The following is a 144,179-nucleotide window of genomic DNA, read 5'->3' as shown; positions in this document are numbered from 1 at the left end:
TGTCTCTGGCAGAGGTTACCTGGTCTAGACTCCTGAAGGGCCCCCTCTCCCTGCATCCCAGCTGAGCAGCGTTCATGGACTTCATCCCATTCTCCACATGCACAAATGGGGGTGGTCTCAAGCTGTGATCCTCTCCTTTGCATGCTCCAAATGAGAGCCAGAAGAACATGGAGGGAACTTCTCCTCCAGGGCTGGCCACACAGTACACTACAGTTCTAGACTTGCTGGAGAATCTTGAGAGTATACAAGCTCCCAAGTGCTGGGGTTCTACAGCTCCTCTCTCTGAGCTAATCTATTCAGACATAGGGCTTCCAGATACAATTTAATCTGCAGAAGAAAGGGTTTTCCTTCAAGGACCAAAATAAACAAAACCACAACAACCATGCATTCTCTCATTATACAGATAGGGAAATCCATGGACACATTTTCTGAAGGTCAAGACTAAAAGCTTCATGGAAACCCACTATACCTTCTGGACTTGGTCAACGGAAAACTTTGCCTTCCCTGAATTTGAAAAGACATGAGGTATTTTGTTTTGCTTTGTTTTAAATGCACCTCAGCATGTATTTCACCTGGGAACTTATTAACAGGAGAAGTTCTGACACATAGGACGGTCCCTGTTCATCCATGACTCTACATTCCCACAGAGGTCAAACCAGACATTCCATCATTCCAAAGCGCTGTCATGAAACTTTACTCCACTTGCTTATTCATAGCTGGTGCTTTACCACTTGAGCAAGACCTCCAACCCAGAATTTTTGTTTTTGGGTCCGGTCGTGGGGCTTGAACTCTGGGCCTGGGCGCTGTCCCTCAGCTCTTCAGCTCAAGGCTAGCGCTCTACCACTTGAGCCACAGCGCCACTTCTGGCTTTTTTTCTTTTTGCTTATGTAGTGCTTAGCAATCAAACCCAGGGCCTCATGCATGCAAGGCAAGCACTCTACCACTGAGCCACCTTCCCAGCCCCAACCCAGAATTTTTATGGTTAACAGGTGATGAAATCTCAAGGAATTTTCTGCTCAGGATATCATTGAACTTCAGTGTCCCAGGCCTCAGGATCCTGATAATTTAGGATTACAGGTGTGAGTCACTGCCACCAGCTTGCTTTTAATATATATTTCAGATAGGGTCTTACATTTTTCCCATGGGCCAGCCTCAAAAAACATTTATTCCATGAGTTAAAACAATCTCGTCTGTCCCTCCAATAGCAACACCACAAAAATACAGCCATAGCCATGGCAGGGCAGAAGGCAGTGGGGAAGGAACTGATACCAGGTTCCCACTGCCTCTGGGAAGGGCAAGGTTGGCCCCTTTCAATGTCAGTCCTGAGAGTGAGAGCAGATGTGAAAGTCAAACACAGGATTTCAGAAGTGTAAACTGTTTATGCACACGCCAAGGAAGCCTATTCATGGCTTGAGCCCGCCACTCAGTCCCGCGGTTCCTTCCTTCCTAACAGACATCATGCAGTTAGAGTCTTTTTTATTATTATTTTTTGAGCAGTGGCAATGTAAGTCTGGTGTGAGTGTCAGGCTTGAGACTGGTCTATGTGGCGACAGTCCAGAGGGAGAGGCCAGCCAGGGCAGGGTGATTGCCTGCTCCCATCCATTATTTTTAGCAAATGAGCCCTATAATTTTACCCAACACCTAGTTTATGTGCCTGCCAGCACTTCTCGGGCCAGGATGGGGCCTACAGAGCAAGAAATAAAGCCTTAGAACAACCCACAATGTGGCTGTCTGAGGGAGGGGTGGGCTGGGAGCTTTATCTATTGAGTTTGCAGCTGGTGCTGGAGCAATCCCACAGAATCTTTCTTTAAAAATTGCCCTATGTTTGGTGTTAAAAGGGGAAGGCAGAGTAGACCAACCACAGACAGAGCCACGGAGACCCTAACATCTCAGAAAGAGCAGCACAGGCTGATTGTATGGAATGAAGACAGTGAATGAACTGTCTTGGAACCTGGGCTCCATTTATTGTCTGACTGTGTGAAAGACACTTCCCCTGGCTGGACTTGTAGGTTCTCCCTTGTAAAATGGGACAACAATGGCACTGAAGTTCTTAGCTTATAAGGATTGAATGGGAATGTTAAGCGGATTCCTAGCAGAGTTTCTAGTACACGGGGTAGATACACAACAAACAGGAATTCTTGCGATTATATTACAGTGCAGGGCTGGGTGGCAAAAGAGGTACATTTTGGGGAAAGCCTGAGAAGACTCTCCAAGACCCTAAAACCCATCCTTCTCTTCATCTCTCCATCTGTTCATATGGTCCTGTTTTTGACTCTGTTAAGGACAGAAACAGGTGCTACCTGGAAAGGGTAACATGCCTGGCTTGCTCTGTTGCTTCTTTGCACTGGCCAGTCTCCTCACCTTTCTGAAGCTCCATTTTGTCAATCAAACACAGAGGTAAGAAATCCTGCCTTTCAGGCCTTGTAGCCATCACTGGAGAGGATCATGAACATTGTTTCCTGGTGTCTGGATTGTGCTAGGTATCCAATAAAAAGCTACTGTAGCTGTGAGCTGGTGGTTTATGCCTATAATCCCAGCTACTTTGGAGGCTGAGCTCAGAAAGATCATAATTTGAGGCCAGCCTGGGCAGAAAAGTCTACAAGACTCCATCTCAACAGAAGAGGAAGAGGAAGAAGAAGAAGAAAGGGAAGGAAGGAAGGAAGAAAGGAAGGATTAAAGGCCCCTTTTTCCTAAGAGAATGGTCAAGTAATTCTGTGCTCCAGAAATATGGCCCCAGAGGGATATAGAATTGCTGTGGACCATATGCTCTGCATTTCCCTTCTTTGCGAAAGGAAGTAGTTCTGTCTCTGTGTCATCGTTGCCTGTTGGTACAGACATACAGACTTTTCTTTGACTCTGTAGCCCTCTGACAAACTTTTCCTGAGCTACACCTATATCTGGCCCTGACATAGCGGGCAGTGGTCCAGGCATCTAATGCTCTCACGGTGTGTGATTATGCATGAAGATGGAGTATATTTTGCATATAGAAGTGATGTCATGTTGTTCTTACAAAGTAGATAATTTTGAAGACGGCTGCAACACCTCAATGGCTGTTGGTAATGTGAGTTATCCACCTCTCCCATCATTGTACATTGTCCCTGAGACTTCCTTTGGCTAGGACCACATGGTTGAAGTAATGCTGATTCACCTCTGTGACCTTCTGACATCTTGCACCTTATATTTCTCTGTCTGGACCATGCTTGCTGCAGTGGCAGGAAGCCCTGTCTTGGTGATGGAATGCTGTGAGACTCCAGAGACAAAGCAGACATGTGAATCACATCGTAGGTGCCCAGTCTGACAGCTGGCACCAAGGTCTTGAGAATGAATGAGGCCTTCTCAGATCCTTCAGGCCCAGGCAAACCAACACCAGCTAACTCGATGTGTAGCGGATGACCCATTCCTGCTGGGCTGAGACATGTCCACAAGTCATGCAGTTGTTTTGAAATTGTGATGTTCTCGGGGTGGGGGGTGGGGATTTGCTACACAGTAGTAGATGACTATAACAAGGAGTTTATAGGTGCTTTCTTGGCTTGCACTGATGAAATTGCTCCCAATTTGCTCCAAGTCAAAGGTGAGCTGTCGGAAGCAACCTCTCAGAGTCTCACACCCTCTCAGCTATGTCACCTCCAGCAGGCTTTGAAATCCCTTCCAACTTGGGCTCCAGGAGCTCACTAGGGAGCCACACGCTCAGATGGAGACCCATTGCTTTGCCCTGATGACATCTTATTTCTTTAACTTCCAAGGAAAAATGAGGCGTGGAGGATAAGGGAGAGACACATGGCGTTGGTGCTCTGTTTCCAGATTCCAAGGGGAATTTGTTTTTTGGGGGCTTTTCTTTTTAGCTACCACTTACTGACTAACTATAAGTTATGTATAAGTTACATATCTTTCAGAGCAGAATCTCTTGAACCTTTGTTGGGGGTTCTTCTTGAACCCATTTTACAGATGACAAAACTGAGACTCCTTATTAGAACAAGGGCAGTTGAGGTCATTCAAGGAGGGAGTGGGGGGCCTGGATAAGAAGCCAGATTTGTTATGTTTCAGAAGCAGGAGAGTAATTTGGGCTTGCCCTATTTATTCATACTTAGCCCTGAAGATAGAAATATGATTCGCATCAGTAGTGCCTCTAATTTTTTTTCTGGTTGCGGGACCTGAACTCTGGGCCTGGGCACTGTCCTTCAGCTCTTCAGCTCAAGGCTAGCACTCTACCACTTGAGCCACAGCGCCACTTCCAGCTTTTTCTGCTTATGTGTTACTGAGGAATTGAAGCCAGGGCCTCATGCATGCAAGGCAAGCGCTCTACCATTGAGCCACCTTCCCAGGCCAGTGCCTCTATTTTTGAAAAAAATAAAGTAACAGTTAAGAGATGGCTTGGGATGACCATGAACATGGGCTAGAGAGAGGCAAAGTGACAATAGAAGTACAAGATGTGTTTCCAAATGGGAAAGAACAGCAAGATTTATGAAGGAAGGCTGAATGCCATTTGGCTCCTGCCTGTAATCCTAGCTACTCAGGAGACTGAGATCTGAGGATAATGGTTCAAAGCCAGTCTGGGCAGGAAAGTCTGTAAGACTCTTCTCTTTATTTAACCACCAAAAAAACAGAAGTGGAGATGTGGCTAAAGTGGTAGAGCAGCAACCTTGAGTGAACAGACCCAGTCCCTGAATTCAAGCCCCCCCCCCCACATACACATACTCACGCATGCGTGCCAAGAAAGTTCTGAGAAATACTTTCCCCTTACTGATAGCAATTAATGTGCCACAGTCTTAGACAAAATAAGCTGCTTATTTTAAAGCAGGGGCTATTTTATTTTCTAGGCCCATTCATTAAGATGTTGAGTCACCCTCAGAAGAAGCAATTGAAACCCTGTTTGGGAGCTTAATTCCCTGGACTCTTAAGGCCTCATCCTTTGAGGGGAACAGGAGAGTGTCTTATTTCCATGCTCAATTCAAAGGCAGAGGGCCTGGGAGGGGTATGGGTAGGTAGTAAAATGACCACTTAGAACTATTATCCTTGGCAAGAGTTTTTGAGGTCATTGCAATGTCATCCGCCCCCACAGATGGCAATTCCAAACAAAATAGTAGTTATAAAAGGGAAAATACCAATTGTTGTCTTGTCAAACAAAAAAGCTAACCATTGTGTTTTGCATGAACAGCCAGTGGCTTCCACCAATTTTGCAAAGCATGTTTCCCTCTGGGCAGGGATCGAGGAGTCTTCCCTTCTATTACATCCTTCCATTGACATGCCGGTGGTCCCAGGGGAGGAGAAATCCACCCAGATATTTGTAGCTCTTGAAGTCCATTTGCGTCATTTGTGTCCAAGATGGGTCATTATTCTAGGCTCAAACCACATCCTGAAAAATGAAAACAACCAGGAGACCTCTGATGAGAGAGAGAGAGAGAGAGAGAGAGAGAGAGAGAGAGAGAGAGAGAGACAGACAGAGAGACAGAGAGAGAGAGGATGGGACAAAAACAGGGGCCAGCAAATGTGGAGGTGTTAAAAACCACAGCCACTGTCTCAGGAGTCTTGAGAAACAAGCTCCCTGCTGGGCAATGTAATTATAACCTTTTCTTGGCTAAGTGTGGTACCCTGGAGATTACTATAAGTAACTTATAATAGAAATTTTATTAGCGGCAGTAATTTTTTATGATAATTAGAGTAATCTGCAGCCCATAAAATCAGAAGATATATAGTTATATCTTTTATACAGGAAAAGTGTCTCTTCTAACTACAGAAAGACCATAAATGGCCAATGCAGCTTTATGACCGGTGCTGGTTTTTATGCTGGGCTGTTTGGTGTTCTCTTCCTTATTAACGTTCCTCATTACATTGGCAGTAAACATTTGATGACAAATTCAAAGTGTGCTCAAGGAGATTGAAAGGCCACAGAAGCAACTCCAAGTTTCCACTGGCCCAACATCCTCCCCTGCTCCTTTCCTTTCCTCTTTCCAGGACTTTCTCAAAGCCAAGGTCGTTTGTTCACAAGCTCCCCTCCCCAAACTCAGCCCTGTCAGCACCTATACTCTGGGTCTGACACAGGATCTCTACATAATGATCCCACTAGGCCATAATTTCTGGAGAATGAATGGGGTTTCTCTGTGGTCCCAGAGGAGTACTGAGGAAGACCTGGAAAGAATGTTTATATCCACACAGACTGTGCGCTAAGAAGCCGAGGTTAATGCTAGCTGCTACACCAAACAGGCTCCACTATTTCCATAGTTTCTCACAACCGAGGTTTACTTTTTACTCACTGATTACTCCCTCCCTCAGCCCCTCCCCCCATCCTGGGGTTTGAACTCAGGGCTTGGGCACTCTTCCTAACCTTGAGCCACAGTGCCACTTCCAGCTTTTTCTGAGTCGTTTATTGGAGATAGGAGTCTCACAGAATTTTCTGCCCCAATCGGCTTCAAACCACGATCCTCAGATCTCAGCCTTCTGAAAAGCTAGGATTACAGGTGTGAGCCACAGGCACTCGGCTCCTATTACTTTTTTCTGTACCTGTAAGTGCAGATGAGTCAGTTCCAAGTGGAGATTTGAAGACTCTTTCCATCTTACAACTTCACCATCCTCTCTGGGCCTCAAAACAGTCCACATCTAGTGATGAAATACAAGAAGAAAGAGGGGGTGCCATTTGTTCCCAGAGTGATGCATTCAATTGGTGAGGATGAGTTACATAGCTACAACTAGCTGCAATGGAGCCTAGGAAATTTAGCTAGGGGCATGACAACTGCACTGCCCCAGCTGCCCCACTTGATAGAAGAGGAAGCAAGAAGCGTGTTGGGTACTTAACCCATCCCTGCCCGCTGGAAAGAAACCCAATCAAGGGTTATTGTCTATATGAAAGATGTGGGAAGGTACCCAGCTCTTCACAGAAACAGTATAAAGCTTAAGAACAAAATTCTAAAAGTTAAATCATCAGTGCTCATAGTTTACCTGCTTCCCTCCTGTCAGTCCATTTTTTTCTTTTTTTTCTTTGGTCCTGGGGCTTGAACTTCGGGCCTGGGTCCTGTTCTTGAGCTCTTTTTGCTCAAGGCTGGCACTCTACCACTTAAGCCACAGTACCACTTCCTGCTTTTTCTGTGATTAATTGGAGATAAGAATTTCATGAACTTTCTTGCCAGGGCTGGCCTCGAACTGTAATCCTCAGATCTTAGCCCCCTAAGAAGCTAGGATTATGGGCGTGAGTCCCCGGCGCCCTGCTCTATCAGTCCAATTGTGTTAAAGTTATTTAATGTAAAGTCTCAGCTCATTCAACTGAACTATGTGAATAAAAATGGTTACTGGGAATTGAATACATAGGATGCGCTTTGTGCTGAACTAAGTACCATATGAGTACCATTTCTTTTTACCTTCATTGCAGTCCTATGAGATAGGTGTTATTAGTATCCACCCTGCACAGAAAAGGAAGCTGAGTCCCACTGGTTACTGTATTTTCTGCATAGGGTTCAGAAAGTAGGAGTCCATCCTGGACCTCTTGGACATTAATCACGCGACATTTCAGAGAGCTGTCATGAAGTTTAGATGTCAGAATAAAAAACCATCAGCCAGGAGCTGGTGGCTCCTGCTTTAGAATCCTAGCTTTTCAGGAGGCTGAGATCTGAGGATTACAGTTTGAAGCCAGCCCAAGCAGGAAAGTCGGTGAGACGCTTATCTCCAATAAACTACTCAGAAAAAGCTAGAAGTAGCACTGAGGCTCATATGATAGACAATTAACCTTGAGCCAAAAAGCTCAAAAAGAGTACCTACGCCCTGATTTCAAACCCCAGGACCAACACTAGAAAAATTATCTGCCTGGACATGCAATTCAGTGGTAAGAGTGCCTGCCTGTCTACCAAGCATGAGGCCCAAAGCTCAAATCCAATGCCTCCAAAAATAAATGGTCTTGACAGCAATAAGCACTTAATATACTTGACCATTATATATTCTGGTTCCCAAATATCTCTGGCAGTTGCTTGTTCCATGTCTGAAATACAAATGGGTAGGATCATTGGGGTTGAGCTATGAGTTTTCAAACATTTTTCTAAGTCCATTCTCAACCGATGTTCCTCAAGAAGAGGGGCTCTGAGGTCAAATAAATGTGGGCATGTTGCCTACTCTGTCCTGTAGAGTCACAGCAAATCAGCCTGTAAAAGACCTCTCAGTCCTACAGCAAAGAAACATGTTGCATTAAGTCCTAGAGTTCAACCAAGAAACACTTGATTGGTTAATGGACCAGAAGTCAAGTAATTAGAATTCTCAATTAACCAGAAACATGTCTTTTTATGATACATTGTACAGGGAAAAAATAAAAGGCAAATGACAAGTTAATGAATGGATCATAGTAAGTTGACAAGAAATGGCAAAATATTTTCTATAAAAATGACAAGGATTGAGCTGAGTGTTGTGGCACATGCTTGTAATCCCAGCATTGAGGAGGCTGACATAGGAGAATAATGAGTTCTAGGCCAGCCTGGGCTACCTAGCAAGATCTAATAATAATAATAATACTTTATCACTATTAAATAAGCAAATCTTAAAAATAATTTCAAATTTTAAATACCAAATGATTAGAAAATACCTCCAAAACTCTTAACAGAAGCCAATGGAATATTAACTAAAATAAAAAGGCCCAAGTTTTAAAACGGCAAATGAATAAAATTAAGTAACTTCTGCACTGGTCAAGAGAGCAAACACAAAAAACTTTATGCCCATTGACATGGTCATACCATTTTGAGTAAAGTTAGTGTTTTTTTTTTTCAAAAAAATTAGTTGAGCCAGGGACTCAACTAGTGGTAAATCACTTTTCTACCATGTGTAAGACCCAATCTGATCCCCAATGCTGAGGGAAAAAAAATAGAGTATCAAATGAAAGCGTCTTTGCAAAAACACTAATTGTACTTCTATTTATGATATCAAAGAGAAAAAAATACCAGCCCACAGTACGCAGTTGGGAACATCATGGTTATTTATGGTAGATACTATGATAAATCTAAAACAATGGTTTCAAAGCAGTGTTAGTAAGAGAGGGAAAAGATCGGGATGTAATTAACAAGAAGACAAAACATGGGACAAAAAATTGCTTTTACAGTGTTAACGCTTTGACCCAGATGAGCCAATGGGATAGAAAGAGGAGAAACAGAAGATGGAGGCAGCAAATGCATCAAAAATATCAACAGTGATTAATTCAGGTTATAACATCAGAGGTTATTTTATTCTGTGATTTTCTTTTCTTTTCTACCCTTCCAGCATTTCTACAATGACCACAAATGGTCTTTGTCATCAGACGAATAAGAAGAAATAATACAAGTTAGAATTAAATAAATAAAATCAAAGCTGATCTTTTCCCATCCCTGCTGCTTGGGTTGCCTTCTTTCCCCTTCTTGGGTCTGCATCCACATCCTGACAGCCGATGTTTATTCAGAATGGCAATCCAGAGGCCCTGAGGAGCCTCCGTCACTGAGAACACATCCTGTCTAGCTCACCACTCTCCACTTCCTGAGGCAGGAATGGGTAATGCCTCATCTTACAAAGATTTTCAGCAATAAGATCAGAAACCAAAAGGCTTTTCGGCTAGCCCTCAATGAACCGAAATGTCAAGTTAGGCAAAATAGTACACTGATAGAGGTTTCTGATCAGGTGAAGTTCTGCTGATGGTTTTCTGCTGCTCCCTCCAACTTGTAATCAGCCTTTAAGAATGTCTTTATTTCCTTTTATTTTAAAATAACATAGTGCTCTTAGATGGATGTAAAACACTCACCCCCGGCCCATAGGCATTTCATATGTTAAAAGCACACATGGCTCATGCCTGTAATCCTAGCTACTCAAGAGGCTGAGATCTGAGGATTGCTGTTTGAAGCCAGCCTGGGCAATTAACCACTCAAAAAACCAGAAGTGGAGCTGTGGCCCAAAGTGGTAGAGCGCTAGCCCTGAGCAAACCCTGAGTTCAAGCCCCAAGACCAAAAGCTCACTGACACACATGTCAAACTAAGACAGGGCTACACAACTCAGTTCTGTTATACTCCCTCTACACTCTCTTGGGGCAGAGGTTACTTTGGGTTGATCCAGTTTCATATATTTTTTTTTCTTAGACATACAGACTACATTTCCCAATGTACTTTGCAGTTAGAGGAAGTCCTATGATGAGTGTTGGTCAAAAGAAGGGCATCAAAAATGTTGTGTTCCACATCCAGTGGTGATTCATAAAACCTCTTCTACGTGCTGTCAGTTCTGCTCACTCTTGGCTCCTGCACCTGCTGGATACCTGTGGAGAATACAGGAGAAGATTACAGCCCTAAGGGAACCAGAGCCTAGAAGAAAGCAATCTGAGCCCCTGAAGGACTGCATGGAATGTGGATTCATGCATATATAGACATGCACACATGCATGCACACACACAAAGCACACACTTGGGGGACCATCATAAATGAGAAATAAACAATTACTGAGTTACATCCTTGAAGTCTGGGGGCTCAGTGTTACAGCCATTGGCTTTCCCTGGCTGCTAGATCACCGTTAGCAAATACGTTATCTATTTGGAGGGTAAATCTTGGAAGGGTGGTGACAGAGAGTCATTTTAGACTAGCAGAGGACTTAGAGATTATCAGGCTTGGATTTAAATCCTAGCTCTACCACTTTCCAGCTCTAGGGCTTTGAGCAAAATCCCTCTTGAGAGCTTAGTTTCCTTTTCTGCACACAGAACATAGCAATGAGTATCTATTCGTGGTAGGGCCATGAAGTTTCAATGAATGTGCTCGATTCAGTGTTGTGGCAGTTCCTCACAAGGACACACAATCCACAAGTGGGTGCTGCTCTTCCTCCAGGGCTCAAGATCCCCCTGGCGACTGCTTTCCCTTCACTATTCAAAAGCAAAGATATCTAAAGCAACACTCTCCAAAGCCAACCTTCTAGAAGTTCTTCCTCTCCCAGGGGTGCAGAGCACAGGGCCCAAGAACTGTTTAAGGCTGGTGAAATCAATCAGCACTAAGCACAGATACATGTGCCTCTCTTAACTTCTCCTCCGCCATCTTCCTATACTGACCATTTTATATGGCCCACCAAGGATGTTTTCAATATCCAAATGACCCTTGGCAAAACAGAGGTTCTGAGCTACCAGTCCCCAGGCCCAAGATGAGGTTCACCATCTCATCCACATACATGTCTCAGACACAGAACTGAAAACAGAACAACTCAAAGGATGAAAAGGAAATAGTGAAAATATCTGCTGTGATTAAGTGTGGCAACTGCCAATCATATGTCCTCAAACAAAAAACACATTAAGGATTAAGACTGAGACATGAAGAGCCTTTATTCATCCACGTGTCCACTTAAAAATGATACCAGGTATCATGGCAGAGTCTGGCAGTGTTAGAACAGAAGAAGCAGGTGGTCCAGAGGGTGAGGTGACAATAACAGCAAGAGTGAGAGCTAGTCATTCAACTGATATGATCATGGCAGTGCTGGGCCAGGCACTCACATGCAATGCTTCTAATAAGCAAGCATTGCCCACCTCAAGCTCAATGGTGGTCGGAGCTATTGAGAAGCATTGAACCAGCAGATGTGGCAGGAGGTGCCAGCAGGAGGTGGGATTTTGATTTCAGGGTCAGGGAAGCCCAGCCAAGAAGGTAGCATTTAAGCAAAAGCCTGAAGAAGGTGGAAGAAGGCACCATATTGATGACCAAGGGAACAGTTTCAGACAGAGAAGAGTCAGGGAAGAATCCCCCAGTGGATGGTCACCGAAGGTTGGAAGAATGGCCGGGAGGCCAGTGTGGGGGAGCAGAGTGAACACTGCAGTAGAGAATGCTTGGTACTACCCACAGTGCTACATTGGAGTTGGCCTAGGGCAGATCTGCTTCTGCATCCAGTCAGGTCCCCAGCTTACAGCAGAGGATGTGAGGTGAGGAAAGGCAGGAGATGGAGCAGTGTGATTACCACAGGCATGAAATCGAAGAAAGACACGGATTCTCATGTTCGCTACCCTGATGACATGTGCGATCTTTCCTTTCATATTCAGAGATAAGGAGATTGCAGCCCTGGAGGTCAGCGGGAAGCACTCGCTCAAGAGATCTAGCAGAATAAAACAGAAGCCAGGTTGCCATTTGCTGATGGAGATGATGAGGATGAGCATGAAGGGGACACAGGGCAGATCCCCGCTGTGGCTCCTAGGGACCCGCAGCCTGGAGGAAAGAGCTCAAGCTCAGGTGACTTGGGTACCATCATTTTGGGCAAAGACAGAAGATTCCTTGGACATCTCAGAGCCTCACAGCCTGGCTCCTTCTTTACACATTCAGTTTTTAATGCAATTTTTTTCACTGTTCAAAGATGATCTGCCTCATTCTGGATGTAGGAGGATGAGTCAATGGATGGTCACAAGTAGGAAGAAAGTAGAGATGCCCCTCTAGCCTCCTTGGCTTCTGGCTGGTGCTGTGATCTAGGGACAGAGATCCTCAAAGAGCCCATCTTCTATGGTCCCAGATCCTTTGGTTTCACACCCTTCACTCTTCACTCTTGTGCCCTTAGGCCTAAGGGTGGCAGTGCCTTCCTGATGATATCTCCACATCCCTTGCTGGTCCCTTTAGTCCAGTCCTCATCTCTGCATAAATTATAATTAATTTATAATTATAATCAATTAATTTATAATTATAATTAATTATAATTATAACTAATAAGATTTTATTAATTAGTTTTTGTGCTGGTCCTAAGGTTTGAACTCAGGGCCTTGTACAATCCCTTGTTATTGTTTTTGTTTTTGTTTTTGTTTTTCCAGTCCTTGGACTTGATCTCAGGACTTGAACGCTGTCCCTGAGCTTCTTTTACTCAAGCCTAGAGCCTCTACCACTTGGGCCATGGTGCTCCTTCTGGCTTTTTCTGTATAATATATTAGCAATAAGAGTCTCACAGACTTTCTTGCTTGGGCTAGCTTCAAACTGAGTAACTACGATTACAGGATTGCAGCAATCATTACACCCATCAATCCTCTGGCTTTTTCATTCAAGGCTGGTACTCTACCACTTGAGCCACATCTCTATTTGTACCATTTTTGCTGGTTAATTGGAGTTAAATATCACATAGATTTTTCTGTCTGGTCTGGATCTGAACCAGGATCCTCTAATCACAGCCTCCTAAGTAGCTAGGATTACAAGTGTCAATCCCTGGTATATGGGTAAATAGGATTTTTAAAGAGTGCCAATTGTACTCTTTTTTTAGACAAGTGAACACCAATTCTTACTAAAAGAACACTCAAAAGTTACCAAATAATATCTCCCTGCCATGCTGTTCTTTCTCCCTTGTCAGACTCATCCAGTGTCTTCAACGTTTTGTGGGTCTACAATCCTAAAGAAATTATGATATGGTCTCTCAAAGTCCCCTTTCCACCTCCTAGGACAAATGACAGCACCTTACTCTCTTCCCTTAACATGAAGTTAAGGCTCCTCAAGGTTTGGTTTGGTTTTTTATAGTTGCGTAGTACTCCATTGTGTGGGTGACACGGTATTAATTTATTTAACCTGTCATCCTTTGATGGGTGTTTGGGTTTTCACCAGTGTTTTGTTATTACAATGAATGTGGTAATGAATTATCTTATGTGCATAGTGCTGTGTCCCTGCTTGAGGGTATCAATGGCATGGTTTCTGGGAAGAGGAGACACTGTCCAAGTGCCTACCCAGAGGCTGTTCCTGGTCGTTCTGTCACCAACAATGCACAAAGACACTGTGTCCTCTATACACCCTCATCCAAGTCTGTTTTCAAATGTTTTCTTCCTGCCAACCTAATAGGAGCACAATGCAATTTATTTAATTTGATTTGTTTTTTATATGAATGGCTTGATCATGAGGGAGGTTGGATCCCTAGAGGGGACTGCAGCATAGAGCTCTTCCAGATCTATGCTCTGCCCTTTTCTGCCCCATTCTGGATGTAGGAGGATGAGTCAATGGATGGTCACCAGTAGGAAGAAAGTAGAGATGCCCCTCTAGCCTCCTTGGCTTCTGGCTGGTGCTGTGATCCGGGGACAGAGATCCTCAAAGAGCCCATCTTCCATGGTCCCAGATCCTTTGGTTTTACACCCTTCACTCTTCACTCTTGTGCCCTTAGGCCTAAGGGTGGCAGTGCCTTCCTGATGGTATCTCCACATCTCTTGCTAGTCCCTTTAGTCCAGTCCTCATCTCTGCATAAAGAGCCATCACCAAGCTCTCTTTAATCAAGGCCTTTGAATGCATTATCTCTTCCATGTCAGAACTCTTACCCTTGCAAAACTCTCATGCCTATATGAATGTAATATTTTCATGAATGTAATATGTCTATCTTGTCAAAAATCAACTAATAGCTGGCAATAGCTCATGCCTGGAACCCTAGCTACTCAGAAAGCTGAAACCTGGGGGGCTGTAGTCCAAAGCCAGCTCCAAAGCCAGCCTAGACAAAAAGTCTGCAAGACTCCATCTCCAATTAACAAGTAAAATGTCAAGCTGGAGGCATGGCTTAAGTGGCAGAACACAAGTGGGGCCAAGTGGTTATGAGTTCAAATTCTGGTACTGGCATAAAAGAAAAAAAGAAGACTGATAAATCACACATCTAAACAAAGTCAAAACCCAAGTGAAAAGGGAGCTTCCAGTACTTTTATTCCCTTGGTATGAAGGACCGTGTCTTCCCATTATCAGGGGGGAATCCAAACTCCCCATATCTATTCTCTGCTGTTTTATTTCCCATTAAAACAGCTTCTCTGACCACTAGCAGATACCATGCCCATTCTATAGGACCTCTACCCTCCCATTCCAGCCTACCCCACTTTGAAGTCACCACCATCCACATCAAAAACTTGCAATGACTTTGGCCATCTTTCTTTTTTTTTGTTTTTGTTTTTATTTTTGTTTTGGGTCCAGTCATGGAGCCTGAACTCCGGGCCTGGGCGCTGTCCCTCAGCTCTTCAGCTCAAGGCTAGCGCTCTACCACACTGGCATCACAATGCCACTTCCAGCTTTTTCTGTTTATGTGGTGCTGAGGAATCGAATCCAGGGCCTCATGCTTGCAAGGCAAGCACTCTACCGCTGAGCTACCTTCCCAGCCCTGACTTTGGCCATCTTTCTAAATAGTTAAACTCTAACTGATGAGGTCCCAGGCAGGTTAAATAAACAGCTGCTTACTGAGCATCTATTATATACTGGGATCAGAGGGAGGATAAACAAAGATAAATGAGATGCTTTTCTTCTTTTGAAGGGCATGTTAGCCCTACTAAGATAATAGGAGACCATAATCTGTTAACTAATGTTGATCACCAGTGGACCAAACGCTTGATGAATCTTTGTAAGATAAGGTTAAGTAGTGATCTTGAATTAGAGAATATCACAAATGGAACTAAAAAAGATTTAGCATTGATTTCCTTGAAATGCAGTAAAAAGTAAATGTGTAGTTCACCAGGGGTGCAGTGTTCCAGGAAATATTGAGGAGAAACGCTTGACACTGACTCATGTTCTGTGACTTCAAGGGGAGAAAAACTTATCCCAGACTCCAGGAACCACATCAAGGCATTGGCAAGAGAAAAGTCACCCGGATGAGGAATTCTTGTAGCCAAGAGATGACTGGGGTGTGTCTGCAGAATTCTGAGCAAAAGGAAGTATGACTCAAGTAAATGACACCCCAGTCCCCATGCAAGCCTTCAAGCAATTGGGAAAATAGGGGAATGTTTTGGCGCTTAAGATACATTATGAAATAAAGTGTCCCTCTTCCTTTTGGAAAAATAAAATAAAGCACAGCTCAGGGGTGGAACACATGACCAAGAGCCAAGTAGTAAAAAAAAAAAATTCATGTGACATTCAGAGTCAACAGGTAAAGGGACAGACAACATCTCTGGGACTCTGAATGACAGGAGGATTTTTATACCCAGCTAAGTAGTGTTTCTACTACGTAGGCAGCTTAATGACCCTGTTTTTTGCCTGTGCACACACACACGTGTGTGTGTGTGTGTGTGTGTGTGTGTGTGTGTGTATGCTGGTAATGGGACTTGTGTTCTCATTTGGCTTTATCCCTCAAGGCTATTGCTGTACCACTTGAGCCACACCTCTACTTCTGGAGTTGGCTTCCAATTGCAATCTTCAGATTGCAATCTTCCAATTGCCTAGGATTATAGGCAAGGGCCACCAGCACATGGTCTCATGGCCCTGTTTTGATGTAAACAGCTTGATAAAAATGTAGTTGAAACTTTTTTTATTCTCTCATAATTTATGTTTCTTCCTTACAAACGCCCCCTCCTTCCCAACACACACACACACACACACACACACACACACACACACACACACACACACACACACACACACACACACACACCCCTCTCCTGTACAGAAGCTTTCAGATCTCCACAAGATCCCTCTTACCTAGGGCAACTGCTGTGGCTTCTTCTCTCCTGATGTGAAAGAGCCTCTCTCTGAGTCTCCGAGGGAAATGTATTCAGTGTCTTGGTCTTTCTACACATATGAGGGAGGTATGGCCAAGCTGGAGAGCCTTATTTTCATCCTTGCAGTGGGTGGGTGATGGACAGCGACCCCAGTCATGCCTCTCTGCTTCTATGCAAGGTCTGGTTGCTGTCCCTGCAAGACCTGTAAGACTCCTGCACTGATTTTCAGTGACACCATGAGAGGTTTTTGCCATCTCCAATGTTCTGGACTCTCCATGTGCCGCAGTGGCCTCTGCCCAAGTGTGGTGTCTCCTGTGCTGCATCCATCCCGTCACAGGGACACACATGGAGTCTTGATCCAATGTGTGCAGAGTGTAATGGTGCACCTGCTTTCTTGCTCCTGTCCTTCCTGGCTGGATAGGGTGGCTATGAGTGCAGCCAGCTTTCCTCCTAACTCCCACACTTCTCCTTGGCTTCCAAAGGCTTGGGCAAGGACCAGTCAATGGATATGGTACTGGATATCATTCATGTGTTTATTTGAGACTTAAGCTCAAAAAAGCCAGATCCAATCTTCAGAAGCTTATCTTTATGGTTTCCATTTTATTGAATCTCATTTTGCTAATTCCTGGTGATTCCCACAGTTGCTATTAGCCATAATGGGCTCTTTATTGGTTTACCCCTAATAATATGCTAATTGATTGCTCTTACTGCATTCAAACCTGAGCTTTCCCACCTGAGGAAGCCCAAACAATCGAGACATTACTCCCAGATAGGGAGAGACTTGTAGAATGCCCTAGTCGGCCTAGGAGTAGTAGGGGGGAGAAGGGGATAGTTACCCTTCACATATCCATGTTCTAACCCAGCCCCTTTCTCCTGTTCCTGCCAGCTCCTTGCTCCAGTGGCTGGGTGGGAGGCAGGGAAGGCAAATGGATAACCTGGGTGCAAAGCCTCTGTGGCCTGGAAGAGCTATTTCCTGCCAGGTGCTGCACAATAGCGAGTCGACATCATGTTCAGCTATTTGTAAACCAGTCAGGAGGCAAGGCGGCATCGCGCTCACAAGGAGAGCATTGATTTGAATTGGCTTGGTGTGGAGCTCTAGCCCCAACAAGCCAGGAAGAGCCTTCTTCAACTGACAGAATAAATTAGTTCAAAGCTGATGACAGCCCCGAAGATTACCCACCGCCACCCCCACAAAGCAGGGAATGCTCTGGTCCCCTCCTTTACGAAAACATAGATAAAAATTGTGTTCTTTTCCTCTAATGAGGCGAGCTCAGATATAAGTCAATAGAGCAATTCATTAACAAATCTAATGAAATCCCCTGGGGTTGCCAGCAAGATGGCAATGAAAATCTCCTTGGACTGAGAGAGGCCGTATGGTGAGGGTCAGATTACTGAGTGCCTATTCACTGGCCATGCATGGCAGTTATCACTGTTATCAGCCCACAGTCTCTGTACACAAAACAGAATTTCCATATGGCCCATGGAAATGGCCCCGGTTGGGATCCTGGGCAGCGCTTCCCACGGCTCTGTCTTTGTGCTGCTCCGCCTAGAAGTGTTAAAAAGGGTGTGAGGGGTTACCTCGTCACTCAATTGCTCTCTGGGCTTTGTGCGTCAGTCCAACTTAGGGAAAATCTGCATCACTTCCCCCCCAACCCCACCCCACCCCCCTGTACCGCAGCCCCTGCCCGCTCATGTCAGTGTATCAGAACGTGACAGAAGTACTGATGGCCGTCGCTGCATTTAAATCCTTTTGAAACTGCAATGACCTGCCTAAGAGGGCTCTGATGGGGAGCCGGAGCGGGGAGGCCAGGACCGTTCCAAGGCTCTTTCAAATCCACATAAATAAAGGCCTTTCCTGGCTTAAAGTGGCCCCTCAGATTGAGCCCCACAGAGGCCCTGGAAAAAAAAAAACACACAAAAAAAACCCCAGCCCAACATGATTGTCATGGATATTACATGACAGTAACAAGAACAGGCCAGGAACGACAAGGCTCCTCACCGCACAAAACTGGACAGGGGCCTTTCCTCCTGATTGGGCCTCAGGTTTTTGACAGCCCGGTAAATAGGCTGTTTAACCCTTTGAAAGCGAATAAAGACAGGGTAGACAAATGCTCTCTGATGGAGTTTGTGCTTGTAATAAGCAAGAGAGTACACATGCTTGAGCACTTTGGGGGGACGTGGTGGGTGGGAGGGGGCTAGCTGAGGAGGGTGAGAAGCTGCTTAGAGTTCTTAGAAAAGCGGATGGAGGAGGCAGGAGTCCCAGAGACTGGATCTAGATGTTCAGAGGACCAGGATGTCTGGGACACTTTATAGTCAGTTTCCTGGGAGCTCCATGGCCTGTCAGTATCTGGTGTTCTGGAAGGTTTGGGGAGGGGTCCTCAGGATCCTTATTCCTCCCAACTTCAACCATGGCTTCTTTTACTATCTTTTTATTTTTATTTTTTTTTCCTATGTACTGGGGCTTGAACTCAGGACCTCTTACTCTCACTTGGCTTTTCTTGCTCAAGGCTCACTTTCTACCACCCAAGCCACACCTCTACTTCTGGCTTTTTTTTTTCTTCTAGTTATTAGAGATAAGAGTTTCACAGACTTTTCTGCCCAAGATGGCTTCAACTCACTCATTTTCAGATCTCAGCCTCCTGGTAGCTAGGACTAGAGGCAGGAGCCACCAGTGTCCTGCTCCACTTACTATCTTTCCCAGACTAGAATGACAGAAACAATCTCCATACTAAGCAGGTCTGGCTTTGGAGAGTTGGGACTGTGGTACACAGGTGACATTGCCTACCTGAGTTATCTCTCATAACCATTCAGTAAGGCAGAGCCAGCAAACGCATTTCACAGATAAAGAAACTGAGGCACATGGAAAGTTAAGAACACCACAGCTGGTAGGCTTCAAACATTTGTGCCCCTTCCATTCTCCCATCTCTACAGCTGACCCATCTCTACATCTGACCCATCTCTACATCTGACCCATCTGTCCATTATCTGCAAATGAGGTGTGGGGGGGGGGAGGATCTCTGGAAATGAGGAGGAGGGAATCTCTGTTCATTGTCAGGGAGCAGATAAGAATTGATTTTAATAAATATGAGAGTGCTAGTCTTCCTCTCTGTCTCTGTCTCCCTCCCTTCCTCCTCTCCTTTCCCTCTCCCTCTTTCTCTGCCTCAATCTGATTTGGAGCAGAAATATATTTCTCTTGACCTAAGAAGCCAAAACAAACAGAGACATGAAAACTGCCTCCCAGAAATGTAAAATTATGCATATTGCCTCCAATTTCATAAGCTGTTTCGGTTACCACTGAGATGACTCCCCCGTGTCCCACAATTCTTAAGACTTGGCAGCGGCAGCGTTTCCATAAATCCAAGAACTACTGTTTCTACCCTTCGACTGCACTTTCACGGGAAGGGCCCTTTTAATTCATTTAGCTCCTATTAATTGTCCTGGCGGAGTGGGGGTGGGTGGGTGGGGGACAAGCGCTTTCTTTGGCTGGCTTGGCTGGCAGCAGGGGTGAGGGGATGAGGCTGATCACAGCTCGCTGCCTGCCACTCACCAGGGCAGCTCATGAAAATGCATGCCAGGCTTCGGCACCCCCGGTAATTGTAATATTTCTTCCTTACTGTTGATGTCAGAGAGCCATTACCGGGAGAGGCTGACACATCTGACATGCATGGCGTCCACACACATTAGGTGGTCCTTAGATAATTTTTAGACAAAGTTTAGTCGGTGTGGCAGGAGCTCAGCCCTGTTCTCAGCAGCAGAAATAAAAGGAAATGCCTCTTCTCCTCCTCACACGTTATAATTAGCCTTGTTTATATGAGTGTCTTCCTTCCCTTCTGGAGACAGGCTAGGACAGACAGGTCTCTGGGTGTATTCTCTCCCTGTGCCCGGAGTGGGTGACATTTCCATTATTTGCTGGAAAATCCACAGAATTGTGTGGGTTAGTTTGCTATGGTCTCCCCTTTATAATGTTCATTATCGACCTAATGGCATATGTTCTGGTATTTATTTAGTACAAAAAATATCTAAGACTGGGTATGGTAACCCACACATGTATAGTCCCATCTACGAGGGAGGCAGAGATCCGGAGGATCACAGTAGGAGACTAGCTTGGGCAAAAAGTAAACAAGACATTATCTCAACCAATAGGCTACGTGTAAGTGGTGTGAGCTTTTCATCTCAGCTATTGGGGAGGTTGTGGGTAGGAGGATTGTGGTCTGAGGCTGGCTCAAGGTGGCTCAAGTGGTTTCAGGCCCTGAGTTCAAACTCTAGTAACATTAAAAACGAAACAAAACTTGATCAGGATGCATTATACATAGAAACTGACATGTTGATTTGTAACCCCTTGGTGCAACTACTTAAAAAATAAAGATGTAGGGGCTGGGAAGGTGGCTCAGTGGTAGAGTGCTTGCCTTGCATGCATGAAGCCCTGGGTTCAATTCTTCAGCACCACGTAAGCAGAAAAAGCCAGAAGTGGTGCTATGGCTCAAGTGGTAGAGCGCTAGCCTTGAGCTGAAGAGCTGAGGGACAGCACCTAGCCCCAGAGTTCAGGCCCCAAGATCAGACCAAAAATAAATAAATAAATAAAGATGTAATTATAAGCATAACAAAGTTTTACCATGCAGAGAAGTGAAGCAGCTTAACCAGAAGTAAACAGCTCCTGTGCCCCAATTTAGACCCTGACAAGTTTTCCCTCTCTGCTCTCTTGCTTAATACAGGGCCAGGCACACTCAGAAATCATGGACACAGGTGGTCTACATTTCAGTGGGAGGCAAAAGTTCAGATATGCAGTGATTGTGGCTTTGGTGTCATCCCACGCCAGGGGCTGACTCGCTGGCCATTCCTCCTCCTCCCCCCCTCCAACTTCTGCCTCTCTTGCAGGAGCTTCAGATAGTTGGGCTTTTTAGTTTCAAGTAAGCTCAATCCATGTAAAAAAAATAAATTCTCATCATTGCTGTGTTTTACTGCACAGAAACAAACCATCATTTTCCATCCCTTGATCTGATAGTCTCACTGTAATTGCAAAGGGAAATCAATAGTTGGCAAAGAAAAAGGAACATTAAAAAATTAGAGGGGGTGGGGTGGTGCGGGAGGTGTGGCTCAGATACAAGGCCCAGAGTTCAAATAACAGTGCTAAAAAAAATGCAGTTAGTCAGACACCAATCGTTTACACGTATAATCCTATCTTCTCAAGAGGCTGAGGTTTCGAGGATCTTGGTTTGAGGTCAGCTCAGTAGGAAAGTTTGAGAGATCCCTTCTGGATGGACCTAGATGCAGGCTAATGCCTGTAATTCTAGCTATGCCTGACAGCCTAATCTATGGGGATCACACCCAGGCATCCCAACAGGAAGGAAGACTCTATCTCAAAAAGAACCAGCAAAAAAAGGACTGAAGGCCTGGCTCAGAAGTAATGTTCCTGGATCCAGGTAGAGCTCCTGCTTAGCTAACATGAAGCCCTGAGTTCAAACCCCAGTACCACTTTAAAAAAAATCGTAGTAAAACGAAGCACATTTTGGGTACTGAATCTCTAAGGGACAACAAACGATAAGGTTTAGAAATCTTAGAGAAATCTAAATCTTAGCTCTTCTCAGAGGGGGGGAGCCTGTCTGTGTGCAAAAGAGTTTGGGAGAAGGCAGAAACTAGGGATGGGCTTCAGGTGAAAAAGTCCACAGCAGTGGCCTAGAAGTTTCTGGATGAGATTGGCTGGTTCTCTGTGTGAGTCACCATGGCATTCGGTTTCTGTGTGACAGCCCACCAGAAGAAATTTTTTTTAAGGCACTTAATGAAATGTGGTGCCTTTAAAGTGGCAGGCGAAGATGAGCAAATATAGTTAGAGAACAAACGGACCAGACCTCAGAGCGCTAAGACATGGTGCCTCGCGAAAGGCAAGGTGGATGGACTTTCTTCCAGCATCAGGCCACGTGTCATATAGGCCTCACTGCCCCCAGACCTTCTCCCTCTATGCTCCCATCCCCAGCCTCCATCTCCCAGGACTCACAGGGCCAGGTTAGAATCTAGAGTTCAGACTCCCATTCCAAGATCTTGCTGGTCCCTTCTATTATCCAACGTCAGTAGGTTGGAAACATTTTTTCCATGGGACCAATCTGTTCTCCATAGTGTCACTCCCAGGTTCGAGATCAGCCTAAGGGGCTGGAGCCCTCAGTTTTCCTCTTCTGATTACCAGCAAGCTGATGATACATCCCCAGATGATCTTATTCTAGGGAACGATCCTAAACAGGCCCATTTGGAGCAAGTGCCAATTGATTCACCACAGCTCCCCTTTCTGTGGCCCAGCTTGGGTCTGCATTCCACGTTTAAAATTAAATTATGCTTGGGATAATATTGTCTTCAGTTCCCAGTTGCTGACATGGGTATTGACAAAGACTTAGCCGGTATTTTCATAAGAAAACAAAACCGCAGGAAAAAAAAAGGACACATCCCACTTTCCAGGCGGATCATTAAGAAGCTGCCAGGAGGGGGGGGAGTTATGGGGGGGGTGATGGGCGGGACTGCATCACAATTCGTCATACAACTTAAACTTCTCCTGACATCTAGTTATGTCGAAAGGTGACTGATCACCCAGGGGCGGGAGCTCCTGAGAGGGAGAGAAGTTCCCTGACAGACAGCAGTGCATACCCACCCCAGCTCTTAAATGAAGAGGAAGAGGAAGGAGCAGCCCGGCTGTCTGGCAGTCCACAGCTGTTACCTGGCTTCATCTTGCCGAGGCAGGACTGTGCTGATGAGGACACCTATTAGCATGTGCACACTTCTGTCTCATTACCACACATCTGCCCACCTTTATCCCCGCCACCGCAGCCTCTCATCTGACAGCTCCGACATTGAGAGGCGCTGGATACCCGGTGGTGCGGGGCTCCCCAGCTCTGCTTTTTATTTTCTAAAGGCTGGTGTGTGGTTTGACAGTGCCAGGCTGGGAGGTAAAGGAGGTGATTAACATATTGGGCAGTCCCCAAACAAAGCTGAGCTTCCCCGTTCCAGGAAACCACAGGGTGTGAAGTGGGGAGGTTTGAGGGGCTATGCCACAGATGAGCTGAAGTTCTTGGTGTTCCCAATGGGGGAAATTTTGAAAAAGAAAAAGGGGTGTCTAGAAATTAACATCGGTCAAGTTACCCGTGCATACATACGGTGACTCTGGGGTTTTTTGTCGGAAAACAGCCTCTTAGCCATGCCAGCGCTTCTAAAGGTCCCTCTTCCTGACTGAGGGAGACCCCAGCTGGCTGTCCCCCCATTTCCTTCCATCATGAAAATGACAGGCAGATATGGTCCCATTTGTGTGCTACAACAGCCTGGCACAGCTACCTTAAGACCAGAAATCTGCTAGGTGCTGGTGGCTCTTGCCTCTAATCCTAGCTACTCAGGAGGCTGAGATCTGAGGATTGTGATTCAAAGCCAGCCAGGACAGGAAAGTCTGTGAGCTGCAGCTCAAAGTGTTACAGCACTAGCCTTGGGCAAAAGAGCTTAGGTAGGGACAGTGCCCAGAACCTTAAGTTTATGCCCTACAACACACACACACACACACACACACACACACACACACACACACACACACACACACACACACACCAGAACTCTAACTGTGGCACGGGTCCCACCCAAGCCCATTGGGGGGTATTGCTCAATGTGGCAGAAGGTGACATTCTTCACTCACTTCTGGTGGTCAAAATAGCTGGCCAACCCACTTTCCTGGGGGAGGAAAACAAAGCTTTTACATGTCCACAGAAGCTTGTGCACTGAGGGGAGATCCTGGGTGAAACTGAGGTTCCTGGCATGGGCGACACAGACTGTAACTCTGCTATAACCCCTCCTTTGCCCCCAAGCCTTTTCTTACCCTGCAAGCACAGAGGAAACAATAGAATTTAGCCAGAAGGACAAAACGTGCCCACTGAGACTCAAGCCTCCAGGGACCCCAAAGGGACCCTCCAATGACATCCCTGGTGAGCCTCAGACAGCCCAGGACACTGTGGGTGCATGCACTGGCGCTTAAAGCCATTGAAGAAAGTCTGGGGTCCTCTCCTGGTGCTTCTGGCTTTCATACCTCTGATATTTCTTTGTTCTCCGGCTCGCCAAGGGTTTGTATGGGTTAATGGAAAAATTACTGCTATTTTGCAACAATGCAATCCAAGTCAGTTCAGCAAACCCTGATAAAGTGAGAATAGCTTATTCAGATAGAGCTGGCAGGCTTGAACCCGCAATTGCAAAGTTTGAATACAAAATAAGATATTCCCCCCTTTTTTTTTGAAAAAAAAAAAAAGAATCCGTTGTCATTCATGCTAAAAAGGCATTACAGACTGTCGACACTGTACAGAAAAATAGGAGATGTTGACCTTTTTATTATAGACTTTTCTCTACTGTTGGCCCTTCTTTCAACTCCACATCGCTCCCCCCCCAGGCCCCCCGCCCCTCAGCACTCATACTCTCTCTCTTCAGCTGTGTGTTATCTCAAATAATTACCCTCGCTTCTGGCTGTCCCTGGTGACTTCTGCTGCTAAAAAAGCTACTCATTGTCGGAGACTGAAGAGGGATTTCAAACCTGCTTCTTGTGGCCGGGCAACGGCTCTTAATTAACCACTCAGGTATTGAGGAAGCTCCCAGCCCAGCTCGCTTCCATATGGCGTGAACATGTCCACCGTGATAATCACGGAAGGAAATATTTGTATCAAAAAAAAAAAAGAGCTCACACAATTGAAAGCTTGTGCAAATTATTTTTAATGACTCTTCTCTGGTAAGTGGGCTTATTTGTTATTTCAAACAAGGAGGGAGGGAGGGAGAGAGAGAGAGAGAGAGAGAGGAAGAGAAAGAGAGAGAGGAATACATTTGTCCTTGACCCAGATCCCCCCCAGTCTCTCTTGTGCCCCCCCCACCCTAAATCTGCCTAAGCACTGTCATAAAGAATATGCCACATATCCCGGAAAGCGTCTGTCACCATGATTTTCATAAGCTTTTGTTTCTATTGGGTGCCTCGCTGTTCTGAAATACATGGACACACACACACACACACACACACACACACACACACACACACACACACACACACACACACGATTCGCAGCTTCCTTTTAAGCAGGTGATAACTCAGCTAGCTCGGAGAGAGCAGTGTGCCATTACTTCACAGATGGAGCTTTAAAGAATCAGGTGTGGGGGAGGGGCGTTGGCGGTGATGACGTTTTCATAAATCTAATTAAGGAAAGGAAGTTGCATTTCCATTTTAAACCCCATGCATCCACCAACACCAATGCAGCAGCGTAGCCAGACACTTGCGTATGTTTTACTCTGCCACACACACACACACACACACACACACACACAAACCCAATTGCATTGAAAAATTCATTACAGCCACGTTAGTTAGACAAGTATGGGAATGATGCTTTAATCCCGTTGTATATTAACATAGTGGGCATGTAAATGATGAAAAATATTTAGTGCTTATCAGCATCAATGTGGAAATGTGTTTTGCAGTGATAGATGGTATTATGTTTGCATTATTGAGATGGAAAGAAGGCAGTACCAAGAAAAAAAAACCCAGAGTGTTTATTAAAAACATGGTTACTTGTGATAGCATATTCCTGCTGTACAGGACAGTAAACATATTTGCTGAGGGCATGTGTCCAGAACAACTATGGAATGTGCTTGCTGTAAGATCTGGGCTAAGTTTTCTCTTCTGATTACAGTTTTCCTTCATAAACTTGTATTCATTCAAAATTATGTCATTCTCTGGAAAGCTAACAGCCTTCTTTCTTGCCTAACATAGACTTTTAAAAGTGTGTGTGTGTGTGTTTGTGTGTGTGTGTGATGCGTCTGTGTATATGTCTGTGTATGTCTATGTGTGGCTATGTGTAATGTGTCTCTGTGTGTTGGTCTCTGTGTACATACCAGCTAATGCTCTGAGAGGAAGGCTTATGTGTTTATTTTGTACAATTAGCTGCAGGAAAGCCACCACCTAATTCGATGATACTTCAATGTGATGACACTGGTAAACACCATATACCCTGGTCAGGTAGGCCTCACATAGTGGGAAAGTAGAACCAAACTTCAGTTTCCCATCCTGAGACTGGAAAGGAGGGCTGGGGTACCCTCCTGCTTCCTTGAGGGCACAGGGGTGTTTCAGCTGTGATCCTGGCAGGAGCCGTGAACCAGGCGCTCTGCACACCCTTGCTGCTCAGGGCAGGCCCCTCCTAACTCTCCTTGCCAAGTTCACTCACAATGTAGTTAGTTCCTGCTTCCCACTCCCCCCACCTACTTTTTCTTGCCAGCCCAGAACAATGGTACATCCAACTACAAAATGGAATAGAACACAAAAAGAAAATAAACCCTCATCAGCCACCGGTTTAAAAAAAAAAAAAGGAAAAGAAAATTTATGACTAACCCCTATTTTTAAAAATGAACAAAAGACAAAGGTCTTCCTAGAGTCTCTGCAGCACCCTTCATCACTGGGCCCAACATACAATTTCCTGTAAAAAAAAAAATTCCCCCCCCCAGCCTCCAGAGCTAGAATATTCCAATAATGTTTACCCAGGGACCCAGGAAACACACTTAGTACAGGTAGGTTCAGTATTTACACTTGTCCCTCTTTCTCCTTCCGGATGATGCTGGATGACAGATTTTATAATAGATTTGCAATTGACCAGACTTGAAAATCAATTCCACCTTCCCCTCCTTTCACTCAATGGCCCCCAGTCTCTCCTGGGACTAAGCAACCTAGGCTTAATGTAGATTTCCATGAAGCGTCCCCCATCTCCCCCTCCTCCCTCTCACCGCCCCCCCCATACCTCCCCAGCTCCTTTTCTTCCTCTAACATCTGCTTGTAGGATTCTGGGTGTAGGTTAGCCCTGTAAAGTTTCTCACCCTTTGGGGGCTACCTTTCTTTGGCTCAGGAAACAAGGAGGTGCTAAGCCAAGAAAATAAGCACCTTTGGTATTTCCTATGGCAGCCCTCTCTCCCCAGCTTTGCTTTTGGGGGGCTCTGGAGTTGTTGTCTTTAGGAAATGGGAAATACAAGAAGGAAAGCTTATCTGGCTCCCATCCTAGTTATAAGACTTGAAGCTTCCCTGCCCACCCCCACGTACACCTTGGAACTATTGTCACAGAGGGTCACATCCGCTGGATCCTGTGACCTATACTGTCCTCCGTGTCCCTTTGTTTGTGGCATAAAACCGACTCAGCTGATTTCTTTCAAAGCACAGGTTACAGGATTTGTGGTAACCCTGCAAGGTTTCCTACTGCATGGTCGGTTCCTTCTTCCATCTTACTTGTTTATCTTTTACAAATATTTTATTTTGAACACACATGTGCATGCGTATGTGCACGCACACACACATACACACACACAGAGCTTTCCTTTTTAAGGAAACAGAAGCTCTGGAAACGACTTGCCCAACATATACCCTGTCGATCCATTTTCCTGTTTAATGAATTTCCTTGAGCCAGGATCTGAGAAACTGGGGACTGACCCAAGGTTGCCCTATTAAACGAATTTATTTCTTGGAGCCGCGGACTATTTGTGGAAAGCCGGATTATCACTTGGTAGACCACCAGCAGCTGTTGAAAAGCAAGGCATAAAAGCTTGTTTATGTCTTTAATGGCCCACTTAATGATGGAACAAGTATGTTATTCATAATAAAATACCAAGGAATAATCTTAATACCCCCAATGCCTGGCGCTAGTGAATTAAGAAACATCTGCTGTGTAGTAAAAAAAAAAAAAAAAAAAAAGAGCATTTTATTTGGGGGTCTACATTAAAAACATGATTTCACAGAGTCCCACCATGGAATATCTTGAAACAATTATACTTTACAATTAAACCTACAAGGCCACTCTTGGGGGTTAAAAACAACAATAACAACAACAACAAGAAAACAAACAACTTGTGCCTTGTCTTCATTCTAGGTCATTTAAGTGCACACAGTCGCCACTCCTCAGTATTTTCTGAAGCAGAGTTTAAAGTCTCTCCTGGCATCTCAGCCTCTGGAGGAAGACCTTCAAACTGACCAGCCCTCCTAAAATTACCACCAAAGAAGAGAGTGGCTATTTGGATTCACAGAGAGAAAAAAATGTCAACATGACTCTTTTCTGCCTGTCTTTGGTTTGGCTGATCTAGAACCTTATTTTCTGGTTACTTGAGAGAAGAAGAGCCAGAATTTGGGTTTAGTAGGGCTGAACGGAACCATCCTAGCCCCAAACACTTGGTCTGTGTGTGTTGTGCATGTGAGAAATGGGAAGATATCTCTAAGGAGATCTTGAGTTCCTAGAGATGTCCCTGAAAGGGTGCTGAAGACCAGGGTGTGTCCCCTATTGCAGCCCTCACCTCTCCTGCCCTTCACTCCAGATGGCCTCTGTCTCTGACACACCCATTATCACACCAGGAAGCCGCGTGTCAGCACCTCTGCCCAACGGCACTCATAAGTACAGGGACATGTCGATTGCTTCCTGGAGCTGGGCTCCCGGGAAGGTTCTCTTGCCACACAAGACACCAGTTATTTTAAAATCTGGCTACAGGGCAGGGCTGATTTTCAAGGGCAGGCTCTTGACCCCGTGAGTTGGGGATGGGTCTGGGAGAACAGAAAGAACATCTGTGTCCCCAGGGACCCCTACCTTATTCCCCAACCCTCCCCCCAATACACACAGAGGCACAGTGAGGACTTCTGGGTTTGGAGGGGAATTGGGAAGGATTGTTTTGGACTGTTTTGGCTTTACCTGGTAACTCGGGGCCTCACACATGCTAAGCACATGCTCCACCACTGAGCTGTCCCCTGGGTCACTGATATATATTTTTTAAATGTCCCATGTGACTCTCACATGCAGCTGGGGCAAACACTGCTGCTCAAGGGAGACAGGATTTTTTATTCTCCAAAAATGGGTGGTATTTTATCAGGAAAAGACTTCTACGAACCTTTTTGGCTTTGAAAGGTGAAGCTGGCTACTGTTGGTGAGAAGATTAAATGGCACTGTTGCTATGGAAACCAGCATAACAGTTCCTCAAGAAATTAAAAATAGAATTACCTATGATCCAGTGATCCCACTTCTGGACTTACACCCCCCAAAGAATTGAAAGTAGATCCAAAGAGATACCCATGCTTTATTCATCCAAAATAGTCCAGATATGGAAGCAGCCCAAACACTTGTCTATTCATAGATGAATCTATGAATAGATATATTATGGAATATTACTCAACCTTAAAAAGGAAGGACATTATGATATATTCTGCAATATGGGAGAACTTTGAGGATATGAGGGAAATAACAAGGCATGTCAGGGCAAATACTCTTAGGTTTCCACGTACACGTGCATGGGATACTTACTGCCCGACTCATGAAGAGCAGTAGAAATGCCTGCCAAGTACTGGAGGAGGCAGGAATGGGGAAGCTAATGGAGACAGAATTTCAATCTGCAAGGAAGAAAGAACCCTGGAGTGAATGGTGTTGATGGTTGCAGGATGACATGAGTTCACACAATGCTATTGAACTTGACAATGCCGCTTGACAATGGCTGCGTTGATACTTTTTACAGTGTATATTTTAACACAATTCAGAAGAAATCACTTTAAATGTTAAAACAAGACTACTGGAACTGTGGTAGTAAGAGATCAGTTAGTGGCACTCATCTATAATCCCAGCAACATGGGAGGTGGAGATAGTCGAATCACAGTTCAATTCCAGCCCCTGTCTGTCATCGCAGCCACAAAGAGAGGCAGAGATGAGAAAGATCACCTTCTGAAGCTAACCTGAACAAAGTTAACACAAGACTTTACCTGAAAAACAAACTAAAAGCAAAAAGATTGGGGGCCTGGCTCCAATGGTAAAGCATGTGCCTAGACTCTGAGTTCTATTCTAAGAAGCCACCCTCTAAAAAGTGCTAATGACTGCATAATAAAGTATTTTATTATGCAGGCTGAGAGAAGATGGAAGGGACCTTGTGGGGGAGCAGAGGGGTCAGCAATGGGACTGGAGCTGGAATTTGGGTCCCCAAAGAGACCCAGCCACTGAGGAGTTTCCTGTGTAGCAAAGATTAGCCAGTGAATTCCTAAAAAGAGCAACATCTGTGGCTTCATTTGATGATAATTAGGTTTAATTCTACAGTGGGACATTTTCTCCTCCCCAAATGCCCTTAAACTTGGGATCCCAAGTTTAAGAGGGTCCCCAAGAGTGGGGACCCTCTTAATGTAAACCCCTTTGAGATCAGTAGACCAAATAAAAATAGGCTATAGTCTGCCAGCCATTGGTCTCACCCTAACCAGGACACTAGATCCTTAGGCAGCCGAGCGATGGCTGAATTGTGACATGGACAGAAATTAGATATAGGGTCCATATCCAGAAGCCCAAGACCCCTGTATATGTGCAAGGAAACTGGGAGCAGGAGGGAAGGGAGGAGAACTACAGACCTAACTTTCAATTGGCTAAACACTGTTCATCCAAGAAAAATGGTGACTTTTCCATTTGACTCCCAGGGGTGCAAATGTTATAAGGATCCTACCTGTACCAGTTGGACACTTTCATTGGGGTCCACAACCCACAGCAGAAGTATGAAGAAACTTTGGAGAAGGGGTGCTGAGCAGGGCAGGGTGATGGATGATGGCAGATGGACATGATGGCAGGTGGCTAGGCATGTGACATCAGGATGCGCCCAGTGGGTCCTCTCCTTTGGAGCTCTCAGGATCAATGCCATCCTTCCTGATGAAGTCATTGTTTAATTCTTTAGATACAGTTGAAGTTTCTATCCAACCTCCAGCCTTCACCTAGAGGGAAAATGGAAGCCACTCCCTTCCATAAAAGCACTCCAAGGTCAGGTCCAGCCATTGGGAAGTAAAGCGAGGTGAGTACTGGGACTACCCCTTCTCTCTACAGGCCAATGAAAGTCTCTTGTGGGAGTTAGGCCTGGAGGAAAACTGACAAGAATGAAAAAGTGTGTGTGTATGTGTGTGTGTGTGTGTGTGTGTGTGTGTGTGTGTGTGTGTGTGTGCTCGCGCGCACACTCGTGTGTGTGTCCTGGTATTAACATTTGAACTTACAGCCTGGGCTCTGTCCCTTAGCTTTTTCTTCTTAAAGCTAGCACTCTACCACTTGAGTTAAAGCTCCACCTCTAGCTTTTTGGTAGTTAATTGAAGGTAAGAGTCTCACAGACTTCCCTTCCTGGGCTGGCTTTGAACCATGATCCTCAGATTTCAGCCTCCTGAGTAGTCAGGATTACTGGCATGAGCCATTAGCACTCAGAGTGAAAGTTTTCAATAAACACAAATGTAAAAAACTCAGGAAAACATTTTTTTGTGTGTCAGGAATCTGAGCTGCATGAGATCCTGTCCATCTGTGTATCCATCTAGGGGGGCAGTAAGGGGTGGATCTCTAGATCATAGTCATGGGAACCCAGTGTCTGCCCCCTTCTAGATCAGCATGGACAGCAGTGACCACGTAAGATGGGATGAAAGTGAGCAAGTCCCGGTAGGGGGGCCGTAGTCTGTGCCCATAGGGAGTGTCCATGTTCTAACTCCACTTACTACAGACATCTGGCAGAGTTCATGTTAACAAGAGCAAGCAAAGCAAACCACACTTCGTGTCACTATTGTGCTTCAGAATCCAATGGGTACCTCCAGTTCCTCTAAGCCGCCACCATCTGGTTGACCCTATAACTCCGGCCTCAGCTCCTTCTCTCCCTTCCCTGCCTCCGCCAACTGGGTGCACCCACTCACATGTGTTTTTCACCCTCCAAGACTTAGCTTACACTGTTCTTACCATGTTGAATTCCTCCCATCCCCAACTGGACCATTTAGCATGGGGAGGACCCAGCTCACCTCCTGGCTGCTCCATCATGTTGACTTTCATCTCTCCTCCCTACGTGTCAACCTCTAATGCAGCCCTTGACTGTCTGCCTGGGGTGGATCCTTGGGAACTTGCACAATCTCTTGGAATCTTGTGTCCTCCTCTCTATAAAGGGAATATTGATGATGTGACTATATCACATGGTTGGTTGTTTGGGGGAGCCATGAAAGAAGCAGGAAACGCATGCAGTACCATGGCTGGCTCCATGAAGGGCAGCCTCTATTGCTGATAGAGTTAAGTGACTGCCTTCCAGAATTCACATTAGAGCTTTGGGCCACTTCAGGGCAGGCAGGGAGCTTGATGCATGCCCAGATGACTCCCTCTAATGAATATTCAAGAATTACCTCATTGGTCCAGTGAATTCCACCTTATCACGCTTCCCAGATTACCAAGGGAGGTTGCTTCCACTGGTACAACAAACACTGCTCCCCAAGAAAGGGCCTTGACCTGAGACCACATTCTCATCCCTGTCCTCTCCTCTTATTCCCCAAATTCAACTATTGGTATGCTTCCCTACAAGATTTGACATATCCAAGTGCATTCAGGAGTTACAACCCAAAATAACAATGGAGCCAGGCATCGGTGGCTCACGCCTGTGATCCTAGCTAATTAGGAGGCTGAGATCTGAGGATCACGGTTCAAAGCCTGCCTGGGCGGGAAAGGCCATGAGACTCTTATTGCCAATAAACCACTCAGAAAACCAGAAGTGGTTCTGTGGCTCAAGTGGTAGAGCGCTCACCTTGAGCTGAAGAGCTGAGGGACAGCGCCCAGAGCCAGAGTTCAAGCCCACAACCGACAATAAATAAATACATACATACATACATACATACATAAATAAAAATTACAATGGGTTTTGAATAGACAACAAATGTCTTTCTTGTCTCCAGAAGGCCAAAAGTAGCCTACATGGGATAATGGAAATGTAGGCATCCTCAGTCTCACTGCTCTGCTACCATTCCAAAATCCTCATGGGTCTTGGAGCTCCAGGAAGTAGGAAGCGTCACTCCCCTAGGACACATCTCAGAAATTATGTATATGACTGGTCTTGAGAACTGTTTGACCACATTTAGCAGCAAGGAATTCTGGGTAACCTAGTCTTTTTCTAGGTAGAACTGTATAGTGAAGAATTTGGATCCTCTTTCAGAAACAAAAGTGATTAGGACATTGAGAAGCTTCCATTTTATGGTAAAATTATTATGTTGTTTTGCTATCATTATTATTATTATTATTAATTTTTGTGGTGGGAATTGAGTTCAGAGGCCCTATTTGCTAGGCAATCACACCACCAATTGAGCCATGCCTCCAGCCTCTTTTTCCTTTAATTTGGGTGTAATTCTAAAGAAGAGAACCAGGCAGGAAATTCCCATTATCCCAATTCTAGAATGTCTCAAACTGATGCCTGATTAAATTGTGTCTTAATGTTTGACTTACTCTTTTCATTGAACTCTTTCTTTTCAAAATGGAAATTTTCTACCATGGAATTCCCTGAAAAATCAGACAGAAATGATAGAAATGAAAAACGAGCATGAAAGGAATGCTAACCAGCTATGATTGCCTTAGGTTCTAGGCTTGACATTTGCTCATTCTTGTTGGAGAGCCGGACTATCAAGGATAGGAAAGATATTCCAACAGAGAGACGTTGTAATTAGAAAGACATTCTAATACCAAATGGAGCTATTTTCTTGTTGTTAATCAAGCATACTAGGAAAATCGAAAATGGGAATAGCCAACCTATAATTCAAGGTTATTTTGCCCCATGTCCCTTCCTACCTCTCTGCAAGCCTTGCCATAACTGGCTTCTTAGCACTGTCCAGGTTTTGGCTAAAAGTTCTTCCCATCAACAACTCCCAAGGCATTCCCATTAATGTAACTCTAGTCACATTCTATTTTGGCTAAAAGTTCTTCTCATCAACATTTCCCAATGCATTCCCATTAATGTAACTCTTAGTCACATTCTAGCCCGGGGTCTTATTTAATTTGTTAACATTGACTGCCATTTAAATGTCTTTTTATTTATTTTATTTTACTTGTTCATGTTGTGGCCATTCTATACCTCTGCTGAATGAAAGCTCATGAAAGCAAGGACATGGCTCCACTCACCCAAATATTCCAAACCTGAAACAAAATAGATGCTCAGGAAGGATCAGTGGATGAATAAACAATATGAGCATTGCTATTCCTTTCCATTTTTTGTTCATTCTTAGCTCTTCTCTCTGTTTCTGGCTCTTCTTTCCATCCGTCTCCTCTTTGCCTCTCTGTCTTTGGGTCTCGGTCTTTCTGTGTGTGTCTCTCTGTATTTCTGTCTGTATATCTCTTGTATCTCTCTCTGTGTCTCTCTGTCTCTCTTTGTGTCTCTGTCTCTCCATCTCTCTCTCATCTTTCCTCTCTGCCACCACGTTCCAACTATTAGCATCCTTTTTTATGTAAGTACAAGAAATCAAGTGTGAACTGACCATTGAAACCAAGCTGAGCTGCAATGTCAGCCCTCATCCCCAGTGTCAGCCCTCATCCCCAGTGTCTCTCTCTTCTCCTCCTTCTTTTGGTCCAAGACCAGAATTCAGACTTAGTCTGTGGTGCTTTTGCTCATTGCTCTACCCACCTGAGCCATACCTCTAATTCCTGCTGGGCACCTTTCACAAGGTCAATGTCTCAAGTCAATTAAGCAGAAATTCTTTCATCTTAAAAAAACTAGGTGGGACTTTGGAAAGTAGTATGGAGGTTCCTCAAAAGACTCCACATAAGCTGGGCGCTGGTGGCTCACGCCTGTAATCCTAGCTACTCAGGAGGCTGAGATCTGAGGATCACAGTTCAAAGCCAGCCCGGGCAGGAGAGACCGTGAGACTCCTATCTCCAATAAACCACCAGAAAACCAGAAGTGGCGCTGTAGCTCAAGTGGTAGAGTGCTTGCCTTGAACTGAAGAGCTGAGGGACAGCGCCCAGGCCCAGAGTTCAAGCCCTACAGCCAACCAAAAAAAAAGACTCCACATAGAGCTCCCCTATGACCCAGCAGTCCCACTTTTGGGCATTTACCCAAATGTTTACAAACAAGACCACACTAAAGCTACCAGAACAACTATGTTTATTGCAGCATTATTTACCATAGCTAAGATCTGGAACCAACCCAGATGCCCCTCAGTAGATGAATGGATCAAGAAAATGTGGTATATATACACAATGGAATTCTATGCCTCCATCAGAAACAATGACATTGCCCCATTTGTTAGGAAATGGAAAGACTTGGAAAAAATTATATTAAGTGAAGTAAGCCAAGCCCAAAGAAACATAGGTCCCATGATTTCCCTTATTTGCAATATCTAGTATATGTATGAGTCAAGCAGAAAAGGTCAGATAAGGTGATGTTAGGAAAATGAACCCTAAGATATGTATTTTAAATGGTTTTTTTTCTTTCATGCATTTGTTTCTAACGCAATTATAAGATTATTTATTTGTTGATTTGTATGTCCCTCCCCCACAGTATAACCCCTGCTTTCACTGTATTTGATGTCGGTATAATTTGTGGAGGGGAAGGGGAAAAACAATCATTTCAATAAGGATACAGGTGGACCTGTTGCAACAATGAGAAGTACAAGTTGTCATGTCGAAAACGAACTTTACAACTTGGGGGGGGGGAGGATTGGGTGAGGGGGAGGGAGGATGGGAAGGGATGGGAAGGGTAAACAAAGGAGGAAGGTACAATGCTTGATAAGAAATGTACTCACTATCTTCCCCATGTAATTGTAACCCCTCTGTACAGTATTTTCACAATAAAAAAATAAAAATTAAAAAAAAAACTAGGTGGGAAGAGAGATTTAAAGACTCAAAGGTAGTTTTGACTGAAAAAGGTGTAATGAACTTTTTCACAAGGCCAGATGAAGAGTATCAAGCCAATACATGGATTTAGAGAAAAGAGCAGCCTGACAAGTTTCATTTCCCCTCACACTTTTAAATCTTCCTAAATGAAGAATTTAACATTGAAAAGCAGAAGCAGTTGATGTAATATTTTTGATTTTTTTTGTTATTCTTAAATGAAATAACCTTGCTTTATATCCAGCCAGAATTCCCACACAAACAAGCCTAATGGAGTGAGTAGTATCCCCCTTTTAGGTGGGGTACAGGTCTCCTGTTGGCCCCATTCCAGCCCTCACCTGGCCCATGTACCCACTCATACTGGCTCTGATAGGCATTTCTTTGGGGAAGGATTCAGTATTAAGTCTTAGGCTCCTCCATTCCCTCTCCCCTGTCCCCAGGAGCCTGAGGTCAGTGCCAGGCCAAGAGTATATGCTCAATAAGTCATTGTAGAATAATTATATGCATTTCATTGTAGCTTCCCATTTTTAACCAAAGTACTATGAAAATTTCAGATGTCTCAGAATAATGTGTTCCCCTTAATAAACCATCTTCCTAAACCTGCTCCCAAACAATGCCTTCTATCAGAAATAAAATAGTAAAAACGCATTTTATCCTTAAATTTATTACAGGTAGTATAATAATAACAAGTAAAGGCAAAAGAAATTTCAAAAAACAAAAGATTTAAACTTCTACCTGTGCATTGCAAAGCTTATTTGATATGAGGAAGCTCCTATATTATTGTATGAGCATTTTCCTGCCTTTAATTTTGTGAAAATCCATCTCCCAAGAAGCAAATGGCGCCTCCAAAGCAAGGTCAAAGTAAACTGCATAATTTAAATGATAAAGTGAATTTTTGATGTTTATTGAAAGGCAGCATGTCTTTAGTGGAAGTTGGGCGATGTTATGGGAACAATGAATCAAGCGTCCCCAGAACAGCTTTGAACTTAGTACATCCCGAGCATGCGCAATCCATCCTCAATGCCATCTCCTGAGCATGTGCAGTTTATCATCAACGCTGTATCGTGAGCATGCGCAGTTCCTTCTCAATGCACTCTCGAGCCTGTGTGGTTCGTACTTAATGCCTTCTCCTTGGAGGCAGACATTCGTGGGTACCAGGGCCTAGTGTCATCATTATTAAAGAGAAAAAAGGTGTGAATGATTGTTTTATGCCTTTAGAACCAGACTGACAAATACTTTATACACAAGAAGCCATTTCTTACAGCAGAAATGCTTCATTTCCTCCCTTATAAACAAACATGGGGAGGTTCTTAAGGCAAGGTAAGCGATGGTGCCTAGCCGGAAGCCTGACAGTGAGTCCACCCTGCCCAGACGCTCTGCCAGGCAGCGCAGGGCTGGCGGAGAGATGGTACTGCCCGGCTGACTCACTTTGTGTATACCTATGTAGGCAACTCAGCTCTACATGGATAAAGGTCACTGTGGGATTGAAGAGGAGCTGAGCAGGCCATAGCTACAGATAAATGCCAGCCATAGCAGGTGGTGGTGGGTACTTAAAATCCTAGCTGCTTGGGAGGCTGCGATCTGAGGATTGTGGTTCAAAGCAAAGCTGAGAAGGAAAGCCCATGAGACTCCTATCCTCAATTAACTACCCAAAAAATGAAGCTGTGGCTCAACTCACTAAAAAAAGCTAAGGGACAGCACCCAGGCCTTGAGTTCAAGTCCCAGTACTGGCGCATGCGTATATACACACACACACACACCTGCAATACCAGCCAGAAAATCAGCTAGCAGACTTCTCCAGTGCAGTGAGTTACTAGCAGCAGAGGTCAGACACACATTTACAGAATTTAAAAAACCACGACTCAAACTGGAGAAGCAGCAACAGCAGTAGAGTTTTCTCTTTCATGACCTACTCCTGGTGGAAGTGAATTTCTTCCCACTTCTGCATATTGAATGGAACTAAGGAGGCATGTCTCTGCTTCACCACTTCAGCGTGAGGAATAAGCCATAATAATTAAGTTGATAATAGCCAGTGATTGACTCGTAAGGAAGAACCAGTGCAAAGTGAGCCTGCAAAGTCTCGCTCTAACTGCTTGGCTTTTTGAGTGGAAGCAAAGAGGATGGGGTCATGACACACCAAGAATCTCACATCACCAAAGCTCAGCTTAGCTCTGCCAAAAAATGTACTGAGTAATTGTTCCCAATGTTCTATTATTAGTTCTGATCTGTTCCATTACTATAGAGATTAGCTTCTCTGCCAAAAATTTTTAAGGTTATTCAAAACCTGGCTTCATGACATTCCATATCTCCTAACACAAAACAAAATATTAAAACTTCTACTCTTTATCCAAGTGTAGAGCACTTCCCACTAGTGATGGGCAATACCACACATTGTTCTTATATCCTGGATGAGTAAAACCCCACAATGAATGCCTCCAAAAACTTAATACCACAGCTTCACTTATATACTTCCTCTTGATAAGATCATGAGATGAATGATAGAGCTCATCTTCTGTTCATCCCCTTCCTCCCCTCCCTCCGCACCCAGCCATCTGCCAGGGAGCTCAGTTTCAGGCTTAATATTACATTGATAAATAGTGAAATCAATATAAAATTGGGAGCCTAAAGATCTGGGCTTTAGACTTCATTCTATCACTTATAAATTGTGTGTTCCTCATTAAAAAAGGCTCCATTTTCACATCTATCAAATGATAATGATAATATCCACTATCATGGAATTTGATAGATACTCTCAATTGCTCACCTACATGTCATCCCCCATTTTTTCTCTTGATAGCAGAAGTGTGGTGCTCAGGTTCCCAAAGGCTGTGTACTTAGGAAAGGTCAGTCCAGTTCTAGTGAATGAGTCATAGGTGACCAAGGCCAATATACTCTATGATGAGTTGTTGTTTTTTTTTTTGAGATGGACATGTGATCCAGTAATAGTGAATGGGTCAGAAAGAGAAGCCTGCTAGGGATCTAGGATTATACTTCCCCCATCAGGGATGAGCAAGAAAAAAAAATCCCTATTCCACTCCTCTGCATTCCTGCTCTAAATTGAGCTTTTGTGGAGATGAGAGAGCTGGAGCTCTGGCAGCTATCTTGGAACCATATAGGAAAGTCCCAGGGGACTCCAAACTTAAATGAACAGCTGAATACCCTTTGGAAACCTCTGAACTTCCGTTATACAAGAGAAAATGTGCAAACTTTTTAATCTGTTCTTTATGTTGTTTGGGGCAATTTTACAGAAAATCAGCTCTAAGAAGCATTGTTGCTACTATAGAGTAGATGTACTATTCATTGACTACTTCACAATTGTGAAGTATTGTATTTAGCAAGTGCTTTGTGACGTCATCTCACTTAATCAATACTTATAAAGGAGATATCATATCATATCATACATGTGTAGACAAGGAATCTAAAGCTCAGAGAAGTGAGAGAAATGCTCCAAGATCACACAGCAAGTAACAAAGCTGAAATCTTACATCCAGTCTAAGTGACAACAGAGGCTGGATGTTCAACTGAGTCTTCAATATGCCTGAGTTGGGCAACATCGTGGCCAAATCAATCGATCAATTAGTCAGTAAGGAATATAACTAATTAGCACCAAGCCTTTGTAAGGTACCCAAATAGAAGTGTGACTTGCCCCTTGATTTTAAGAAGGCTCAGCCTGTAGAGCTTTATACCTCTGCCATACCATCCATTACAGATTCTTCCCAGGGCTTTGACGGTTGACACTGTTGACCAGACAGTCCAGGCAGGATCCTGTGACTGGAGGGGAGACGTTGCAACTTCTGCACTGAAAAGAAGGAACAGAAGACAAAGTTCACCATTCTCACATGTGCCTCAAGTGATACCAAGTCAGCTGACAGTGAAGAAAGTCACCTCTCTGCTAGCGTCATGACAATTGGTCCCTTGCACAGCTGAGAGTCCTGGGCTGCTCACAGGCTTAATGGGAAACACTTTCCACAGCAGGAGGACACTGATTTGCTGGGAAGGTGCTGACACTTGCCACCAGACTCCCTTTAATGAGAAATCCCTCCCCAAAGAAATGCCTGTGTTTTCAGCATTTAATGCTTCCCTTTCAGCAGATGTACTGCAATTGAACCTCCTTCCTACAGGGTTCTGGCCTTCTGTTCCTTCCAAATTCCTCAACAGGGCCTCCAGCCTTGAGGACTTGGGAAGACAGACACTGGAGGAAGGTAAAGCCCCATAGCTCCAAGCAGAGACTCTAGGTAAGATGTAGGCTCCTGACAGTCAACAGAGACCATTCCAAATGCATGCTCAAGTGCCCAGAGACCAAAAGCTACGAGAGTTTTGAGGCAAATGGAGACTCTAGCCTCTTTAAACCAGACTAAAGAAATTATGGTAAAGAGCTTTTACGGACCATATAGCAATGGCTTCAGAGGTTACCAGGGGAAAGTAGGTTGCCAATTGGGGAGAAATTTCTAAAAGCAGTCTTTGTCCCTGACAAAAGAGCTGGTGTGAGGACACTCTGCTGGAAGGATCTGATACAATCCAGACTGTGGGTGTAACTCTGGTGACTGGGAAGGTAAGAAGGTTCTGGATAGTTTGCAGGAACACACCCTTAACTGAGTCAAAAACTACATCCCACCAGCTTCTCATCCCAAGGTCCATTTGTCCAGCCAGCCTTAGCTCCTACTCAGGTCTCAAGACTCACACTCGTCCTTGTGCACAAAACAATCCTTCCAAGAGAATGCTTGGCCTAGGCTGCCTCTCCACCCTTGGTTGGTCATTTGCTCACCCAAAGCATCATGGGACAAATTCAGTACCAGAAGTAAGAGTGTTCAAAGCCGTCTCTGTTATTCTCTCTTTAGGTCAAGCAAAGGAGTTCTTGTGAGTAATTCATAAACTGCCTATACTCAAAGGCATCGCACAATCTCATTACCATTAATTTTTGCATATTTAACTACAGTTTTTAATTAGATGGTATTTTATTATTCATGCACATAATTTGAGTCCAAGTCAGGCTGCTCTCTTGGAGGAAAAGGATAAAAAAAAAAAAGCAGAGGGGGTGGGGTGGGGGGGAGGTGGAAGTCAAACACTCCTGCATTGAAAGTTGGCATTGCTGTGCCTTCTTTTCTGGTGAGCTGAACAGCCTCTATGTCTATAATGGTTCTCTTTTAATTTTGCTAATAGCTATCATGTTATGTACCTTTATAAATTTGTTAAATCCAGAGTGCTGGGAGTTGTCTCTGTATGCGGTAACTGTATATACTTTGCTCTGTTTGGTTTGCACATACAAACTGTTTGCTTGGGCTCTTTGATGTATTATTAAAATGGGTAATGGGCCCCAGGGAAGGCATCTAGTTATATGCCTTCATTTGCAGAGTAAGCCATGCGTTGTTTTTCATCTTTACTCATGATTGTTAATGGCACTGATGATGAGATGGGTGGATTTTTTTTTCTCCACTGCCTTTATCAGCACTGTTTTATTATGCAGGGAAAATGGCCAGGCTGCTGATTTTGTGGAAGGTTTTCAATTAGTCATTTGACTGAACACATCTGTGCTGGCATCCACCCAGAGCTGGACGGCGGCTATTACCACTTTATACCTGCTGAACCACGGCCATCCGTGCGGATGGGGAGAGGCCTAAATTGGCCTTTTAGATATGGTTGGAAAGTTGTGATGTTGCAGTGTTTTATAACGGGTGTCAGGAAGGTGTGAACTTTTCCACCTTCAGGCCTGAGGAGTCTGCCAGGAGATCCCACACTCCATCCACCTGAATCACTGTGAAGTTGGTTATTAATATCTGTTTACTGTGGGGTTTTTTTGTAGGCTCGATGGCTTAATCAGCCGACGTTAAGTAGATAAGAGTCTGTTTGTACTGAAGCAGGGAAGGGTCGAGGTTTAATTGTGTTGGTAAACAGAGCAGAGTGGCTGCTTTGCAGGCACGCGTGCGGCAGATGCAGAATTATTCAGCAGTGATTTGGAACGTCCTACGTCTTCCACTGAAATGAAAATTGCTTCGTGGTAGAGAGCAGGCCTCGGTGCTAGAGCTGGAAACACAGTATGACTTTACTACTCCAAAGGATCTGTTGTTTTGCATGGAGGAGGAAGCCTGGGTAGATCTCTGCAGAATCCAAGGCCATCTCCTCAGAGCAAGTTGCTCCCAGGTGGTATGTGAGATACTGCCAACTGTTAACTATCAAGAAATCCCATTTGCTGGTTCCCTGGGCCCCCAAGGGGCAGCGGGCTGGACAGCAAAGAGCAGTAGCTAGGTCCTAAGGATGGAGTCAAATTTGGAGACCGAAGTTCAGGGGTGTTTACAGGAACAACATTTGGATCTGACCCTTTCAGTGGATAGGAATAAAAAGTATGGAAAAAAATCCTGAACCGAGTCTCAGACCCTTAGTATGGCAAAAGATACTGGCACTGGAGGTAACACAAAAGTGTTTGCCACCACCCATTCCTGTCCTGAGGGATGGGGCTTTTGTCACCATGGCCATGTGACTGCCTGTGTCCACCATACTTAGCCCTAATAACATCAGCTTTTGGGCTGAGCCTTTAAACCCTGTCTTCGGTGGAAGAGTTTGCTTCCTCTCCTTCAGGGCCAGCTCTGAGGGTTTTCTGACTGATTTCTTGCCTACAATATCTAATTGGTGTAATTATCTAAATTGTGGGTAAGGATCCAATTTTGGCTCATCCTGGAAAAGTTCATTTCTCTGAACTTTACTCTTTATTATTATTATTGGCTTGTATTAACTTTCTTAATTACTATCTGGGCATATTCAAGCCACAGCCAATCATCACCACCATCTCTAGCATCATCATCCTCACTGTCATCATCATCAACTTCATTCCCACTATCTTCACCACTGCTATTATATCATCTCCATTACCATCACTATCACCACCACTATCATCAACATCACCACCACCACTATCATCATCATCATCATCATCATCCTTCCATCTGATATTCACTTCATCTATGTAGAATACTATGCCCCATTCACTAGTTCCCAGCATTATTAATGTCTTTAATCTTTTCTTGGGGCTTGAACTCAGGGTCTAGGCACTATCCCTAAGCTCTTTTGCTCAAGGCTAGCATTCTACCACTTTGAGCCACAGCCCCACTTCCAGTTTTCTGGTGGTTAATTGGAGATAAGAATCTCATGAACTTTTCTGCCTGGACTGGCTTTGAGCAGTGATCCTCAGATCTCAGCCTCCAGAGTAGCTAAAATTATAGGTATGAGCCACCAGTGCCAGGCAATGCCTTTCTCTTTTTAACAATAATTACAGTACATATAAGCAAGGCACTATTATTATCAGTCCCATTTTATAACAGAGAAAAAGTTGCTCTCAAGATGTCAGTGTGAGTAGAAGAAGGAGCCAAAGTTCCTGGCCAGCTCTCCAGACCAGAGCACAAAGATCCCAGAGTCATGATTTTTTTAAGCTGAAAATTGCAACAGCCAAGTTGAGATGTGACAGGAAGAGTCTTATGGCTTGAGACCTTCTTTCTGTTCATCCTCTTTCTACTTAGGGTATTTCCAGTTTTCCTTTATTCATCCTGGTAGAAACAGATGGATATGTTTAAAAGTGATTGCATGATCATAAGTCATGCACACTTGAAATTTTGTATATAATTATGTCTCAGAATGATTAAACAATTTCCATGATGCAGGGGAGTAGCTGTTTGTCCAAACCCTTCTCACATTTTGATAGCGTCAAGTCTCTAAGTTTTACCATTCCCAATTGTTCTTCAGAAATGAGGTTTTCAGCTGTTTGTGAAATTCAACTTTGAACTTGCTCTTCATGAAGATAACCACCCCCCTTTCTCAAATCTACCTTCTACTTCCCACCTTGGCACCAGGGACATAAACATGTCTTATGTTCATTAAAATACAAGTCAAAACAGCAATTCTTTTCTCTTCTAGTTGTACAGTCCCTCTTCTGGAATTACTGCCTATAAAGCAGCATTTCATTCTACAAAACGACATCAAAGTGTGTTGAATTAAAAGTCATATAATTAGCTGAGTTGTAGGCTAGGAAGTTAGACTGCCTGGATTCAAGTCATGTTTATTCTTTGCAAGAGATGCAAGACCTTAGAAAATGACTCCACTTAGAATCTCATCTGTTAAATGGGAACATTCGTGTGATACCAGTCTCAGTCTCCTGAGATTATTGCAAAGACTGACGATTGAAGGAAAGAGGAATAGACTAGCTCATGGTAAGTTTTGGCCAATAGAAACCTTACAACAACTGGGTCCAGAAGGCTAGTGACCAGAGAACATATTTCTGCCTCTTCTTTTAGAGTTTTCACATACTAGAGTATCTGAAATATTAGGGACTGGCAGGTGGTAAGCCCAAGCCTCTCCAATAACCAGGAGCAAGTTGTGGGCAAGAGCTAGCCCTTCTAATGTCCAGCACCCATCCCACCATAATGCTTTGTAAGTGATAGCTAAGTAGATTAAAAAGCATCTTGGTCTGGCTCACTGTCACACTTTACAGATGGAGAGAGAGAAAGGGTTTACTTTGATTCCCCGTTTTAGAGGTTTTAGTCACTTAGCCCTGTGGCTGTGGACCCGTGAGAGTCAGAGCACCCTGGTGGCCAGGGTGCAATGGGGCCGAACTGCTCACCTCATGGCGGCTAGGAAGCCAAGAGGAGGAAAGGGCAGAGCACAAATATGCTCTTCTCCCATGTCCTTCTTCCTCCAGTGGGGTCTCATCGCCTTCCCCATATAGCATCAAATTATAAATCCATCTGTAGATGAATCCATCGGTTAGGTCAGAGACCTTGTGATCCAATCACCTCTTAATGATTACATCCAACACTCCAACCATTGAACCTTTTGGAGGCACAATAGCCTGAGTAGGTAACACAACAATCTGCAGTTGCTCAAACACAGATGTCCAGGCCTCACATTGCACCCATTGGATCAGACTCGCTCGGTGGGCGGACTGAAGTCCACATTTTGGGCAGCTTCCTTAGTGGCTTTGCCATAAGAAAGTCTCAGCTATGAGTCTATAGATAATTCCGATTCTGGAAGAAAATGGTTGCTAGCCCTTGACACTGTTTCTTACACCTAGTTGGTATGCAATAAGTGTTCTTAACCAAATGAATGAATCATGTCCAGTGGCAGCTGAAGGGTTTTCACGCTCACCTGGCCCCCGAGAGATGGCTCATCAGATGCTTTCAGCCACAGGCCTTGTGGTGTGAGTCCCCACTTGACACAGATGGAATGCTGGGCTCCCAAAAGGAGGAGGTAGAGAACCCCTGTGGAGATCTCTCCTCTCCTCAGGCCTCCAGCTGTCACCTAACGCTCTGAAGGCACTTCCTGCAGACACCAAAGGACCTCCAAATTTCACAGGTACCATTCAGCATGCTGGAGGGCATAGCACTTCAAGCCCAAGGTCAAGCTCATTTCAACAGCTTCCCCATTACCAAATGTCTGCAGCAAACCTCTCAGATCTAGCTGACTGTGGCCTGCCTGGACCTCACAGTCTGGTGATTTTTCCACCCGGCTTCCTCCCACTGCCACGCTCTCCTGGACTGAAGGGCTCCCTGGCTTGATTTCCATCATTTTACCAGTCCTATTCTGTTTTCTCTCCTGTCCAGCTTGTACCCCTTTCTCCTTCCCTGTACCCCTGGCTTCCTTCAGGAGATTATAAGCTCCCCCAAACTGGGTTCCAGCATAGCCAATAAAGTGAGCATATGACCCCAGACTACAATGTGCTCAATATGCATTTGAAGATGGATGCCGAAGTTGATTAATTTGTAATCCCAGTTTGGCATTAAAGGCATTATTTCTACTCCACATCATCTCTTGAAGTTGCTTTTTGAAATATTGAGTGTCTGGCCTGTGTTCAAATGAATATCAGATGGATGTTTTCAGTGAGAGCTTGTATTTGTGAGGCCTTTTTTAACTCTGACCCCATGGTGGCCATTGCATGCTGGGAGCATGGTTGGCTCTTCATGGTGACCCCCAGTCAGGCCCATCCCCCACCTATTCTACTCATTGTAGAATTTACACAGTCATACCCTGCGTACACTTGAGATGCTCTAGATAATCGCCTTCTAAGATGATAAATCTTGGAGTGGCTGTTTGCCTGTCTTCTCCTCAGATTTTGGTATTATCTACACACCATTTCACAGATGTGGAGACTACGCAAGAGAACCATGAATTACTTTGCTAGGTTACATAGCTCATAGGGGCAGTATATGGTTTTGAACCCAGGACCTCTGGTCCTATGTACTGCATGTGAGCTCAGGGGCAGAGAGGGGCCACCTGTGGTGTTCTTGTGTGCCCTTTATTCCCTTTCTTACAAGGAAACTTTCCTGCCTGAGGAGGCAGAGACACAAACCGAAATGTCCTTGTTTGAAGGGAGGCCAGACTGGTTGGACTAGCCAGAGCTGAGAGTCTCTATCGTGTCCCCACAGTGGCAGTGGGGGACTTTGTGGACAGGATAGCTTAGGTGGGCAGCAGCCCCTTCCTCCAGGTTGGCTTGTGCCCTGGCCTCCAGGACCCAGGTGGGCACCTGCTCTTCATTTGGGCCCCAAATGGGCTAGGCCCAGTAAGGCTTCTTCCCCACGTGCGGCATTGGAATGTACATCCCCAGCAGATGAAAGCAGGGGGCCCAACAAAGGGAAAATGAAATTTCCCTTGAGCTATTTGCCCTGGCTGACTAACCCGAACCTCCCTTCTCAGGATGAAGAACAGCTCTGATGTTCTGATGTTGAACGCATCAAAGGCGCATCCCCTCCGCCGAGCAGTCACACACACGGTCGCTTGGCAGCCAGGCCTCTGGAGCGCCTGCCCTCCCCACCATTGCCAAAGCCCGGACCCTCCAAATGGACCCTGCATTATTAGCAGCCAAGAATCCACTAAGTCAGATGAGGGCAAGTGGGCTCTTCCTTGGCTTGCATTTGTTCCTTCCTGTCTTTCTGTCTGTCAGGCCACCTCCTGACCCCACACCTCTGACAGGGCCATGGACTTGTCCTTTCCTATCACCTTTCTATGGCAGCTGAAAAGTTCAAAGCTGTGGAAAGAGAGCCCAGAGAAATACAGATCAGCTTCTAGAAGGCTGGAAATGAGGTGTCTAGAAAATTCTCTACAATTTCTTCTTTTTCTTTTCTTCTTTGCTGATGACCAAAGTGATCCTTCTTTGCGGTTGCCATTTCAACAATTTGGGGCCGGGGCTGGGGGTGGGGGAGGCGGTGTGGCTGGAGAAAGTATAAAGAAAAAAGCCGAGATTCGTTCAGGATCCACCACGGAGAAGTTTCCAGATTAATATTCTATGGATGAGCCCTTACCTGCTCCCCAAGCAGCCTGACGCAAACTCACTGCCTAACTTGGGCCTCACTCTTTAGGTGGTCCTGTCACCTGCTCTCCCCTCACCACAGGGTCTTGGTCACCTTTCCCTCTTAGAGACTTTTTAAAACCTCTCTCTGAATTAAACATAAATTCTGAACTGCTTCCTTTATAACACAAGGGCTTCACGCTGGCTGGAGTCAGGGATGGCTTGAAACTCTGCTTTTAAGCTAAATTGAACACTAAAATGACATCTGGGAATGGAATCAGTGCCTTGTGCAGACCAGGGCCTGTCTTCGAGATCTGGATGAGGCAAAAGTCTGTTTCCTCTTCCTTTGTTTTTAGAAACTAAAGCCTTTCCAACACACGGCCTCCTGCCACTGAGAGGGAGCAGTCAGATCACGGCTGGTATATTCCCAGCTTACGACGTCAAATAAATAGAAGCTTACACCACAGACCAGGCAGCGATAAGCAATTCCCACTGCAGAGAATTCTTAATATATAAATTCATCCAGCAGCAGTTTAGTATCAACTGGCAAAACCAGAAACAATGGAAAGCAGCCAGGCTTGGCTCGGACGAGGTCAGCCGTGAAGGTTATCTATATGTAATTACTGGTATCTACAAACTTGCATAGCTGTCAGCTGGTCAGAGCCAGAACAAAAACTCACCATGCCCTCAGAAAGCAAATATAGTTTCCGACGAGAGACTCAAATTAGCTCCATGAGTGACTTGGCCTCCAACACGCACAAGCTGCCCGCCTTCGGGGATGCTTCTGCAGGCAGACCCGCGATGTCTAAATTTGGGCACTGTCTTATAAATCTCTGCCTCCAAAGTAGGAAAGGACTGGATTTGCTCCTTAACCCTCAGTGACGATAAATTATATCACTTAACAATAGATAAACTTAGGGCGCTTTTCCTGTACCTCGGACCTATTGTGCAGGACCCGCTAATCTCTAGCATCTCTCCCCTTGGGTAGGCCCCACTAAAGACCTGTCGGTGGGGGGAAGAGACACAACAATTTGTTTTCTAACTCCTCCTCCGGAACCATATATCATGTGTGGAAACAAAGCTCTTCAACGGTAGATATCTATCTGTTTCCTTTATCTGAGTTTCTCTTCCCATCAGGACGATGCCTAGTGGACAGGTTTGCAGAGCGATACTTCCAGAAGCCTGAGAAGAGACCACAACTCCCTCCTAGGATTGGTGAGAGATGGAATAGAGGTTTGGGAAGGGGGCTTCTGGCCCTCCAATGGCCTGTGTGCTGAAGGTTTGGTCCTCAAGGGGGCGCTATTGGGAATCTGTCGGACCTTTAGGAGTGGGACAGGGTGAAAGAATTACAAAACTATGAACCAAAATAACCATTTCTAGTCCAAGTTCATGCCACACATGCTTTGCTATGGTGATAGGAAGCTAACAGATCCATCAGTTTAAATCACACCTTCGTTCCTCCCAGAAGGTGTCTTTCAACACAGGCACTGAAGGGGGATCCATGGAGTTCATCAATGCCAAGATAATTCATAAATGAGCTCAGGGAGGCCCTTCATTGGGGGCCTTTTAAGAACTAGTTGCCTTTGATCTTCTTAGGCTGGATCATCCATCCTTCCACCCAGGCCATGTTTCTTCCATTACCTTTACATTCTTGATCTACCTTCTCTAACAGCTCACTTCCAGTTCTCTCCTGATACCTATATACCAGCTGTGGGCTCACCTAGTCCATCTGAACAACAAAGCTCAGGTCTGTACAGTTTAACTGCAGTCTATTTAGATTAATCAGACCAGGCTTTGGGACAGAGGCACAAATGTAATTATCTTCATAAGAAACAAATGTGCATGTGTGTGTGTGTGTGTGTGTGTGTGTGTGTGCGCACATGCACATGTGTATACCAGTCCTGGGGCTTGAACTCAGGGCCTAAGTGTTATCCTTGAGCTTTTTTGCTCAAGGCTCTGTCACTTGAGCCATAACTCCACTTCCAGCTTTTAATTGGAGATAAGAGTCTCCCTCAGACTTTTCTGCCTTGGCTGGCTTAGAACTGCAATCCTCAGATCTTAGCCACCAGAACAGCTAGGAGTTGCAGACAAGAACCACAAATGCCCAGTCATAAGAAACAAATTAACATGGGTTCATATAAGGCCAGACAGGCTAGACAGAGTTATGACAATCCCAGCTCTCAGTCCAGCTGGAACATGCACTGACCACCAACCTGAGCCTCTGAACTAGGGAGGGGTCATTCACACCATGACAGTGTTCTGGCAGATGACAATACAATCAGTCCTCCTTTGCAGCTTAGTCAAAGAGATTAACCAAATCTATTTTTAGGAAGTGAAACTGTGATTCGAAGTGGTAGAGTGCTAACCCTGAGCACAAAAGCTCAGGGGCAGCACACATGGCCCTGTGTTAAAGCTCCACGACCGACAAAAAAAAATTAAATTTAAGAAAAAATATATGTGATTTCAGAAAGTTTTCCATAGCAAACTGTGAAGTTGTCCGATGTGAGCACTGCATAGAGTCCACACAAGTAAAGTTTCTGCTTTGAATCTATAGTCCCTCTGCCCACCCCCACCCCCATTATCCATACAGATCTCCTTGGCCTAGCATCTCATTCATGCCTTATGCAGTTGAAATCACAGTGGTTATATCCATACTGGACATGTACAGACTTTTCTTGTCACTATTTCCTAAGCAATATGCAGTATATAGCAATTTACATGGCATTCATGTGGCATTAGAAATTAGAAGGAATCTAGAGACCATTGAAAGTCTATCATAGGGTAGGTGTGGGCTATATGATGCTGAACCATTCCATAGAAGAGACTTGGGCACCTGTAGATTTTGCTATCCTCAGGGGGCCCTGGAACCAATGCTCACTGGCACTAAGGAAGCATAAGTTTCAATGAAACCAGTGAAAATCCAGTGTGGAGAAAGGGGCCTTTCCATAAGCCAAAAGCACAAGAGCCTCCTGTGGGCTGGGCAGTCCTGAACCATGGGCTCCACTTCCTTACCCTGAAGTCTGCACATCTTTATTCATGGATTGCCTTTTGCACATCAAGGAGGAAAGAGCCTTATGAGATGATCTTCCCATCAATCTCTCTCCTTTTATGGGGATCTCCTAGTCCTTGTTTGGATCTTCCGAGCTGAATGCCTGAGTCAGGAACGTGCTCACTAAATGTTTGTCAAATGAATGAATGAATTTTACTACTCTTCAGTTATTTCTACCCAGCAGTTAAAAAAACAAAAAACAAAAAACACCATGCTGGCTGATTTGCTGATTTGTGGTTGGGCAATCTATTTGCCAGATAACAACTCAAAATCTGCCCTAATGTGGGAGTGCGGTACTTTTTTCCCTCTAACAGGCTGGTGTTCACAGCTTGTCTGAAGAACTGTTTCAAGGCTGGGAAGACAGCCCTGACCAAGATGATGTGGATACCCCTTGATTGGCCTGTGGTGAAAGACAGAAAGGAGCTATTTCCCATTCTTGTCTACGAGGCTGGCAGCTGTTTTCAAGTGTCGGAAGTTCAGGGATCCTAAATGACACACTTAGCAAGTGCTGAGTTCCATGACCCCGCTAGAGCTCAGGGCTGAGGGTTTGGAGATAAACCTGCTCCGTCAGCCAGCAATGACAACAGCTCCAAGCCGCCCCTGTTCTTTCTTCTGCCTGGGAGTCCCATGGTTAGTGGGCACTTCCTTCCTCTTGAATTTCCTTGGAAGCCCCTTATATGATACTTTGCTGCATTTCTCTCAGGGTCAAAGCCATTACACCTGGAAACAGGTAATAGGACTTGCAGAAAGCTTAACTATACTAGAACCAATGCTATAGTCACCAGCAATGGATTGCTCATTGTTAAAACTGATCCAAAAGAGGACAGGAAAATAAGAAAATTTCTTGGTATTGGGGTTGGAATTCAGAGCCTCACATTCTTACTTGACTGGCTTGCTCACAGCTGGTGCTCTACCACTTGAGTCATGCCTCTAGTCCAGATTTTGCTTGTTATTTTGGAGACTGGGCCTAGAAAACTTTTTGGGGGAGCCAGGGTTAACTCTAATTCTCTAAGTCTTGCCTTCCGAATAGCTAGGATTACAGGTCTGCACCAACAGCACCCAGCAACATGAATCTCTGAACATTTGTCACTTATAGCATTTACTTTCAATAAGGAAGACTAAAATCTACCCTCAGGCTCACTACATGTAAAAGCCCTGTGTGTGTGGCCCAGGGCAGGGCTGGGGTATGTGTGTGTGTGGGGTAACATCTATTCAATGGAAGTACATGCTTCCTGTCAGGTGCTAGGTACTGACTGTAATAAGGGTATCATATGATAGAGTACACATAATTCTTGCCACCAAGAACTCCATCTAGTTAGAAAATGGTACTTCTGGTTAATAAAAGGTTCTAATAAATCATCATCCATAGAGCTAAAGCACCCGTGGCTCATGCCTGTAATCCTAGCTACTCCGGAGGCTCAGATCTGAGGATCATGGTTCAAAGCCAGCCTGGGCAGGAAAGTCTATGCGACTCCTATCTCCAATGAACTGTCAGAAAACTGAAAGTAGAACTGTTGTTCAAAGTAGTAGAGTGCCACCCTTGAACAAAAAAATCTCAGGGGCAGCGCCCAGTCCCTGAGTTCAATCCCCATGATCATCAACACCACCAAAAAGCAAGCACACAGCTCTGCCACCAGACAGCACGAGCATTTGGGCCACAGAAGGTGCTGGGAAGCTTCCGGCATGTGCTGCATTCCTAAATAATGATTAAGACCAGAGCAGGGCTGAGCAAAGCCAGGGAAAAGCACACTGGCTCGGGGCTCTCTTCGACAACATCTTTGCTGACTGCCCTCTCTCCACGCTAAAGAAGAACCACCTCACCTCTGCCCCACCCAATAAAACAGCTCAGTAAATATAATTACTTGCACCATCTAATCAATAGCGGATTGCTCCTGGCCCTGACTGCTCAATATCAGTGTCTGGGATCACAGAATCTTGATACTCCCCTCACCATGTCAATTTCTCCTGACTGTTAGATAAACCCCATCTATCAACCCCATTCGCTAATGAGATTTTATTGTGTCATTAATAAAACACAGCTTTAAATATATGTGTGTATGTTTTTCAATGAATATCATATGAAATATGACATCAAAAAATATTCCGCCCTTCTCAGTTGTAGGACTCCCAATTGCCGATTGAACAACCGAAATCAATGTTGTATTAAGCGATCTCACAAAGTGATTATGGAATTGGAGAGACAACCAACGGGTAGGCGAAGAGAAACTATTTGCCATTGATTTTTCTGAGAGAGAGAGAGAGAGGAGAGAGAGAATTAAAAAGCAATCTCTATCCATATTGAGAGACCTGTTTGAAGAACTCAACCTGGAACATTCATCACCCCTAAAGTAACGTAGTTCCCCCCCCCCAGAGTTCAGGTCATATACTCCCAAGGAGCATAGAGCTCTGCCATGTCCCAGCCTCACCATACACAAAGCCCAGCTCAGACTTTCTCATTAGAAACACATTGGCAATGTCCTGGGTACCAGGCTGCTTGCACACAGAGTAAACACTGGGTTCACAGCCCAGTTCTGAAAAGCACCATCTCTGCGTCAAATCCCATGACAGAAAACCCTGAAGATGCAAAACTACATTCCCCAACCAAAACCAGATGCAAGTAATCACTGGGCCAAAGAGAGGTGCCGCAGAGGAGTCACCAGGCCCAAGTTGTCTTGATGTGGAAAATCACATTTGTTTTAATTGTCTGACTGTGCTACTCATCTTATAAACATACTTGGCTCCCTCTTCCTGATTTCCTTATTAGAAACACTCTTTTATTTGGGGACAAGGCAATCATTATGACATCTTTTCAGGGTCTGTGGCTATGAAACAAAGACGAGCAAAATATGTGTGAAGAGAGGCTTGTTTATATTTTGTCAGTAATTCATCTGGATTTGTAACTATGAAGTGCATCCAGTGTTTAGTTAAGAACCAATAAATAGCAAGTGTCTTCAGTAGAGGAAAATCACGTTGGGGTACACACAAGCACAGAAAGCAGGAGCATCTTTTTTCTAACCAATGTGAAGGCATTTGAGTTCTCATCATAAGGCCACCTGTGCATCTGTCCTGTTGCATCTGTGAGTCTGATGCTGAGGCGGAAGGTACAGGCATTTGGGGGCTCTTTTGTAGCTAACCATCTAGGTGTGTGTGTGTGTGTGTGTGCGCGCGCGCGCGCGTGTCTGTGTCTGTGTATGTGTGTGTGTGTGTGCACATACATTCCAAATCCACAAGCCATACCCACTCTACTTTATTCACAATTGTGAACAGACACCTGAATTTCCACCTATTTCCAGGACTGGAACTAAGTGTGACACAAGTATATGTCCCATACATAGCCCCTCCACCTAAGTCTCTGAAGGAAACTAAGGTTATTTCCACTGAGAAAACCAAGATGATGCAACAAATGGCTGTTCAGTTTCTCCAAGCAGCAAACTCCTGTAGCCTGGGCCTAGCTCTCCTTTCTACACTCTTGCTTTTCCTCCCCTCTCCTCTATCATCTCTCTAACTTTCCAACTAAAAAAAAATCAATGGAAAAGATTTTATTTTTATCCATTGGTTTTCTCTCAACTCTCATACTCATTCTCTGAGATTGCTTGATAAAACATTGACCTGAATGACTGTTATTCTGGAATCTTCCTTCCTTTTTCTTGATTAAGTAAATATGCTACTTAAAATTTTTCCTAAGCAAAGAAGGAAGCCATCTCACCTCCTTCTTCTGTTCAAAATGTGTATGGTTTCTGATTATTTCCACCAAAGGAAATAGTGGCGGCCTAGAGATGAAACTTTGTGGTAGCACAAAGCTAAACAGAGTGTACAAGCTGCTATCCCGTACGATGTGTCACTTGCTTTCTGTGACAGTGACAAAATACCCCAAGATGGATCAGCTTATAGTGGGAAAGGTTTTGCTTGTCTTGGAGTCTCAGAAACTTCAGTCCATCACTGTGGGCCTGTGTCAAGTTAGAAACATCTTTCTAGAGAGTGGTGGAGAGGAACTTCTCACTTCATGGCAGCCAGGAAAGAGAGAGAGAGAGGGAAAAGGAAAGAGAGGGAAAGAAAGGGAGAAGGGAGGACAGAAAGGAAGAGAGGGAAAGAGAGAAAAGAGGAGAGAGAAAAAGGAAGAGAGAGAGGGGGAGAAGAAAGAGAGAGAGAGAGAAAGAAAGTCCCAGTATTTCCATCAAGGACACACCCCCAAGTGACCTCACTTCCTCCTCCCAGACCCACCTTCTAAAGGTTGCACCACTTCCCAGGAACACTACAGGCTGGTTACCAAGCCCTTAACACGTGGACCTCTGGGAAACATTTCAAGTCCAAACCATAACAAAAACCATGATTTATGGGACCTTTTAGGTTGCAGTGATAATGGGGTAGGGAGATTGGAGCTAGTCTTTTTGGATTGCATTATTGGATGCGACTCTGGTACCTATTCAACAAATTGAAGAAACAGTAAATTGTAAAGCAAGAATGACCAACTGTTGACTTGGGCTGCCCAGTTGGCCTTTAGGAATTGTCTGACTATTCATATTCAGAAAAATTTCCATCAAGCGTTTGTCTAGGGCCTCACTTTTAGCTTAGGAACAAAAAGAATTTTCTGGGTGTGGTGGCACACATCTGTAATACCAGTGCTGCGAGGCTCTGTTGTTTGAGATCGACCTGTCAATTATACTATCTCAAAAAACAAAAACAAAAACAAAATGGTGTCAGGTGTTGTGGCTCAAGCTGGTAATATTAGCTACTTGGGAAGCAGAGATTGGTGGGGCACAGTTCCAGGCCAGGCTGAGCAAAAAGGAAGTCTGGGAGATTCTATGTCAAGCAATGGCTGAATATTGTGCTAGATGCCTGGCTTCTCCAGCAACATGGAAGAGCGCAAGTAGGAAGATCACAGTCCGGCCCAGACATAAAGCAAGACATTAACTTGATAATCACCAATAGAAAAAGGGCTTGGGCTGGGAAGGTGGCTCAGTGTTAGAGCGCTTGCCTTGCATGCATGAGGCCCTGGGTTCGATTCCTCAGCACCACATAAGCAGAAAAAAAGGCGGAAGTGGTGCTGTGACTCAAGTAGTAGAGTGCTAGCCTTGAGCTGAAGAGCTGAGGAACAGCGCCCAGGCCCAGAGTTCAGGCCCCACAACCGGACCTAAAAAAAGGAGGGGGGGCTGGAGCCATGGTTCAAATAGTAGAGTGCCTGCTTAGCAAGCACAAAGCCCTGATTTCAAACCTAGTATAGCCAAAGGAAAAGAGAGGCTGAGGATGCAATGCTTGTAAGGTCTTCGAGTGAAAGGAGGAATTTATCCATTACATAGGAAGCCAAGGGGTGTCAAATTTGCAAAATAGCACACTGGAGTGGATAAGCAGAAAGACTGTCCTCCCAGAGATAGGACCAGAGATGGATGTTGTTTGCATGTACCTTTGTTACAATAGAAGAGTACAAGAAGCCGCTATAGACTACAGACAATGCCTTGGGACACCAAGTCAACATGACCATTGTCACCTGCTGGCCACATGGGCTCCAGAGAGGGTGTGTGCCAAGGGTGTCAGAGAGTTCAAATTAAGGATGTAGCTGAGTCCACCGGCATATCACGCAGCCGTTCACAAAAGGCAGCCAACTTCCTGCTCCTTTGTCTGCCTGTCTCTCCCCACCCCGCCCCCATTCCTCCAGTGCCCTGCCCTGCATCCTCCCATCTTCCCTCAAGACAAGAGAGCAACTTACCCAAGGCTCACAACAAGCAGTTTCCTTTCTTCTTCCTTAAAGCAAAGTTTCAAAAACCGTGTCTCGGTTTGTTTCAAAGCAGTGCTGTGATTGATCCACCTATATTTTTATTTATTTATTTTTGATGGTGCTACAAACACCTGGGCCAGGCAGGGGGAGGGAGGTGCAGAAGGAAAAGCAACAAGCACAGATTCACCACCAGCCCAGGACAGTGCTTATGTGTAAGTGATACTAGGCCTAAGCTAGGTAACTCAATAGTAAAATAGGCATCGTTTTAGGACTGTTGCCATTAAGAAAATAACACTAATACAAGACACATGTGGGTGCCAGCCAGCATGTGGCCCCAGAGCTCCCAGGCAGCCCCAGCTGGGATCAAGGCTGAGAACTCAACTCCAGCTCACAATCTCCCTGTGATCCCAGGTCAGAATCTACTCATGTGATTTTCTGCCCAAGCAGAGAAATCCATGTGCTCCCAATGTCACATCAGGAGGTTTGGTTTTGATCTGTTAGATGAGGCGGCCACTGCCCTTTCATGTTCGGACAGCTTTATAAAGGGTTGCCTGGTCTTGTTTTCAGAGAAACAGCCCAGAGAAGTTAAGTCACTTGCACAAAGTCACACAGTGACTCCCTGGTAGAACTTGGATCAGCACCTAGATAGAGCTGTGGGGCTGGGCAATGTTGCCATGGAAATAAAGTAACCAACCCGGTGCTGATGGCTCATGCCTGTAATCCTAGCTACTCAGGAGGCTGAGATCTGAGGATCTAGATTCCAAGCCAGCCAGGGCAGGAAAGTCTCTGAAATGCATATCTCCAATTAACCACTAGAAAACCAGAAGTGGTGCTGTATTTCAAGTGGTAGAGAGCTAGTCTTGAGCAGAAGAGCTGAGGGACGGCACCCAGGCACTGAGTTCAAGCCCAGCCTAATGATTGAAGGGGGGGGGGAGAGGGAAGAAGGAAGGAAGGAAGGAAGGAAGGAAGGAAGGAAGGAAGGAAGGAAGGAAGGAAGGAAGGAAGGAAGGAAGGAAGGAAAGAAGGAAGACTTGAATATTACCTCTTGAGGCATCATGTTTGGTTGAGTATCATTCTAAAAGAAGGCTATAATCATGTGACCTTCATACATTGAAGCCCCTCATACACTGAAGCCCCACACAAATAAACCAAAAGCATGTGGGTAAAAAAAAGCAATTAGGAGTTGATCTGGCCAGGTGCGGATAGCATACCTCTGTAGTCCTAGCTACTCAGGAGGCTGAGATGTGAGGATGGTGATTCAAAGCCAGCCCAGGCGGGAAAAAAAAATCTGTGAGATTCTTCTCTCCAATTAATCACCAAAAAGCTAAAACTGGAGCTGAGGCTCAAGTGGTAGAGTGCTAGCCTTGAGCATAAGCACTCAGGATCAGCACTCAGGCCCAGAATTCAAGCACCACCACCAGCAAGGAAAAAAAAAAAGTAGAGTTGTGATCTTCAGATGATGCTTTGGGACAGGCACTGGTGGCTGCCCTCTCTTCCTATCTGTGAGTGTCTGGAGTCTGAAGATCCCCAGTCCATAAGACCCAATCCCAAGATGGTCCTCCTCCCACTTCCTGTTCTTCATCTGTTAATTCCTCATCTTTCAACATGGTCCTCGATCACAGTGCTCAGTGCTGTACCCCCTCCCCACACCCAGCAAGCACATAGTAGGTGTTCCATCTCTTTTGCATGCAGAATGAAGTTCATGATGGATATAATGTTCTTTCTCTCCCACCTTTTTCACACTCATCCCCCACCTCGCCACCTACAGAGTACACCGCTGGCCAAGACTGCCAGCCCAGAGGGGCAAGCAGCATCGCTGGAGTCAGACAGAACTGGGTTCTAAGCACAGCTCCCTTATAGACAGGCCGGGGGACTCTGAACCACTGCGCTTTAGTTTCCTCATCTGGAAAACAAGCATGGGCTTCGCTGACGAGGCTGTTCCCATAGTCACCTCATCTTCCAGCAAACAGAGCTCAGCTAAACCATCACTTACTTACTTATCTACCTATTGAATTGTTTATTAGGCAGTACTGGGGTTTGAACTCAGGGTCTCACACTTGCTTCGTTTGCTTGCTTGGCTAAGACTGTACCACTTGAGTCAAGCCTCTAGCCTAGCTTTCTGCTGGTTAATTGGAGATGGAGTCTCAAGGACTTTTCTACCCAAACTGGCTTTGAACTGCCAGCTTCCAGACCTCAGCCCCCTGAGTAGCTAGGATGATAGGAGTGAGTACCAGTATCAAATGTCATTTCTTAAGGAGGCCTATGCCTAAGTCAAAAGAGTCTCATGCTAAGAGCTTTCCATTGAGCTGGCCACGTTATTCTCCTGTCTCCTTGGCCCCCTGGTTGCTGGTTTTCTTCCTCTTGTGCACCTGTGGCTTAGGAGAGAACACCTTGATAGCTGAGATCTGGTTTGCTTGGCTCACTGCCACATCTCAAGAACCTGGTACATAGTAGGTGTATGATGAACATGTTCTGAGTGAAGGTGTTGATAACGAACACAATTACAGGAGGCAGAGACAGAAGGATTAAGGTTCAAGACCAGCCCAGATCAAAGTTAGCGAGACACTATCTCAAATAATAAGCTAGGTGCCAGGTGCTGATGACTCAGCACCTGTAATTCTAGCTACTCAGGAGGCTGAGATCTGAGGATCACAGTTGGAAGCCAGCCTGTCAGAAAAGCAAGATTCTTATTGCCTATTAACCATCCAAAAAGCCAGAAGTGGAGCTGTAGCTCAAGTGGTAGTGCTAGTCTTGAACAAAAAAGCTCAGGGACAGCTCCCAGGTCCTGACTTCAAGCCCCAGAACTGGTACACACAAATACACACACACACACACACACACACACAATATACTAAAGATTTGTTTAAATAATAATAATCTAGATGTGGTTGTGTAGGGCTACAATCCCAGCTACAGAGAAGGCAGAGGTAGGAGAATCATTGCTCAAAGATGACCCCTGGCAAAAAATTCAAGACTATCTAAAAAATAAGTTTAAAAAGTCATGTGCCAGTGGCTCATGCCTGTAATCCTAGCTATTTAGGGGGCTGAGATCTTAAGATCTTAAGTGTGAAGTGGGCCACAGCAGAAAAGTCCCTGTGAGACTTTTATCTCCAAGTAATCACTCAAAAAAACAGATATGGAGCTGTGGCTCAATTAGTAGAGCACTAACCTTGAGCACCAAGAGGCTTAGGGACAGTGCCTAGCTCCTGAATTCAAGCCCCACAACAAAACCAAAATAAAATAATAATAATAAGTTAATGCAAAACTGGTTAGGAATATGGTTCAAGGGTTAGAGCCCCTGCAGGGCAAATGTGAGATCCTGAGTTCAAACCCAATACTACCAAAATAAAGAACGGAGAACTCGATCAACAGCACATACAACAGTATTTGGTACAAAAAGTACAATGAGGGCTCCTTGTCTGAAAGTATTGAGAATTTCCCATGACAGTGGAGCCCTAAGCCAGTGCAGGACTCTTTGGAGCAACTGCACAGGTCAGCCATTGTTCTGTGTGACTAGCCCTGCCTAGCATGCACAGAGACAGCTGGAGGAGCTCTGGTCAGAACAAGACCTTGGGAAGGGTCTCACATCGCAGCCTACAGACCACACCAGCAGATATGGTCCAGGCCCTACTTTCTCCTCTATGCCTATATTTTCTCTCACCCTCTGGCCGCTCCAGAAAATTGGTCTCAAGTGGGTCCTGATCCCATTTCCATCTTCCCTGCCCACTCTGGGGCCTCACTTCAAAGGAAAGTCACGTGATCAGCAGCTCAGAAAGGGTGATGAGTGAGAAGATCTTCCCACCAGAGCAGAAAGCAGCTCCATCACCAGATGGCAAATGCTGGGGAGGCTCGGGGACACAGATGCCATAGATGCATGTGCAGGTTGCTCACTGTGAAAGGCCCTTCTGAAGAAGGAGTGCAGATTGAAATCCAGCCTGGGCCACAGCTGCCTAGCACAGCACTCCACACACAGGGCTGAAGCTGCCTGCACAAAGGTCGCCATTGTCCTTACAGAGCCATGTCCACTGAGAAACCACATGCCTGCCTGGAGGAGGTGTAGTTTTCTAGTGTGCACCAAAGCACCCTGGACCTGTGTGAGAACCGTCAAAGGAAGATTTCCCAGACCCCAGGGGAAGGTAAACAGGTAAGTAAAAGCACAAAACTAGACTCACTTCTACTTCTTTTCTTTAAAAAAAATATTTTCTTGTAAAGATGCTGTACAGAGAGGTTACAGTTACATCAGTAAGGTAATGAGTACATTTCTTGTCAGGCATTGTTACCCCCTCCTTTGTTTTTCTCCCACTATCCCTTCCCTCCCCCACCTCCCTCACTCCCCGCTCCCAAAGTTGTAAGGTTCATTTCCAACATAGTGTCTTGTAAGTCTCATTGTTGCAATGGGTCATCCTGTGACCTTGTTTCAGCATTTTGTTATTCCCTTCCCCTCCCCAATTAGATAAATGTATATACAAGATGCAAGGTACCAAAATCAAATACAGTGACAACAGGGATATACAATAGAAGGAAGAACATAGAAAAGAAACAAAGAAAAAAATCACATAGTACATTCAAAGCAATAACAACAACAAAGAAAAACTTCTTGTGTCCATATCTTGGGGTTCATTTCACTTAGCACCATCTTATATGGTCACATGTACATAGCTTTTGAGCTTTTCTGCTCATTTGATAAGGTTATCCTAGACATATACTAATTATTGCAAATAAGGGAAACCATGGGACCTATGTTTCTTTGGGTCTGGCTTACTTCACTTAATATAATTTTTTCCAAGTCTTTCCATTTCCTAACAAATGGGGCAATTTCATTCTTCCTGATGGAAGCATAGAATTCCATTGTGTATATATACCACATTTTCTTGATCCACTCATCTACTGAGGGATATCTAGCTATGGTGAATAATGCTGTGCTAAACATAGTTGTGCCAGCATTATACTTAATGGCGAAAAGCTTAAGCCATTTCCTCTAAATTCAGGAATGAGACAAGGATGTCTGCTCTCTCCTCTCCTCTTCAATTTAGTATTAAAATGCCTAGCTAAAGCAATAAGACAAGATGCAAAAGTAAAAGGGATCCAAATAGGGAAAGATGAAGTAAAACTCTCCCTCTTTGCAGATGACATGATCTTGTATTTAAAGAGCCACCATGGACTCTACTCCCAAGTTAATTGAGCTGACCCAAAACTTTGGCAAGGTAGCAGGGTATAAAATTAACCCCCAAAATCAATGGCTTGGTACTGGCACAAGAACAGACCTGAGGACCAATGGAATAGAACTGAAAACCCAGAAATGAACTGCAGACCTATGGCCACCTAATCTTTGATAAGGGAGCCAAAACATAGAATGGAAGAAAGACAGCTTTTTCAGTAAATGGTGCTGGCAAAATTGGTTAAACACCTACAGAAAATTAAAGTTAGATTCTTATATATCACCCTACACCAGAATCAACTCCAAATGGATCAAAGACCTTGAAGTAAAAGCAGATAGCCTGAAAACATTCCAGAAAGGAATAGCAGAAACTCTATGGCTTCTTGGCACAGGCCGAAATTTTCTTAATAAATATCCAGAAACACAACAAACCAAAGGAAGGTTGGACAAATGGGACTGCATGAAACTGCAGAGCTTCAGCATGGCAAAGGACATAGCTAGTAAGATCAATAGAAAGCCCATGGACTGGGAGATCTTCACAAGCCATACAACAGACAAAGGCCTCATATCTAAAAGATACTTAGAACTGAAAAAATTAAATTTTCCAAAAACAAATCCTCAAAAAAACAACTGCCCCATTAATAAGTGGGCTAAAAACTTAAAGAGAGACTTCTCTGAAGAGGAAATAAGAATGGCCAATAGACACATGAAGAAATGTTCAACTTCTCTAGCCATAAAAGAAATGCAACTCAAAACAACATTGAGATCCCACCTCACCTCAGTTAGAATGGCTGTAATCAAGAACTCTAATAACAACAGATGCTGGAGGGGATGTGGACAGAAGGGAACCCTACTGCATTGTTGGTGGGAGTGTAAACTTGCTCAACCACTCTGGAAAGAAGTATGGCGGTTCCTCAGAAGACTCCATAAAGAGTTTCCCTATGACCCACCAATCCCACTTCTGGGCATTTACCCCAATACAACTCTCTTCTATTTCTAATTAGACTGGCTGCTCATGGCCCAGAGGGCAGGCAGAAACAGACGTGAAGTTCATCAGGAAGACCCACGTGATTCAGCACGTATCCCCTTAAGCCATGGCAGAGGGCCCACCAGAGCAATTTTCTGGGGTGTTTCAAGTGAAGATAGGGTCAAGATAAGGTAAGGACCAGATAGGGTAGTGCACACCTATAATCCTAGCTAGGCGAGGGCCATAGACAGAAGGATGGAGGCCTGAGGCTAGTGCAGGCCAAAGTGTGAGACCCTACTGAATAATAACTAAAAGCATAAAAGGGCTGAAGTTGTGGCTCAAGTTGTAGAACATCTGCCTAGCAAGGGCAAGGTCCTATGTTCAAAACCAAGTACAGCCCAAAAGAAACACACAAAAAGAAGTAAGAGAACATTGGCACCAATGGTGACCACAATCTAACTTTCCAGGCTACTCACAGGCCCGGAACCTTCTTTCACTGGCCCTTGCCTTTGTATGATCCTAAAGGGTTTCCTAAGCCCTGGAGCACTGGCTGGAGGAACTCCATTCTCCCCTCTCATGCCTGAAACCCAGGACCAAGAGGAAAGAGAACGAGGTAACCATGGAAACTGGGTTGGTGGCCGGTACCCATTGATGTCTTCTCAGGGATGCTTGGAACTCTAGGCCCCTTGCATTTATGCTTTCCACAAATTCTCACAGCAGCGCTGTCATGGGGAAGAAAGATGAACCTCCTTCTTTATAGCCATGAAAACTAAGGCCAAGAAAGGTAAGCTTCCACAAGCACCAGCTCTTCCTTGGGAGATGGGATGGATTGCTGGTTTCATGCTCGACAATCCTAGGATTCACGCATGAGTATTCATTTCTGTTTCACAGAAGAGGTAAGTAGAGTCTGAAAAGTCAGCTTCTCCTAACTGAGAAGTATGCCCCTGGACTGGAACCCAAGATTCCAATTCTTCACCTCAGGCACCATGAGAACATCACAAAGTGTAGGTTCCAGGCTAAGCCATGAGGGAAGATTCTGAGTCAAAGGAAAGGGACCCTTCCCCCTACCCCGGTGATGCACAAGCAGAGGGAAGGGCTTTATTAGCTTCAAAAGTCAAGTGGTGTGACTTCCTAGCCACCATCTGGGAGAAAGGGCCTGTCCTCTCATGCCATCCACGACGATCAGAGCTGAAGGAAGCCATCAAGGTCATGGCCAGCCCATTCCCAGCCCCTGTAAACCCCACACACCCCACATCATGCCAAGGGCCTCACTGTGGACAGACACCAGCCCTAAGCACCATGCTCCAGGCCTCAGCGGCAAAGCCCCAGGGTGGGCAAAACATCTTACCCGTTGCAAGTTCATCTCTGTCTCGCTTTGATTAACCAGAAGGCCAGGAGCCCAGTGTGGGCTTGCAAGGCCAGCTGTGAGATCACAGAGCAGAGTCCCTTCTCCTGGAACCCGCCTGGCCACCATGCCAAGCCACCAGATGGGCAGTAAAATCTTTTAAACAGCTGCTGTCTATGGCTATGCTGTAAGTTTATTTTATGGGGAGTATGGGTGAACAGTATTCAGGCTGAGATTTAAAAATACTGAATGACAAAGTCTGGTTCATCAGCCTCCCAGAGTCTTAGGATTCTGGCTCCTTCCTCAAGTGTGCTCTGGAGAATGTCACGCTCTGTTAGACTCTTCACCTGGAGTGACAAACGCACCTGTAAGAGTCCCACTGTGAAGCCTGGCACTGGTGGTTCTTGCCTATAATCCTAGCTACTCAGGAAGCTGAGATCTAGGGATGGCAGTTCCAAGCCAGCCCAAGTAAAAAAGTCCATGAGACTCTTATTTCCAATTAACCACCCAAAAGCTCAAGTAGCAGAGTGTCAGCCTTGAGCAAAAAAAAGCCCAGGCCCTGAGTTCAAGCTCCAGGACTATCACAACAACAACAGCGAATCATACAGCAAAGACAACATCCTCTAATTAGACAGTTGTCATGTGTCATGTACTTAGCAAATGTTATCCCATTTCATCACCGTAAGAACCCCATGAGGTGGCATGCCATTTTGACCCATATGGTAGATGGCCATTTTAAGGCCTAGATGTTAAGGATTCCCCTAGAATTACACAGCTGGAAATTAGTGGAAATGGGATTTGAACCAAAGTCTCCCTAATGATAAAGACTAGAACTTCACTTTGGGGATAGTACCCCTTGACACCAATGATCTCAAGAGCAATGAGCAAGTCCCGTAGGGACAGAGTCCAGGGCCTCTGTGCACACTAACACAGTCTCCCTGCCGCCTGGGGTGAGAGTCCTCTGCTGACTCCATGTTCCAGGTGCTGCCTCAGTTTCCCCAGTTAGAAAGTGAAGACAGCAAGGACAAGTGACAAGAAGATGAATATGAAATCCTTAGGACAACATCTGACAGACAGTAAGATGATGATGATGATTATGATTATGATTATTATTAATTCACACAATAGTTATGTGGAAAAGGATATCTGATAACCTTCCATTCTCTCCCTGAGAGCATTTCAGTGCAGGGGTTGAGCCTGTCTGACCCAAAGTTCAGACTTGCTCTCTATTCAGGAGCCAAGTTAGTCCCTCCTCCACCTACCATTCTTGTAGATAGTTCTTAACATTCAAACCAGATCCTGTATAACCTTTTGCCCAATATAGACTTACCTACTTCGAACCCTTTGACTCTCAGAGGTCTGGCTCCCTTCACGCTCAGGCTGTAAACGTTTGACTTTGATTTGAGATACATGACAATAAATTAGGGGACATATATCAAAGCTGCTTTTTGCATAAATTACTGCGTTCTACAAATACACTTAGCAGGAGCCCCTTTCTTTGATGTTGGGGGAAAAGATTTATATGTGATGGAGTTTTTATTTATCTGCCCTGTTCACCTCTACAAGAGCTGGACATATTCTTCAATTAGTTCCATACTTCTCGAAATGACACGTATCTCTTGAAACTGGAGCCGAGGAAAGAAAAGAGGCTTCGGCCCCATCTGAGTGGCCTTCGACAGAAGAAGAGATTTGTCTGACCTCGGGGTCTCTCATTTCTTTCTCCTGAGAGCAGATTGAAAGGCATTGCGATCTGGGGTTCTGATTTAAAGTTTTCTCCCACCACTTCAAAAGATGAATGGAGGTAAGTTTTGGCTTCTTATGGTGATAATGATTATTATTAGAGCTAATTATTACTATTGTTAGAACCGTAAACATCTATTTTTCCAAATTCAGATGGGTGACTAGAGATAAGCTTCTCCCTGTCCTGACCTCTGACCCCAGGATTTGGCTCCAGGGATGGCATTTGGTGGCTTTAAGTCTGTGTCTTTATGAGCCAGTGAAGCAGGGTTGAGATTTTTTTTTTTTTTTACATCACTGGCTGTTGAAAATGCTCAAATATTCACTGACTTCATGACTCTAAAGGTACAATTTCATGTTTCATTTTTCTGAAGTGACATCTTGAAGAGGAAAATGACCACCACCCCACATTGCCAAGCCTTGCTAGCGGTCAGGCTCAGCTGTGTCCTGGGAGGTGCGGTCAAGTGGAGGGCCGAGGTGTGGTCTGATGGGCTGGAGCCCAGGTCTGCACGTGGTGCCAGCTGAATTCTCAGGATAGCATGGAAGTGACCCTCTGTTTTTATTGTTTTAAGTCATAGTGTTTTTTTTTCCCACAAAGGTAACTATAATTTTTTAAGCCACATTTTTGGAATGATAGTGAGACTGTTGATACATCAATCAGCTGTCTATAGACATCACAGGGTTGGGGATAAGCCCATTATACTTAATACTAGTGTGGCATGGGGCTCAGTTAATGACAAACATGTGTACTGCACTCATGCCCTCTTGGTTGTCCCCAGGTGTGCTTGCCCTGGACTACTCCACATGCACACGGAGTTACCCTCTCTTCTAGGCTCTTCTTGGTGGGGATAATGTCTCAGACATTCTTCATCCTTGGTGGCTTTGATGGTTTTGATGATGTTGCTGCCATCTTGGGAATGTCATCCCGTGGGATTTGTCTGATGTTTTTCTCCTAATCTGGGAAGGACACCAGAGCCAGATGCCATCTGATCACATTGTATCAAAGGTACATCCTACCAGGCACTGGTGGGTCTCACCTGTAATCCTAGCTACTCTGGAGGATGAGATTTGTGAATCACAGTTTGAAGCCAGCCTGGGCAAAAAAACTTCATAAGTTCCTTATCTCTAATTAACCAGCAAAGAACTGGGGGTGGAGCTATCGTTCAAGTGGTAGAGCACCAGCCTTGAACAAAGAAGCCAAAGAACAGTGCCCTATGGCCCCAAGTTCAGACCCTAGGACCAGTATGCACGCACATGTGCACACACACACACACACACACACACACACACACACACACACACACATACATAAACACATATCCTGTTCACATGACTACTTACTCTTGCAGATATGGACTTTGACCATTTGATTTAAGGTAATATTTGTCATGGTTTTCCATTAAAAAGTTATTTAGTCTTTTCTTTTCTATGCTGTGCTTTTGAAAAGAAAGTTATTATACAGCCCACATTGAAGGGAGTTATATGCTATCGCTCCCTTTTTTTTTCTTTTCAGTCAAGGGCATGAACTCTGGGCCTAGGCGCTGTCCCTCAGCTCTTCAGCTCTAAGCTAGGGCGCGACCACTTGAGCCACAGTACCACTTCTGACTTTTTCTGCTTATGTGGTGCTGGGGGCCTCATGCATGCAAGGCAAGGACTCTACCATTGAGCCACCTTCCCAGCCTTACGCTATCTCTTTAAGTGTAGAGTACCTGCATACATTATTTTTGGTTTTCTATGGGAAGATTGGCCTAGTCCCCTTTGTTTATTTGTTTATTCAGTTATTACAGGAGCAAGCATGGACTCATGGAGACGATTTTATCCTTTGCTACTTTGTTTTGTGGCCCAAGTTGTTGGAGCTCTTGCTGTGGGCAGTGACTGGGATTGGCTTCTGCTTTGTCTGGATGCAGCCCCACCCTGTGGGTTTGGTCTTTAGTTTTGGTTTGGGTTGTATTTGCTTTTTAGCACTTTCTTAGTGTCTAGCATTACACAATGCCAAACACTTGAGTATTTTCTGCTATAGGACTGAAGTCTGAATGGGTCATTTCTCTAAGCTCAACTTCTATTTATTGGAGAATGGAACTAGAAGTCAAGATTTGGGCACCAGATTCTGACATACCCACATCCTTCTTCTAATCCATTTCAACTAACATAGCAAGGAGATGTATATACATACTCTAACCCATGAGCACACATGTGTTAAAATATGTCATATAAGCACCTGCATCTATATTGAATGAAACACAAGTTCTTCTCAGCTTCTTCCACTTAACTATACAGTTAAGATTCATTGATTTTGTTGATGTTGTTGTTGCTTAATGGCTACTTTCTTTTTTGTTGCTGAATAATACTCCATGGCATGGACATACCTAATGAAGAACACTTTGGTTGCTCCCACTTTGGGATGATCATTGATCATGCTTCTGTGAACATTCAGGTGTATGTTTTGGTACAGATGTGTTTTCAGACCAGTCATGTAAATATTTGGGGCCTCAATTATTCTATCCTGTGTTGTCTATTTTTTGTCTTTGCTACATGACTAAACAGTCTTTCAAGGTGATCACACCCTTTTGCATTCCCATTAACAGTGAATGAAAAAAAAATGAAAATCCCAAGTGCTTTACAGATGGCTGTTGCTTTTGTTGGTGTTTTGGATGTTTCTTGTTTTTACAGATGTGCATTGCCCCAGAAAAGTTAGAGTCTGACATGTTTAGGAGAAAAATACTCAAGCTCTTTAAGCCCTTACCCACAATGCAACCTGAGAACCACATGGGACTAGGTAAAATGCAGAATCTCATGCTCCTTCTGTTGATTTGAGTTCATTAAAGGTTGGGACCACTGCCTTGGGCCACATGAACTGGGAAATACATTTTAAGGAGTGCCCTTGCCCCTTAGTTGTTTTGAATTCATCAAAGGTTGGGACCATTGTCCATTTTTATGTTCAGCATCCATTGGTAATCCAAAGGGGGTTCATTTTACCTTGTCTGTGTACATATATGATGAAACTTGACCAGAGTCAGAGTTGCCTCTTAACCATTCCTATGACCCTTTTGGGGAGCAGTTGAGCTATCAAAGGGGATCAATAACCCCTGTCTTAATGCAGCAGCACCCCAAATCCCTGTCTCTCGTAGGCCAATCATTGAGCAAAGCACCAAGAATTGATGAGAAGATAGACAGCACTACCTCAAGACAGTCAGTGTCATGGAACTATACTTTAACACCTGTAATCTTACTCAGGAGACTGAGATCTGAGGATCACAATTCAAAACCAACCCAGGCAGGAAAGTTCATGAGACTCTTACCTCTAATTAACCAGGGGAAAAAAAGCCAGAAGTAGAGCTGTGGTCCAAGTGGTAGAGTGCTAAACTTGAGTACAAAAGGTTAGGGACAGCACCCAGGCTCTGAGTTCAAGACCTAGGACTGGCACAGAAACAAAGAGAGGGGGAGAGTTATTTGAGAATCAGATATCTGAGGATGGATAAGATGGACCAGGGTAAAAAATAAAAATGTCATGGGAGATGCGTCCATGTGTGTAATGAACCATGAAGGGAAGGAAGGTGCTGCAGAGATTCCCAAGCCATTTTTACCCTGCAGAGTGCATTCCAGGTCTGCCATTCTGCCGAAGGGGACCGATTAGAGAACACTACCCTGAATCCACTGTCCTGGTCACTGCAAGTGCCCCCAGCATGGTAGGGAACACAGAGCCCCCGGGCACCAGGCTGGCTGCCAGCCAGGCTAGACACACATGCGAGTTATTTTCATGGGGCAGCAAATTCTGGAAAATATGTAGTTTTAGAAGCAACATAATTATCATCCTCTAAAATTAGGCTCCTAGTCTAAACAACCCCAAGCCTTCTCTCTGCAAAATAACAAACAATGGCAGGCAGGAAGCCTGCAGGCAGACATGTCACACTGGCCAACAGGCCTGCGCGCTTCCCTGCTGAGCTGAAGAGTCAAACAGCATGCAAAAAAAATGTAAATACTGTATTATTTTTCAAATACCACCTCTTCCATTCTCACCCCAGCTGGCTCTGTCTGTCTGCCTCAGCACCCTCCCCACCCCACCCCCCACCCCCCACCTCCCAACCCCACGCTCTGGCCGGGAAAGAGGGAGATAGACTTTTGCACAAGTCATTATCTAAACTGCTGATGTAATAAGGCCCTGGTATATGAAATTCACTTAATAACTCACGCTTCATTATTTATTGTGAACCGGGGCGCTCACTCCTTGATTCCATTTTCCAGCGAAATCTAAGTGCGGCTTTCATCATGAGCGCCGGAATTTATGGCAAACAGACCGAGTGACATTAAGAAAGCCGCACAATCCCTTCATTCAATCTTTAATAAGGAAGCCAAGGAAAAATTATCCTAGCTGGTTTGCGGGTGACAGCACAAGAACTTTCTGGAGTCAGAAAGTTAACGCTGCGCCTCCTTGTCAGCCCATTAAAAAAGGCAAGCTGGCGTGGCATGATATTAGAACCATGTGTGAGAAAGAATTTCTCCTCTGGTAAGACATTCCAAATACTGTCTCCCAGCCAAAGACTTTGGTGTTAGACTAATTTAAGCAGTATGTTGAAATCAGCGCTCAGGACTTTGATCATACGGGGATCGTTTGTAACAAATTGAACCAACCCAATCTTTCTCTCTGGCGGATCAGAACGTTGGATTTGTTGAATTAAATGCCCCATTTAGTGCCGTTTGCACATAAAAAGGAACGTTGCACTCAGGAATCTGATAGTGAATTTTTCACCTAACCAACAGGTCTACTCTTTTTTTTTATTTTATTACTTTTAAACCTAATCCATACTCTGTCCACACTGTTCCTAATAACCCCAGGGCTGTTCCAAGTGAAGTTTTAAATCAACTCCCATGTTATTGGGGGCTGGGGGTGGGGTGGGGAGGTGGTAGCAGGGCTGAAGGGTTGGCTGAGCCATCCTTGAATTATCGAACCATGTAATAAAGAACATATTAGAAGCCAGTACCAAAATAAAAGAAAAGGAAAATAGAGAGACAGAGAAAAGAGAGCGAAAGAAACAGAGAAACAGACGTAGAGAGCGAGAAGACAGACAGAGAAACAGAAAGTAATATGTAGAGAAAGAGAGAGAGTAAGAGAAATTAGTCTTCGGTTGTTACTTACTGTCTAAATAACCCAGTTTTTATAGAGAGAAAATAAGACAATTTTTGCAGCCCTGTGATTTTGTACTGTTGCCTGTCTACTCTGGTTGAAACTTTTTGAGAAGAAAAAGGTTAAAAGGGCACCACATACACCATTGCACATATGGCTACACTTTCATTTCATTTTTGAAGTTATAATATCTTTAACTGTAGATAATGATATTATAAACTGTCATTTAGTGCATTTTAAGTATATTACATACCTGAAAGAGATCTAGAAGGAGCAGCCGCTGAAATTTTAACAAAAACATTGTGATTCCAATCTGTCATGTGGGAGGCAGGCAGGGGCTGAGCTGGCGATAATGTCCCATGACACAAACTGGCACCTAATTCCTGAGTGGAAATTCTGATCCACAATCTGGCTGGCCAACTAACAGTTAATAGCAATTAACTCTTCATGATTGGCTGGGTGCCGGTGGCTCACATCTGTCACTCTAGCTACTCAGGAGGCTGAGATCTGAATATCCCCATTCCAAATCAGCCCCGGCAGGAAAGTCTGTCAGACTTTTTTTCTCCAATAAACCACCTCCAAAAAGTCAGAGGTGGAGCTGGGGCTCAAATGGTGGAGCTTCAGCTTTAAGTGACAAAAGCTGAGGGATAGCACTCAGGTCTTTAGTTCAAGCTCCAAGACCAAAACACACACAACACATACACAGAGAGAAAAATACACACACACACACACATACACACACACACACACACACACACACACACACACACACACACACAAAAACAGCTGATAATTATGGTCAGGCACCAGTGGCTCACTCCTATAATCTCAGGAGGCCGAGATCTGAGATCACGGTTCAAAGCAAACCCAGGCAGGAAAGTCCAGTATACTCTTATCTCCAATAAACCACCAGAAAACTGGAAGTGGCACTGTGACTCAAGTGGTAGAGCTCTAGCCTTGAGCTGAAGAACTGAGGGACAGTGCCCAGGCCCAGAGTTCAAGCCCCACAATTGACAAACACACACTCACACACACACACACACACACACACAAAACAACAACAACAAATACAACTGTTAATTATGAACACTCCTGCATCAACAATCTACTTTCAGTAAGGTTTGACTTCAACTCTATTCTTTGGGCTAAAACTTTGTTTCCCAAGGGGAGGCTATGGTAGAGATTTAACTCTTTCTATGAGCACCACAACATGATGTCTCAAACACACACACACATACACACACACACACACACACACACACACACACACACACACACACACATACACACACACATACACCAAAGAAAATCAAATTTAAAGTGAGTGTTCTTCCCCAAACCTGCATGCTGTCAATTCATAATTATTTACTTAAGGCTTAAAAACTCTCTCAATTGAGAGTTACCTTCATTTAAAAGGAAAATAATTAAAAACAAAAAACAAAATATACCATGTTACTGCTTTCTTGTGCCAGAAAAATCAACAGATGATTCCCTAGTTTCATTGGCATGAAGATGAGGTTAACTCTCCCTTCCTCTCCTTTCTACTTTCCCCTTTGGAGAAAGAAGCTGGTTACGAAACAGATAACGATAATAAATGTTTTATTGGTGAAAAAAGAAAGATCAAATCTTTAATGAAATCAGGATGGGCTCAGAGGTGAACTCTGTCTGAACTCCCCAGGATTCACGGAAGTTCAATTAGAACAATTTCAGAAGGGCAGCTGCCAGCAAGGTGCGGGGAAGTATAATTAGAATTGAGCAATATTTTAGCGCCTTCGTTTCTAGCAGGACCCTGAGAATGTGCGACCACTCTGGGGAGCAGCAAGGGAGGGGTGGGCTGTGGAGGAAGGGGAAGGACTCCCAACAGCAGAGGTGAGAAGTATGCAAACCCTAGGATGCCCAGATACCAGGTATTTTTCCATCTTCTAGTTTTTCCTCCACTGGTGTACTTGTAGAAAACTGACTTGTTGGCCAAGAACTTGCCCTTTTAACCTGAACGCTTTCTTTTCTTTGCCTTTCTTTTTTTCTTTCTTTCTTGCTTGCTTGCTTGCTTTCTTTCCTTCCTTCTTTCTTTCTTTCTTCCTTCCTTTCTTTCTTTTTCTTTCTTTCTTTCTTTTCTTTCTGTCCATGATTGGGATTCAAACTCACTCCCTGCCTCTTTCACTCATTGGTTAGTACTCTGCCAACTAAGCCACGCCTCCAACCTTCTGACAGCTTTCTAAAAACAGGCTTTGGTGATCTGTGGATGTCATTCAAAAAGAGGAGCACTTGTCTAGCATGTGCAAGGCACTGAGGTCAATCTCTAGTCATATGTACAAAACATTCCAAAAACTTCAGCCATTTATGAAACCGCTAAAAATCTTGAGTTATAAGGCTAAGGCCACATAAACTCAGCCAGGCCCACAGGACTAACACTTTCAATCCTAGCTACTCAGGAGGCTGAGATCTGGAGGATCATAGGTCAGAGCCAGCCTAGGCAGAAGAGTCTTAGAGATTCCATCTCCAATGAACCAGCAAAAAGCTGGATTAGAGTCATGGCTCAAATGGTAAAGCACAGCCATGAATAAGAAAGCTGAACAAGTATAAGACTCTAGCTTCTAATCCCAGAATCAGCCTAAAAATAAATAAATAAGTGAAAGAGCCATGGACTCGAGAGCCAGAACCCCTGGGTCCCAGTCTCAATTTCCCATGTACTAACTGAGTCAACTTGTCTCAGCTAGAAAACGGGACCGTGATGGCTCTAACTCCTAGAGTTGTCCATGGGCAAGATGCTCGAAGTAAAGAGTTTAACATAATGCCTGGCCCTTTACAGACATCCAACAAGCCTGGGCAGAAACTGTCATTTTTTTAAAGGTACTGTTGTGTGCATTCTTGTTGTCAATGGCAAAGCCTCCTAACTAATGTGATGGCCACATAGTGTTGGCAAAATAGCAGGTTTATATGTGACATTTGGGGCCCCATGGCTGAGGCTGAGGAACTTTGCAGGTTACAGACACACAGCCAGGGCCTGGGAGTATGGGGAAAGTCAGGCCCAGTATCCCTCAGCCAAAAGAAAAAAAGATGAGAGAAAGGGAGATGTGAGTCAAGTGGAGAAAGGCAGGAGGGAAGGTGGAAGGAAATAAGGAAGGAAGGAAGGAAGGAAGGAGGGAAGGAAGGAAGGAAGGAAGGAAGGAAGGAAGGAAGGAAGGAAGGAAGGAAGGAGAGAGAATGAGGAAGGGAGAGAGGAGAGAGTCAGGGAAAGAAGGAGGGAAGGGAGGAAGGAGGGAAGGAGGGAAGGAGGGAAGGAGGGAGGAGCTCTAATGCAGGACACTGGGTCCACTGCCTCCTGTCCCTACACCAAAGCCTTGTCCAGCTTGAGTCAGCAGGAGCGATTCTGTTCTCTGACCACAAAGCACTCCTTCCCCCTTCTGCGCTATGTACAAATGTCAGAGAGGCCTTTCCACAGCAAAAGAAGTGTTCACAGATGCCTGTGACACCAAGCACAGTGGGGCATGAGGTTTGCCTATGGCACACCCAAGCCATGCAGAATTAATCCATACCCATTAGCTAGCCAATCCGAACGGGGCGTCCTGGCCCTTCCCTTCCCAGGGTCTATGTATGTAGATCTGACTAAGAGGTGCCAGCCACCTCCTGGCACCAGGCTTCTCTAGGAGAGCACCTCCCTCCTGGGAGCACTGACTGGGCCCTTCCTTCACTTCCTTAGTCCCTAGGGGCAAGCAAGAGTTCAATATTGGCTTTGGGACTTGGCTCCTAATATATTTTTCCTTAAGTTAACTTCTTAATGGTACAGTGAATCCCAACCTGTGAATAATGGGGGGAAAATTAATTACATATCCCTTGGCCTGCCCGCTGTGATTTTTCTTTATAGCTGTAGCAGCAGAATTTGCTTCCAAATGATATTGGTCTAGGTTATTAAAATGACTACTTTCAATACCCTGAGTGTAAAGGAGGGGTAGAGAGAGAAGGGGGCGGAGAGGAAGCAGGAATAACCAGATCCTTTCCTTTTTCTGAACTTACTGCAGATAAACCACAGGCAGATAACTGAGAATCAACTGTTTCTGCTTTCTACCCAATCCATTTCCTCCGTTGTCTGGTATTTAGCCCTAGACTTCACCCAGTTTACAGTACAAACCAACACTCTTTTAATACTCTAAATCCATTAGACACTTTTCTTTTCCCTCGTGAACAAAGGAGAAATGTTTTCCTGCAACTTTATGGAAGCCATCAATCTCTTGGAAAGGCTCAACAGAATTTGCGTTATAACTTATGCAAAACAGAGGGGGCGGAGGAGTAGGGCTAAATCTGGGCTTCTTTGAGCAGTTGCAATGCATTAAAGAAAACATGCATTTCTGCTGAAATTCATATTGGTAAATGGATTTCCCATCTGAAACATTGTTTTTCACTAAGAGAAGCTTTTAATCCCCTTAAGTTCCTTTCTAATCTGCCTTGGAAGTGCTTGTCTCAGGAATATAACAGATATGATATAAGAGATTTAATTTATTAGAACAAGACAGCAGCCAGCCAGCAGAGTACACAAAAGTGCATGCCCGCTGGCAGAATGGGGCTATCGTTCTGGTGGAGGGAGGGGAGGGGGGAATGTTAAAACTTGTCCTATCTCCCTTTGACCCAGCCCCAAGTTCAGATCTCAGTTCCTTAGGGCCCCTCTGCAGACAAGGGCCCAGTTCCATGGTTTAAGGGCTGAGGAAGACAAACCTCCCAATGGCCATTGTTGCCCCCCAAGTTCTCTTCTCCTTGCTCAGTCTCTTGTAGGCAGCCAGGTGGAGGTAGAGGCCACCCAGCCTTGTGGGCTCAACGCTCTCAGGCCGGGTAAGGGATCTTTGGAAACCGTTCCTTTCCCACTGCCTGCTTTGATGGCCACCTCAGGGGAGCACATGGGTTCAAGGACAGGAGATGCCAGTGTCACCTTTGCCACACTTGATCTCACTTCCAATGAAGACATAGAAGAAAACCACAGCAAAGCCAGCCAGCCACTCAATCCACATGATTTGAGAAGGCCACAAGTGTCAATTCTGGGGATTTGCTCTATTCATTCTTCAATCCTGCTGGCTCAGTGTTGGAACTTGGACAGCTCAGAAGGTGCCACTGCTGGAGCCCACCTGGCTCAGGTGTCCAGCCTATCATGAGGTCTCAAGGTACATCCGTGCACAATCTGATCTCTGGCTTAATTGAACTGAAAGCTGCTCATGAATGCATTCACTCCTGCTTACTAAGATCTCATGAACTGGCTGACGTTAGCTAACTCGGGCTCTCTGTCATCACACTGGTGGTCAAGCATAAGGCCCCTCACGATGCTCCAAGCTCAGGTTCAAATCCCAGCTCAGCTCTTGGCGGGTAGGAAAGTTATTCATCCTCTCTGAGCTGTCTTTCCATCTACAAACAAGGAACATGGTGGTTTATTACCAGTGAGAAAAAGGCCAACTTCCCTAGCATAACTCCTCACTCCAAGGAAAGACAGGTTAGTGATCATGCATGTAGCTTTACCTGTATGCAAATTTCCTCTTCCTGTGCCCTCTGACCCTTCCTTCAGATGTTTCCTCAGATCTGTGATGTGCCAAGATCTCTGCTAGATTCCACATTTATGATCTAAAGACAGCAGAAGATGGAGCTGTGAGAACAAAAAAAACAATCCTTGACAAAACTGCAGTTTTCTTTTCATTCTTTCATTTGAATTTCACATCCCTACCCCCACTACACACACACACACACACACACACAACCAAAAGAAAGTGGTTTGGTTGGTTTGTTTTTTGCCAGTGCCAGGGATTGAACTTGAGCCCTCAAGCTTGCTCAGTTTGCTCGATCACTTGATCAGAGCTGGCACGCTACCATTTGAGCCATGCCTCCAGCCCAGCTTTTTACTGGCTAACTAGAGATAGAATCTCTAGGTTCTGTTTGCCTGGGTTATCTTTGGGCCTCGATCCTCTAGATCTCAGCTTTCTGAGTAGCTAGGATTATAACTGTGAGCCAGCAGGGTCTGACTTAGCAAATGTTTCTTTAACTCTCAGACTTGGTGGAAGACGTTGAGGGCAGATATAGTCACTTTGACTGTAAGAACAAGCAGACCAGTGGGTTTGCCAACCACCCTCCCCCACCCACACACACCATCCAAACTTTTGCCTCCAGTAGGATCTTCCGGAATATCAGGCTCCTGAATGTAGGCAATGTAGACTCCAGTAACACAACACTTGTGTGGACATGACTCCTGGGGATCCAGGACCGACCCCATCCCGTGGGAAGTGTGCGCTCAGGGGGCACCGGAGGTCTGCTAGCTTCAGAGGCTGCCAGGAGGCCTGGAACTTGACGCTTATTAAAAGCACTTGCTCACAACCGTGTGTAGGCCCACATGGTGTCCAAAGCGGGAAGCGGGCCACAGCGGGGGTCAGCGCCCCGTCTTGACAGGCGGGAGCTGGGGAGTCTGGGTTAAGATGGATGAGGGCGCCAAAGCTGGCCCTGACAGCAGTAATCCATGAGGCCCAGTCAAGCTGGCTGCTATTTTGGCCACTTCCCCCTGGCCCTGTTCACGGGATCAGAGTGGGGGAGGGCATTTCATCATTTCTGACATAAATAATCACGGGGGTGTCATGATCAGACACCTGCACACTCACCACTTCCCACAACACCCCGTCTTCTCTGGCCATTTGATTTCCCAGTGCCCAGCTGCCTGAGTAGGGCTGGGCTTCGATAGTTGGGACCCTGGCCTGGTACAGCCCTCGGGGAGTCCCTGGTCCTTCACAGACACAAGCCCACGCTGTGCCTCCAAAGGCTGCCTCTCTCCCAGGCCCAGGCAGGGCTGTATTCACACCCCATCTGCCTCTTCTTCACGCTCTTCCATACAGTGGCCAACATGTCCTTCCTCATACTGGGAGCCATCTTACTCCCCTGTCTGACCTCTCTCCCTTCCAGGAGTGCCCACCCTTCCAGTTACCCATACTCACACATGTCAGGGGTCCTCCTCTTACCCAAACCCTTCTCACCTATCATTAAGTATGCTTTCATATGGCCCATCTCAAAACCCCACACCAGCCAAGCACAGTGGCTCACAGCTGTAATCCTAGATTTGCAGGAAGCAGAGGTAGAAGGACCATGGTCCAAGGCCTGAGCAAAACCATTAGACCTATGCCAAAATTTTACCAAACAGCCAAGTGCCAGTGGTCTATGCCTATATTCTAGCTACTCAGGAGGCTGAGATCTGAGGGTCACGGTTTAAAGCCAGTTTGCGCAGGAAAGTCTATGAGACTCTTATCTCCAATTAACCAGCAAAAAGCCAGAAGTATAGCTGTGGTTCAAGTGGTAGGGCACCAGCCTTGAGTGAAAAAGCTAAAGAACAGTGCCTAGGCCCTAAATTCAAGCCTAGTATCAGAAAACAAAAATGACTAAACCAATAGGGCCAGGGGTGTAAATCAGCAGTAGAGCAACTGCCTAACAAATACCAGGCCCTGAGTTCAAACTCCAATATGCCAAAATCAAACAAACAATCCAACAAATAAATCAACAAAAATCTCCCTGATTCCTTTACTTTCTCCAACGATGTCTACTTTTTTTTTCTAATTAACACCTCGTCAAAATATTTCACCAATGTCACTTCCCAATCTCATCTCTATTTTTATTTCCAGTTTTTCTTTTCTATTATTTTTCTTTTCTTCATTACCTTCAAGTCATTGTACAAAGGGGTTTCCATTCAGCATGTTAGTTTGTGAGCAAAATGCATCTTGATTGATGCCATCCCTTTCCTCATTCTCCCTAACCTCTCTCCCAGCCTTACCTGTTGCCTCAAGTGACCTGGCTCCATCTTCACATCTGTACACTGAGTATCATGACTGTATTCTCCCCTCCCTCTGACTTGACTTTACCCTCCTGCCAGTAAAAATGTTCTGAGCAGGCTCTGGGTTCCTCTCACCTCTCACCTAGACCCTGTTCCTTCCTGGCTATCTCTTCTCTCCTTTCTGCTTCCCACGCCTCCTTTTTCCTAATTGCTCTTTCTCAGTCTCTTGTTGAACCTCTTCTCAAAGTCATGGTGTCAAAAGGCTCCCCAGCTCTCCTCTCTCCTTAACCGAGCTCTTTACTTCTTATGGTTTCTAACACCATCTAGATCCTGCTGACCTTGGTGTTCGAGTCTCAGCCTGGCAACTTCCTGGCTGGATGTCTCTGTACCATCTCCAAATCAGGCTCTCTCTCAACTTGACCTTGACCTTCCCATGACCCAGCACTCATTTTACACAAGAAATATGGTAGGCTTTTTGGACATGTGGAAGATGTTCCGCATCACTGGTAGCTAATAAAATGCAAAAGCAAAAACAAAAGTAAGGTGGTGTTGGCTCAGACAGATCAAAACATGTTAATAACACACTGTGGTTAAGGACCTGGGAAGGAAGGTGCCTTGGAATATAAATTGTCATCTCCGTGTAGGACAAATTGTCAATAAACTGTCTGAGTGAAAACATATATTCTGTTTGACCCAGTAATTCTACGAGTTGTCCCAATGGACATATTTAATTCATATACTCACTGGCTGTGTTTACCTCCCTTAATATCTGCCAAATACAGTTATAGATGTGCAAATGGATGGTGAAGCCTTCAGAAGCCACTTAAAATGGTAGTGATAGAACTGGGTTTTGAACTTGGGGGCCTCATGCTCTTGATTGGCTTTCTTGCTCATTGCTGGTGCTCTACCACTTGAACCCTACTACCAGCTCAGACTTTTGCTGGTTAACTAGATATGAATTCTCTAGGATTTTACTGCCCAGACTGCCTTTAGAACTGTGATCCTCCAGCTTATAACCTCCTCAGTAAGTGGGATTATAAGTGTGAGCTGCTGTTGCCTGACTAAGATAATGCAAAGCCTGCTAATGGAGACTGTGTTTGGAACCGAATAACTAACAGACCCGTCTCTAGGGGAATAGGTTGCTTTGCTTGCTTTGTTTTGTTTTGTTTTGCACTGTTTGGGTTTTTATGTGCTCATTTGTTTTATTTTCAATGTAAAAATAAAGTTATGCTTCATTTCTGGCTCTTTACTTTCTGGCTGTCAGTCGACTTGCTGCCCCTTGCTCAACCCCTCCCAGCCTTTTCTGTCCCCAGAAAAACAGCACTACTTGGGACTTGTTTCAGTATTGGCATTAAAAGGAAGATTTAAGTTAGGAAAAGAGTTCTAGAAAGCAGAGGTGACTCAGTCCTGAGCAAGACCCCAAAGGAAAGGCTGGAGAAGGAGAGTCGGGGATGGAGAGGAAAGAAAAACAAGGAAACCCAAAGGGAGTCCTTAGACTTTCTTTTATCATGATGGCTGATTTCCAGCTTCCCTGGATGGTTCTCAAGCATAGCGATTCAATGACCACCGAAGCAGGGAGGGAATGACCTTCAACCCCAGCAACCTGTCTGACAGCAGGTAAGTGAACAGTAAGCAGATGAGTGGGAACATGGAAAAACGCAGCCGGGGAGCTGATAACAAAACCCCACCTTTGGGTGCCCTGCTCAGACCCACCTACCCGGAGCTCCTGGCACCTCTACCCGCAGCATCCTGCCACCCTTTTTGCTGGGGAGCAACTGGGGACAACACATTGGCTGGAAGATTTTAGGGACATAGTAGAACTCTCGTCAGCCCTGGTGCTCTGGTTCGGGCCTCGGCTCCTGCTGGGGCCTCCCAGAACCTCAGGAAACCTCGTGTTTTTCTAAATTGTACTTTTATGCTCAGCGAGCCCTCAGGCTACCTGGTTAAAAGTTGACATTAAAAAACCCTCCATAATTGGTTCCTTTGAATAGTGTCCTCAGCAGAGTCATCAAGGCAAACCTGTTCATTAGCAGCCGTTCACATAAAATCCAGGCAGTAAAATGTCAATCATCCTCGGGCTTCAAATACTTCTTGGGGTTTCCTCAGGCCCAGCCAAATGCCAACACGAATAAATCCAGGCACGATGAGCTTTGAATGTTGTCCCGCCTAAACTAAGGCCTTTCTATGTCGCTACAATTGCTGTATGGTATCAGGTAATTCCTGGGGGGTGGGGGAGTGGGTATCCTGTGCATAGGATATTTCACACATCCCGGGTCTCCATCCACTAGAGGAAAGTGACAACCAAAAATGTCCCCATATATTGTCAAGTGTTCCCTAGCAAGCAAAACCTTCCTTGATTGAAAATCACTCTTCAAGAATCTTCCACCCATTTAGACAGTTGAAACTCAGAAGCAAAAGTAATCAACTCAGAAAAGACACACAACTCACAAAAGTGTGAGACCTTGCCTGAAAAAAATAAATAAATAAAAACAAAAGGCTAGAGATATGGCTAAGCAGTAGAGCACCAGCCTGGCAAGCACTAGGCCCTGAGTCCCAACCCTTGTACCACCAAAAAATTAATTAATTCAATAAAAGAAGCAAAGGTGTACAGCTGACACCAAGGAGAAAGACCATGCCCTCGGGTCCTTCCCCATGGCCAAGTTTCAAGTCGGATGCAGCTTCCATGGTAGGTCCAGGTGAGGAGAGGCCAGACCTTCCCAGCTAGGAGAGTAAGAATAAAGGGAAATCTCCTCCAAGGAAGGCCTGAGCCAGGCTTGTCAGCCCCTCATAGAGACATCACAGGCCTTGGAAAACATGTGGCGGGTGAACCATGAGTGCCTTATAGAAGCCACTGGAACACAGGCAAAGCCCCCTAGTGGGACCAGCATGCCACCCCAGGCAGCATCAGCTCCAGTGGGGATGGTCAGGGTCAGCACTGGTCCCAACCCAACCAGACAGCATGGCTGTTCCAGGCCTGTGCCAACAAAACCACAGACACCACGGAGAAAAACAATACAGCAGCAATATCCTCTCCAGCGCAAGGTGGCCACCAGGTTCCTCCACTGTGGCCTTGGAAGATGGACTTCTGGGCCTTAGAGATTTGTAGTGGGCAGATGGGTGAGGATAGGAGGGGGGTGAGAGAGATGACCCAAGTGCAGCTAATGGCTTTGTGTTGAGGATTCAGTTAAGCAACAAGGTCATGGTCTCAAGAACTTGGCCTCAGCTGGACACTGGTGGCTCACACCTGTCATCCTAGCTATTCAGGAGGCTGAGATCTAAAGATCACAGTTCGAAGACAGCCTGGGCAGAAAAGGCCACGAGAATCTTATCTCCAATTAACCACTTAAAAACTGGAAGTGGAGCTGTGGTTCAAAGTGGTAGAATACTAGCCATGAGCCAAAAAGCTCAAGGATAGCACCCAGGCCCTGAGTTCAAGCCCCATGCCTGACCAAAAAATGAACGAAGTTGACCCCAAGGAAGGTTGGTCCTCCCTCAGAGCTTGGTGAGTAGTAGTTGGATGGGTGACAGACAGGTGAAGCTCCCTCTGGGGACACTGAGGACTGTCCCCGTGCAAAGAGACAAGGGGACTCAGTTGCCTGGGAGCCATTTCAGGGCCTGAGTGGCAGGCAGAGAATGGGATGATTGGCTTTTAGAGGCACTGTGGCCCAAAGCGTGCCATCATCATGGTCTCAGGGTGTGCAGAGATGGTTTGCGGTGACTTGAGGACACAGCATTCCTAGCATAAGGTCACAGGGGAAGACGGACATTCCTTTCAAGTCCCTTTCTGATAAGGACAAGAAGAGAAGTCTGAGTTTGGTTCCGGGAGATCTTAGACTCTGCTTCTGCATTTTATTATCTTTTTTTTGGACAAAGTGAGAACAGATCTTGGGCCCAAACCTTGGGCAGGCCAGACTAGCTAGAATTTCAGTCAAGTCCACCGAAGGCCGCGTCGTACATCCTTCCTCATGTACAGTTCTGTGAGCTTTGACACACACAGGCACTTGTAAAACCACAAGAACTATCAAGATATAAAGGATTTCCACCAGGAAAATAACTCCCCCAAGTCAGCTTTTCCCCACCTCCAGGTCTGGCAACAAATGATTTATTTTCTGTCCCTGTAATCTTTGTCTTTTCCAGAACCCCATAAAAATGGAATCACACAGTATATATATACCCTTTTGGGGTTTTATCTTGCATTTATCTTTAGCTTAGATTTATGAGGTAGCCACTGGTTTTCCATTTAAGGCAGTCTTATATTCTTTTTAAGTGAAGCAACACTTCGCCGGAGAGATCCGGTTTACAGAAGAATATTAAGTAAGTGTGTGGGTATTGTGCAGATAGCCAAAAGTCAAGAGGATGGGATGGGAATTTTCTAGAAGCAGGAAAGTGTAGAAAATATGTCCTGCTTACAAGTTAAAATAGCTTCAACAAGTTCCCAGATGCAGGCAGAAGAGAGTCAGAACTTGATACTCATAGCATAACAAACAGTACAAGTAGCAGTATCTTTGTCCCTAATTCCACAGCGGTGGTGATGTGTGGTGGGCCAGAGGGCTGCCTGCCCACAAGGAGTTTCATTACAGTGAAGAATCCCTTAAGCTTTGATAATGGGGAAGTGGCGCTGTAGTTCAAGTGGTAGAGCGCTCGCCTTGAGCTGAAGAGCTGAGGGACAGCGCCCAGGCCCAGAGTTCAAGCCCCAGGACCGACAAAAAAAAAAAAAAAAAAAAAAGCTTTGATAATGGCATTATGCATGCCTGCCCTTTGTTCTGGAAGGAAACACCTTCCAAAGCACTCAAACTTTCTCACAGTGAGTACAATAGGCCAGTGGATGTCTACCTTGCAAAACAAGCAGAGATGAGGGTTGACAATTATTCCCCAATAGGAACCAACAAAATCTGAGGGGGAAGGGATGGTGGGGGATGGGTGTTAGAGGCATGGATGAATTAGTGGAGCACTTGACAGTGAGAGAAAGTGTCAGGTACAGAATTCAAGTCCCCAGTCTCCGACCTAGAGAAATGATCTGAGCCACAGATGACGCAGAGGAAACCTAGGTAGTCACAGTTTGGGAGGTTTAGAAGAGGGAACATCTTAGCCCCAGCAGATTTGAACCCTGTTTTTTCCTTGGAAAATGCTCTCTCCGTGGCAGTTAAGAGGCCTTAACGTAGCTGAGATCTGATTCTAAACCCATCTCTCCCCACAGGATCCCCTCTAAAGCAACTTTCCTGTGTGCCTCTGACCCATGTATCCATAGCTTGTTCTCCAGTCCACTGTACTTCTTACTGTCATTGACCTCACCCACATTCAGGTTTACACATCACTATGTAAAAAGGTCACATCTAAGAGTTAGTATGTGTTTCAGGTAGTACTCTATGTTGAAAGAAGCCCACAAACTCAACTTGATCTGACTTTACTTTAAAAAAGTGAATATGTTCTCGGTGCCAGTGGCTCATACCTGTAATCCTAGCTTCTTGGGAGGCTGAGATATGAGGATTGTGATTCAAAGCCAGCCCAAGTAGAAAAAATCTGCAAGATTCTTCTCTCCAATAAACCACCAAAAAGCTAGAAGTAGAGCTGTGGCTCACATGGTAGAACACTAGCCTTGAGCAAAAAACCTAAGCAATAGTGCCTAAGCCCTGAGTTCAAGGCCCAGTACCAGTACAACAAAAAGGGGAGAAGGGAAATTTGAGTGTTTGTATAAATATGATGTCTTCAGTGGACCCATTGCAACAATGAGATGTTAAAAACTTATTAAAAATAATTAAATAAATAAAAATGATGCCTTCAGGTATGACTAGATTCAGATAATCATACTAACATCTGGCCTTAATCTTGCCCTTCCACCCTCTTGAGTCTATTTTTCTCTCATATGTATTTTCTCATGGTGACAAGATTTCAGATTCCCAATTGGCAATCTCTATCCTGGTAAACACAAGAAAGAAAGAAAGAAAGAAAGAAAGAAAGAAAGAAAGAAAGAAAGAAAGAAAGAAAGAAAGAAAGAAAGAAAGAAAGAAAGAAAGGAAGGAAGGAAGGAAGGAAGGAAGGAAGGAAGGAAGGAAGGAAGGAAGGAAGGAAGGAAGGAAGGAAGGAAGGAAGGAAAAGAAAGGAAGGAAGGAAAGAAAAGAAAGGAAGGAAGGAAAGAAGGAAGGAAGGAAGGAAGGAAGGAAGGAAGGAAGGAAGGGAGGGAGGGAGGGAGAAGAAAAAATGTGTATCTCTGGCCTATTTATCCCCACAGAGAGTTTGAATACTGACTATCTGGACCTCCATTAAATCATGCTTCCATTTCTATAACTTTAGCCAAAAGGTTGAATATTCTGATTTGCCAGACTGGGGTCATAGGCCCACCCTCTAATCAATCACAGCTGGGCAGAGACTACCCCTGCAATCAATTACTATGGCAAAAGCCTTGATTGGCTAGTCCTGGGTCATGTGTCCAAAAAGGAAGTAGGAAGTCTAGCATGAGCTTCTTCCACCCCTGTGGTCTGTGTGTGAGAGAATGAGGTATCTCTCCAAGAAGGACATCTCCCCAAGGGATACCAAGCTTGTAGAGAGCCAACATCTTTTCCCTTCCATGCGGTCATGACAGGATGATTCCAGAGCAGGCTGAGGACCTCATAGTAGGGAGATTCATTGGGCAGCTGGCCTGTGCCTCTAGGTTCTTAAGGAGCAGTCACCTCATCTGCTCTGGAGCAGATGACCCTGGCTCCAGCTGGCCACTGCCAGCTTTTGGCTCATTTTCCTCAGACAAAGTGGATCTCACACCATAGGAGCACTGTGGTAAACCACTCTATGGCCTGATATGTGGATGAATGCCTGCCGATAGCTGGAAGACACCTCCAGCCCCACTCAAACCAGGACCCCTGGTTCCACCTGTGGCTGACCCCTGCCTTTGCTCTGGCCACACAGCTTCCCCCTGCATCCTAATCTTTGGAACAGGTGGGAAGCCTGAGTCCCAACGCTCAGCTTTCATGGCCAGGAGCTCAGCAAGGGGAAACTCATTATACGGGTTTAACGGGGTTTAAAGGGGTGTTAAAGAGTCCTGTGGGCAAAATTAAGAGTCCTTGACTTTCAAGCTGAGTTATAAAGAGATCCAAGGCGTGTTTGAGCAGAGCAGGAGCCCCAAACCTTGGTCTGGTGCACTGGCAGTGAGAAAAATGTGCACTAAAGAACAGGTGTCAGAGGACAAAGGCCATCCTGGGGTCTGGAGGCTGGAGATCGCCTAAGGAAAGGGCTTTCCTGCCCATTTCAAATTCTATTGGCTACAATACATGGCACACCTAACTGCAAGGAAGACTGGGAAATGAAGCCTAGGAAGAAGACAATGGTGTGCTAGACTAGACAGTAGGGCAGCCTCTGAAACAGCCATCAAGGTCTTCATTGGAAAAGAAGGAGAAGCCACATTAATCCCTAACTCCAGACAAAGTGGAAGAAGCTACAACTGGGTCATAGCTCCCATCTCCAGCTTGGAACCTGGCAAAGAAAGGCAATGTTCCAGGAAAGAATGAAGGTACTCTAAATAAAACTTCCTTAAGTGCAATACAGGGACTGCCCCAGCTATCTCTCCTTTCTGGTGGAAAAACTGACAGCCTGGCACTAGTGGCTCATGCCTGTAATCCTAGCTCCTCAGAAGGCAGGATCTGAGGATTGTGGTTCAAAGCCAGCCTGCTTGGGCAGGCAAGTCTGTGAGACCTTTTTATGGTTGGTTGTGGGGCTTGAACTCAGGGCCTGGGCATTGTCCCTGAGCCTCTTTGTGCTCAGGCCTAGCACTCTATTACTGAGCTACAGTGCCACTTCCATGTAAGACTCTTGTCTCCAGTTAACCACCCAAAAAGGCCACAAGTAGAGCTATGGCTCAAATGGTAGAGTGTTAGCCTCGAGCATAAGAAGCCCAAGGATAGGGCCCAGGCCCTGAATTCAAGCCCGAGGACTAGGAAAGGAGGAGGAAGAGGAAGAAGAGGAGGAGGAGGAAGAGGAAGAGGAGGAGGAGGAGGAGGAGAAGAAGAAGATGGCAACTGTGCTCCATTGCACTGGGGCACAGGGTAGAAGAGCCAGCTGTCAGTTTTTCCACCAGAAAGGCAAGATAGCTGGGGTAGTTAGTTATACACCAACCCCATTAGTCTTGGGAGGGGTTGGGGTTGGCATTCTGCCACATCAGGCCTGTTTTGAGAATGGGAAGAGCAGACTCCCCTCAGACAAAGAGGATTCTCAAACACAAAGACACAGATCTGGGCAGCTGGGGGCTGGGCCAGCAATTGACTTGGACTGGGCAGGGCCCAGGGCTCTGGGGACTGGAGGGTACTGACCGCATCTGACCTCATCTGCCACATCACCTGGTCCATGAGTAAGAACCCCAAGGAGAAGGAGAATAAGGGAGTCAGGCTCAGACAAAGGGGATGAAGTGGGGTTCTGAAACCAGATTGCCTGGTTTTAGATTTTTTTTTTCCTCCCCCAGTCCACCAGCAATATGACCTTAGGCATAACTATCATGTTCTGCCTCCCTTTCCTCATTTGTCAAAGGGACAGAGAACAGTACTAGCCTCATTGGGTGGCTGAGAAGACTGGATGAGACGAAAAGTCAAGGGCTCAGAACAATGCCAACCCACCTACCCACTGTTGCTGGCACCCACAAAGCCAGTCCTGATGTGTGGGTTCCTCTTTGTCTCTCCTAAACAGGTGCCTTCCTATCTGAGCCAGGCGGCATCCTAACACCACACAAAGGGCAGCGCTTCCTGCCCACTGATCCTCGGGGACACTCGATAGCCCTTTTGGACTCCATGGCATTTACCTCCTCCATTTGCAAGCCAGTTCTGAGAGTCAGGCCACAGGAAGAACAAAGCCCCTCTGTTCCCGCCCCCTGAGTCATTCATGTCGACTTTTGTTTCAGCCTAAAATAACACCACGCTAGTGCTAGAGGGTGTTTTCTTAACACCACCGAACTGGGTAAAAAAACTGAGGTGGGTGTTGGTTGCTTGGGGTCTCTCGCTGATAACGATGTTATGGTGTATAAGTGAACTCTGCTCCTCCAGGACCAGGGCGACCCTAGGATTAGGGCTACACTTATCTCTCAAGACATCTGGGAGCATCTGGGGTTCCACTGCCTGATGGAGGCCCTGGGGGCTGAAATTATGCTTTGTGTTTAAACAAAGTGGACTATTCCTAGAGAGGCTGGACTGGATTAGGGCTGATCTCAGGGCCTAAAACAAGGACATCTGAGATTGTTGAAGCAAGGAGAAGGATTCCACAAACCCAAACAAACACGAAGTTCAAGCAAAGACGCAAGGCTGACACATTTTAAAAGGCCCGCCTGGCCTGGATCATATGGGTCTTGTGAAGCATGAGGCTCCCAGAGTTTTGAAAAAAGAAAGAGTAAAAAAAAAAAAAAAAAAAAAAAAAAAAAAAAAAAAAAAAAAACCTGGGCTAAATCTCAGGCCCAGCTTCTGGGCCTATCGCTCAACAACCTCGTCACAGTTCCGTAAATCACATTCACCCACAGCCTTCTGCCAAGAGGTGCTATTTAAAAAAATTAAACATTGCCTTGACCAAAGGACCTTTAAAAAAAATAAAAGTTTCAAACCTACCACTTTCTTTATTAAAGTTCACAGAAAATAAATATCAAATTTCTTTCAGTCTGATTTTTTTCCCTCTCCAACTATAATCATAGAAATTAAAGTTGGGGGTCGTAGAGAGGTGTGTGGGGAGAACCTCTTGGGTAACTTTTTCCATCATTTGTGCAGTAAAATTTGTCGTCTGAGCTTTGGTAAATTAATTCTCTTTCCCATTGGTTTTCCAGAAAGTGCATCGAACCCTGCAAACTGACTGTGAAAAGAGAAATTCTAGAAAGTTCTAAAACCCCAATCCTAGAAATTTCTAAAAAAAAGTGACAGGACCAAAACAATTTGTTTAAATGTTGTGTTGTTTTTTTTTTCCAGCTTCCCTTTAATTACAGACAAGCTTTCCCTTTCTATTTAATTCAGTTCAGTCATGAAATGGATTTGAACTTCCTTTCTGATTCATTCTTCAAAACCTCTCTGTGGATTTTATCAGAAACAGATCTGACACTCTGACGGTGCTGCCTGGGTCAGTGCCCGATCTGTGTCTTCATTAAAGGCTGCCTATGTTTGGTTTGCTTAACCATAACAGGCCAGATTCCATTTCTTCTCTCTTTGTGAAAAAAAATATATGCACTGACCTTTCCCTCGCCTTGTTAGGGTAACTGAAGGCGACAAAAGTCACAAAACACAATATTTTCTTAAGACTACCTCAAACCTGCAGCGGAAACATGGCTGATTCTGGATGGCAGCAGAGCTTTGGAGCTGTCCCCTGCCAAAGCTTGTTCCTTGCCATGGGCAGACACTCAGTGGCTGGAGCTGTCCTTAGGAGCTGCTAGAGACTCAGGACCCCTTACCTCCCACCCCAGGGACCCTTGGCATTGAAGTTACTTCTCTCACTAACCTGAACTAAGCCACTTAAAAAGAAGGTGGAGGGGAACTGGAGGAAATCTTTATAGATCCCCATCAAAACCTGACCACAAATGGTTCCAATTTGCTGCAGTGATTAAATCTATGTGAGTTTAAGGGTTTTCATTCGGGTCATTGGCTACTTTGGAATTTTTCGGCATTGCTTGCAAAGCAAACGAACTTATGAGTCACTCACGAGCTAGCTAGCTAGCATAAAGAAGGAAGGTTACTTGACAAATTCCAAGCAGAGCTTAAGTGGATATAGAGAAGAAAGACTCAGAATTTTTAAATATGGATGGGAGAATTGTGGAGCAGGGATTAGGCAGGGTGGGGCGACCCAAAGCCCAGGCTGGTTTGTCTTTTCAGAGCTGGAAGTCTGGGATCAAAGCAACAAGCCACTGGTTTGTCAATATGCTAAGCTGGCTGTTTACACAGAAGTGTCAGCGCTGGCTTTCCAGCACAAAGGGGCCCATGCATTGGAAGATTAATTACTTCCAAAACAGACATTGTGAGGGAAAAGCTGGTCTCTCTGAAGGCTGGCCTTCCAGGGGACATTTGCTTGGCCCCAGGCCAACATGTGCTGCTAGAGGAGAGATCTGGGGACCTGCTCTAAGGAGGGGACAGAATCCAGTTCTTTCTCTAGCATCTTAGGTAGCATCTTCGAAACCCCTTTCCTGGAATTACATGCAGGCTGGCCTGCAGGTGGTCAATAGCCCAGTTGTGGGTAGATTTCTATGTCCCACCTCTCACTGATTCTTCCTCCCTAGCAGCAAACGTACAAGAGGTATTAGTGGACTCCTGAGCCAACATTGAAGTGATGCTAGTAAGCCACTTAATTCAGATTCTACATCTGAAACACTCCGGAGCCATCAACTGCAGTAGATGATGCAAAGGACAAAAAAAAAAAAAAAAAAAAAAAAAAAAAACACCACGGTCACTGAAAGTAATAAGGTGGGGAATGGGAATTTGGCTTAGTGGTAGAGTGCTTGCCTAGCATGCATGAAACGCTGGGTTTGATTCCTCAGTACCACATAAACAGAAAAAGCCAGAAGTGGCACTGTGGCTCAAATAGTAGAGTGCTAGCCTTGAGCAAAACAAGCTCAGGGACAGTGGTCAGGCCCTGAGTTCAAGCCCCAGGACTGGCTAAATAAATAAATAAGGTCAAGGTGATGGTGGCAGATTTCTACACCACTGTTCTGATAGGATCTTGTTGGTGTGTGTGTGTGTGTGTGTGTGTGTGTGTGTGTGTGTGTGTGTGTGTGTGTGTGTGTGTGTGTGTGTGTGTATTAATCCATTGAAATTCTTCTGGATAAGGACTGCATGAACTTGTATGTACACACACACACACACACACACACACACACACACATCGTGAATGCTTGTCCCAAAGGCAAGTTGCTTCAGCCTTCTTAAATTTAGACTGGCTTTTCAGTTTACAATTGGCTACGTGAGGGGCTTCCACAGTGTGGTACAAGGAGAACATTGAGTGGTACGCAAAGAAAGGCCATTTTAGTAGATCTCTGGGTATTTGGAAAGCTCTGAGAGCCCAGTGCTGGTGGCTTCACACTTGTCATCTTAGCTATTCTGGTGGATAGTAGTTTGAAGCCAGCCTGGGCAGAAAGGTCTCAAGCCAAATCTCCAAAATAACCAGCAGAAAGCAGGGCTGGAGGAGACTTGGCTCAAGTGGCAAAGCACCAGCTAAGATCAAGCAAGCTGAGTGAGTTCATGATCCTATGTGGACCCCAGGTTTAGTACCCCCAGGCTTCCATCCCTCTGTACCTCACTGGCCATCAGGAGGACCCAACAAAAGATGGGGAAGTGGACAGAATCTCTCTCTGCTGTATGTTTCTGTTTCTACTGTGCCCATAGCCTCCACGCTGCAGCTCCTGGTAGGTAGTTGGCAACAATTCTCTGCTCTGTTCCCCTGACCCAGCCCTCACAATGCTGCCCCCCTCCTTAAAGATCTACAACCATCTGGGTCAACTAGGAGACCAATTGTATCAGTGAATAGTTCAGAAAAGGGCCATGCATATTATAATGTACGCCACAGCTCATTCCCATAATCCCAGTGACTTGGGAGGCAGAAATTAGGAGACTCAATGTTTGAAGTCAGTGAGGTAAAAGATTAGCAAGTTCCCATCTCAACAAACAAGCAAGGCATGGTATTTCATGTCTGGAATCCCAGAGAAGCATAAGTAGGAGGATCACTGTCTGAAGCTAGGTGGGGGAAAGGAAGACCTTACAGCTGTGCCCCTGTTCCCTCCCATCTGCAGAAGAGAGGACTGTAGTACGTCCTCCTCTAGCAGCCATCCTCCTTCAGTCTGGGAAGGAGGGGGCTGTGGGCAGGATGGGGACTCAACCTGAGTAATGAACAATTGGTCTGTGGAGGAGAGGGATAGTGGGCTCCATTCCTTTCTCAGATTCATTCATTTATTCATTCATTCAGCCAGGAGTACACTGAGCATGATGCCAGTCTCTGGGAACCCAGGGACAAAGGGGTCATGTGAAGACTGTGTCTTTGAGAAGCTCTGAAGAGGGAGGAGGAGGAGGAGGAGAAGGAGGCGGAGGAGGAGGAGGAGGAGAAGGAGGAGGAGGAGGAGGAGGGGGGGAGGAGGAGGAGGAGGAGGAGGAGTAGGAGGAGGAGGAGGAGGAGGAGGAGGAGGAGGAGGAAGAAGAAGAAGAAGAAGAAGAAGAAGAAGAAGAAGAAGAAGAAGAAGAAGAAGAAGAAGAAGAAGAAGAAGAAGAAGAAGAAGAAGAAAAGAAAGGAAGAAGAAGGAAGAGGAGGAGGAAGAGAAGGAGGAAGAGGAAGAAGGAGAAGGAGAAGAGGAGGAGGAGGAAGAAGAAAATAAGAAGAGGAGGAGGAGGAAGAAGAAGAGGAGGAGGAGGTAGGGAGGTACCAGTTGGTTGAGTCCACAGTACTAGAAGGATCTGAGGCCCGTTGCCAGTCAGTCAGATCTCCAATTGGCCCCGACTGCAGGCTTTGTTCTAGAGCTTCAAAGAGTACTGAGCGCCAAGCAATAACACTGCAGAGGGTGCTGTTAGCATGGTTAATTACACAAGAATTGGTTGGCAGCTCTTGGAGATCCAACTCTTAGTTGTTCAACAAGAACAATGAGATGTGAGATGAACTGGTTCAAAGTTGCTCCACTCCTCTCCCTTACCTTGTCTCCCATCTGGATCATTCTGCAGTTGCAAAACCAGAGCCGGTACTTTCAGTCTTATCTACCCTTGCATCTTATTAGAGATGTGGCTTGCTGTGTGTGCCAGTACCTGGAAGCTCACTATTGGGTATCCCACCCCCAAAGGGTGGAGCCCAAAGACTTTCAGGTCAGCGATGGGGAGGGCAGATAAGAGGCTTGGCTTCTGTTCTTGCTGTTCTGAGACTGGTCCCAGACTCCAAGAAAACTCTTACCCTCCCACAGGGATCAGGATGGTGCTACAAGTCATTGCTAGGGAGGAAGACTTTGAAAAGAAAAAAAAAATGAGAGCAAGGTGCAAGGGGAGGCTGCGCGGGTGTTGAGCAGAGCAGACACATTGGCTGGTCAAGAGCCTCTCTTCGAGGGTTTCCTGGCTTCTGTCATTGAATTTCCTGTGTAGACAAAATTCAAACCACAATGTGGAGGAGGGGTACGCTCAGGTAGGTTCTGTGAAACTGCTAGATTTGGGGCAAGGGGCAAAGGGAGAAGAGGATAAACCATATTGTGCCAGTTTCTGGAGAGTGGCCATCTGCATCATCAATGACAAGGCTCCAGAGGGAACACGGGCCCCATCTTGTGGGATCCCCAGGGGAGCTCCAAGGGGACAAACAGCATGCCTAGCCCATGGATGGCACCTAGTCCTTTTCCCTCCATCCTCAGGATTTCTTTGCCCTAAAGGTGGAATGGGGACACCTGCTCCCTCTATGACTTGGCTACAAATTGTGTGTGCCTTGTCTGTGTGTGCATTTGGATGATTTGGGCAAGGTTAATAACCTTCCCTTTCGAAGAGCCAGACTTGAAGGGACATATAAAGGAGGGATCGGGAATCAGGGCTGTGAAGGCTGCTCCACTGTCCATCTTGGCCACCCCTGAATCCCATCCAGGCTGGTGCAGGGGATGGCTGGCTGGATGAAGGCTGGGGCCAAGCAGGCCTTCCCAGCAGTGGCCACTGTGTCTTTTAAGAGCCACACTCTTCCCCACGCTGCAATATGTACCCACTTCATAGATGACAAAACCAGCCTGAATCAAGGCTGAGTGATTCACCCACACCACCCAGCTAGGAGCAGCAGCAAGATTCGGCGCAGAGCCACCTGCTCAAAAGACTGTAAGGATCTACAGCTGCAAGCAGATGACAGAAATGGATCGTTTTGATAGGAGGACCCCTGAGTCCAAGCCTTCAAACCCTTACAGCCTGGTGTTCAGGCTGTTTGACAGGTGGCCACCACAGGCCATGGCTTGGAGGAGGGCCAATCCTCCTCCATCTGACCTGTACTCCAAACCATCCCACACACCCATGGCTGAAGGTTAGTGGGTTGGAATGGGCTCCAGGCTTGCCCAAAAAGCTGCCCAACTTTTCTGAAGGATGTCCCCAAGGTGATGGCGACACCACATAGGATGCTGTCACTTCTAATTAAAACCACAACACAGGCTCTCGATCTCGGTGACTACTGCCCAGGGTCCTGTTCTCCCGGCCATGTGGGCAGCCAGACCTTGAACTTGCTGGGGATCTGGAACGCTGCTGAGGAGCAGAGTAGACCTGCTGTTTGGTTTGTAAGACAACCGGACAGTGCCCATGACACAAGCAGACAGCTGTCCATCGTCAACCGTGGAGGTGCCCCATGGGGACCCTCAGGGTCCCCTCCCATCCCCCACCCAGCACTCACATGGAATCCCACAGTGGGACAGAGGGATATCTGGGTATAAAAACACTGAGCGCGCACATGCATGTGAAAGCTAAGGTATGAGAAAGTACTGGACAAATAAATGAGATTTGGCAAACACTGATGGTCAGCTGATGTCTATCTGCCTTCCTGAGACTCCTGCCCTCTGTGTCCACAAAGCCAGCATGGTTCTCCCAGCTCCAAGTCCCCATGTGACACCCCAGGCCCAAAGGGACCTTACCCAGCAGCTGGGCTCTCCAGGTGGTCTCCCCGCTGCAGGTGCTTGGAAGGCAATGGGATGTCACTCAGCCACACATCTCTGCTCTAGCTCAACCCAACTCCTCTCTCCTGCCTCCTACTAGAAACATCAAGGGAACTTTGGGTCTGACTCATGTGACATGGGATGTTTCCGGAAACCTCAGCCCTGTCCACGGTGCCAAACCTCTGCCCTGAGAGACACAGTCTATGGGGTCCAGCCCCTGTGGGGTGCCAGGCCCAGGCCTTGCAGAGAGTTGTGGGAAATCTGTGGGCCCAAAACTTGTGCTACTGGGCCCCTGCCATTTGCCTGCCAGGTCACATCACCCCCTTCCAGAGATGGCTTAGACATGCTCCTCGTACCCTTTGTGGACAGACAAGGGACACTTTCTGACTGCCTCCAGGCCCTGGCTGAAAGGAATGTCAGAAGGATCCTGTTTTGCTTGTCAGTACCAAATGTCCTTGGAGGGGGACCAAGATCAACCCAGTCTTATCTTGAATGCAGCCTTCCAATCAACCCAGCTAAGGCAAAGTTCCACTGTAGGCAGAGAAAGCCAAACTATCGCGAGACTTTGCTCCCCATCAGGTCCTTCTGGGGTAGAAGCCAAATGGCCTCCTAGGTGCCCCCAACCTGTGGCAGGAAGTGGGTACTCAGAACTGCCCAGGTTTGTCTGTGCTGACGGTGTGACCAGGCCTCCCTCACCTGTCCCTGATTGAAACCCGTGAACTGGGGAAGAGAGGGATGGAGAAATTGAAGGGACTGGGCAATGGGAAGGGAAGGGAAGGGAAGGGAAGGGAAGGGAAGGGAAGGGAAGGGAAGGGAAGGGAAGGGAAAGGAAGGGAAGGGAAGTTACTAAAGAATTTTTTGGAGGGAGACAAAAAAATAAGGACATTGCTGTGGTTGTGGGGCTCCTATACCTCGAAGCATCTTTACAGACTTTACCTTTCATCTCACCCTACATTATTTACCAGTTTTGCCTCTGGCCTCTTAATCGACTTAATTATGCTGTATTTCACATAGAATGCTCATGTACCCACTTTAAGAGCCCATGTTCATAAGGTGAGTGAAGCTTGAATACCCTGAGACATTGATGCCTACACAACACAGTTTCCCCCCCACCCCACCCGTCCCCGGCCTCGTGCCCAAATGCTTTCCAGCTGCCTCTGCCTAGCCTCTCTCAACACCCTGTGGCTCCAGAAACCTATTTGCTGTTGCTCTAGCTTGCTATTTCTTTTTCTTCTTTTTCTCTTCCCTTTTCATTTTTTAATGTGCTATCAGTAATTGAACCCGGAGCCTGGGCATGCAGAACAGGCACACTACTACGAAGCTATACTTGCAATCCTTTATTTGCAATTTCAAGATGAGGTCTTGCTATGAAATCCTGGCTGCCTTCAAACGTGTGAGTCCCCCTGTCTCAGACTGGCTTCAATCTCCCAAGGAGCTGGGATTACAGGGTTGTACCCATACAACTGGCTACAATTCTCCTTTTCTAAGAAGGTCATATGAATGAAAGAAAGGATGAAAGCTTTTGTTTCTGATTTTGTGCATTTGAAGGGAATTGTGCGCCTATCTTTTTCTCCCCAATTTAGTAGTTCTCCACTATATGGAGAGGTCCTAGCTTCTCTGTCTAGTTGAGGGTGGTATTTGATTGTTGAGCCAGGAGCCAGTAGGCACATTTGCTGTCAGTCTGATATGGACATGTCTGATATGTACCTATATAGAGGAGGGGGCAGGGGGCATTATATATTTTAAACTAATTTTCATTTCAAATAAACTTGTTTTGAAAGAAATCTTTGTTACAACCATCAGAAGGCAGGCAGTATCATTTGCCAGAAATAAAAGCTTCCCCTAATAACAAAAAAACCCACAAACATTGAAATATACACGATAGTGTTGCATGTTACAAGCAAATGCAGTGGGAAACCATAGGCCAGGCAATGTTCTTACATGCCTGGGAGGTGCTACTGTCTGCCAGAGGGTTGGAGCATTATGTGAGTTCCAGGAACTCTTTCTCTGTGCTAAAAGGAGAGATTAGCAGGTGATAGAGAGGGATTCCTCTCTGAGAGAGAAAGAGCCTCTGTGATTCAATGTCAATAGCTCTGGTCAAGGAGAAAGCCCTTTTGCTTTATGTAATCTCTCTCTCTCTGTCCCTCTCTGTCTCTCTGTCTCTCTCTGTCTCTGTCTCTCTGTCACTGTCTCTGTCTCTGTCTCTGTCTCTCTGTCACTGTCTCTGTCTGGCTCTGTCTCTGTCTCTCTCTTTCTCTTTCTCTCTCTCTCTCTCTCTCTCTCTCTCTCTCTCTCTCTCTCTCTCTCTCTCTCTCTTTCTCTCTCTCTCTCTCTCTCACTCTCTCTTTCTCTTTCTGTGTCTCCCATCCTCCCATCCTAGGCATTCTACCAGTTGATTACAACTTAGCCCTTTTTGCCCAGACTGGCCTTGAACTTTATATCTTTCTGCCCCGACTTCTCCAGTAGCTGGGATTACAGGCATGTATCACCATACCTAACCCTACTATTGGCCAGGAACGGTTACAAGGGCCTTACAAACAGTACAGACCATTAACAGATGGGCAGAACCACTTTTTAAGAAACACAATGAAGCTGTGGTGAGTATTCTTGGTTGTTTCTGTTAGGCAGAAAGCACAGAGGTAGAAGCAGAGCAGAAGCAGGAGTTCTGTTTGGAGGCTGGGCAGAAGGTAGGTGTGGGTAGAGGTGGGTGGATAGATGTATGAATGGATCAGATGGTGATGATGAAAGGACCAAGATCAGTGTTCTGCTCTTGGCCCTAGAAACTGCTCCACAGATATCTGAGATGGAAACTGGGGAGGGGAGAATGGGTAGCTTTGGGGTATATAGAGTCAGCCTGGTTAGAAAAGTCCATGAGACTCCATTTAACCAACCCAAAGCCCCAAGTGGAGTTGTGACTCAACTGGTAGAGTGCCAGTCTTGAGCAAAAGTGCCATGCAGGAAGATCTCAGTTCAAGTCCTAGTATCAACATTAAAAAACAAGTAACACATTTTTTAAACTATGGAGGGGAAAATGACAGCACCCTGAGAGACAACAGATAAGAGTGGTCCAGCTTTCTGCAGCCGTGACCTGGCCCAGCCAGACTTCTGAAGACCCTGCCTGCCACATTCCCTTCCTGGAACTTCTTAGGGTGCAACACCATATTCAATGCTCCTAGTAAGTCCTGCAGCCCGCAAAGAAGCCTGCTTTGATCTGATCTGTTTCCCCTAGGACTCGCCACATGAACGTGATCAAGGAAATCTTTTTATTTGTAAATCAGATGAAAATGCTACAGAGCAACCAGTGGATGAAGAACTCCAGTAGTCTCTTCAACAAGGAGTGGGATGTGTCTGCGAGAGGGAACACATGGAGGAGAAGGTCAGCCAACCTCTTCCATCGAGGGTGATGGAGTGTGCGCTTCAGGCTTTGTGGGACAGAGGCTCTATGTCGAAATGGCTCAACTCTGCCACTGCAACATCACAGCAACTGCCTAGGACAATATTCAAATGAGTGGGCACAGCCCAGCTCCAGTGGCACCACTTCTGTGTTTCCTACATCGGGCAACAGGCCAGAGGCAGTGCCCTGGGGAGTAGTACATTAAGTTCATTTCCTAATGGATGATCAGGAAATCTAAAGAAGGCAAAAGTCAGGGAGACAGAGGAGAGAAGGGCAGAGGGGCGATGGCTGCCCTCCCCATCTGCGGCTCATCTCAGTGATGTGGCGGGAAGGGGGGAGGGAAGAAAGAAACTTATAGCAATCTGTTCTACAGACTAAGGGGTTAGCCAATTTGCATAGGTGGGACCCCAGCCCATGAAATCTGCAGCTGAGTCCAGCGGTCTGAAGACCACTGTCCAACATGGGAGGGGACAATAATGACACATCCGCAACTAGGCTCCGCCTCCTTCCTGGAGGTCTGTTATCCAGAAGCCACCTTCATCTCAGGCCATCCCCCAGCTCAAGAACCGGGTCCTACGGTTATCCAAGCCCTTGCCCATCTGGCAGTCCGGGCTTCCACCTTTCCCAGGTCACTGTCAGATAAAAGGGGACTTGGCAGGGCACACAGAATAGACCTATGAATTAACAAACACCGGTGCCTGCGGTGCCCAGGATAGCAAAAAGATCCAAGACTACACGGAGACTTATTTCTCTCCTGTTTTCTTTTAGATCTGGCAATGTGACAATAACATGTGTCACTGTCAGCCCAGGCCCTGCTGGCAACACCTTGAAAACCGTGTGGAAGTTCAGAAAATAAACAGCCGTGGCTGTGATTCCAGTGATAAAATGCTGGTGTACAGAGAGTCTCCTGGGATCCATAATCCGGAATTGTCAGCGGAAGAGCATCGTCTGTCTTTTTGATAAAAGATGTCAGCTACCCTTCCGGCTTTGAAACAGAAAAGAAACTCTTCTGATTAGGAGGCCGGCTGTGTATCACCGAGTCTGTTGCAAGAATCCGTGTGTGCAATAAATGTATTTCCTTTGCCCATCAATGTCCTTAAAATTTCTCTATCAGAGGAAAATTCTGCCAAATCAGAGTCACAAAAAGTACACAACTCTGTAATGCCATGTATGGCTGGAAGAGCTTGCTTTGTAAAAGCTCAACTTCCCTGATTGCTATTCAGTTCAAAAATGCCTTCAAAGACCGCTCTAGAATCAGCAATTATTATTTTTTTAAAGGCTTAGGACTAATTAGCCTCATGAAGGATTGTTTTGTTGTTTGTGGTCTGTGGTTGTTCTATGACTTGTTTTTGCCTGGAAAAAAAAATGTTACAATTGCTTTGTGCTTCCTCGATTGAAATTCAACAGGGGAAAAAATAGCCCAATTAAGAGTCATCAGTGGACTGCCTCACACATAATAAGCCCTGAAGAAATAAATATTTATTGAATGAGTGACTGAGTGACTGAATATTAAACAACCTCCCAGACTGAGACAAATGAAAGATCTAGTATAAGAAGTGAAATAGTCATGGATATTTGGTGATCAGGGCAAGTGAGAAATTGAGTGTCCTTCACACAGATCAAACACAGTTACCTCTAAGACACAGCAAAAGGTCATTCATTCATTCAATGAACATTCAACATGTGTCTACTCTGTTTCAGGCTCCTTTCTAAAGAGCTTATATTCTAATGCTGAGAAAGGGAACAAAATAGAAACACAGGCGCCAAAGAGAAAAGTTAGGTTCTGCAAACTGCTACACTGGAGGTTAACGGGAGCTGACCTGCTCTGATTGGGAAAAGCCAGGAGGCCACCCTGGGAGGTACCACTTAGTCTGAATGCTGAGGCTTGAGAAGGCCCTTAACCAGCCCCGTGGGTGGAATCTTGGGCATTAGTAGAATCTAAGTGCCATGTTGCTCAGAGTAGATTCATATTCTGTGGCTACTGGAAACTGTCCCACACTTGATGGCTTAAAGCAACAGAAATTTATTCCATTTTAGTCATCTTAATAAAGCAGAAGTGGGGGGAGAAGATTCCAACATCCTGTTCTACAGATTCAGTGGTTAGCCAATGTCCCTGACCCATGTCACCCACTGCCAAGCTTGTGGGTTCTCTAGGCTACTTTAGTCTTCTGGCATCTCAGAGTTTGGGATGCCAGAAGACAGAAGCTGGTGCCCCTGGGAGGCTATAGAGAGAATCTGTTCCTGTCCTCCAGCAGCTCAGGTGGGTACCAGTGCTCCTTGGCTTGTGGTTGCATCCCTACAATTTCATCTCCCCACACACCTTTCCTTTGCATGTATGTGTGTGTGTGTGTGTGTGTGTGTGTGTGTGTGTGTCCTTTTTTTCCTGAGTCCTCACCAGAAGCACCCTGAATGGCCATCATTTCTGCTGACATTGGTTTAAGACAAAGACTTTGTGTTCCCTACACTTCAAAATTCTCCACTTTCTGCCCATTTTTACTCCACAGTTGTGGGCATGTGTTTAGGTCTTTGTCCCAGGAATACTCTGCTTTCTGTTGCCAGTTGCAACTCTTTCAAGTTAATCCAGATATTGATAGCCCAACATTTCTGCGGACAGAGTGAATAGAGGGAGAATGAGCTAAGAAAAAGTCCTACATTGCCAATGGCAATACCCTTAAACTACCATACAAGCATTGACCTTCCTTACAACTCTCTCCACTTCTAAGGAAACTGGGCCCCATCTACACTCCAAATCAGTCTTCCTTAACCCACACACCTGCCTAGACCCACCATTCTGTAAGAAACTTCTCTGACTTTGGCCATCCTGGATTACCCACTGGGGCAGAGTCACAGCCCTGGGAAACCCCTTGGACCTCTAATGACAACTCTTGAGCCCCAGTTGGGGCGGGGGAAGCCATGTGGCTTTACATCATTCCAGCATTCCAGGCTGCCTTATCTTCTGGGATGCTTCTAGCACTGTCTCATGAGACTACATCCTGCAGCCATGCCCACAGAGGGACAGGAGTTAAGGGGCAGTGGCTGCCTCCAGCCAAGCTATGTAGTAGTATGCATAGGCACAGGAATGGTCTCCAGATCCTTAGACATGACCATTGGAAGTAGACATGACCTTCTCAAAGTACAGCCAGGCCAGACCCTGAGACCAGCTCCAGAAGGAAAAACCGAGAGATGACTATCTTTATACATAGGACTGGCCCTTTTTGGAGGAGGGGGCCGGGGGCTGGACACAGAGCTTCCAGAGGTTCCTAGCCTGAACCTGCAGTAAGATGGATTCCAGAATGTAGCCATATGGGTCCTGATGCAATGGTGTGATCTCAGCATTCCTCCCCCACCCCACCCCGCCCCGCACTCAACCTTCAGTTTGCTTGCATTGTTGCCTCTGTATGTGTGTGTGTGCGTGTGTGTGCACATGCACGTGCACACACATGCACACATGCACATGTTAGTGCTGGGGCTTAAACTCAGCACCTTGTACTCAGATTTTTTTTTTTTTGTCAGTCATGGAGCTTGAACTCTGAGTCTGAGTGCTGTCCCTCAGCTCTTCAGCTCAAGGCTAGCGCTCTACCACTTAAGCCACAGCACCACTTTGTTTTCTGGTGGTTTATTGGGGATAAGAGTGTCATGGAGTTTCCTGCCTGGGCTGGCTTTGAACTGCAATCCTCAGATCTCAGCCTCCTGAGTAGCTAGGACTGGTGCTCTACTCCCTTGAACCATACTCTACTTCCAGCGTTTTACTAGTTAATTGGAGATAGTCTCCTGGTTTTGTCTGTCTAAACTGGCTCCAAACCTGGACCCTCAGACCTCAGTAGCTACAATTATACCTGTGAGCTGCCAGCACTCAGCTTAGGCTTTTTTTTTTCTTTTAAGTACCTATCTCACTGGATCAATGAGGAAAAAAAGCAATGGAGTTAGTTGGTTGGTATATAAAAGATGGAGTTGGTTCCTAAAGGTAGAGGCCAAGTAGTTAAAGTGCCCTGTGCACAGGCCTCACACTGCTGGAAAACCATTTGTTGCCATTGTAGGTGGATTGGACATACTGTAAATGCCAACTTCCCTTGAGCAACAGAATGGTGAAGGTGTAAGGTGAATTGAGTAATGCAGTTCTATAGGGAGGAGGGGACAGTCCCAGTTCTTACCAGTTTTCTAAGAAAGGATTATTATAAAATACCAGGCAAGCTGAGTGGAGTAGATCATTAACCTCTTTGGTGTGTCAGAGAATATATCAGGCCCAGGAGGGTTCAGGAGATTCTTTGAGAGGCCCAGAAGTCCCTGTGGTTCAGGAGGTGTGGCAAGAGGCTAAAGCCAGGGAACTGCCCAGTGGAGACACCAATCATAAAGGAGGGCCAGACACAGGCTGGGGCTATAGAGAGTTTATACCAACATGGTAGATTTTCTCCCAGCCATCTTGCTGGTTTAAAAAACAAAACAAAATAAAATCAGACAAACAAACAAAAACAAGAAAAGTCTGATTGACAGAAGTGATCCTGTAGCCTGGGCTCTGCATGGATAACTGAGAACATGGAAGCAAATCAAAGCTATGGGCCCTGGATGAAATGACGGGCCTGTTTTGCACCCTCCAAGGGACCCCTGCCTGTGTTCAGACAGGGAGAATTGGTTCCTCCTTTGCTTCTGGACTCCTGTGTAATTCCAGCCAAAGTGACACCAGCTGCCTGCCCTAGACTGGCCCAGCAGCCATCTATCTTGATAAGCAACCATTTCACAAATTCAAATGGGGCACATTTCCTTATGCCAGTTAGTTAGCTTAACAAGTTAATCAGAATGTGCCAGCCCAATTTGTCACTGTGTTTTTTCTCTTTTGCCGACTGCTCTAATTGTATAAATATGCCCAGAGGTTTGATGAAACTTCGAACACATCAAACAATAAATGGCCCACTTATGAAGTGTACCATGGTGATAGAGCAGTAGGGTGCAGGGCACCCCAGAAGTTATAGCTTCTGCTCATAACTAGCCTCATGCCCTTTGGAGGCTGAGCTTTTATCCCCCAAACCTAGGGTCTTGTTGATAGCAAACAGGGATGGCCCAGGGGGACAAGAAAGAAAGATGCTACCAGAAAGGTACAGTGCCTATGTGCATCTGATTATGCAAAAAAAAATATTTATCAACATGAACTCCAGGAAATAGAATAAGAAGTTTTTACTTTTTGCTATTTTTGTCTTCTTGTTGTACTGTTTGTTTGTTTATTTGTCTTTGGGAGTGTAAGGGAGGTACAGAAATGGTGGGACCAAGGGTGAATCAATGCAGCAGTAGTACTCATTGGACACCATGTTGAAAATAAACTGTATACCTTATAGGTGGGGATTTGAGGGAAAGACTGGGAAAGAGTAAAGGAAAGGTTGACATTGTCCAAAAAGAAATGTACCCATTACTGACTATAATAACAATAAAAATATTTTTTAAAAGAGAGAGGAAAAAAGAAAGATAATATATAGCTATCCCTCACTTCTGGTCTAATTCCAAAAAGTACCAATGCACACCCTTCTCAGTCCTTCTCTTTTGGCGACTGTGTAGAAAAATAAATGGTCAGACTTGTGAGCTTATCCCTCAACTAATGTCCTGGGCTCTTCTGCTAGGTTCGGGTCTGAATCATTTCTAGTGTCTGATGGATACCCAGGCAGTACAGAGACTGCTGGGCAGGGCTCTGGGACCCGATAATGGGTCTGGAATTCGGATCCCAGGTGGATGCAGTCCTTGAGCTGGCTGGCTGGAAGAGAGACTAGGAAAGCAGAACGAATGTGTCTGCATTTAGTTCTGGAAGTAGAGTGCTTTGGGGGATTTCCTTTTGATTTCTTCTGCATTCTCTCCTCTTGGATTTAAAGTCTCTGTCTCCTCTGCCTCAGTGTTCACATGTCAACATATAAATTTCATTCTAATAAAGATTGTGTCTTGCCAGGAGAGAAAATGTTTTTTGAAGATGGAAAACTCCAGTCTCTAACCCACCCCCCATCTTTCACACATTTTGTCTTGAGCCCCAGATGTTTCCTCTGCCTTACCCATGGGCTGGCAAGAAATGCAGTCTGCCCCTGGGCTGTCTGCCCTAGGAACCACAGACAACAGGAGAGAGAGCATCACTTAGCTTGATGCTGGAATAGTCCAGCTTCCAAAACAACACCAGGCCAAACACTAGGAGTGGAACTGGGAGTCCCAGGCCTCCCCCCTCACTTACCCTGGCTCACCCCTCATCCCTGCCCCAAACCAATCGGGTAATAAACACTCCATGCACTTGTCAAGAGGAAGCTGCAGAATGGGCCTTGATGTCACCTTCTGACTGATCTTTTGGGGTGCTGGTTACAGTTGTGCTCCCCTCTTCTACCCTACAGGCTGTCTTTCTGCTTCTCTGGGAATTTCCATTCTCCTCCTGATGCTCACCCCATGCTTCCTCATCCAGGGTGCAGACTCCTAAGCCTCAGCCCTGTCTAGCACATCTGGGAAGCTAAGGACCAAGTTCTAGGCTCCAGGCCAGCCCACTCTCTCCAACACAGCATCTCACCCAGCAAAGCACTTTACTCAGTATTTTAACTCTCATGGCATGCAGTAGGCCCTCTGGCCATGCTTGCTGCCTGCCTTGGGTATGCGAAACATTATTACCAAGGCCATTTGGTGAACACAATCAGGAATTCATTCATTTGAGGAAACACTTACCACCTCCATACCTGTGTTTTTGTGACACTAATACTGTGTCATTACCTGAGTTAATTTTCTTCTTTGTTCTTTGCCAGCCTGGCCACTTTGGCTGGACAAGCCCAGCTGTGTAAACTGTTCCACACAGACACCCTGCCACTTCTGCAGGACTGACAGTGTCCATTGCAATTGAGTTGTATTACCTACCGTGTGTGTCAGGTTGTATAAGTGCATGACCATCACAAGGAAGCTAGAGATGGATCTGGGTGGGGCCTGGACCTATGTCCACTGGACATTTGTACTTTAGGGATGCACCCAAAATGTGCCTGCAAGGCCTTGTATTCCACTCTGGATCCATTCCTCCTCCTCCTCCTCCTCCTCCTCCTCCTCCTCCTCCTCTTCCTCCTCCTCTTCCTCCTCTTCCTCCTCCTCCTCCTCCTCTTCCTCCTCCTCCTCTTCCTCCTCCTCCTCCTCCTCCTTCTCTTCCTCCTCCTCACCCTGAAGGTTAAGAAAGATGATTCTTGCTGGTAACATCTGGCACAAATGTGAATGTATGTTTATCACCACACTAACTTTTATCAATGAAGACTATATCTGGACCCAGTAACTGAGCCTGAGTATTTGGCCCATGGGAAAGCCTGACACCGGGTTATCTTTGTCTCCTGGAGTCTAACTGCAGAGGGGAAGACACTGTGGGGTACAACTTCAAACCTGCTCTAGGTGGGCACAGGCCATTGGTCTCTAGGGACCTTTCATAGCCAGTTCCTTCCTTGGCCAGTTTGGTCTAGAAGTTCCTTCTGTGAACCAAAGCTTAGCCTGGAGCCTGAGAAGAAACACTTGAACCCCTGCAAGGCAATCTCATGCCCCACAGTGGTAGGAACGGGGCTCCAGAGTTTGTTTCTCTGTCAGAAATACCCACCATCCCAAGATGCCTACTCTTCAGTCTCAAGGAAGAGTAGAGTCCCATTTCCGCTGAAACCCATGGAGTCACAGCAGTCCAGAAGCCCCCACCCCCACCTCCAGGCAAACAGGATAGGGGTCACCAAGGGGGAAGGGCCAGCTCCTTGCAGGGAAGTAGACCATCTACCTGTTTGCTCATTCATTCATCCATTCACTTGTTCAGGGAATCAGGCCACTGGCCAATACTGCCTGTGGTACAGAAAGGTAGCCCCTCACCCACCCTTACCTGGGGACATAGCAGGCCACACAAGTGGTCTCTCAGAAGAAACAAGCTCTCTGTGAGGTCATCGCTTTCGGATGCCCAATTTATTCTGTCAACTTTTTTCATTTCTTTCTTTTTCTTTCTTTCTTTCTTTCTTTCTTTCTTTCTTTCTTTCTTTCTTTTTCTTTCTTTCCTTTCTTCCTTCCTTCCTTCCTTCCTTCCTTCCTTCCTTCCTTCCTTTCTTTCTTTCTTTCTTTCTTTCTTTCTTTCTTTCTTTCTTTCTTTCTTTCTTTCTTTCTTTCTTTCTTTCTTTTTGAGACTTGGAACAAGTACACCTCTATGCCTAGACCAATCGCACCAATAAATTTATTCTATGTGTGTGTGTGTGTGTGTGTGTGTGTGTGTGTGTGTGTGTGTGTGTGTGTGTGTGTGTGTGTGTGTGTGTGTGTGTGTGTACCGGTCCTGGGGCTTGAACTCAGGGCCTGGATGCTGTCCCTGAGCTCTTTTAGTCAAGGCTAGCACTCTATCACTTGAGTCACTGCTCTACTTCTGTCTTTTCTGGAGATAATTGGAGATAGGTGCCTCACGGACTTTTTTACCCCGGTAATCCTCAGATCTCAGCCTCCTGACCAGCTAGGATTACAGTCATGAGCCACCAGTGCCTGACTAAATTTTAATTTCACCAATAGCACATGACCATATTTATTTGTGTAAGTTATCTTCAAACAGCTGAAGTTTAAGGTCTCCTGCATCTACTACCCCAACCCTGGGCCCTTTGGTCTCTTCCTGATCCTTTTATAGATACCAATTCACCTATAGAAACACATTGAAAATACATTTTTTTGTTGTTGGTCATGGGGCTTGAACTCCAGGTCTGGGTGCTGTCCCTCACCTCTTCAACTCAAGGCAAATGTTCTACCACTTGAGCCACAGCGCCAATTCTGCCCTTTTCTGTTTATGTGGTGCTGAGGAATCAAACCCAGGGCCTCATGCATACAAGGCAAGCACTCTACTGCTGAGCCACCTTCCCAGCCCCTGAAAATACATTTTTTACACTTGTAGGAACATATGGTACATTGCTTTGCATTGATTCTATTGTATTATTGGTTGTGCATTGTTCTCACATAGCTATTTTTTACATTGGTTTACTTCTTACATTGTGTTCTTTAGAGTTTTAGAGAGTTTTCCACATCTGTACATTGGCTTATTTCAAAGAGGACTGGGGACTGGGAGTGAATCTGGGGATTGGGGACTGGAAGTAAGTTGGGTATAGGGCTTGAACTCTAGGCCTAGGCACTGTCCCTTAGCTCTTCAGCTTGAGGCTAGCACTCTGCCACTTGAACCACAGCACCACTTCCAGTTTTCTGGTGTTAAATTGGAGCTAAGAGTCTCATGGACTTTCCTGCCCAGGCTGGCTTTGAACCACAATTCTCAGATCTCAGACTCCTGAGTAGCTAGGATTACAGGAGTGAGCCACCAGCACCCGGCTTCCTAGTTTTCTTTCTCATCTCCAAACATGGACTCTCAGTAGGTTGTTTCTAATTACCTTCTAAACAGTGCTGCTGTGAACATGTTTGTGACCTCTGTTCTTGATTTGTGTACAAATACTTTCCAGGACAGAAACACACTCTGTGTGTGTGTGTGTGTGTGTGTATGTGTGTGTGTGTGTGTGTGTGTGTGTGTGTGTGTGTGTGTGTGTGTGCTGCCATTGGGACTTGAACGCAGGGCCTGGGTGCTATCCCTTAGCATTTTTGCTCAAGGGTGGCATTTAAGCCACAGCTCTACTTCCAGCTTTTTGCTGTTAATTGGAGATCAAAGTCTCATAGACTTTCCTACGTGGGCTGCCTTCAAACTACAATCCTCAGTTATCAGCCTCCTGAGTTGCTAGGATGACAAGCACAAGTCACTGGCATCCAGCTTCAAATCAATTGAAACAATAGATTTGTTTCAATGTAAACAAATCTCAACATTAGTACTGGATTTTAAGTTTAAAAAAAAAAAAGAAAAGAATCCAGGAGCTAGTAGTATAACTCAGTAATAAGCACTTGCCTAGCATATGCAAGATTGGGTCTAAGTGTTAGTACTGTGAATTGCTGTAATGGGAACACTGGGCAGGGCCCTAACTTCAGGAATATGAGATGATTTCAGAAAATAAAAAGCCAGATGTCTCCACTCTTCTGAACCAGAGAAGGCCTGTGTGGAGAGTCTGCACTGACTGGAACAAGGGGCTGAGGCCACTCTGGGAAGAACAAGTTAGGAGGTCTTACTTAGCATCCAAGTGTGGGTTCCCACCCAGGCCCTTCCCCACATCAGCATGGCCTGGGGCTGAGCTCTGAGACCTGCTGACAGTCCACTCACCAGGGCTGAGAAACCCAGGACCCAGTGATCCCCAGAGAACTGGCACGGACCCCAGGAGAGCACACAGCTGCGAAAGAAGCTAACGTTACAGGTAATTTTGGCAATTAGGAGTCATGTTCAATTAAACAGATTTGTATCATGTTACTTGAGAGGCCCAGCAGCCTGGGGTGGGTCCAGAGCTGAATTAAGCGCAGACAATTCCACGTTCCAAGTCTAGTCTCTCCCATCCAAAATGCCTTTCCCATTCCCTCCCTGCCCAAGAGTTTACAGCAAGATACTCTTGTCTTGGATGGCTCAATGCTCCTCTTCCATACTCAACCCAGAGCCTGAGAAAGCATCTACCATATGTTATCTCCCTTGAAACTTTACAGTATCTCCTTATCCAAGAGATGGAGAAACTGAGTCTGGGAGCTGAGAAGAGCACATGAAGTAACTCAAACCCAAAGATTCTGTTTTGAGATCCACAGCCCACTTTGTTTAAGGGACCACATTTGAAAGTTATGTGTTGGCTTGCTTTACTCATATGTTAGCTAAACTATTATTAGTATTTTTATTTAAATGAGGTCACTCAGAAAAATATACTCCAGCAGAAATACTTGGGAATGTATGAGACCATCTAAGCTTGGGGTGCAAAGTGTAAGTATTACTTACATGTTGCTGTATGTATTTGTTTAAGTAAATGCATAAGTTAGAATTACGGTGAGGGTTATTAACTTATTTATGTAAGTAAATACATATAGTACCTGTTTGTTCTTCATACCACCCAGAAGTCACATTAGACACAGTCAGGACCCTACCTTCTCTCTCTGGGAGAGATCAAGAGTATGAAAGCCACATAAGCTCAGGTGTCCATTAGATCTGTGTGTGTGTGTATGAGTGTGAGTGTGTGTGTGTGTGTGTGTGCATGCGTGCATGTGTGTGTGTGTGTGTGTGTGTATGTGGTGGGGGGAGGGGTGTAGTTAATTAGAGATGAGAGCCTCATGGTGTTTTGTGTCCAACTGTGATTCTCAGCTCTCAGCTAAGATTATAGGTATGAGCCACCAGGGCCCATCTTGTCCATCAAACCTTAATTCAAACCCTGGCTGTGCCACTTGCTAGCTTTCTGAACTTGGTCATAGCTTGATCCTCAGTTTCTGTGTCTATAAAGTCTTATGCAGGGCCATTGGAGTGGGCTGAGATAAACGTGGTGCTGGGTCATATTGTGGTTTCAGAGAGGGAACGGAAGGAGAGGTCAATGCAATGTTCAAGTGTGCACAGACTGGCGTGAATGCCTAGGCATGCCCCCCTGTGCTCCCAAGCATACTCTCAGTTCCTCCAGGTTAAGGCAGATCTTCAGGCTATGCTGTGGCTTTTCTGCTTTGGCCCAGTGCTGAGCTCAGTTCAAAGTAAAGACCTAGATCCTTGACTCCACCCCCATGTTCCCACCTCCACCCAGAGAGGTAGGGCAAAGCAGTTCTGGTCTTTGGGAGGCAGAGCCAATCTGCCACTCCCCTCCCTGGTGAATGAGCAATCCATTTGCTCTGGTAGTGGACTCTGCTTGAGGTTCCCAGTACCCTCATCTGTTAAGAGAGGTTATAGACTGAGCGATGTGAGGTGAGTGGTGGCAAATTTTATCCTGGTGGGCCCCTTCCTCCATGAAAAAGAATTAAAACACATTTTACAGCTAAGTTGGAGTGAAGACAAATAGCACCTGTTAGAATGTTATTATGTGTTTATTGTTATTTTGTGTCCTTCTGATTTGAAAAGTAATTAACATTAGGACATTACCAGGAGCCTTCAGAAGTACCATGACCCAGACACTGGAAAAAGGGTGAATTGCCTCCAGTACAGGGAATTGGGCTGATTGCACCCTGCAGGTGCCCCCCAGAGCTGAGCCATAGGAAGAAATGTCCATAGAGAAGAGTCTACCAAATTCCCCCTCAGTGGTCCAAAATGTGCCTGAGCTCCCTGTGCAGCCTGGAAGGAACATCTGTTACCTGAATGGTAGGACCAGACCAGAGACTGGAGCAGAGCCCCCAGACATAATCATGGCCACAGATGATGACTCTCAGCTACACCCCAACAGCCCAAGTTGAAAAGTCCATGAGACTCTTATTTCCAATTAACCAACAAAATCTGTAAATGGAGCTGTGGCTCAAGTGGTTGAGTGCCAGCTTTGAGCAAAAGGCCAAGTACAAGCTCAAGGTACTCAGTTCAAGCCCTATTTCTAGCACAAGAAAAAGAAAAGAAAGAAAGAAAAGAGAGAGAGAGAGAGAGAGAGAGAGAGAGAGAGAGAGAGAGAGAAAGAGAGGGAGGAAGAGAGAGGGAGGGAGAGAGAGAAGGGGGGAGGGATGGAACAGTTCTCACATACATTGTGAGGAAGTGGATGCTGCATTAAAAAGCATGTGAGTGGGCTGTCCAGTCTTCCAAAAAAAGAGGAGTGGAAGTTGAATGGATAGAAAAATGCACCCAGCCTGCGGGTTGGGTCTAACATGGGAGAGTAGCAACAGAGCCACCATGGCACAGCTGTCACCATGAACGTGGCTTACAAACTCTCAACCAGAGTGTGACATTTACTCAACAGCTGGCCCTAGGGTCCCGGTCACAAACACACAGAGAGGACCTACACAAGGCTGAGGCTGTGGGGCTGCGGGAGGGGGGGCTGGTATTACCTGTACTCAATCATAAATAGGTGCTTTGCAAACCTTTCTTCTCCACCGGCCCCTGGGTGGGAGACAACAGAGAGAGAGAGAAAAAACAACAGATCAAGCTGTGTGGGCCTCTGATTCAGGCAGGAGATGGTGATTCCTGTCCAACAACTCAGCCTGGGCAGGGGCCGTGCCTTCAAGCCAAGAGAAGTCACGGCCAACATACCAGCATCGCAGACACTAAGCAGATGACGCCGATCCTCTGCCATCTCTCCCAAGGAGCCTGCCAAGTCCCCAGGCCCAGCCAGGGCTGACATTTTAAGCAAAGTGTATGTCAACCATATTCAACAATATACCAATCTGTGGGTTATTAAGTGCAGGGTAAATTGACCACAGCAATTAAACTGAGATTAGAGAGAGATAAAGCCAGAGTTCCGGGACTGTGAGCATTGCAACATACGGGGGTCGACTATTGCAAAGTGTTAATGCCACGTCCCAAACTTGGGGGCTCAAAGGACACTGGCCCAGGATCCCCAGGCCACATATGCACATGTGAGTGCACGCATGCGCGTGTGTGCACAAGCGCGCGCGCGCACACACACACACACACACACACACACACACACACACACACACACCTTGATCTGACCTTTCTTCTGCTAACAATCCGACATGCCCAAAAGGCCTCTAGGAGTGATTGAAGGCTGAGGATAATGACTTGTCCTCAGAGAAGTAGCTGAGCTGTGCTGGCTGGAGGTTCTTTGTGTTCTCCTGGTCCTTTTCTGGTTTGGAGGATCCACAGACTTGGAGAGGTCATCTAGAGAAAGTTCTAGAGACAAAGGAGAGCAGAGACTCTCAGCCTACATACACCAAGTACCCCAGTAGATATCAGGTAACCCCAAGGCAACTGCTGGAGGCCCTACAGGAAGGTTTGAGGTAAGGCTGACCTCATCCAACCCAGCTGACCAGAGCATCGGGGCAGAGGGCTGATGAGCTGGGGCCTGGGGGCCTGCACAATGGAAATAGGAATGCATTGCCCTGTAAGACACAGGCCTCCATCTCTGGACACCAAGGCCGTAGTCTTGCTTGTTGGCCAGTCCCCTAGACCTTCACTAGCCCCAGAAGGTGAGATTGCTACTTGGTGAGGTAGGGTGGGGTGAGAGAGGAGGAGAATGGCCTTTAAGCACCCAAGGATCTACCAGGTTCAGGGCTGGCCCTGCTCAAAAGCTCAGACTACTCAGAACCTCAGGGGTTTAGGCTCAGTTGTCAAAGACTCAGGATTTGGAGTCACCACAGAGATCTCCCCCAGAGATCCTGATCTCTGGGTGCTGAGGACACAGTCTTAACCCTTTCCAGCCTTGAAAAATGAGGTGCTGTCTGTATCCACTGCTGCTGACCTCCACGATACGTCACTGTCACCTGCTTCGAGTCTCAGCTATTTCTCTACCTGTATGCAGTTTTTGCATTCATTTCCATCGGAGCAGAGTGGGCTCCTGATCAGTGCACACTGTCTCCGAAGTCTCTCAGCTGAATTCACTCAGGCAAACCCTTCAGTACTTTGTTTTTTTCTTTTTTCCTGTACTTTATTTCATTTATTATTTTTAAATAAGTTTTTTATTATGAAAATACTGTACAGAGGGATTACAATTACATGAGCAAGGTAATGATTACATTGCTTATCAAGCATTGTTGCTGCCTCCTTCCTCCTTTGTTTTTCCCCTACCATCCTTTCCCTCCCATCTCCACAACTACACTTCCCCCACCCCCACCTAACTTGTAAAGTTCATTTTTCGACATAGCGTCTTATACATCGGACCCTTCAGTACTTTTTAACAGATTCTGTGCTAACACACATGCACTAGAGCAGGCTCTAGGAGCAGGTGATCTCAAATGGTTCCATTAAGCCTTTGCATTCCCAAAGGCTGAGGCTTGCAGACAATTGCAGTAGACAATCTGCAAGACAAACTCAGTGACCAGCCAGACACTGGTGGCTCACGCCTGTAATTCTAATTACTCAGGAGGCTGAGATCTGAGGATCAAAGTTCAAAGTCAACCCAGGCAGGAAAGTCCATGAGACTCTTAGCTCCAATTAATCACCAGAAAACAAGAAATAGAGTGGTGGCCCAAAGTGGTAGAACACTAGCCTTGAGCAAAAAAAGAAAGAAAGAAAGAAAAAGCTCAGGGACAGTGCCCAAGCCCTGAGTTCAAGCCCCAGGACTGATAATGGGGGGAAAAAAAGAAAGAAAGAAAAAAGAAATATGTTCCATGTACTCAAAGATTAGATGAACTGCATGAATTCAATGATTGCTCCTGCTAGCTCCACCCTAATTGGACTTTCTGTACCACCCTTGGTTTTTTCTCCCTTTGCTGTTTGCGTGGTATGGAGACCATCTTGTTTTATTTGACAGATATCCTTACAAATTGCCCAAAGTTCTTTCCGGTTGGAATCAGATCTGAACAAATGAAGATACTCGTCATGTAATCCGGACATGCTGTGGGTTGGGGAAATGGTTTAAACCAGTACCTCGGCTCCATTTGTAAATGGGCCTCTGAGGTTTCAAATTGCCACTGACCAAGTTTTGGAACATTTTTTTGGTGCTGAGTGGTCAGGAAAGATGAAGAAAGCTCTGCCCCCAAAGTGAGTCCATTCCAAGCTGTAAACGCCCTGGCTGAACTGCAAGAGTTATTTATTTGGTGATCTTGGGAAAGAAAGTGTTGGGGGGAACTGGGCCACTTCTGACTACTCAGCTCTGCCTCCCCTGCCACCTGGAAGCTGACTCAGGACTCAAGAATCCCACCTCTACTCCCGGCCACAATGTACCTGCCCCTAGCTAGAAGGACTCTGCTCTCAGCTAACTAGCACACTGGAAGCATTAAAGTAATTCATACGAAAGTGTCTATTGTCTTCATGATGAACTTCATGTGTTTGCCATGTCAGTCTAAGTCATTTGGACAGAACTGTGATCTTGGAGATCTCTCAGAAGAAGGGCTCCCCAATGGTCTAGGAAGCATTTCTGAGGGCTCCTCTTGCTTGAAGTCAGTCATGGTGGGATCTTGAGCAGGCTATACTTGCTACCTGAGACTGTGGTTTTTCCATCCCAGGTTGAATGAAAAGTTCATTCCTTGAATCCAAATTTCTTAGCTTAACATTTAAATCCTTCCATAGTGTGACTCTCCCAAACCAACTTCATTCTCCATGAATCCTTGAAAAAACAAAACAAAGCAGACAGACCACACATCAGCTGTGCTAACAAGAATGACCAGGACACACTGTAGCTGCTTCCGGTGCACCCCTCCTCCCCGTGTGACCGGCGTGGGTTTAAGGCTTTGCCCCTTGCTGCTTACAGCCTCTCCAAAGACACTAGTCCCCTGTGACAGATGAGGAAAGGAGACTAACATGCAGAATATGTTCAGACTACATGGAAGGCATGGAGCTAAGGTTCAAAGTCAGGATATCTGTGCTCCAAACCACAGCCTTCTGCAGGTAGACTTGTCTTCTGGCAAGCCATGGGAACCATTCTCACTGTAGAGATGGGAAAACTAGGCCTGACCTCAGATAGGCTAAGCCACACGACAGTCATTGGTCTTCAAGACCCACTCTTTCAGCTGTACTCTATTTCCACTGAATTCCAAGACCCTAGATTTGTCTTACAGGTCTCTCTCTTCCTCCCTCCCTCCTTTCCTCCCTCTCTCCCTCTCCTTCTCTCTCTCCCTCCCCCCCCCCATCATTTGCTAAAAAAAGCAGCAGATAGTCTGGACAAGAAAGGGAGAGGGGATTTAGAAATTAAGAAAAAGCCATACCTAAATTGATTCTCTTCCATGAAAATAAAATTCAATCAAGCCAAAGTCTGACCCCCCCTCCCCCAAATAAACTTCCTTTCTTCTGAGCTAAGGCAGCTGATGCCAAATGAAATGCCACCTCAGATTGTTGGTTTTTTAAAAAATCAAATAAAACTTTGTTTTAAACACACACACACACACACATGCACATGCGCACACGCACATGCGTGCACTTGTATGCGCGCAAGCGCGCGCACATACACACACACACACACACACACACACACACACACACACATACACACAAACCAGCTGTGGCTCACACCTGTAATTCTAGCTACTCAGAAAGCTGAGATCTGAGTATCACAGTTTGAAGCCAGCCTGGACAGGAAAATCCATGAGACTCTTATCTCCAACAAACTACTCAGAAATGGCTAGAAGTGGTGCTGTGGCTCAAATGGTAGAGCCCTAACCTTGAGTGCTCAGAGACAGCACCCAGCCCTTGAGTTCAAACCTCAGCACCTCAAAAAAAGAAAAAAAAACATGTTTGTAAGGCTTCTCCCTGTGTGACTCTATCTCTAATAAAAATGTGTATCTCCCTCTCCTCTGGTGAAGGGGATTGCAGTGGTTTTCCTGGCCAGCTAATTCTCTCCTTGAAGAGAATGGTTTGCCTGATGATCTAACTTCCTACCCTTGGCTAGGCCCAAGAGCTCCCCCAGCTTGATTCCTAACTGCTGAATGGAGGAGAACCAGGGACTTAAGAAGTGAGGAAGTTCAGTATCAAAGCCCTATAGACCCCAGCCCACCCTAGCTGGACCAAGAGCCCATCATGTTGGAGATGAGGGCTCAATACAGACATTTTGAGGGAACACAGTCAGTCAATAGCAGATGTGGTATTATTATTTTCTTGGAAGTTGTTGGGAATAAGGAGGAGGGACTAATGGATCAGTAGGGGAGATATGTCTTATTGGTATCTAGGTTAAAACTTCAATAACCATTTTTCTTTTCTCCACATTCTGCATAGGCATTCTGCAGAAGACATACTGTTGGTTGCTAGATTTCTGCTATATTCTTCCCCTTCCCAAGTTTTCCAGAATCATCTAAATTCCAAAATTAGGATAAACATTGCTAAAGACTTGAAGATCATTTATTTTTACACTTTCTTTTTTTATTTTTTTAAAAATATTTTTAGTGGGGCTAAGAATGTAGCTTAGTGATAGAGTACTTGTCTAGCATGCACAAAGCCCTGGGTTTGATTCCCTGGTACCACATAAACAGAAAAAAAAAGCCAGAAGTGGCACTATGGCTCAAGTGGTAGAGTGCTAGCCTTGAGCAAAAGAAGCTCAGGGACAGTGCTCAGGCCCTGAGTTCAAGCCTCAAGACTGGTTACACACACACACACACACACACACACACACACACAATCTTTAAGTAGTTGTACAAAGAAACTGCAATTCAACAAAGCAGTTTGAAGATACAGTGCCTCTTGATCAATGTTATCCTTTTCAAAAGTCTAACCCGCCTCTCCCAACCCACCTCTTCCCTGACTTTTCTTAGTTTTTAACAAAGCAGTTTGTGTATGCCATGCATCTTGAGCTATGTCATTCCTTCACTATCAATTACCCCTCCCCTTCTACCCACTCCTTCCATTCTTTTTCTCAATTCCGTGGTATATACAATGCATGTCTGCTTACATTCTACTTACTTCCCCTCTTTATTTTTCTGCCCCCTCTCCTTTTGCCCCTCCTCTTTCAAGTACCCATTTCCTGGTACTTATCTTACAGAAGTTAAAACTTCTATATTCTCCTTTTTAAGGGAAGATAGTTTTGATAGTAAACCCCTAGTGTTCAATGTTTTTTTGTTTTAATGTTGCACTGTTCTCTAAACACAATTAAAGGGTGTTGGTTATCTTTTAGCTAGCTGGGAATCCACGGGAGTTTTTAGCCTCATTTGTCTGCCAATAAAGAGGCAGCTTACAAACATTTTGGGTTTATGTACCTGTGGTCTCTATGGTAGCTACTCAGTTCTGCTGTTGTAAAAGTAGCCATGAGCTGTCTGTGTTTCAATAAAACTTTATTTATAGAAGCAGTTGTCCAGATCTGCCTTATAAGTTATTACAACTAAAAGTAAACAGAATTACCAAGAATCTTTCGACCCAAGGATAGCCAGTGTTGTGTATATATATTATCAATCTTTTTCCATTCATACTACTTCATTTTCAAAACAAAATCATCATCATCTACAGCTTTAACTTTTTTATCTGCACAAAAAACCTGTATTCTACTGAAAACCATTAGCTCTTTGGCCTAGCTTTTCCCAAATGAAATCCTTTCTTCAAGAAACAAAAATTAGCTACTCAACTGATGAGTTCCTCTGAACAAGTTTAGAGAATACGGTCTAATGAGAAAGCAGAAAGCTTAACCCTATACTTATACATCACAGCACTCCTAGCTAATAACACCCCTACTCCACAGCATGGGAGCCATAACACCCTAAAAAGGGGAATTAAAGTTATTAGCAAATAATAGAATAATTTTATAGGAAAACAGGTTTTAAACAATAGAAGACTGTAACCCCTCTGTATAGCATCTTTATAATAAAATTTTAAAAAAAATAGAAGACTGCTAGTTCTATAAAGAAGGAGGCTGAGGAGAACTAACCAAGTAAGAAAGGTCATTTTCCATATCCTAAAGTACAAGGCAGTCCTCAGAGTCAAGGGACATCATTGACTCTTCACAGGAAGATGACAAAGTTGGGGAACTCATTACCCCTTAAAGCCCAAGGAACATTTAAGCTCATTTGTGGATGTCAGATTCATAATGGATTATTTCAAGAAAGCAACAGATTCGAAGAAAGAAACATCTGTGACCTTTTGGAGGCTGACATCATGGAAGGAAACTGCCTTGTCCCTTCTTTCTAGGTGAGTAGCCACTTGATCCTTTCCTTAAAGGTCTCCAAAGAAAGTCTTCCTCACTTCCCCTAATAACCTGCCTCCCCCATTAACTGCTAACAAAGATTGTTCTTAGGCCCATCAAAAACCTTTCACATTCTTTCCTTTCTAGAGCCAAAAAGTAACAAGTCAGAACTTTTTACTTCTTCCATTTTTTTTAACCTCCTAAAAGGAAGAGAAGGCAGCTAGAGTGTAGGGAACACCATGGAAATTCACTGTTTCATGATCTTCCAAGGTCATGTTGAATGTAGGAGCCTTTTAAAAACAAAAACAAAAAAACCTGCGTAACTGAACATTTCACTTGGAAAGGGAATGGCTGAACAAAGTGAATGCACTTGTGCCTTTCATGATAAATTCTACCAAAACAGTTATCATTTGAACTCATACATCCTCTCTCCAAAGGCCCCTTCTCCTGACCATCTTTCACAACATCATCAATCCCAAACAACCCAAATTCTAGGGTACCATGCACACAAAAAAATAAAGCAAGGTCTGCATCCCAACATCCACCCTCTGCTGTTCTTGTCACCTTTCTCCACCTGACAAAAAAAGGTAGAATACTTAAGAAGGACTGTCATGCTTTCATGGAGAAGACAGTGAATGTCTTGTCCAACTCATTTCATTTTCTAGAAATAAGCCAGATGGAAGGGAGAGATCTGACCAAAGTTGCAAGTTATTGAGTTGCATGGCTGGGTTTAGAACCCTACATGTCTCCTGCTTCCCACTGAGCTCTACTCATTTCCTCTCCATCTTTTCCATACTGGACACTTCCTATCAGCTTTGTAAGGAGCAGTTGATGGGACAGAAAGTTCTAGAACGATTCCTCCTGTGCCGATTAAACTCCTGGGCTTACAGTCCAAGAGCCAATGTTTGGGTTTGCATCCCTTTGTCTAGTTTTGTGTCAAGACTTAAGCTCTAGCCGGATGTGAACTCTTCCAGAACTCTCTCCAAAGACCTACCAAGTCCCTTCCAAAACTGTCCTCCTTAATTACATAGACAGCATCTCTCCTGCTAGGTTGCCAGACACTATTATAGGAATGAAAGCAGAAGTGAGACTTGTTTTCCTCTCTTATTCTGACCATATATCTTTGTGTGGTTTTAAATTTCTCCATTTTTCATGGGTATTGGCAACGCTGGATTAGTAATGCTAAAAAATTTATCTTTACAACCTATTGTCTTAGGGAAGATTGTATCAACAGCTCCAGATGGACCAATCTCTAAGAATAATTTCACTTCCCCTTATCATTGACAGGAATCACATTTACATATTCTACTGGTGAGCAAGATAATGTAGAAATGATTAATGTCCCTGGATGAACAGATACCTGTAGACTATTTGATCAATGTCTCTCTGAGAAAGTGTCTTTCATTCTAGAGGCTGCAGTCCCCATCCACCGCCCCCCCCCAAAACAAAACCGCTCTGTGATTAATGTAACTAAATGTTTGGGGTCGGCAGAAGCTGCAGGCTCCATTCCTGTGTACCCGTCACGCTAAAGAGAGGTCACAGGAGACAGGATTCATCATGTGGAGAAGGAGTGTATGAGATACATGTGCATGTGGGATTTCAAAGGTCCCTTTGGAGATAGGAGGAGAGTCTGCCTTGGAATTTCTCCCTCAGAGGCTCAGGCAGAGCAGCACTGACTTTTTGTTGCAAACATAATCCTCACGTACACAGCCAAATGGTCAGCCTCTGCAGGTTGTGTGGAAGTGAAGATATACTCTGATTATTTCATACCATTTGTTACCCAGAAGTGTCTGACCTCTTCTAGTCTTCCCTGAAGAAGGCTTGAACCAGCTGGCAGGATGGTATGAAAGGTACCGGGAGTATCCAGTGGGTGCTCTCTTCCATACCCTCCCAGATCTGCTTAAACACTTCCTCTGGAGATGTCTTTGAAGATATCTCAAAGATGAGATGTTGGTGCCCAGGGTCAGAGTGGCAGGGGAATTTGGCATCATCCTGATCTAAAACTGATGATGCCAGCACTGTCTCATGCTGGGGGTACCGGGGGCATATGCCCAACTTCTCTGTGCTTCAGATTACTTGCTCATCACTCAGGGGTGATCATTGTAAAGATCTGGGGATTCTGGGAAGTTTCAATAAGGAAACATTGTTCACAGGCTTAGATTGGAACTTGGCACCAGCAAGTATTCAATGAACTCTAGTGCTCGTGATTATCATTATTTATTCTGAAAACAGCTTGTTGAAATGCCTTGTTGCCTGCTTTGAGCAGACAATGCAGCTTTCTTCAGGTACTGCCTGGCTAGGTTCCTCCTACACAGAGATCTACTTTCCAGTGGAAAGTATTTTTAAGGAAATGATATTCCATTTCAATGCATTTGCATAATAATATGCATATCTAAAACCTGACTAAGCTAGGCTGCCCCTAGCTGTGGGAGCCTAGGAGGCCATATTTAGGAATACAAATGACTTCAGGACGATGTTTCTGTGCCCTGGACTGCTCCCAAGGTAGACACGTGGGTCATGATTAAATGACAAAATTGGAAGATGCTAGATGAATTGAGAAATAAAATCCAGAACCTCAGACGGCGGTCATATCCAAAAGATGGAGATTGGAAAGGATGAGATCAAGATGAACAGTGGGAATTTCTTAAAGGAGAGGCTAGGATCTAAGAAAAATCACTAGAGCCACTCACTCATGCACTCATTCATTCATTCATTCAGTTGACAAACATTCACTGAATACTGGGTATAGTCTAGGTGTCAGGATAATCCAGTAAACAGGTCAGGCCAAGACCCTGCCCTCAGGAGGCAGCAGAAAGAACTGGCAGGACAAGGGAGTGAGGAAGGTCCCCTGGGCCAGGCTTGGTGCTGTGAGGGAGATGGAGTCTTCCAGAGCCAAGAGGAGATGTTCTGCAGAGAAGCAGCCTAAAGGCACTTGAAAAATCAGCATTCTGCCTTTCTATTTTTTTTTTTTTTTGTCGGTCATGGGGCTTGAACTCTGGGCCTGGGCGCTGTCCCTCAGCTCTTCAGCTCAAGGCGAGAGCTCTACCACTTGAGCTACAGCGCCACTTCCGGTTTTCTGGTCGTTTATTGGAGATAGGAGTCTCACAGTCTCTCCTGCCCGGGCTGGCTTTGAACTGCGATCCTCAGATCTCAGCCTCCTGAGTAGCTAGGATTACAGGCGTGAGCCACCAGCGCCGGGCTTCTGCCTTTCTATTTTTTAATCCTAGATGGCTTTAGAAAAAAAAAAGAAAAAGACACCTTCACTGGAGCTTTCCTCTCTTCAAACTGTGAGACTTATAATTCCAAGGCCTTGGATGTGGAATTCTTTGCAGGGCAGGCTGTCCACCAGTTGTACAATCTAGCCAGTATGCTCACTGCCAAGTGCCCCTTCCATACACATGACTGGATGAGGTCTGAGTGCTTCCCCAATGGTCCACTATGACTGGAGGTTTGGTCTCAGGGTTGGTAGTATGGGACAAGTAGCAGAACCTTTAAAAGATGGGTCCTAGTGAGAAGCACTTAGGTCATTGGTGGGGGGGAGGATGTGCCTTTAGGAGGTAATAGGGCTTTCTGAGCCTGGTCCCACCCAGTTCCTGAACCTTCCTGTCATTCCATGGAATGATGTAATAGCCAAGGGGCAGACTATGGTGTGCCATTTGGACATTAGAGTCCTAGACCTGTGAGCCTAAAAAAAAGGAGGAAAACACAAAACAAAACAAAACTTCTTCACGAGTAGTAGCCTGTTTGGGGTATGGAGGTGGAGCATTTTATTGTGGTCAGGAGATGCTTCTAACACAGAAGGCATCACCAATCCAGACTCAGTCCAACTCTAGGCGGACCCTATCCGTCGAGCAGAGTGACCTCACACAGGATGGGATTAGGAAAGCTGAGAGAGAAGTAAGTTCTCTTGGGCAATCAGATGTCTCACTGAACTCTCACGGAGAGAGGTGGGCTCTGTGACCGTGTGTTCACATCCACGCTTGTCCTTCCCACAGCCACGTCTTCTCTCCAGGCTCTCTCCCACACCAATGGCAGAGCACAGTTCCCCAACGGGGATGTCCAGAGAACCACAGGGCCTTAACTTGTAGCCCCACCCCTTCCTCCATGCCACACAGACACCCCTCCCTCCACCTGCATCTCAGAGGCAGTGTTGTGTGGCATTTAGAGTTAACCATGCCTGGGTTAACCTAAGCCCTGGTTTCATCCCGGGAAATGATGCTTTCAACAGCTAGCAAAAAGCTCACCACACATAATTCTTTATTGTGATCATAACAATCATGGTACATCCCTCAGTCCAAAAACCTGAAGAACTCCCAACTCTGAAACATTTTTGACAGCACTAAGAGTCCTGTTCTGGAAAATTCTACCCTGTGAAACTTTGTTTCCCACACAAAAGTAATAAAAAAAATATATATTCTATGAGTTAACTGGATATGGTGGCACATTGTCTACAATTCCAGCTTCTTGGGAGGACGGACTGAGAGGACCACATGAGCTCACCAGTCAGAGATCAACCTGAGCAACAGAGAGGGCATCTTGTCTCGAAAAAAATGTTTTTAAAAGAATTCTGTCTGAGTGCTTTCTGGCTATGTATATTTTTAATGAAAAACAAAAAGTTTGTATTTCGATTGAGGCTCATCCCAAAGATGTCTTATTTTGGCATGTGTCAACATTGCACCTTTTATATTTATTTATTTTTGTCAGCTATGGGGCTTGAACTCTGGGCCTGGGCACTGTCCCTCTGCTCTTCAGCTCAAGGCTAGTGCTCTACCATTTGAGTCACAGCGCCACTTCCAGCTTTTTCTGCTTATGTGGTTCTGAGGAATTGAACCCAGGGCCTCATGTATGCAAGGCAAGCACTCTACCACTGAGCTACCTGTTCAGCCCCAACACTGTACATTTTAAAGAAATGATTTCTGGTCCCCAGGATTTTGGATAAAATAAGCCCAACCTGGATTCTTGTTGCTACCTATTTAAGTAAGAATAATACTACCACTCTTGAAGATGAGATGTGAAAACCACAAGTGAACCTGGCACATAGTAAACACTCAGTAAATGTGATTTCTGTCTTTCTGCTGCCATCTCCAGCCCAAAATAAGTAAATGTGGAGATGTGAGTATAAGGACGAGAGCCTCAGTTCACTAAAGTTAGAAAAGCCAGGCGTCAGTGACTCATGTCTGTAATCCTTGCAACTCTGGAGACTGAGGTCTGTAGGATCAAAGCCAACCCAGGAAGAAAATCCTGTGAGATTCCATTCCCAATGAACCAGCAAAACATCAGGCTGGAATTGTGGCTCAAGTGGTAGAGTACCGCCATAAGCAAGAAAGCTGAGCGAGAATGAAGCCCTGAGTTCAAGTCCCAGGGTAAACCAACAAAAGAGGGTAGCAGGGAGAGGAGCAAGTCAGGGAAAGAAAGAAGGCAGCGTCAGATCCAAAAACAAAAAACGTGGTCACTCTACCTAAGCTACAAAGCACCCACCCAAGAGAGCGGACTTCAAATCTCAACAGTAGTGTTCCCATGATGGTTTCTTTGCCATGGGGTCCCCCAATTGGAAACAAGGCTCAGCCAGTACAATCATTGGTATGGAAATACTTTCACCTGCTAAGCTATGCAAACCCTTTGCTCTTTCAGTTTAAGACTGAGAAAATTTGGAGCCGGGCAAGGGTGGCTCACACCTGTAATCCTAGGAGGCTGAGATCTGAGAATCACTGTTCAAAGCCAGCCCGGGCAGGAAAGACCGTGAGATTCCTATCTCCAATAAAAACCACTAGAAAACCAGAAGTGGCGCTGTAGCTCAAGTGGAAGAGTGCTCGCCTTGAGCTGAAGAGCTGAGGGACAGCGCCCAAGCCCAGAGTTCAAGCCCCATGACTGACAAAAAAAAAAAAAAAGACTGAGAAAATTTGCTAGACTTTTCATTTTTTCTGGGACAGAGAGGGAAAGAGAGAGCACTAAGAGGGCAAGTGAGAACAGGAGAACTTGTCTCTAGTATAATAATAATAGCAATGATAATACACATTCAATAAACATGAAAAATATTTAAATCAGCAATCCCGAGGAAAAAAAAACTATGGAAGCCAATTTTATTCATAAAACAACTGATCTACAGCAGTCTTGCTAAGAGCAGCTTTTAACTCAAGCCTCTGAGTCCTTATTTATTATTCAGCAAAAAATTCAAGATTAATAAAGGTATCTTTAATACTAATATAGCAGCAAGAGCTAATATATGTAAAGTAATTATTATGAAAAGTATTATCAATATTTGGGGAAAATAATGTACATGCATAATGAATGAATTTTGCCCCTGGGTTTCAGCTTATATCTCGGCCAGATTTTGCATGGAGAAATTCTGAATTATAATGAAAGACAAAACGATCACAGGTTATGACTGGGAGGCTGTTTTTTTTTCTTTTTGCTTAAATCACTGCTGAGAAGGATCTGTCACCCAGTCAGGAAAACATATGTGCACGTAGCTATACTTCCCATGTAAATGTGCATATATGACAATACAGATGCTTCAAGAAATGGGAAGCACCTATTTCTCCCCACTGCATTCAGAGTGATAATACTTGATCCTGGAGAAGTCAATCAAAACTCCTCAATAGACCAGTGTCACACAAAGACTACAAAAGTTCTTTTTTTTGGGGGGGGGGTCCGGTCATGGGGCCTGAACTCTGGGCCTGGGTGCTGTCCCTCAGCTCTTCAGCTCAAGGCTAGTGCTCTCCCACTCGAACCAGAGTGCCACTTCTGGCTTTTTTCTTTTTTCTTATGTGGTGCTGAGGAATTGAACCCAGGACCTCATGCATGCAAGGCAAGCGCTCTACCACTGAGCCACCTTCCCAGCCCAAGACTACAAAATTTCAAGCAAAGCAACTGAACATTCACTTTTCAATTGAAACCTTCCTGAGGCTAAAAATCCATTGTTTCTTCAAGGCATATACAAATGAAGAACTTTTTTTTCTTTTCAGTGTCAGTAGTCAGTAGGAAATTTCTTCTGCCTCCCTCGTCTTTCTAAAATTCTGGAGTTAAGATCCAGTGCTAAGCCAGGTTTGGTGACTTCTTCCTGTAATCCCAGCTACTCAGGAGGCAGAGGTAAGAGAATCATAGTTCATGACCTGCCTGAATTAAAGTAGGAAACCATATCTGAAAAATAAACTTTAAAAAAAAAAAAGGAGTGTGTCTCAAGTAGTAGAGCACTTGCCTAGAAAGCATGAGGTCCTGAGTTCCATCCCCTACACTACAAAAAGCAAATCAAATTCCATCCATCAATATATGCCCCTGTTCCCCCAAACCCTGGGGAAACCCAGAGAACTTGGGGAAAACACTTCCCTAGAGAACAGAATCATAAAATGGAACATGGAAGGAGGTTTCCACCATTGTAATCCAAATCTTTTGTTTTCTAGACAAGGAAACTAAGGTTTGAAGATAGCAGAATCTTCCAGTACTACATTGTCTTATTTTTCAAGGCAGGGAACTTTCTAGCACTTTCTAGCACTTTCTAGCACTCTACCCCTGCTGGTCTACCAACGTTGCCAGAGCAAAACAATGAAGATTCGATGTCTTCTGGTGCAGCTAACTAGGTGCACAGTAAATCCGGACCTTCCCTGTGGAGGCGAGGCTGTGGACCTTGGGGCCAAATGGAAGCTTCCTTCTGCCAACTCAGACCTCAGACTCCAGCTGAATCAACAAGTCAACTTAGTGCCTACTGGGCACGGAGCATGGCACTCATTATACCCTTCAGCCCCCCGTCCTTCCCTCCTCGTATGCACTCTCAGATGAGACAGGCATGTTCAATGTCGCCGAAAGAAAACACAAGGTCCCAAACATTTGCTAACTCTGCAATTTATGTGTAAGAACTCGTGTTTGAGAAGTCTTTTTTTATGTTAAATGACTACACTATAAATCTCACAAACTGCATAAATCAGACAAGACTCTAGCCCCCTGAGTGAGGGAGGGAGGGAGGCTAGGGCCGATTTATGGCCAGGCAGGAGAGAAGAAGGGTAGGTTTTATTTGTTTTACCACCTGGCAAATACACACAGAGGAGCCTCAAGAGAGCTGGCCTGAACGGGCCCAGGAACGGCCTCAAGGCTACAATAAATCTATCTGTGATTGGAAACCCACCTAGGGTTAAGATCTGGGCCTTGACCATGAGACATGCTGTCTGGTGGAAGATGCTTAATGCCCCCTTAGGAAGGTGTTGGACCAGAAGTCTTGCATGTCTGCTGTTACGTCTCGCCTAGCTTTAAATATTGCTAATGTAAGCTGAGGACATAGCAGGCTTGAGGCCCTGAATTCAAAACCCAGCACCACCAAAAAGAAAAGAAACCCTACCAGTTATTACTAATAGAACCCTTTCAGGACTCTCCCCCATCTTTGTTGCCCGTGTTTAGAAATTTATGATCAGTAAGAAATATTTCGGATATCTTATTGTATTGCAAAATCACGAAAAACCGCTTTCAAGAGTGCCAAGTTATTCACAGTCTCTTGGTGACTCTCATCACTGGTTTCACAGTCACTCAGGACCAAGTACGTAATGAGCACCTACTACATTGCAGGTTAGATCCTCTCATGGCATTGGAAATCTTGTCAAGGGATACAGAAAATAGCCAGGTGACAGTAAGTACCATGGGAAATTAAGTAGAGTGAAAGAGGAAAGAGTGCTATTAGACAAGGGTGGTCAGAGATTGTCTCTTTGACAAGGTGACACTGAGCGATCTGAGTGAAGGGACAAGTGACACAGACAAGAGAAGGGGATCACAGACGACAGGGGAATGAGGCTGACATCCTGGGACCTGAGGGTGGCTGGAGTGGAAAGAGTGAGAGGAGACAAGAACGTGACTAGTGATCTGACAGCGCCACTGTCTTCTTGGAGGACAGAGTGCTGGGAGACACATGGGCAGGTAGCATGCCACTGCCATAGTCCACACCACAGCTCACCACTATGGGCTCGAGCGTCTTTCTTTCTGTCTCAATCTCAACTCATTGTCTTCATCCCATGTAAATGTATCACTGACTATCTGACTTATCTTAAGAAGACAAAAACTACAATGGAGTCTAGGGGCTGATAGATTTTAATTATTTAGTTGGAGGGTTTTGGGGAGCAACCTCTGAAAAGTCTCAAGTCCAGGGACAAAGACAAAGCCTTTCCATTGTGAGAGCCATCCGAGATTCTGTTCATTATATGTCCATTCATTCCATGGCATCAGGAAGTATCCTGGGATACTGCAGTCTTCCCTATGATTAAGACTGCATGGTAACCAGATAGTTCCAGTTTCTGGGAAGAGCCTGCCTGGAAATATGTTTACCCAGGAATCAAACAAATAGTTCTGAAGATCTTAGACAAAAATCAAGAAGGAGGTAGGAGCTGGTGGCTCACACCTGTAATCCTAGTTACTCAGGAGGCTAAGATCTGAGGATCATAGTTCAAAGCCAGCCTAAGTTGAAAAGTCCATGACACTCTTATCTCCAATTAACCACCAGAAAACAGGAAGTGGAGCTGTGGCTCAAAGTGTTAGTACACTGGCCTTGAGTGAAAAAGCTCAGGGGCAGTGCCCAGGCCCTGAGTTCAAGCTCTACAACTGACAAAGAAGAGAGAAAGAAAGAAAGAAAGAGAGAAAGAGAGAAAGAAAGAAAGAAAGAAAGAAAGAAAGAAAGAAAGAAAGAAAGAAAGAAAGAAAGAAAGAAAGAAAGAAAGAAAGAAAGAAAGAAAGAAAGAAAAGAAAAGAAAGAAAGAGAAAGAAGGGGAAGGAAGGAAGGAAGGAAGGAAGGGAGGGAGGGAGGGAGGGAGGGAGGGAGGGAGGGAGGGAGGGAGGGAAGGGGAAAGAAAGAGAAGAAAGAGAGAAAGAAAGACAAGAAGGAAGAGAGATGGGTGGGGGACTGCTTGACTGACTGTGTTGTTTTCCAGCAAATTGGTTTCTGGCCATGTGAGTATATTGGGGTGAACACTTGGGAGTGATGACTAGGGTGTGTGCAGGGGTGCAGGCATGACAGTGAAAGATGGGGCCAAATGGGAGGGAATGGACAAATTAATGATTGGGGAAGATTTTTTTTTTCCTTTTAGGCATCGTGTCCAGTCTGGCCTCCTTGATTTGAGCAATCTCTCACTGTCAAGAGAGGCTGGGAGATTGATTCAATTAAGATTAGCAGAGTGGGGAAAATGGCCTGGGTTGCTTTTGATGAGTATTGTCTTTCCTCTCATCTCTTGGTGCTGGTGGCCTGGACACGGTAGCGTTGAGCTCTGGCAGGCTGTGAGAGGTGGCCGGATGGGGCTGCTGGACCACACCAGACACGGAGAGTGGCACTCCTCCACGATTGACTGTCCATGTCTTTTCTGTTTGTCCTCCTTGAGTTTCATTTTCTATTTCATTCTTTTTCTTTTTCCTTTTCTTTCTTTCTTTTTTTTTTTCCTTTGGTGTCAGTCCTAAGACTTGAACTCTTGGCCTAGGCTCTGTCCCTGAGTTACTTTTGCTCAAGCCATAGGGCCACTTCTGGCTTTTTCTGAGTAATTTAGTGGAGATGAGAGTCTCACAGACTTTTCTGCCTGGGCTGGCTTTGAACCATGATCCTCAGATCTCAGCCTCCTGAGTAGCTAGCATTACAGGCATGAGCCATGGCACCAAGCACACTTCTGGGTTGTTTTTGTTTGTTTGTTTGTTTTTGGTTGGTCATGGGGCTTGAACTCTGGGCCTGGGCACTGTCCCTCAGCTCTTCAGCTCAAGGCTAGTGCTCTACCTCTTGAGCCACAGCGCCACTTCCAGCTTTTTCTATTTACGTGGTGTTGAGGAATCGAACCCAGGGCCTCATGCATGCAAGGCAAGCACTCTACCACTGAGCCACTTTCCCAGTCCCACTTCCGGTTTTTTGATGGTTAATTGAAGATCAGAGTCTCACAGACTTTCTTGCCTGGGCTGGCTTTGAACCTCAGATCTCAGCTTCCTGAGTAGCTAGGATTACAAGTGTGAGCCTCTGGTGTCCAGCTGATTAGCAATTAGCAATTTCTTCTAAAGGAACAGCAAGGAAAGGCCTGATATGTGAGTGATGGTGCTGAGTGCATCCTCAAAATATAATGGAAGGTTTCTTTCATTTCCAAGGTGATACTCAGGTGCTTCTCTGGTCCTGTGAGAGTTGGGCAAGCCCTCCTAAAAATGGAAGCTGGTTGAAAACAAGTCCAGGATGCTCAATGTCTCGTGGGAGTGAGTGTCACAGGCAGGAGGTCCCCCAGATGCAGCACAAGGAAGAAATAAACCATTCTCACTTGGTCCTATGAGCACACCAAGACACCAAAACAAACCCATGGCATGGAATTATGCCCCAATGGGCCTTGGCAGCAGGAGCTACCAGCAAATGCCTGACACACGCATGCCTGGTGAATCGCCATCACCTCTAAATCTGTATTCAGCCCCTGTGGCTGGATGAATTTAATGGAAGTGGTACTTTCTGTGAGGCCCTTGCTGGCATCAGCTCACATTACAAAATCATTTTACATCCTTTGGCACTATTGTGCTCCATCAGCTTGGGATGGGCGGGACGGGGGTACGGGGAGAAGAGCTTGTTTGACAGCTCTTGGGGACAGAGGCCCCTCCAATAAGACTGAGCTGACAAGAGAAGAGGACATGTCTCCCTCTGGTTGGTAATGAGGACTTGGATGTTCCTTGCGGATTTTCCCTTCCCACTCATCAAGACAGATGTTTAATCTCAGGGAAAAGGAGAAATAGTCAAGTTACTTTGTTTTTCTCTCATCCTGGGTCTTGAACTCTGGGCCTGGATGCTATCCTTGAGCTTCTTTGGCTCAAGATCAGTGCTCTACCACTAGAGCCCAGGCTGACTTCAAACCCCCATCCTCAGATCTTATCCTCCTGAGTTGCTAGGATGACAGATGTGAACTACTGGTACCCAGCTTCCAAGTTGCTCTTTTAAGCAATGCACTGACCCTAACACTCTTCTAAGCAAAGAATTATCCTGCATTTAAAAGTCTCTCCTATCGCCACTGAGATATTTTGCTCTGGAACATGGAGTTCCCTATGTCTTGGCACTTTTTGCCACATACTGTTCCACACTGTTCCATGCATCCCCCACCCTCAGCCACCATTTCCCCCAAGGCTGCCGTTGCTGTGGTCTGTAGGATAGAAACAACCAGTTGCTTACAAGTTCAGATGCTTCCATGTCAAATGGTACATCGCCCAGCTCAGCACCCTAGCCTTACACCAGCATCCACGGGCATCTTTATGACAAACAGTGACAGTTATGATCCTAATGGTGCTGGCTTCCCCAGCATCCAATGTAGCTGGAGACAGGGCCTTAAGTGGTACCTAAGTACTTACATGGTCATGGTGTGAATGCGATCCAGTGACCATGTTCCTTACTCTGCCCTGAACCTCTCTAGTTGACTTACAGCACCCAGTGCAATATGGCTCCTATGGAAGAGTTGTTACACTGTACTGCTTAGGGAACCATGGGCAGAAAAGAAAAGGTGGGGGGGAGTTGTGTTCATGTTTAATACAGATGCAATTTTTAAAGTATTTTCAACACACAGTTTGTTGGAACCGTTCATGTGGAGCCCGTAGAAGAGAAGGCCCACGGTAGTATGATTTTATGATCACCTTTTCTAGACAAACTCACACATTTCCTGCAGTAACTTCCAAAGGTGCCTGGCACTGCATCGAGATTGGTTCTCGCTGATCTTGTGAACTTTCGGTCCAAGATGGAGCCTGGGATGTGCCCCTCTTTGGTAAACCTAGGGTGTTGTGTTTCTCACCTGGACCATTTGGGCAACATTGTGAAGATCAGCTCTCCTGCCCTAGGCCTAGCCCCTCCCATGGCTCAGCAGCTGGCCTGGCTTTGGTGGAACTCTGATCACTGACTTTCTGGAATACCTCAGTGCATCTCTTCAGCCCCTGGATGAAAACTAAACGTACAGAGCTGAGATAGGACCCTTCTACTTTCACACACACACACACACACACACACACACACACACACACACACACCCCTTTCCTTGTGCCTAAAACCACCAAACCCTTCCCTTAGCCAGCTCTCACTCAACCTCTCAGTGAGAGAATTAGCTGCACAAACATGATAGGCCTCCGTTGTGCTGTCCTAGAACACCTGCAGTGGTGAAGAACATAGTTCTCCATATCCAATCGCTGCTGGCCCCGGAAATAGCTCTTCCTGTGGGCAAGTCCATCTTAGAATGGACTTGGTTTCCTTCCTCCTTGTCCTCAAACTTCCCTACCAGCCATCAGATTCCCTTTGCCCCGTTGATGCGCAGACATAACTCTTCCTTGCATTCATTCATGTGTCTAACGCATAGTGGGTGCTGGGTGAGTACATGCAGAATAAATGAAAGAAAAAATATTTGAAGTAGCTTGCTAAAGCTAGAAGAGACCTTTGAGGACTCCATTTACACACTTCGCAATGAACAAATGAAGGCTCAGTCAAAGTAAGGGATGGTCCAAGTTCATAGGGCCATCTTGGACAGGGCAAGCCACCCCAGAACCTGCAGGTCTCCAACACTTCAAAAAGACTAGGCACTGATCGTCAGACTCGGGCTGTCTTCAGAGTATGTGAGTCAGAAGTCAATGGGTCTTTCCCCAAAGGCGTCCTTGGGATAATGCAAACTTTAGCAGATGGCGGTGCCAAGCCCCATTCCCATCCATGACAAGATAGATGTGGTTTTAAATGCTGTCGTATTCTGGGTATTTGTAAGTTGGACCTGAGTGCAGGAAATCCTGCTTGTCTCCCAGAAGTAGACAAATGGGCTTGGAAAATTCCCGGTGGGAAAGAGGGCATTGTGGGGAATCTCCATCTGTACAGGCAAGTCTGGCCTAAGGCAGACAAAGAGTGGAGAATCGGGAATGGTTCCTTCATGTTCCAGAAGTTTCCTAAGGACAAGTCATTGTGGGGTGGAAGAGACATTTGAAATGCTTCAGAGCCAGAGAATAATGTCACCCCCAAAATGCCTTTCCCTCCCCCATGTTTGAGGCCCTACCTCTCCCAACAAAGACAAGGAAGACATGTGTACAGCATTCCAATGGAAATTATTCCCACTTTCCAACTGAGGGAGGATAGCCAGACACCAACAGAGAAAAAGATAGATTCCAAGAAACTCACAGACAAAGATAATCTAAATAACCATGTGCAAAGAGAGAGAGAGCCAAATAGAAACAAAGTGGCTTCCAAATAATCAAATAGAGAAGGACCAAGTCATCCCCACAGAAACTCTGCACAAGAAAGGAGAGACAACGTAAGAAGACACATCCTTAGTCCTCCTTCCCTTTCTTTTCCTTCTCTTATTCTTCAGGCAGAGACCAGACCTCACAGGGACACAGTAGAGGAGACTGGATCAGAATTCCAAAGGAATAGTATATACCAGTGAAAAAGCACAAGGCTGGTCATGGTGACAAAAGATGCCTGGTATTGTACTGGCTGAGAGTTTGCACCCTGAGCTCCACCCTTGCATGGATGTCTCTCATTGTATTCCACAAGCCCAGGCCCCAAGAGCTTGTCCTGTGGGAGGCAGAATCTGCACAGACATCCTTCTCCCCATTCCCAGTACCCTTCCTGAGAGCCCTTGAATGGAACTTGAACCCACAGCTTTGGGAATCACCTGCTGCCTTGGTGTGTGAGAGGGAGGCGGGGGGGGGGGGGGGGGTGGAGGGGGGAGGGATCGCCTATTGAAAACTTGCACTATGTTCCCACCCCATAGGGTTGTGCACAGAGCCCCAAAGAGTGCAGAGCCAGCTTCAAACTTCCAAAATGCTCACCTTGCTTCTGGATATTTCCTGAAGGTTTTGTCTTCAACGACACAATACATCTGTTTCTTTAAAAAAAAAAAAAGGGGGGGGGGGGGAAGGTGGAGAATAATGCTTTTCATAAACTTCCTTGGAATGAAACAAATGGTCTCAAAAGATGACCTACGTACTTCCTGTCTTTATCCCAAGTCCTGTTTAAGGAGTTCTGAAAGATCCCAGTCCCTTCCCCATCCTTAGCATACTTCAGCTGAGAAGATGGAGGCACAGAGATATGTAGTGTAGGATTCACTCTGTTGGAGCCTAACCCAGCAGAATCTTTGAGCTACAATTGCTCCCATTGGTCACAGCCCAGGCCGGACAGCGTCCTCCACATCTCTCTTCCCTGGACCCCAGCTTCCATGTAGTAAAACAAGAATGCTAACTGGTATGCACTCCATGAAGATTGAGATGATACACAAGCCTGGCACAGAGTAGTAACTGAATAAAACACAATTTTAAAACACATCTCTCTCTCTCTCTCTCTCTCTCTCTCTCTCTCTCTCTCTCTCTCTCTCTCTCTCTCTCTCTCTCTCTCTCTCTCTCTCTCTCTCTCTCTCTCTCTCTCTCTCTCTCTCTCTCTGCTGGGCCTGGGGCCTGGGCACTGTCCCTGAGCTTCTTTTGCTCAAGGCTAGCGCTCTCCCACTTTGAGCCACAGTACCACTACTGGCATTTTCTGGGTAGTTAATTTGATATAAAAGTGTCACGAACTGCTGGGAAGGTGGCTCAGTGGTAGAGTGCTTGCCTTGCATACATGAGGCCCTGGGTTCGATTCCTCAGCACCACATAAACAGAAAAAAAAAAAGCCGGAAGTGGCGCTGTGGCTCAAGTGGTAGAGTGCTAGCCTTGAGCTGAAGAGCTGAGGGTCAGCGCCCAGGCCCAGAGTTCAGGCCCCACGACTGGACCAAAAAAAAAAAAAAAGTGTCACGAACTTTCCTGCGTAGACTGGTTTCGAACCCTGATCCTTAGATCTCAGCCTCCTGAGTAGCTAAGACAATAAGCCTGAGCCACCAGCACCCGGCTACACCTATCATCATTACAAAGGACACCCCGACTGGGTCCACGTGCTCCAAGCTATGACCTTTCGTAGCCAGGCTAATCCCGATCTGCTTCCATGGGTGGCTCATTGTCAGATTGAACTAAGGTAACGATACCGCCTAGGCATAGATCTGGAATGTAGTAATGTAGTATGTGCTCAATGAAAGCCTCTTCCCCTGCAGAGAGCTGTGAACAGCATAGCATTCTTCAAGGCTTTGACATACGTGCATCCGGCTGGCCTTAAAGAGGAGGCCCAGCTCCAGCCTTGGGAAGTCTCCCTACAAAGACATTCCCGCAAGCTTCCTTTCACCAAGCACTGCTGGGCTGTTGTTCCAACAACTTCTGGAAGATAGCGTGGAGACTTCTGCGTATGCTGGTGTCATGGGTGAGAAACTCCTTCCTCCTGGTCAGGCTGACTTTTCCCCGCCTAGATCAGCTCAGGCCTTCCTCTCCTTGCAGGCGACAAGGAGGCTCCCGGGACCCTCTGGCTCCATTCAAAATCCTCCTTTTCAGGGCTTGGGCAGTTTTATGGCTTTTAATGACCTCCTATTGTCGCCTGATTGCCAATCAGGGCACACGTAATGACCAAGCAGCATCACTTAGCCTCCTTCTGATGACAATGGCCAGAGCTGCCGGCTCCCTGTTTTGACATGAGCAGGGTCACAGGGAAAGTTTTCAAGCGGGTGACTTAAAGATCCCTGAACCAGCCGGCACCCTGGAACTGTTCAGTTGCTGGGACTCAGGACAAAGGAATGAACTCTGAACTTTTCCTTTGACGGATGGAGGTCATTAAAAGCAGTGGTAGGGGCCTCTTCAAAGGCAGGTGTAGAACAGGCTGCCCCTCAAAGCGCCTAATAAAGAGAGAACAGGCGATTGTGTGGAATTCCAAGGAGGAGAACTTCTGAGTGACTCACTCAAGTGCTTCAAAGAAATCAATGAGCTGCCCTGGCCGATTGACAGGGGCCAGCAGTGCCTGGCCGACCCTCTACCACCCATTCAATGGGTGGCTGCCCCAATTGTCCCCAGATAGGGCCACTACAATAAATGCTTTGGGCCCTTTCACAAGTAGTCCCGGGGGCTGCAGGGCCTTGGGCCTGCAAGAGAAGCTAGCAACACCATCACCACCGTTAGGCCTGTTGGTTACATTCCAGTCTGTTTTAATTATGTGGTAAGAGACCGTCCAACAGCTTAAAATATTAGAGCTTTCTTTTCAACATCTGGAAGATAACATCTAATTACTAGATAGTGCTCTGGGTTATTCATGTGTAATCGCGTTAATCCTACCCAACACAAACAAACAGCAAACAAAAGCAGCTCTCCAGAATTCTGCTGTTCCACAGGGCGGCCCAGCCTTCCACCCCCAGCCTTGTCCAGGCCCCATTCTCACCCAGGCACCACCAGCTGGGGCCACATGCTGCCTGGTCCTAGTAGGAGCAGGTCCACACATACCAAGCTACCAGGCTGCAGTCACCAGACTAAAGCCAGTTAAATCAATGGCTGAACCTGGCTTTTGCTTGAATCCTGGAAGCTCACCATGATGGGAAATAAAAGCTTGGGGGAAATCTTCCAAGTATCTTCAAAAGGTGGCTTGGTGCTTTTTTTTTTTTTTTTTTTTTTTGTCCTTGCAAAAGGTCAGGAAGTTTGATTCCCCAGAGTATGTATGGGAATATGAATGGATTTGAAGAAGCCAGAAGCTGAGTTTGGGGGCGGGAGGGGGGATGGGAGGGAAAGGGGGCCACTGACTGCCTCATTTGGACCACAGGGTGGGCACACAGGATGCAGAATTTGGCACTCTGGTCTCTCCACTGGGACGATGGTTACTGAAGGAAATGCAGTCTGATGAGAAGACAGCGGAAGGGCAGCCACAAAGTCCAAAGGAAGCAGCTGCGGACACAAATAAATGGGGGTCCCACCTCCCTAAAATGCGCCCACAGGCCAAGCCACAACCTCTGCCTCCTTCAAGGACAAATCCCAGCAGGTTCTTGGAGATGACAGGGCGGGAAATCCCAGCACTACAGACCCAGGATGGAACTCCAGGAGCTCCGTGATGGCTGCAATCTGCTTTAACCCTTCCTTTCCTCCTGCTCTCTCTCCACCAAGCAGTCCCAGACAAAGAGGTAGCATGGCCCTCACCAAGCCATGGGAAGGAAAGAGAAAGGAGGTCTTACCCTCTCTCGCCAGATCCCCGAGGAAAAATGGTCTGCTTCATTCCTGTGATTCGCTGGCCAGTCACAGTTCTTTGAGCATCTAAGTGCCGTGCTAGATATTGGGGACATGTGGTTGGAAAGGTGAACAAAATCTCCTCTCTACCATCTGAATGTCAGCAATGACATCCACACAGAAACTGGCAAAAGACAGACCAATAGGAGAAAAGTCATCTCCATTTCATGTGTAAGCAGGAGAGTCACACAAACAATGAGACCCCCAAGAAGGGTCAAGGGCCTAAAACAAATACAGTAGTCTCCTTTATCTATGACAGAGAGTCTCATTCCAAGAGCCCTAGGCAGAGGCCTAAAACCACAAGTGTGTTTTATTTAATACATATGTGCTTATGATAAAGTTGAATTTCTAAGTTAGGACAGTAAGCGACATCGGACATAATAAAACAGAACGGTGATAGCAACCATGATTACAGCAGTTACTTAAAGCATAGGAATTATTTATTTATGGAATTTCCCATTTAATAGTTTCTGACCATGACTGGCTAGGGGGCAAATGGAACTGCTGAAAACAAAAGGTAAGAGGGGCTTTTGCCGACCTCCACACTGTGGGATGGAATTAGGGCTCCTTTTTGTCATGCTTTCTACAGAGGTCTAAATACAAAGGAGAAGGACATTTAGAGGAGGTGTATTCTAGTCTCCTATGATTTTCTTTTCTTTTCTTTTCTTTTTTGTGGCAGTACTGGGATTTGAACTGCAGGCCTTGCTCAGCTTGTGTGATCTGCTAGCACTCCACCAGTGAGCCACATTTCCAGCCCTTGGTTTTAGATGGATGCTCGAACCTTGATCCTCTGGATCTTAGCCTCTTGAGCAGCTAGGATTATAGTCCTGAGCAACTAGAGCCTGACACCTATGAAGCGCTATGCCCTGAACCCAACAGTTAAACAGGACATAGTCCCCATTTTCATCAGATGGAAATTATAAACAGTTACTTTAAAAATTAATACTAATCTGACTTGTTGAACTGAAACCCCTTTTGTCAAACTACTTAATACTACTACTAATAATAATAATAGTAATAATAACTTAAAATGAATGCTTTCAGAGTGTTCTGAAACCCCTAAACAGACAGATCTACCCCCATCCACTCCAGTGGGGGGTAAAGGTCCCTATACCACAGGATCTCCTGCTGTTGGGTACCAATAAGAAAAGAGATGACCCAGGTGGAAGACAGCCTGGGCAAAGATTTCATAGTAAGAATACATGACATGGACTTACCATGGCAGGACAAAGTGACAGGCATAGAGAAGCAAGTAACTTCCATCCAGCTGCCTCAGTTTCTCCCCTAGTTTAAACTTCAGAGCCTGACCTCAGTCTGGGCAGAGGGGATGAACAGGCTGAAATATAGGCTGGTTCAGTTGGGACTTGGACACAGAGGGAAGTGAAGAAGAAAGAGAAGGAGGAGGAGGAGAAGGAAGGGGAGAAAAGTGGGGAGGGTTTATGGAGGAGGAGACACTGAAGAAGTAAATTAGGTCACTTGGCAGATTCATTCTTCTTAAGAATTAAGGCAGAAATCTCTAGCACCTTCTGGAAAGTGATATGCCCTACTTCTAGGCCAAGAAATAAATAAAAACACCAAAACTCCTGGGAAGAGTCCATCTGATGGCACCACCTGAGTATGTGGAGAAGAGTAACACTGCATTCAAAGCATGGGGTCTGTCCCTCCCTCAGTCTGGAATGATCTTCAGCCCATCTCTGTAACCAGCCACTTCTGAGCAAGTTGGCTTGTTGAGAGAAAAAATAATAGCTAAGACTATCCCGCATGCCCCAGAGGCCAGGAACAGCAGGCCCAGGTGTCAGCTCTGCTTCAGAACCACAGGAGAGAGAAGTTATTACTCCATCTCATTTCCAGACAAGGAAACTGAGGCTCTGTGGGCGCTACTTGTCCTAAATCCCACCATTTAGAGAACCTGAACTACAGTCAGTACCCAGGTAATCCTTTTCTCTTTACTACTTCACTCTTGTGCATTTTCCTAGGAGAAAGCAGTATAAGAGAACATTCAAAAGCAAAAAAAAAAAAAAAAAAAAAAATCCCTGGTTTTTGAATCAAGATGGAGACCCATAACGTCAGCAGGATGGTGCATGCCTGTAATCCCAGCCAAAACTAGAGCTCTAGGCCATCCTGGGCTACCTAGGAAGATCTTGTCTGTCAGAAAACAAAACAAAGCAAACAACAATGAAAAGAAAGAGAATCTGGGAGTAGCTACTACCAATATGGTGGCCATTCCTGAGCCACCAGGGCAAAGCCACTGGCACCTGGAAACTCCATCTCTAAGGAAACATCTCTATTAAAGCATGTTCGATAGCAGGGGCTCAGGCAACTTGTTTATCTTCCTCTCACAGTGCCGGGTGGCTCTTGTTTGTTATCTGGGGTGTGAAATGAACGCTGACAACAATTAATACCTCCTCCCAGCCAGCATGGTGGCGCTCTGACGGGAAGCAGTGCGAAAGGTGGCAGGCCCGGCTGTCAGTCTTCTGAGTGACCGTGGCAGCTGACAGCCCCTCCCTCTGCCTCCGGAGAGGCCCCCATGATAAAGCGTCCTGCTTTGTGGTGTAATCAACTTGCTATACATGCATTACCTCCTAATGAGCGCCGTGTTTAAACAAGTGTATAGAACACATCTGTCCGGGCCTTGGGACTCGAGGCTGTGTGACCAATTTCAGCATCTGAAAGTTAAATTAATGGTAAAGGGTTTAATTGTGAGTAAACAATACCACATTAAGGAGCAGTAAACACCGCAGTGGGGACCCACTGACTGGCTCTGGCATCACAGATGTGGCTGCCTCCTTGTGACCATTAATAGTCTTCCCCGCCTGGACTCTGACAGTGGCTGGAAGCTCATTTGTCATCTAAATGGTCCATCCCCTTCTTAAACAGGATTTTGGCCCATGGTCCATTCACAGGACTGATGAGTATGTGTTCCTTAGAAGAAGAAAGAAAGGAGGAAAGAAGGAAAGGAAGGAAGGAAGGAAGGAAGGAAGGAAGGAAGGAAGGAAGGAAGGAAGGAAGGAAGGAAGGAAGGAAGGAAAGGAAGGAAGGAAGGAAGGAAGGAAGGAAGGAAGGAAGGAAGGAAGGAAGGAAGGAAGGAAGGAAAGGGAGGAAGGAAGGAAGGAAGGGAGGGAGGAAGGGAGGGAGGGAGGGAGGGAGGGAGGGAGGGAGGGAGGGAGGAAGGGAAAGGAAAAGTGAGAGAGAAAAAGGGAGAGAGAGATGAAGAAAGAAAGATTGCCAAGACAAGTGGAAAAAGTCTGGAAAAGTTCCAGCTTCTACATTGAGACATGAACTGGGTAGGAGGGACCAACACCCAGGCGACCAATGGGGCCAGAGCCCCATTTTAACCCTGGGTTTTAAAACACCCTAGGGTGTCTCCAAGGAACAAAGGATACTCAAAACCAAATTAAGTTCCCGTTAATCAAAGATCATAACATGCCCCACAGAAGATTCTGTCATGGCAGGGAAGGAAGAGACTATTATATAAAATAAGTAGGGTTCTACAACCCCAAAATAAAAAAGCAGAGTTACAGTTTGTTAGTGAGCTTGGCCACTGATGGACTGACTGACCCAAGGCAGACAGGACAGGGAAGAGTGTGAGTTTCTCCCCAAGGTGGGAGCTGTGAGTTAAAAGTCTTTCATCTTGGGGAAGCCAGACTGTGAGTTAAATGACCTTGACCTTGGGGAAGGAGGAAGCCCAAGTGTTCCCTCTGCTTCCTCCATGGCCCATCAAGACAGAGGACGCGTTGGTAGCCACATTCTTTGAGGGGCAGGTGCTGGGGTTATGGGAGCACACTACCAGCTGTCCTGGGAGCTGGCATCCTTCTTTCCACCTCCAACAGTGCCCCCAAGAAGGCCCACTGGCAAGTATCTCAGCCACCTTCCCCTCATTCTGGCAACAGAGGGTGCTCTGTGGCCTGTCTCCACCGGGTGTAGAATGGGGTCCCCTGCTGCTGAAGGGTCCCCTGGAATAGAGAAACCCTCTCCTGCTCTCAGTGTGTATTTCTCTGATGTCCACGGGGACTTCTAGTGGACAAACTCAAGTACCCAAAGACCTCAGGCTTCTCTCTCTTCCTTGAAATGTGGGTGCCTACAATCATGAAGACAAATAAGCTCCTGGTTATGCACTGAGACTCCCAACTCTGAGTCCTTTCCTCCTCCTTGAGTCTCAGTGTTCTCCTCTGTGAACGAGGGATATTAAGAAGGTCAAACCCATTAACACAGGGACACAGCACAGGGTAAGCCTTCCCTAACTGTGATAATGGGTGCCTCTTCTGATAAGACCTAATGCAATAGATAGACAAGACCAGCTTAAGGAACATCGGGGCCACCATCATGTCTGGATCACCCCCAAGGCACCAGAAGGCTGACTGCACACACTAACTGCGCAGAGGAGTCCCAAACTCTCTAGACATCAGCTGTTAGAAGCAAAGGTGGAGTCAGCACCATCCCTGTGAGAGTCCAGAGACCTTCCGTCATCCATGCTGCTCAAAGCTCCAGGCCAGGTTCCCATCAGCAGGAAAAAACCAAGCCTGCCTCCGAAGCCATCTCTGGCTGAAGTTTTGTTGTTTTTTTTTTTTTTTGTCAGTCGTGGGGCTTGAACTCTGGGCCTGGGCGCTGTCCCTCAGCTCTTCAGCTCAAGGCGAGTGCTCTACCACTTGAGCTACAGCGCCACTTCCGGTTTCCTGGTGGTTTATTGGAGATAGGAGTCTCACAGTCTTTCCTGCCCGGGCTGGCTTTGAACCACGATCCTCAGATCTCAGCCTCCTGAGTAGCTACGATTACAGACGTGAGCCACCAGCGCCCGGCTTTCTGGCTGAAGTTTTTTGAGTTAAAATTTCTTAGAAAAGTTCCCCCAAGATCTTGACTTTTATTTTTTGCCAGTATTGGAGCTTGAACTCTGGGCCTGGGCGCTGTCCTTCAGCTCTTCAGCTCAAGGTGAGCACTCTACCACTTGAGCCACAGCACCACTTCTGGTTTTCTAGCAGTTTATTGGAGATAAAAGACTCTTGGACTTTCCTGCCTGGTCTGGCTTTGAACCGCGATCCTCAGATGTCAGCCTACTGAGTAGCTAGGATTACAGGAGTGAGCCATTGGTGCCCAGCTCTTGACTCTTTTTATATGTCCTAAATACGGGGAAAGCTTGCATTTATTTCTGACAACTCTGTTGCCAGTAAGGGTTTGTGTGTGCATTTTTTATTTGTCAGTTGTGGGGCTTGAACTCTGGGCCCGGGCACTGCCCCTCAGCTCTTCAGCTCAAGGCTAGCTCTCTACCACTTGAGCCACAACACCACTTCTGGCTCTTTTTTTTTTTTTTTTTGCTTATGTGGTGCTGAGGAATCAAATCCAGGGCCTCATGCATGCAAGGCAAGCGCTCTACCACTGAGCCACTTTCCCAGCCCTTGTGTGTGTATTTTTAATAAAATGTAATGTGCTTCTCTGGGACTCCAGAATTTCCCTCTGTTCATAGGGAACTGGTACCAGGAGGCTGACTGGATCTATGTGACAATGACTAGGACTGAAATCTCCGCCTCCTCCTTTTTCCTCTCCCTGTCCCGGGATCACTCAGATATCCAGGTCTGGTTCCTTCAAAGGTGGCACTAAAAATAATCTCCTCACGTTGCCACATTGCTCAGTTGTGGAGTGTGATGACCCTAACCTGAGAAGCCTATATTGGCTGCCCCTGTCTATTGTTTCCCACTTGTCTCTGACCTGGCTTTGTGCGTCCCCTTGTTCCATTCCCGACTCCTCCCTTTGCCATTTCTGAGATGAAGACGAAGCAGGCTGAGCTGTTCTGGGTGTGTCCTAGAGGAGGCCTGGGTGGGCCTGCGTGCCCTGACTCCCAGGCCTGGCACCCTCTCCACTCCTGCCAGTTCTCTATAGGAAGTGGAATGAGGCTGAGCTGGATGTTCAGCAATAATGAGCAGACATGCAACAGATGTCCACCATGCCTCAAAAGCGGAAGAAAACTTGGAAACTCTCTCCTTTGGTGATTCGTTTCCAAACATTTGACTCAGTCATAAAATGCTAACTTCAAATGAGCTCTCTGGCGAGGGTCCAGGACAGCTGTGTGGGAGCAGATACAGGAGCCAGGCCTTTGCCACCTGACCTTGACTTCATCCTGATATTCCCTGTGGACCATCTGCTGTGCTTTCTCACAGAACAATCTAGAAAGCACTGCACTGCATCTCACTAGGTTTGTGATGGCCCAGAGAAGGGTACTGATTTGCAGAAAACAGCACAGCATTCTGTAAATGATATCTCAAAACACACCTCCTGTGGCCATAGGGGGAAATACAGACCCATCCCAAATGCCATGGATCTTCTCTGGGCCTGATCAGAGGATGGCCTGGCTCCAGCCCTGAGATCTTGCCCAATGGGTATCTCATATATTTTTCTCTGTCTTTCCCCTTCCCTTTAAAGACACAGGTCCCTAAGCCAGCCATTTTAAATAGCCAGGGGAACCATAACCCACTGGCTGATCAGACATTGTGGTCTCTCCCTCCTCTACCCCCCACCCTGCCCCCACCACATTCTCCTCTGTGGCTGTCATCTGCCTTTAAAGCCCATTTTCACTATTTATTGATTTTAGTTTTCCACTGGTCCATGAATGACAACTTGAATTAAGACGACGTAGGTTGAGAAGACACCAGGCGGTCTAAATGGATGCCCAGTGCTTCGAGGCCAAGGGTCTCCTGACCTACACTGACTGTCTTCTCAGGCCTTCTGAGGAGCCAGGAGCCAGCACCCTGCCTGGCTTCTGACACCAGGCTGCTTGCTCTGAAAAGGGAGGCAAATGGGATGTGGTCACCCCCACTGAGCCGCCAGCCCCATGCTTCTTTACTGATGGTCTGTTTAAATATACTCCATATGTCTGCTTCCCTCCGGCAGGAAGACGGGCTAATTGCTCCAGGTTCTTCAGACTCATCCTGGGAGAGAGACAAACCCACCAAGTCACACCGTAAGTCATTCAACATTCTACCACCGCTCCTTGCTGAGGAAAGAACACTTGGACAGAAGATGATCTTCACTGACACCTTAAGAGCTGCACAGAGCCAGGTGCAGTAGTTCCTGCCTGTCACCCTAGTAACTAGGGAGGTGATTGAGAAGATAGTGGTGTGAAGTCAGCCTGGATAAAACAATAACCATCAACAAGACAGGCATGGTGGCATGCACCTATCACAGGGAAGCATACGTAAGATTGTGGTCCAAGTCAGCCTGGATGTAAATGTGAGCCTGTTCCAAAAAATAATTAGAGCAAGAAGGTCTAAGTGAGTGGCTCAAGTGGTAGAGTGTCTGTGAGTCTCTGAGTTCAAACCTCAAGGCCATTAGAAGAAGAAGGAGGAGGACACAAAGATGAGGATGAAGGAGGAGGTGGAGGAGAAAGAGAAGAAGGGAAGGAAGACACAAAGACGAAAAAGGAGGAGGTGAAAAAGAAAGAGGAAGAGGAAGAGGAAGAGGGAGAGGAGGAGGAGGGAGAGAAGGAAGCAGGGAGGAAGAGGGGAGGGAGGGTGCAGTGACTGGTAGGGGTGGAATCAGCAGAGGGCCCCGCCATCACCCTCTGCTGCAGATAAGGAAGGGTCATCTTGTTAGCCTAGCAGGAATGCCTCCAAAGCCAGGCTAGCTGTATGTTTTTGCAAGGGTGTTAAAGAGGGCAATTAAAGAGTACCACAGGGTGAGACCTCCCACAGGCCTCCCGAGCCTGCTGGAGGCCCAGCCTTCCCCACCCTCTCAGCTGGTGCAGAACTGTGGCCAGTAACAAAAGGTGTTAATGGCCTGGTGAGGAGGCCATGTTGATAGATGACCCATTATGCTGATAGCTGTGCGGCAAATGGCAACTAGGTTTGATCAATTAGATTTTAATGTAAAGTGGGGCCTGGGAGGGGAAAAACAGCACCGGGGAGAGGGAAGACCCTTTGTTGCTAATGTGACTGAAAAAAGCACTTAATTGAGGTCATAATAATATTAGTAGTTCTCATCATCAATAATTCAACCTTATTTATTACTACCCGATAAAGTCCTGTCAGGTGGGGGAACGCAGGGGCTTTTGTTAGAGACAGGATTCTCTCTCTCTCTCTCTCTCTCTCTCTCTCTCTCTCTCTCTCTCTCTCTCTCTCTCTCTCTCTCTCTCTCTCTGTCTCCCTCTTTCTCTCCCCCCATCCCTCCCTCCTCCCTCCCTCCTCCTCCCTTTCCTGGCCCTAAAATATCAAGTTATCTTTAATTGTCAAAATATTTTCTAGGCACACTTTATGTACAGAAGTAGAGGATGTTGAACTTACTCAGTAATTTGCGAGAACACATCATTTAACCCTGTCCCTCCTACTCCTTTTTTTAAGCAGGCTTTTTTTTTCTAAAATACTAATTTTGTTAAGAAATCTGTCAAAAAGCTAAACAACTCCTATCCCTGCATGATTTAGTGCCCAACAAATGACATACATTCTGCCTTTTTGCTCACTTTTAGTCACCTGTGGTTTATCATCTTTTAAAGCTAAAGAAAGATGGTGACGGCGATGCTTGTGTTCTAAACGCATGTATAATTGTACAATTAAAGACACTAGCTCCCGTGTTAAAATTTAAAATGTATTAGTCTCGTAAAACCACCTCATTAGTCCTGGTGTCTTAAAGGACACACTTGTCCATAATGAGAGGAAGGCAGGAAATGGCAGGGAGGGGGAGGACACCGAGGGGACAGAGGGGACATTTGAGCTGGCTGCCATTTCATTTTCAGAAGAGGGAGGGGAGGGAAAACACTTAATAAAGATAATTGGGCTGGTAGTGCCTTTTCCCATCTGGAATGGAAACACAGACAGACCCCAGGGCAGACCATCGGTCATTAACCTGGAAAACAACCTATTTGGAAAGGATCCGTTTGTTTTCTAAATGATGCTTTATTTTAGAACAGCTTCACCATCGTCAAAAGAAAAGTTCCTCAGATCCCAGCCAGAATTGGGGTTGTAATATTGATCAAGCTTCTGTTAGTAATAGCTGCCTGACTTTGCTTCTGCTCAGCGGATACACAATGGCTTTTGAAGTTTTTGCTTATTTTTTCACCTCCCTTGGTTTTCTTTACTTTTTTTTTTTTTTTGTCTAAATAGAATTTCGACTGCCCCTCCAGTGCTCTGTGGCTATTAGGTTAGGAAGGCTCCAGGGGTCAGGAGAGGAGGCCCAGGTGGAGGAGGGCTGGGGAACACAGAGGTCACAGCCCAGCTCAGTGAGAAAAGAATTGTAGCACGGGGGTGGGGGCATGGGGGCGCCTCAGGCACCCCAAGAACAAGGACTTGGAAGAATGGACGCCCACCCTCCAGCTGACTTGAGCCACTGTGCAAATCTCTACATCCCACCCCCAACACAGGGCATGTGTGGAACTCATTCATCACCTTCATTTGGAACAGGGCAGATTAGGTGGTGAGAATCCTAGCACCTCATTCCACTGCCCTTCTGGTGAGGAGGATGAGGAGTGATTACAGCAATTAGAATCGAGGGCTCCATGGCAAAGCCCTCTGAGCAGAGTATTTCCAAGAAGGCTGCTTAGCTCTGCTTAGGAGGGCGTGTGAAAGTGTGAG

The 144,179-nt window shown here is 45.7% G+C and overlaps 2 long non-coding RNA genes across 2 annotated transcripts; one reads left to right on the top strand and one right to left on the bottom strand.

Annotated features, from left to right (window-relative positions):
- Positions 1–36,730: 36,730 nt before the first annotated feature.
- Positions 36,731–93,768, bottom strand: LOC138807068 (uncharacterized). The gene is made up of 4 exons (XR_011366041.1): positions 93,676–93,768; positions 75,845–75,968; positions 39,675–39,787; positions 36,731–37,149 (listed from the first exon to the last, which is right to left on the bottom strand). It is a non-coding gene; the product is annotated as an uncharacterized lncRNA (long non-coding RNA).
- A 2,296-nt stretch (positions 93,769–96,064) lies between these two features.
- LOC138807067 (uncharacterized) lies at positions 96,065–98,546 on the top strand. Its single transcript, XR_011366040.1, has 3 exons — positions 96,065–96,293; positions 96,926–97,072; positions 97,859–98,546. It is a non-coding gene; the product is annotated as an uncharacterized lncRNA (long non-coding RNA).
- The last annotated feature ends 45,633 nt before the right edge of the window (positions 98,547–144,179 follow it).

Source organism: Dipodomys merriami, unplaced genomic scaffold (genome assembly GCF_024711535.1).
Source record: "Dipodomys merriami isolate MVZ:Mamm:240054 unplaced genomic scaffold, mDipMer1.0.p SCAF_41, whole genome shotgun sequence".
In the NCBI taxonomy this organism is placed as follows: Eukaryota; Metazoa; Chordata; class Mammalia; order Rodentia; family Heteromyidae; genus Dipodomys; species Dipodomys merriami.
Note: the sequence above shows the minus strand (reverse complement) of the source record. Positions and strands in the feature narration are given on the sequence as shown.